At 44.2% G+C, this 137,480-nt stretch overlaps 1 protein-coding gene across 1 annotated transcript; it reads left to right on the top strand.

Moving 5' to 3' along the window:
- Positions 1-40,862: 40,862 nt before the first annotated feature.
- gch2 (GTP cyclohydrolase 2) lies at positions 40,863-120,355 on the top strand. The gene is made up of 6 exons (XM_068045184.1): positions 40,863-41,184; positions 84,993-85,102; positions 88,298-88,353; positions 100,231-100,262; positions 104,106-104,190; positions 115,956-120,355. The coding sequence occupies exons 1-6, from the start codon at positions 40,881-40,883 to the stop codon at positions 116,080-116,082; spliced, it is 714 nt and encodes a 237-aa protein (XP_067901285.1). The 5' UTR covers positions 40,863-40,880; the 3' UTR covers positions 116,083-120,355.
- The last annotated feature ends 17,125 nt before the right edge of the window (positions 120,356-137,480 follow it).

Genomic DNA, 137,480 nt, shown 5'->3' on the forward strand with positions numbered 1-137,480 from the left:
TCTTTAACCTTATCCAAAGGTCATGGCAGACTTAACTGAATCTATCTGATCAGAGAAATGGTGTATCTGGAGAATGATGTTTTCCAGGGATGTGGTCAGATAAATTTTTGACCCAAGAAGAGAAAGCCTGGAGCTACACTGCAGACCTGCCTGTGAAAATGACAAATCACATAAAACTTTGATGCATCAGGAACGTTTCAGGGGTTGAAAGGGGACAAGGTAAAATAACAACCAACCCACAGAGAACTATTCTATGATATGAGTCACGGGCCAGATTTTTAAAGCCTGCTGGGGGTTAGAGTAGGTGTGCATGTGATTTAAAGATCGTGTTCTCAGGGGCTGCCATCTCTGGAAAATGAAGCCATTTTTATAGGGATGCTGGCAGGGAGGGACCGGAACCTCACATACCTCCAATTAAGTGTCTGTTGAGCTCATTATCGGCATCTGTTTACAATATTCAAAGGAATGGAATGAGGAGAACACTATGTCTGGAACATGACAGGGTGTACAAATCATGAATACTGCGGGGGGCCATGAGAGCTCTTGGAAAGGCTGTTTAACATATTGTAGAAGCTCAGAAAAAAACTCAGCTGCTCACACAGTGACACAGAGTATCCATTGCTGGAGCTGTAAGACTTATTTTTCTCAGTGGTAAGTGGTGGGAATCCGGAGAGGGACGTGAGGCCGCAGGCATCACTTAGGCGGCTGGGGTTGGCAGGGGAAGGCCTGGTGAATGCGCAAAGTCCAACTGAGGGAGCTGAGATGGGGACAGGCTACTCTGACAGAGGAACCAGGATGAGCTTCTGCAGATGCAACCTCCTGGACAGCAGGAATCCAGAGGGGGCAGGGGTTTGGGGGTGTGGTCGCAAGGGAAAGAAGGCACTACCCTAGACATCAGGTTTACCGCCGAAGAGTCAGCTACCTGCAAATGACAGAGCGCTCATGCCGTAGGAGGCTACGCCTATCCGGACAGATGGTCTCGGATCTATATGCTCTGATCCATAATGACTTGGGGCCTCACGTCCTCCATGGCAGTCCCTTACCTACAGCAGTCAAGGTCACTGTCATCCTGAATTTCTATGCAACCATTCCAGGGTTCAGCTGTGGCTGTCAGTGGCATCTCACAGTCGGCAACTCATCACGCCATCAGGCAGGTCAGGGATGCCATATTCAGGAGGGCTGGGGACTGCATCCACATTGACACAGATGGGCCTGTGCAGGCACAGAGGGCTTCGCCTCCATTGCTGGACTCCCCCAGGCAGGCATCGATTGCATCCATGTGTCCATCAAGGCACCCAGCGACCAGCCAGTGAGATCCATCAACAGGAAGCACTTCCACTCCCTCAACATCTAACTGATCTGCGACCACAACAAGAGCTTCCTCCATGTGTGCGCTCGCTTTCCTTATAGCTGCCATGACTCATTCATCCTCCACCAGTTCAGCCTGCCTAAGAACTTCACTCCATCTGCCAAAATGCCTGGATGTATCCAAGGGGACAAGGGAAATCCCTTGAAGATATGGCTACAGATCCCTCTATGGGAGCCCCAAACAGAGGCACAGAGGTGATACAACCAATGCCACCTGCTCATCAGGCCAACCATTGAGCAGGCCATCGGGCTTCTGAAGAAGCAATTCTGGTGCCTGCACCAGTCGGGTTGCACCCTCCAATACCTTCTTGCAAGGGTCTCTGTCATTGTGGTGATCTGCTGTGCTCTCCATAACATCCAGAGCGGTGTGGACCTTGAAGACAGTGAGCCCCTGGATAGAGGCAGCTCATCATGGAAGGAGCAGGAGGTAAGAGAGGAGGAGAAAGAGAGGATGGAGGGGGATAACACTGAACAGAGAGGTGCCCCTGCTGCATGACGAGGTGGCCTCCTCCTACCACCCTCCAGGAAGAAGACTTCTCTCCTCTCCCGCATGGCCTCCAGCATCAGATCCATGTTGGCATTGTTGAAGTAAGGGACTGCCCTTCGTCTGTGACATCGCACTTCCATCAGGTGCAGTGGAAGGATGTGGCACAAACCACAGATCTCTTCCTCAGGACCATCAGCTTCAGTTATGGCTGCCGTGGGGTGTCTACATGAGCCCCACACTTGATCTGACCCACCTCCATTCCCGGCCCCACTGATTCGAAATGGACAGGAAAACCCGTTTCCATACCAATTAAGGGCTTGCCCAGTTGAAAACCTGAATCTGAATCTGTTTCCCACCAGAAGCTGGTATCTGACTCAGAAATAGACCCCATTCCTGTTTCCCACCTCCATAATGAAAATCCAGCCCATGGATTCACTGTTCAAAGGGATGGACGGGGAAAGTAAAATTGCCCATGGTGTAAAACAGGCAGCCTATCTGATCCTGTCAATTTCCCGACAGGCAGGTTTGGTTAAAATTAACCGAGCATATTGATCAGAGAAAGCAATTGAGGCTTATGATACACAAAAGTAGTCAACGGGATTTCTCAAACTTCTGGATTGGCCAGATGGACCACAATGGTCTCTCGGAGTCTGTACCTTGCTATCTTACTAAGGAAATGCCAGGAGAAGTAATTTCTATACAGTGTACTTCCAAAACTTCCTCCTTCTCATTTAATATAACAAAATTGATCTTTTGCCTAGCTGGGGATCACAGCCATATGTTCTCCTTAAATACATAAGCTGCTAGAGTTTTCATCTAAGCCTGACCTTTTACATCACTGCTCCGAGACTACAATTTTACCCTCTAGACTTGCTTAACAAGCAAGTACTGCATTTTTTTCATGGCACAGGTGATTATGTTGTCTTGCAGAACTGCACTGCAATTTCCTGCTAAAGTATTAGTGAGGCACTAGGGGTATTTTATCTTCAAGGAACCAATTCTAACTGTTTGCTAAAAGAGTTAGAATTATTGATTGCATCGAACAAGATGCTAAGAGGTCACTTGTTCTATTTCAGGAGGGAAAGTGTGGATAATCATATTGGAATGTATGGCAAGAAATTGCTAGGCTTTTAAGGCAGTCCCAAGTGTAGGTAGTGTGTGCTGCCAGGACAACCAAAAGCACTGGCTGGCCTAATGGCTTGGTTAGTCACAGCACAACATTAAATGGTGCTAAGTCATGAAAGACCAGGAAATAAATAAGTTCAATCCCTGGTCTATGCTGAGTTAGCTGATCTCAGCTAAGGCAGTGGTGAGGGTGACAATTGGCCTCATTGTCCTCCAGGCAGAGGGTGAAAGAATCAAATGAAGTTCTCACTCCTCATCACACGGTTATTAGGTAAGGACAGAAATGGGCTGGAATTTTACCCTTCCCTGGAGGAGCAGGCTGGAGGCGGGGTGGGGCAGGTGCTTAAAATTGAGTGGGAGGTGGGGACTGCCATTCCCATCGCCTTCCCACCCCACCCTGCAATTTTACAATGGGCGGCGGTGGCAAGAAACGGCCTGCCTGCTCCAGGCCAATTCAGGCCCTTAAGTGGCCAATTAACTGCCACTTAAGGGCCTCCTTCTGCCACCGCTAGTATATTACTAGCAGCAGTGTGGGGGTGGGTAGCTTAGTAACCCCAGGAAGTCGCTCAGTAAAACCTGGCAGCCTCTTTGCGGATTGGGGGGGGGGGGTCCTCCTGATTGGGAACCCTGTGCCACACGGAGGGGCCCCCACGGCCCAACTGTCCCCACTGCACTACATTACCCTCCCCCTCCTAGCCGACAACCGCCCCCCGCCACCTTGCCTCACTGGGACCCTGTCGATTGTATCCAGTGAGGCCCCACACACACCTTTTTTCCGGAGCCGGCGTCCCTCTTGCTCTTCGGGCTGAGTTCAGTCCCAGCACTGGCCACCACTGCCAGTGGCGTTGCTGGGACTGAGAGAGGGCTGGCCCGCTGATTGGACGGCAGCTCTTGGAGGCAGGATTTCCAGGCTCAGAGGGGCGTAAATCCCGTCCGTGGCCAATTAAGGGCCTGGGCCGTGTAAAATCAGAGCACAGCTCCCAGGCCTGGTAGAGGCAGGCTCGCCCCCGACTTTTTAGCCATGGAGTCAGCTGTGATGCTCTCAATGATTAAATAGCCTTCAAACTATTATTATCACTGTGTATACATGAAGACTAGCTTGCTGAATATGTTCCTTCAAGACCTGCAGAATGAGCCACAGCTTCAGGAGTTGAGGGGACAACACCGAACTAAAAAAACGTCCAGTATGACTGGTGGACAGGAGCTGAAAATAATAATGTCCCTAACAAGGCAAAACAATAATCAAATACCTACAAACCTTTTGCAGCTCCTCTTTCACTTTGGGTTGATTGTGGTCTACAAATTGTAAGATTTAAGGCCACTTGGCAATCAATTGCATTAATGAATGCAACAAATTCTCCAATTTCAACCTTAAGAATTAGAAAATTGGGCAGCAGTGATGCTGGTTAGAGGTAGCCTGTATCTCTTAAAAGGGAGGTGCACTTTGGCTGCTATCATCGGTATTAGCAGTTCAGTATTTGAAATAATAGGCAGAGGTAGTGCAGAAAGTGCCTGCCAATCTTTGGATGCTGCTGTGGAAGTGTTGGTGGAAGAGGTGAGTATGAGGAGTGAGCTTCCGTTTTCACCTGAAGGGAGAAGGGGTAGGAAGGAACATAAGGATAGAAGGAAGCCATTCAGCTCAAGCCTGTTCTATTATACAGTCAGATCATTGCTGATCTGTCTCTTAACTCCATTTACCTGCCTTGGTTCCATAGTCTTTAATCCCCTTATTTATCAAAAATCTATCAACCTCAGTTTTAAAATTTTCAATTGATCTAGCTTCAGCAGGTTTTTGCGGGAGAGAGTTCCAGATTTCCACTACCCTTTGTTTGAAGAGATGTATCCTGACACCACCCCAGAACAGCCTAGCTCATGATTAATGCAATCTATTGCCAAGTAGCCCTAAATCCTAATATTTGGATCACCATCAACTGGAAGTAGTTAAGGGGCTTCTCACTGAAGTTGAGGTAGCAGGTTCTATTCCAAAGACCTGTATGGTGTAATGCTTTCTGCACCCTTCGCTTCATTTCCCTCTTCTCCCACCAGCTGCAGGTTCGGTTCTCTTCTAAGGTGCTCTTCCTCTTTCAGCCTGCAGCCAAAATATTAGACGGGGCAACACACCTATATTTGACCAATGATGAACTGAAGCCCCCGTACAGAAATAGTGCTGAAGTATCTGAAAGTCAATGTCCACATGTTTTGAACACTTGCTGAGAACCAAAGGGCCACTGGAGGCCACTTTAAAAACAGTCCAAAAAGCTTTCAGTTTTTTTTGGTGGGCCCAGTTAATGCTCTCACTAGGATTGCTTCCCCACCTTCCATTCCCGTTTCCCCACCCCCGCATTCCTCCAAGCCTGACTGGCTCATGCAGTGACAATAATGGTCAGCTTTGGCTTTAAACTTTGCCCTTACTTCCTTGCAAGGCGTGCTGCAGTGTTGACTTAAGGGGAATGGAGCTGTGAAGTGATAGAGGTGAACAATCCTAGTGACAATATTATGCAGCACTACCTCAACTTTAGCAGTTATTAAAGAGGAGCTTGAGTATTGGACTGTTTTACCACTTGCTTGCAGATTTCCAGCCATACCTTCGATTTTCTTTCCTTTCATTTTTGCCTTAATCCTCTTTGAACACCACGCCTTTAGTCTTGGTATAGTTTGCTAATTAATGGGTTGAGGATCTCCAAGTGCTTTCAGAGTTTTTGTCCTCCCATTGTAATACTCCCCTTTAATTGTCCACATCCCTTTACTTTTGACTTTCACACAGTTTTCCACTGACATGCTCCCTACACCTCTCCAAAGCTTCTTCTGAAAACATGCTCACGAGCTAAGCCTTGAATTTCCATGTTGTTTTCAGTGTTTCTTCGGGTAGAATCAGAATGTCACCTTATTTTTCAGCCAAACGGAGCAGAGGCTTCTGCCAGCTTTCCATCCCAAAATCAATCCCTTGAATTGGGTGGTTGAGGGTGGTTGATGGTCAGCACAGACTCGGTGGGCCGAAGGGCCTGTTTCAGTGCTGTATCTCTCTATGACTCTAATTCAGAGACAGATGTAATTGTCACATTCCAACTACCACTCTGCTACTAACAACACTGACTAGAGATCACCCTGAGGACCTTGTTGGTTAGGACAGTTCAGTATCACACCATATAGTTAAATGAATTTTAACATACTAATAATAGCACAGGGTTGATTAAAATACTTGTCTTAAAACATTTGCAGAGTTTCACTTTCTAAAACCCTGTCACATTATCAATGGATGAAAACAGTCACTCAAAGTGTATACTTGCTTTCAACGGCAAAATCCTGTTTTGGTACCAGGATTTGGGATTATTCTGAGTATTAAAAAGCATCTACTAATGCTGCTGTAATCTGGTTAAAGTCTTTACTGAGGGACGTCAGGTAAAGGTACAGACAGTTCTCCCATGGCTTGGCCTACATTCAGATGTATGTTAGACTGAACTTTGCACACTGTCTCCTTTAGTTATCCTGTACATATGACATGCTCAGATTAGCAGAAAAATATTGGGATAAACATTGGCTTACCCCATTTTTTGGTTGCAAGGATCATGATTTGTGACCTGCCCATGCTGGTTACATATGAACATATGAACATACGAATTAGGAGCAAGAGTAGGCCACTCAGCCCCTCAAGCCTGCTCTGCCATTCAATAAAATCATGGCTGATCTGATTGTAACCTCAACTCCACATTCCTGCCTACCCTGATAACCTTCCACCCCCTTGCTTATCAAGAATCTATCTACCTCTGCCTTAAAAATATTCAAAGACTCTGCTTCCACTGCCTTTTGAGGAAGAGAATTCCAAAGACTCGCAATCCTCAGAGAAAAAGTTTCTTCTCATCTCTGTCTTAAATGGGCGGCCCCTTATTTTTAAACAGTGTTCTAGATTCTAGATTCTCCCACAAGAGGAAACATCCTTTCCACATCCAACCTGTCAAGACCCCTCAGGATCTTATATGTTTTAATCAAGTCGCCTCTTACTCTTCTAAACTGCAGCGGATACAAGCCTAGCCTGTCCAATCTTTCTTCATAAGACAACCCGCCCATTTCAGGTATTAGTCTGGTAAACCTTCTCTGAACTGCTTCCAATGCATTTATATATCCTTCCTTAAATAAGGAGACCAATACTGTACACAGTACTCCAGATGTGGTCTCACCAATGCCCTGTATAACTGTAGGAGGTGTGCAGCACAGAAATTTGGTGTTCCCACCACATTACCATGATAGTAGCATAGGGCTGAGTGCCTGCCTTGTGGCCAACCTTTGCAGGGAGCTCAGCAGCATTGTGCTAATAACAGATGATGCAGCCAGCCTTCTGTTCTCAAAGCAGTCTGTTCCTCTTAAAAGGAAGCTGCACTGCAATTTGAATCTCAGAAAATGGAACACCAGGACATAGAAAAGGTTTCAGATTGATGAATGCAATGCTGTACCAATTACTGATAAAGGTGAGTAGGAAGGGAGATGCCATGGTTCTGCAGGGGGCCAGGAGGACCTCAAGGATAACTCTTAGAAGGTAGTGGGATCAGGTGGTCAGGGAGGTCAATTTCCTGGCCCCAAATACCTGGCAGCACTGCCACAAGAATTCTAATGATCTTACACGGGTGTTCAAGGTCAGTGAATGCATCATCACATGACATCACCATGCACTCCCTGGCTCTCAGGACTCACCCCTAACATTCAGATATTCTACCACACCCATAATTACCAACCAATGATCCAACCTCACACCCACTTCTCACAGCCGCCACATACCTCCAGCTATTCAGCTGTGGTAGACACACCACACAATCACTGGCATTCTGCCCTCTCCCTTGCAGGACAAGATGGCATGCAATAGAAAGGAGTAGAGCAGAACTGGTGGGGGACAAGGAATCTGCATCTGTACGGAGGAGATGATTCTCCGTATTATGGGACAGAGGCCGCGTCATCTGGCGCCACTGAGAACATTGCAGATGACAGTATGTTCCTGCCTTATGTCCCTTCTCAACTCCCACCTCACTTTCAGTCTGAGATATGGCATGATGATGGTGTGACCATGAACCTCTTGCTTTCCACTTCAGCCTCTTTCCCTCAGCCCAACCGTCCCCCTCTGACATTTTGCTTTCAGACATCCAAGAACTGCTGCCTGCCCAACCACAGCAGTCCAAGGAGGAAGAGAGAGAACAATTGTACATCACTCGATCTGACACTCACAGCCACCAGCTCAGGTATTGGCACTGCACAAACCTTAGAGGGCTAGTATAGAGTTGAGATCAGCACACGGTGAGTCACCAGGCTGCAGCCATGCCAGGGATTAAGGATGGTTCATTTGACAGCTCAGTGGTAGGCGAGGTCACAGATGAGCTCTGCTGCAGAGGACCCAGATGAGGACCTCAATGGGGAGGCATACAGGAGAACACTGATGAGGATGCACACCGAGATGCCAGGTGAATTGGCTGGTCTGCTAGACAGCATCCTGTCACTGTCTATGAGCATGGAGGAGTACAGATCTAACTTGGCAGAGGGCATTGTTGCAGAGATTCCCCTCGCCACAGCCTCTGCTCCCTCTCCCTGTCATCCCGCAGACTTAGAGGCACTGTTACTGCAACCTCAATATTTTTTGCAGCCTTTGTGTGGACAGGTCTAATCCCATCCCTCGCTGACAGGATGCAAAAATACTGCCTGCCAAATCCAGGAGTTCACCACAACACCTCCAAAAACAGTACAGAGTACTTCCAGGCACTTCGCAGTAGCAGAGGTTTCTCCAAAATGAGCTTACTTGCATGTTGGGTGCCTGACCCTTTAAATAGCACTGATGCAGGGCCCATCTTGCACCTCAGTGTATGATCTTTGCAGAGTGACACACAAATTCGTTCAATGGATCTGCACGCTCCAAATTAGGAAGTCCTGCTTCACATCAGTCAGTCCGACTGTGTGATGTCAAGATAACACCAAAACAGTTGCTTCCAGTACATGTAGGGGGACGCCTGTGCAAGCGTTCTTCTCAAGAAGGCACACCGCACAAGTCACACTGAAAGTGGATTGGGGTACCACATGCCTCAGCAAAACAGCTCTAGGCTTCCATTTCCAGTGTCACCACAAAAATGAAATTCTCAGCACAATGTCAAATAAGACTAATGTGGAAACATGGGGCTGAATCTTCTGTGCGGTGAACATGTTGCGGAGCCACTGTCGCAGAGCCACCACAATCTTCTGTGCGGTGGCTCATTTAAATAGCCGGGGTGGGCTGCCCCACCTCCCAATCTTATGGAGAGGTGCTGGTTGACCATCCCCGGCAATGGCGTCAGCTGCCTGTGCACAGGCACTGATGCTATTTTTAAAGGGCTTTGAGCCCCACTGGGAAATTTAAATATTTAAAGTTAAAGTAAATGAAAAGAAATACAGACATTTCTCCTGCCCCTCTCCCACCCACTCCGATGACAATAAAATTATTTGCCCTTCCCCTCCCCCAAAACACTTACTTTGTCCATCTGACCTTCCCCCCCAAAACTGCACAAACTTTAAACTCCAACCCTTCCCACCATCCCCTACACCCATGATGTTACTTTGAAACCACCCCCCACCCCCCCACCCCCCCTGCACTGATAAACATACCTCACCCCCCTCCCCATCAGTGTAGGGCCTTTTTTCCCTGGATGGGGATCCGAAGGTGTGGGAGCGCCGGTCACCAGGCCGAAGATTGCAGTGGGACATCAGGCAGCGACGTGAGTATCATTAATTCATTAAATTTAATTTATTTAAATATTCAAATGGAGGCCGCCATGAGGTCTCGCCACTGCCAGTAATATCAGGCCGGGCCTCCCGGCCTTGGGGTGCGTGGCAGCCCTCTACTGGAGGCATCTTCAGGCATCCCCCCACCCCCCCGCCACCTGACACGGACCTTGATTCCTGGGGGAGAACAAAATCCAGCCCATGGTAACAAGAGTCCAATTTATTAATGAAACAAAAGTATTCTGGACACATGAATTACCTAATTTAATTTTCTTTAATGTGAATTACACATAAGAAGATGATAAAGGCCTTAAAATTCTATCATAGAGCCAGGGCAAAGAGTGGGCAGAATTTGGATAAAACATAGTTCCACCAAATATCACTGTATTTCTTATGTGCAGACATTTTCCTTTTGAGGGCCCATGGCCCACCTCCTCATCCCATTTCAAAGGATTAAGATTGGCAGAATTCCCAGGCTACCCTTGGAATTTCACCCAGTTCACACTTAGAAGTCCTCAGCAGAAATGAAGAGCTACTGTGAGGACTACTGAGATCTCTTGAAAGACGCCAAGCCCTCAAAAGGAACAGAATTAATTTTACTATCTTCACTGGATCCTTCTTAGACTTGTTCTGCCTTCATGGGGCATTGTGCTGCTCTGGTTTTCTGGGCCTCTATCAGAGCTGGCCATTGCAAGTGCCTGTAGCTGACCTCATCCATGCAGATAACCCCAGGCCGAGACTACAGACAAGATCTGGTTCACAGCCAGAGGTTCTACTCCATTGATATTTCTAGCAGAAGAGCTAGGCTCTTAAAATTTCAGCCCCAAAATGTGTGTGCAATGGATTCCATTTATCAGAATAACATAGACCATACTGCATTATAAAGCAGTAGTAAATAAAAGATAATAGAAACTATAACAATAACTTAACATCTTGACATATCAAAGATGGATTGTATCTTTGAAACACATTTAATCCCATTTAATCCCATTCTTTATAAAACATATAACGCAGCATTTGTGGATGCCAGGGGATTAGAGAATTATGTTTGGATGTGATATAGCCTGACAATGCTCACCATCTCAGCTGACAAATAAAAACTTCAATGAAATGCCGCAAAGTAACCGATGCTCAGGGAATAGTAGCCCAGCAAGTCAGTAGCCTCACAATAGGATGATGGAAAATTGAAACCAGACGAATATTTAAAATCTAGATGGAATTGGTGGGGATGATGTTATCACATGTTGGGTACTTTTTCTATTTGCTTGTGGGGGATATGATACGCAAATGTGAGGGTCTGAAAGAAACTTTCATTTGTTGGCTAAATAAATAAGTGGCCTGTGGTAACCAAACACCAGCTTGTTTCCTCAAGAAGTAAATTCAGTATATAAATTGTACATGTATTCATCTAAATTAAGAAATAGAGGCAATCTGAATCTTCACGGTCATCAAGAACTCCCCAGTTACATTGCCAACTATATGTTCTGCTCAGTCTATGGAGTTTGTTATCTTATCCAACATTCAGTACTTCTAAATTTCAATGGGAAGTAGATTACTGCAGCTATTATGTTCAAAATCATCAGGGGTCTAGACAGAGTGGATGAAGAGAAATTGTTCTCATTGGTGGAAGGGTCAAGAACCAGATGACACAGATTTAAGGTGATTGGAAAAAGAACCAAAGGCGACAGACGACATGAAGAACAACGTTTTTATGCAGTGAGTACTTGCAATCTGGAATGCACTGTGTTACAACCAGGTGAGGGAAGGGTCTAGGGCTCCCCTCTCTGCCTTTTCCTGGTTTGGTCAAAACAGGGTTTAACTTTTAAAACAGTGTTTTTAGCTTTCCCTCAGTGAGTCCTTGCTCACTATGCTCTAATTGTAATTGTAAAGAAATCAACCAGACAGGTTTTCTCAGATTTAAACAAGAAAGGTGTAAGTTCATTAATCTTAAAATGCTAATCACTTAAAACTCCTAAGAATATGCGGCTCAACCACACTAGCATGCATACGCATAAACACACACAAATAGAGACAGAGGAGGAGAAAGAATTAAAAGGGAAAGGTTTGAAGTAGTAAATGGAATTCAGTTACTGGTTTTGGGTTGGATGTAAAGTCTTTGATTGAAGTTAAGTCTTGCAGTTCTCATTGGGGCCCAGTGCACACTTTCAAACTTGTTTTGCTGGTACCAGAAGGCTGCAGGGTCTTCTGTCTTGAGGCTTATGTTACCTCCGCGGGTCCCTGGAACTTTGCGTGAGAGAGAGAGAGAGGTCTTGCTTCCCTTTTGTCTTCAAAAAACAGTCTGCTTCAAAACCTTACTGTGAGCACAATTCAATCAATCCCCCAGGTTGGCCAGCAGGTTAGTCATGTGACGAGCTCCTTGTTTGAAACAGCCTCACCCGTGAGGTTTGTGGATTCCACCAAGCTTACCAGACACACTCAGTGGGAGGGGTGGGGGGATGGAATGCTGGCTCATACACATTCAATGACTCTCAATGTCTTTTGATCATCACTATCGACAAAACTGATCTGACTAATTGGATCAGGGAGTACTCTCATTGTCTCTCCATGCAACTGTCTTTCAGAATGCAAATATGCAGCCATGTTTTCAGCCACTGTTCCATGGTGTTTTTAAAACAAGTAGTGTTCAATGTCCAGGAAGCTTTCAAATAATGTTCCATCTGACGAAATTAATATATGTTCATTTGGCAGGTGTGGTTTCCGTCACAACTGCCTGAAAGTGTGGTGGAGGTAGATTCAATCAATGGCTTTCAAAAGGGACTTAGATAAGCACCTGAAGGGAAACAATTTGCATGAGTATTAGGAAAAGGCAGGAGAGTGGGACTAGCTAAATTGCTCTTGCAGAGAGCTGGCATGGGCTTGATGGGCCAAATGGCCTCCTTCGGTGCTGTAACCATTCTATGATTCTATAACAATGTTGAGTGGTAGTCTTCTGCAATCAAACCACTAGAGTTAAATCAAATTGTACTGTACCAAGTACTTTGAACTATGATGATCTTGGATTATATTTAATAACATTTATAAGGGAATATGCAATTTTGCTTACCTTGCCTGACTCTAATCCAGTCTAGCATTTCTGATAATGATGTAAACTGAAAGAATGAGCTAGGTGGTTTATGCATGTTATAATAAACCCTGATATTGGATTGTTGACTTAAATTTTCTGAGCGATATAACTGTTTGCTTAAGATAATTTTTCTTATAAAATATGATTACTTACTGTTTTTGTTAATGTGTATTGTGTATGCTTCGTTCCTGTTAGAAATGTATGTAATGGAAGTTTTATTTTGAGAGTGCAAATGCTATTGAAAAGTGGCACAATGTAGGGTCTGTGGAAATATTACTTTTGTGATGTGTGATCTTGGGCATTACAAAACTATTTTCATAGCGAATTATATATGTTTAAAAATCACTATTATGTAAGTGTGTGTGTATATATATATATATATATATATATGTATAAAAAACTTAATGTTTGGTTTTTACACAGAACCAATGATTGACTAAATTTGTGTGTGGAAATTCTGTTTTGTCCAGGAAAAATTTCATCGGAGACTAATTAGTATAACAACACCGTGACCCTGAAATAAATCAAACTGAGTATCAAAATAAATGCGGTACACAGACACTCAAGAAAAGATTTAAGCAGCATTTTCAAAAACAAAGTAGTAAAAAACAAATAAATAAAAGCAAAATACTGCGGATGCTGGAAATTTGAAATAAAAACAAGAAATGCTGGAACCACTCAGCAGGTCTGGCATCATCTGTGGAAAGAGAAGCAGAGTTAACGTTTCGGGTCAGTGACCCTTCTTCGGAAAAAACAAATCTTTTAACACAAGGTTTAAATCAGTCAATTTCTCTTTAAGAAAAATAACAACAAAAATACGGCTCTGTAGAAGCCGTTTTTATTTGATTTTCAACTGCTGATCAAAAGGTTCACTCCAGCCCCTATTCATTGCCATTTTTATCCAGCTGCTCCATTTTACAATTGTTGTTATAACAACAGTGATGCAGTTGGATTACATCAGCAAACAGATTAAGACAACAAAAATGAAAATGACTAGTCTGGGCTGCAACTACAGTTTAAAAAGGACAATGTGAGCAGATGTGAATACCAAGAAAAGAAAATGAGCATGTTTGAAATTGCACAATTACTGAGGGCTAGTCATGCTGTCAAACTAACGACTAATAATACGGTTTGCGACATGTGATACTTTTTCATTTTGGCTGCAGGCAGCATTAGTGTCACAAATATATGAAGAGCACGTATGGTCTCCACCAGACCTTGATGTGATGTAAGCAACAAATGTTACAATACAGGAAAAGTACATTACAAATCAGATACATTAGGAAACTAAAGTGTGTATTTTTTCTGACCCTAAGGCTAACTAGCTGGCATATCAGATTAGATCCCTGATCTTTTTAACTGGACCAGTTTAAGTGGAACCTAATAGCTCATTTACTGATTTCTGGAAAGTGTCCAAAGCCAGCTGAGCGAGTAACGCTGAAAAATGTATTTCTGAATTTACAAATAAACATGCACTTTTCTTACGTCATTTTATATAAGATTTATTAAAACCCCATATTAAAGGTGAAATGTGGCACTCCACAGTTTTCATATATAGACACATATAGGTTAAACAACTGACATCAGCAGCAACATACAGAGAAACAAGCCATTGCTTGATCTACAGCTAAAAATGCATAGGCAGGACAGAGCAAGTTAAAACCTAATTCTAAAACTGACTTTGTCCAATGAAATTGTTCAATAAAAGATATCTTTAATACTTAAATTATTTTTGTTTTGTTAACCGTGTTAAAATGATTTTGGAGACAATTGGTTAGATTAATCTGGGGAGGTGGTGGTGAGTGGTAATGTCATGGGACTAGTAATCCAGAGACCCGGGCCAATGCTTTGGGGACATGGGTTCGAATCCCACCACAGCAGATGGTGAAATTTGAATTCAATTAATAAACTGGAATTAAAGGCTAGCCTAATGGTGACGATGAAACTATTGTCGACTGTTGAAAAAACCCATCCGGTTCACTTATGTCCTTTAGGGAAGGAAATCTGCTATGCTTACCTGGTCTGGCCTACATGTGACTCCAGAACCCCAGCAATGTGGTTGACTCTTAACTGCCCTCTGAAATAGCCTAGCAGGGCAATTAGGGATGGGTAACAAATGCTAGCCCCTTGCCAGTGATGCCCACATCCCATGAAAGAATAAAAGACAACTCCGGGTCCTGGACATCTGAAATAAAAAGGAAAATGCTGGAAATACTCAGCAGGTCTGACAGCATCTGTGGAGATAGAAACAGAGTTAATGGGTGCAATTTTGGGTTTTGGGTCAGGACCCCAACGTAGGGGCCAAATAGGGGTCACAACCCAGCATTGTGCAGGAAACAGTCACCTGCAGTGATTTTCCCTGAATTGGCCAGTTAATGGCCAGGGGTGGGTTCACTGTCCAATTAAGGATGATGGCCTGGCTCTTGAAGCTGGAGGATCAATAGAAGACCTGCCAGCTCAGAAGGAGCAGCAGCCTACAGTTCAGGTACGGGGTGGGGGTGGGGGTGGGGAGAGAGGGCACCTCCATCTTGAGGCACTCGCTCTCCAACTTTTCAAACTTTTAAATTAAAAGATGTCTTGAGCAACCAAGCCACCACTGTGGAGGTGAAACCCAACACTGGCCAGGCAGACAGAAAGGACCTCAAAGCCTGCCTGATGCACTGACCCCTCCAGTCTGTGTCCGGGGAAATGGCCTGGGGTGGGAAGGTGCCGGCAAACCGGTGCTGCGGCCAGCGGCATGAACTTCCCGCCTGCTCGCCTCTGGACTCACCCCCATTTGAAGGTGAAAATCATGCCCAATGTCTCAGACCTTTTGTCAGAACTAGAAAAAGTTAGAGATGTAACAAGTTATAAGTAAGGATTAATATCAGATATTGTTGTGAAATGTGATCTAAATATGTGCTCAAATAGTTCATCTAAGCCTGCTTTAATCTTGTGCATTCAACCATTGTATCCAAACTGACTTTAGATTGTTTTAAAAATTTGTAAATTTATCCCGATTTTAAGTACTGCAATTATTTATTGAAAGTTGTGCAAAATATGCTTAAGTACATGGCCTAGGGAGATCTGCTGCCTGCTGATATCTAAGTACTTTCCCTCTAAGGTTAGAGTCTTTCCTATTCATAACCAATTGGTGCAAAACCTAGTCTTCCTGTGTTCCCAGCAATCACCTGGTCAGTGTTGTGAAATACCTTTTTGTCATTGTTATATATTTTTAAAAGAATGCAAGTGCTTTATTAAATTTTTGTTACCTCGCCTTCACCACTGCTTCACAGTTTTCCCTTTTGTTCTTCTCCCCAGCAGTCACATATGCCAGGTACCAGTTGCTCTCCTGTATCTCACTCATATCATCATTCTTCATCTGTGAACCTGATTTGCAAGTGTCCATGAGCTGTTCAACCATGGGCCTTTATAACCACGTCTGATTCGGTCCTTAGTAGATATCCACACATATTCACTCGAACGAGAACCCTGCTGCGCCTTCCATTCCTTTGACAGGAGCGCTGAGGTTCATTGAAGAATCTTCGCTGTCGCCCCCTGATAGCAACTAACTCAACAAAGATGAGACATCAAAGCTGGGAGTTTGCTGATTCTTGCATCTAGGTACCACACTATGTGGTGCATTAGACAATGAGCCATTGGAGAGAGCTAAAGTTTGTTATTCATCACTGATTCACCAAACTGTGACCTTAAAACAATTGTGTTTCTTAAGGTGTTATAAAGTTGTGCATATCTACATAATAAATACCTGTTACTTTCTGTTATCACAATTTATCATAATTCTGTGTCAACATTTCCCATTATAAATTCCTATAGTTATAATTAAAGTGACCTATTTAAGTTCATTAAATTTGTCATACTGCAATTGTACCTTCCCACTAGTGGTGGCACTGTAATGCCATCTTCCTCAACCAGCACTGCGGAGAATCTCCTCTGCTCCAACCACCTCTACTCTCTGCTTCCCAAATTGCCATAATTTTTGATATTTAAATATGAATAATGATAGAAAATCAAAATATTCTATAAAAATACTTGGTCTTCAGCTAAGCTGTTGGGCACCTGACAATGTGGACAATTGCCCAAGTATATCCTATACACAAAAAGCAGGGCAAATCCAACTGACCAATTATCACTTTATCAGCCTACTCTCAATTTCCAACAAAGTGATTGTCGAGTCATAATTTACCATTAAGTGTGACTTATGCTCACTAATGCTCAGTTTGGGTTCCACAAGGATGACTCAGCTTCAGATCTCATTACAGCCTTGGTCTAAATATGAGCACAAGAGCTGAATTCCAGTGGTGGGATGTAAGTAACTGCCTTTGAATCAATAGAGTTTGGCACTAAGGAGCTCCAGTCAAACTGAAGTCAATGGGGATCGGGGGGAAAACTCTCCAGTGGTTGGAATCGTACTTGATACAAAGAAATATTGCAGTTGCAGTTTGTTCGAAACCATTCATCACACCCCTAAATCATCATTGCAAAAGTTCCTCTAGGCAGCATCCTGGCTCAACTACCTTCAGTTATTTCATCAATGATCTTTTCTCTACCATAAGATCATTAGTCAGGCTGCTCACTGAGGAACATAGGAACAGGAGTCATATACTCCAGCATTCAACGAGTTCAAGACTGATCTATATCTCAACTCCATTTACCTGCCTTGGCTCTGACTTTAAGGTTACGTCCTTTTGTTCTATACTTCCCAACCAGTGGAAAAGGTTTCTATCTTTCCTATTAGTTCTTTTCAAAATCCTTAAAACCTCAATCACAGTGTTCAGCTCAGTTTGTAATTTCTCAGATAACAAAGAGTCCATGCAACATGCAGCAAGACCTCGCCAAATGCAGGCTTGGATACGTAAATGGCAAATGAGATTTGTGCCACATGATCACCAGACAATGACCATTGTTATGAGATTACTTCTATCTCTTTTCTAAGATATGTTTAAGGACTTATAGTTGAATATGGACACTAGTTCATCTGGAATCTTGAAGAGGCTGAGCTTTGTGGGAATAAAGTCATATGTATTGAATCTCCATACCTTAGCTCAAACATGTAACTAGAGTGTTTTAGAAGAAAGAGACTGTAGTGTAAGGATGTAAAGGATTAATACCGAAGACAGTGAGAGACCCCTCCCACTGTACGGATGATGACATAACATTCACATGAGATAGGCTTGAGAAGAAGAAGGTATAGCAGCACGAAGGATGCTAGCTTAGGTGGCTTGCTGAGAGTGTATATAGTAACTGTAAATAATAAAGAGTTGTTAGTTAACCTTTACCAGAGTCTAGAGCTTTCTCTGGAGTGCCCTACAACGCTACTAATACAAACCCAACAACGCAACATGGTGGCAATGGTAAAACAACGGTAAACAATGGTGAAAGCAACTAGGAAAATTTGAAGGTCTCCTTACCTTTGGAAGAAACACTAGGGGAACAACAGAGACATTTAAAGATAAATACAGGCCTGGTACAGTAAAAAAACAACTTACCGTAGATGAGGCTGTGACGAGCTCTGCAGCCTCTCAGACCACATCACAGCAGTGTGGGGCTCTGCGTCAGTACTTTCAGCACATCCACAGTCGGATCCGAGTCTTCATGCCGGGCAACCATCTAAGATTGGTGAGACAATGAAACTGGCACACTGGGGAAAGGAACCGAGTACGGAACGCGATCTTGGTCAAATCGGTGACGAGGGAGGCGAGTACAGTTGGCAGTCATTGCTCAGCCTCGCTGAGGAGAAAAAAGAGCAGTAATTGTCGGAAAGCGCAGGAAAGGTCAGGGAGCGCAGGAAAGCCCGATCAGAACACAAAGACCTCAAGCCAAGGCTGAAAAATTAAAAATTAAAGGGGAACACCTTAGCAAAGTCTAGCAAACAAAAGGAAGCAATATGGATCAAAAATTGGGAATGCCTGAGAGTTTCCAGAATCAAGAAGATCCCAATCAATTGGCTAGTATGGAGAAAAGGTTTCTTAAGGTTCAGAATTGCTTCTGAACTTCATAACAAACTTGAAGTGGAGCAAGTGAACACCCTCCTGTATTCAGTGGGTGCAATTGTGGATGATTTAATTGTCCGACAATGGATCAACGAGGCTACCGATAAATTTGAAGCGGTACTCCAGGCCTTTGATAAATATTTTAATCTCCATACCAATATAATCTTGAAAAGAGCCAAATTTAATAAGCGGGCTCAGATGATTAGCGAATCTGTAGACTCCTATATTAATGACTCTTATAGATTGGCAGAGGGTTGCAAATAGGCGAATTAAAGGCAGAACTAATCAGAGACAGGATAGTCGTCGGCATAGTGGATGAATCCTTGTCAGACCTGTTGCAATCCAAGGAAGACCTTACACTGGAAAAGACCATTCAAATGGTAAGACAGTCTGAAGCTCGTAAACAGAATAGAGACATCCTGTGAGTCTAATGCCCATCCAACTGGTTAAACCAAAGCCAGGAAAACACTTTGAGAAACAGTAAAAATGTACAGGTGAGAAGGTGCATGATATAGGAAAACCTTACCAACATTGTGGAGCCAAGAAGACCCATAGATGAGAGCAGTGCCCAGCAAGTAAAGCTGAGTGTTTTAATTGTGGAAAAACTGGATACTATGGGAAGATGTGCCACAGCAAAATTTCTGCACTTAAAGGTACAAAGCAGACAGCAGTGAATCAAGTACAGCAGTACCCACAGTACCTTACTGCTTGAAAGAGTAGTTGAGGCAGAAACCCTCAACTCATTCAAAAGGAGTCTGGATATGCACCTCAAGTGCTGTAATCTGCAGGGCTAAGGACCAAATGCTGGAAGGTGGGATTAGAATCGGTGGATCGTTTTTTGGCCAGCACAGACACGATGGGCCAAGTGGCCTCTTTCTGTGCCTTAATCTTTCTATGATTCTATGATTCTAAGAGAAAGAACCAAGAGAGTTCTTGGGAGAAATCAGTAATCCAGACCAAGATTTCTGGACAGCAGACATCCACGTGAATGGACATCTCATGAATTTTAAGCTTGACACTGGGGCTAGCGTCACATTATTGTCTCACCAAGAGCCAAGAGTGAAGAGACATTGGCCGGAATTTTGCATTGGGCGGGAGGCCCCACCCTCCAGCCAAAAAGTCAGGGGCTAGCCCACCTCCACTGGGCCTGGGAGCCACGCCAGTATTTTACATGACCCAGGCCCTTAATTGGACTTGGGTGGGACTTCCACCGCTCTGAGGCAGAAGTCCCACCTCCCAGAACTGCCAGCCAATCAGCAAGCCGGTAGCTCTCAGTCCCAGCTGTGCCACCAAGAGTTGTGGCCACTGCTGGGACTGTACACAGCTTCAGCAGCAAGAGGGCTGCCAGCCCTGGAAGAAAAATACGTTTGTAGGGCCTTACTGGGGACAACTGGCTAGGCCCTGGCAAGGCAAGGGTGGGGGGGAGTCAGATGTGAGGGGGGGGAGAGCTTTATTTCAGTGGGGGCCCTCTGTGGGGCACAGGGTGCCCGATCAGGCAGGTCCCCTCCTCTAGCCAACAAGAAAGCTGCCAGGTTTTACTTGGCAGCCTATTGGGGGCCTGAGGTGCCCGCTGGCAGCTGGTAAAATACCAGCGGTGGCAGGAGGAGCCCCTTAAGTGGCAGTTAATTGGCGACTTAAGGGCCTTGGTTGGTCTGGGGTGGGCAGGCCGTTTCTCACTGCCGCTGCCCTTGGTAAAATTGAAGCAAGGGCAGGACGGCATCAGGAACGGCACCACCCCCACACCCCCCCACTGCCGCCCGCAATCAACGGATATACAGTTACATGGCCTAGGCAGGACACAACTGCGAGTAAAATGCAAACTCCAAGCAACTCTTCAGCATAAAGGAAAAAAGAAGACAACTGATAGAGACCTTATATGTCTTACACAACCAATAATTTTCTTTACTGAGCAGGAATGCATGCTTGGAACTGCAGTTTATTGAAAAGGTAGCCGAAGTCAAGCAAACAATTGTAAACAATTCCTTTCCAAACGTCAGCTGATGAGTTATCGAGGGGAACCGTAGATCATCCATCACCAGAACAGCACAAACTGCTGTTGACTATCCAATTTCCAACTAGACCTTGGCAAAGGCTAGGCATGAATTTAGTCATTTTTGGTGGGAAGTCATATATCATCATTATTGACCAAGTCTCCAGGTGGATAGAAGTCCGATGATTACATTCTACAACCATCGAGGTAGTAAAAAGGATCCTTACAGACATCTTCATGACACATGGGATTCCAGATGAAATATTATCAGACAACGGACCACAGTTCATGAATGAATGTTTTTCACAGTTTGCCATGAAAATGGGCTTTCAGCATCTTATGAGCTCACTGAGGTATCCACAGTCCAACGCCGAGGCAGAGTGAGGTGTGAGAACCGTAAAATCTTTACTCAAGGAAGATGAAGATCTTCCTATCTCACTCCTAGTTTATCATTCAATGCCACTATCGTGCGGGTTATCACCAACAGAATTACTAATGGGAAGGACGTTAAGAACAGAGCTTCCAGTATTGCCTCAACAATTAATGCCTGGATTGAAGATCCAAGACTACATGTGCCAACCATCAACCACCCATTTATACTAATCCTATATTAATCCCATATTCCTACCACATCCCCACCTTCCCTCAATGCCCCTACCACCACTAGGGGCAATTTACAATGGCCAATTTACCTATCAACCTGCAAGTCTTTGGCTGTGGGAGGAAACCAGAGCACCCAGCGAAAACCCATGCGGCCACGGGGAGAACTTGCAAACTCCGCACAGGCAGTACCCAGAATCAAGCCCAGGTCGCTGGAGCTGTAAGGCTGCAGCGCTAACCACTGCATCACTGTGCCGCCCGTTGTTTAATAAAGAGAAAGCTCCTGCAGAATGAAACAAACCTAAAATTACAATAGGAGATTTCAAGCGAGAAGCTTACCCACATTAAACAATGGTCAAAAAGTTTGGATACATGACCTGGAACGAGAAGGTACAGTAATCCATAAACATGAGGACTATCAGTGATCACATGTTATACCAATGAATGAAGGGAAGATACGAAGGACTTGGAGGAATATCATTCCTATTCTGCAAAAGCAACAGCCAGTACTCCATCTGCAAGATCAAGATGAAAAGGAAAAAAACCCAAACTGAACAGAATACTACAACCTGTAGAAACGAAAAACCAAGTCAGAAACCCAGACTTCCTACGAAGACTACTGATTACAACCAGGCAGATTACAACCAGATTGGGAGAGTTGTCAAACTTCCGATGAGACCACTATTGGGGCTGCACCTGGAGGAGGAGGGTTCAGCAATGGACTTACAACCAGGTAAGTGGGGTCTAGGGGTGCCAGGGCCAGTCAGGCAGGCCCCAGTGACAGGTGAAGTGGTGGGGTTGGCAAGGGCAGGCAGCGCCATTGCTGCAGTGGCGGCCATTGCTACTGGGGGGCCCCTCGTGGGCAAAGAATGCCCGGAAAAGAGGGCCCCTCTCAACAGGATCCTGCTGGGAGGCTGCCAGTGTTTACTTGGCAGTCTCTCCTTGCAGTAGTGGGTCCCTTCCCCCTCCCCCTGCTGGCAAAGTGCCAGTGGAGGGGGGAAGAGGCCCTTAATTGGTCACTTAAGTGGCTCAGTTGGCATCTCGGCCGGAGGGTCACCTGCCATCTTCCCCGCCGCTGGCAAGACAGTATGGCAGTGGGAAGATGACCGGAACACCACCCCCGCCTCCCTGTGCCATTTTAAAGGTCCTCCCCGCCTTCCAGCCTATTCCCAGAGGGCTGCTAAAATCCAGTCCTAGTTATTTGTATAGAGAAGAATGACCCGCGTGGTTAACGTTTACATTGCCAAAGAGTGACATTGAAAATTTGCCTGGACATGTATAAAGCTAGTAAATCAACAACAATGTAATTAACGGTAATGAATTCCCAAGAAGTAAAATGTTTAGTTCGGCAAATGAGAAAGTGACTCCAAAGCTGAAGCCATTTGTATTTGAAAGCTGCTGAAATAAATTGTAACCTACTATGAAAGTTGACAGATCTGAAAGAAGGAGCTGTTCTTGCTGGGGATCAGAAGTGTCATATATGTAGAGAACAACAGCATTTCTCAGCCAAGTGTTCGAAGTCCAGGAACAAAGGCAAACAGCAGCAGCATACTGTAGATCAAAAATTACCAGAACTATTTTTCCTGAGTCCTCTTTTCTGAGATTCACAGCCAATGTCTGCCCACCACACCACCACCCCCCTCCCCACCCCACCCTCTTTTTAAGAAACAATAGAGGTGAAATTTGTCTGCCAGTGGAGCAAACCATGCAATATGACTGAACAGCTTGTTTTACACCTGCATGATTTTCTTGACCGTTTGAAAGATACCAGACATGAAATTCGTGCCCTGATCTGACTAGATCTCAGCAGGCAGCCTATATCAGGTAAAGAATTGGGTTAGCCCCTCCACCACTACCTTGGCAGAGATAGTTCTTAGGGAGATGGCCTCTGGGAAGTGGGTAGCCACATCCATAATGATGAGAAGATACTGGTAGCCCCCTGTTGTTTTCAGCAGGTGTCCCACACAATCCACCAGTTGAATAGTTCCCCAAAAGCCGGTATGGGAATTAGGGGCACAGGTTTTATTGCAGGTTGGAACTTCCCCAAAACCTGGCACGTGTGGCAAGTCTTACAGAACTCCACCACATCCCTGTGGAGTTGTGGCCATTCAAAATGCTGTCTTATACATGCTTGGGTTTTTTGGATACCAACATGCCAACAATTGGAGTTTCCTGGGCCAGTCCCAATATTTCCCTATGGTACCTCGGTGGACCACTGTCCACTCTTCGTCTACAGTTCTGAGGAGCTCTCCACTTCCTCATTAGCACCTCACTCTTTAAATAGTAGCACTCTGGAACTCCCTCTGCTTCAGCTTTCAGTTTGGGCAGTCTGTGCAAACTTTTTTAACCCTGGGTTGGCTTGCTGAGCATCAACCATAGAAGTCCTCTAATGTCCCAAAGGAGGTTTCAGATAACCAGATAGTAGGGTCATCACTCTAAAGTGCCAGTTCAGCCTCCTCTGAAGGAGCTTGTTTAGCTATGGACTGTGGGTCCACACACAGGGAAAATGCCAGGGAACTTCACATGTGACTGCTCTGTCTCTCTGACCTCTTTCAGTCTTTCTGAAGCCTCTGGGGAAGCTACTACCTTCGCCCCTGCCATATTATTACCCAAGAGTAGGTCAACCTAGTCCACAGGTAAACTAGGGACAATCCCCATGGTTACTGGTCCTGAAACAAGGTCACACTCCAGGTGTACCAGATATAAAGGTATGGGCACATACCTCCCCCCGATACTGTTTACTATCACTCTGGCATTCAATGTACTCTCTGGAGCTTTAAAAAGGTACCATCAGACCCTCAAAACGATGATCAGGGCATACTGTCATGAATATCCCCATGACTGGGATAAAGGGCTAGAATTTCTTTTGTTTGCCACTAGGGATTCACCGAATGGGTCTACCAATTTTAGTCCTTTTGAATTAGTTTATCGACATGAGATAAGAGGTCCTCTGAAACTAATTAAAGAAAGGTTTTTGTAACAGAGGGACGAATCTTCTGTGCTAGATTATATATCCATGTTCTGGGAATGGCTCACGAGAGCTTGCAAAGTGGCTCAGGAACATCTTAAAGCTTCCCAAATAACAATGAAGAAATGGGAGACAAGCATGCCAAGACCCGAACATTTCAACCAGGGAATGAGGTGTTAATATTACTGCCGTTGCAGGGTGAAACACTGAAAGCATAGTTCAGTGGTTCATATAAAATGGTCAAGAGAATTGGTAAAATAAATTATTTGATTGACACCCAGATCGCCGGAGAAAGAATTGGCTGTGTAATATCAATATGTTAAAACAACATGATTGTCGATAGGAGGATAAGCAAGGACAGGTATGTCAGGTAGTAGGATGAAAGGGATAGCGAGGATGAGGCAGAGGGAGGCCTAGACAATTCTCAAATTGAACCTCCTACTATCTGGTTAGCTAATACTGAATTGTTAGGGAGATTGGACACTATGCTTTCATATTTAGATGCAGAACAACGAGAAGACCTAACAAGACTACTCACAGCATTTCAAAAGATTCTGTAGGGATAAACCAGGATGTAAAACCTTAGCCAAACATGATGTGGATGTAGGGGAATCCTTTCCTGTAAAACAGCATCCTTATCGCTTAAGTCCAGAGAGACAGGCCCAGGTAAATGCAGAAATTCAATACCTGTTGGAAAACCACTTAATTGAATCCAGTCAAAGCAGCTGGAGTTCCCCAGTGGTATTAATGCCTAAACCTGATGATTCAACTAGATTGCATAGACTACAGAAAAGTTAATGCAGTAACAAAGGCAGTCTTCGACCCAATTCCTCACTTGGAAGGCTGTATTGACAGAATGGGCAGTGCCAAGTTTCTTATAATAATAGATTTGTAAAGGGACAGTGCCAAGTTCCTTGAACACCCCGAGCTAAAGAAATATTGGCTTTTGTCACACCGGACAGTCTTTTCCAATGCTGAATGATGACATTCGGGCCATAAAATGCCCCAGCAACTTTTCAGAGACTAATGAACTAAGTAGTAGCCAGTGTTCCTAGCTGTGTAGTTTACCTTGATGATGTTCTGATATACAGTGACACTTGGAAGGATCACTTGAAACAACTGGAAGCTCTGTTTAGAAAATTACAGTTGGCTGATTTGGTAATAAACTTTGCCAAAAATTCAAAAACCAGAATGCCAGACTATTCCGATGGAGTTTACTATTGCAACCTTATTACTTAAAGATTATCCACATTGCAGGAAAAAATAATGGAATTGCAGATGCTTTATCCAGAATCTAACTTTGCCTTGAGTTATCCGAAAGCAAAGATGGTACAAAGCAGAATTGTATTAGCTACAAATAAAGAGTGAATGCGTATGAGTGTGAAAACATGTTTAAAAATTTTTTCATCTTTTTTTTGTACGCTTTGTAATAAAATGCATTTAAAAACAGTGTTTCATACCTCCAAGGGTGGAGGTATTATAAGTGCTTCCATTTTTTTGTTAAATTTTGAGGATTTGTGTTTTAACACTGAAAAGGAGTCCATGGATTTTTTTTTAAGGGTCACTGAGAGGTCTATATTGTAAGCAGTTACTGGAAGGCACCTGTCTTCAAACGATTATCCAGCAGGAGAAAGATGTTTACAAAGAAGTGACAGGTCAAGATTTATAGGGGTCAGGAGGCTTGACTTTTGTGACATTGTTTATGGTTTCGCTTTGGACAGTGAGTTGGGATCTGCACAATAGTTTGAAAAGACAGTTGGCAAAAACTTGCCAAGGGAACAAAACCACAGCTCAGTCTGTTCTAGCTCTTTGAAAAAGCTTGCCAGTTTGCATCTCTTGAGAAACAATTATAAGAAACTGCTAGAAACCCCTGTTTCTGCACTTTCCCTGGAAAGCCTGACCAAACTGATCTTCAACGTTGCCTAACAAGAACTGTTCTAGGAAGATCCCAGTGACAGCCATCTACACATATTTGGAACACCAAACCAAAAAGAACATCTGACATTTTTTCATATCTTTTTTTGCTTCAAGAATTAGCAAGTATGCGGCCAATGTATTTTCTTCTGTTTTTTGTTGTAATAAGAACTCTGAAGAGTAAATCTCTTTATTTTTTAAATTAACCAGTGTATGTCTGGGTGTGTGTATGTGTGTGTGAATGGGGCTAAGGTAAAAGGGCAATGTTTATATTTCAGTCTGGGTGTTTATGCTTTGCTTCATTACTGGTTAAGACTTGTTTTATAATAAACAGGTAATTTTTTTGATTATTAAAGAAACCTGGTTTGTGTGTTTTATTCTGGGATAAAAATAGAATCTATGTTTGACCGTAACGATAAGTAGGAAAAAATTTAAATATATGTTGTCACCTGTGAAGAAGTGGAACTAGAATAAACAGTACAATCCTCTTACCTTTGTCATAACATATAATTGGGGGCTCATTCAGGATAACCCAACACTGATGACATGCAATTGTAATTGGGGTAATAATAATTGGAAAGAGAAAAAAACAACCGGTCTCTTGTGCAGTAGATTAAAGTTTACTCTACCAGAATGTTTCTATAAGTTGCTGCAGCCTTTCTGGGGAAGGAGGATGTATCCCTGAGTGATTTGAGAAAGTTAACCAAGGTTAAACTAAAGGATTTGGCAGAACTGTTAATGTTAAAGTTAAAACCAGGATCTAAGAAAGCAGACATAATTGAAGTAATAGCACAACATTTGCAATTGGAAGACGAAGAAAGCAAATCAGAGGGTAGTGCAGTTGAATTAGCTAAAATTCAGTCACAGAAGAAACAGCTTGAGCAGGAACAGGAAATGGAAAACTTAAGTTTCAAATGAGTTTATGACTCTAAAAAAACAATAGAATTGAAAAAACTTGAGCTTGAAAGAGAATTGACAAAAAAGAAACTGGAATTTGAAAAAGAGGAAAGGGAAAAAGAGCATTTCAAAGAGAAAGAGAAGGAAAGGAATTTGAAGTTATAAAAATGGAACTAAGACAAAGGGGTGGTCATGACTCCAGGGAAAGTTCTGGTGGGGAAATATCTGAATTCAGCCCAGGACCCAGTGGAGAGCTGTTTAAATTTGTGAAAGCCCTCCCTAAGTTTGAGGAAAGGGACATAGAGGCATTTTTCATTTCTTTTGAAAAAATAGCCAAACAGATGAAGTGGCCGAAGGAAAGCTGGACACTGCTTATGCAAAGCTGGTTGGTGGACAGAGCTCATGAAGTTTATGCTATGCTTTCTGAGGAATCTCCAGCAGTTTATGAGATGGCAAAAAAAAGGTTATCTTCGCTGCTTATGAGTTCGTCCCTGAAGCTTACCAGCAGAAATTTTGGAACTTCTGGAGACTGTTTGGGTGGACTTATATAGAATTTGAGAGGTTAAAGCAAATTAATTTTGATTGTTGAATATGGGCACTAAAGGTTGAGGCCACATATGAGAATCCTAGGGAACCAATTCTCCTGGAAGAATGTAAAAATTCACTCCCTCCGTTAGTAAGAACCCATGTAGAGAACCAGAAGGTTTCAACAGCCAGACTGGCAATGGAAATTGCTGATGATTACAAGCTTGTTTATAAGCCCAAACCCTTTATCCACTAGCCCCCCAAACCCAAGAAGGATAGAAAGTGGTAGGGTGAAAAGAAGGCAAATAGCTGGGGCCAAGAAGGAACAGATGGGAACACTCCAGGATCTCGTCCTCAAGCCAGAAAGGAAGATGCTGAGGGTGGAAGTGAGCTTCACAAGCCTAAGTGTTACCATTGTCACAAGGTGGGACACATTCATGCGGAATGCTGGAGGTTGCAGGGCAAATCCATTGACGTATTGGGGTACGCAGAGCCAATGCAGAGAAGGGGGCCCTGACTGACAGTACAACAGATCAGGCTGTAGTTCTGACTGCAGCTGTAAAGCTAAATACAAAAACCATTGTGAGTGCAGGGGATGTGAATAAGATATCTGAGAGTGATAGGGAATTCTTAGGAGCATAGAACCATGGAAAAATTAAGGCACAGAAAGAGATCATTCAGCCTGTCGTGTCTGTGCTGGCCAAAAAAACTAGCCGCCCAATCTAATCCCACCTTCCAGCACCTGGTCCATAGCCTTGCCAGTTACAGCACTTCAGGTGCATGTTAAGGTACCTTTTAAAAGAATTGAGGGTTTCTGCCTCCACCACCATTCCTGGCAGTGAATTCCAGACACCCACCACCTTCTGGGTGAAAAAGTTCATCCTCATGTCCCCTCTAATCCTTCTACCAATCAATTTAAATCTGTGCCCCCTGGTAATTGGCTTCTCTGCTAGGGGAAACAGGTCCTTCCTATCTATTCTATCTAGGCCCCTCATAATTTTTGTACACCTCAATTAAGTCACCCCTCATCAAAAGGAAAAGTAACTCCTTATCCCTCAAATGAGGCAGGTAAACCTATACTTATACTTAAGGATACAGGAGCCACCCAAACTCTTTTGCTGGGGAAAGGCATAATTTTTCCACCAGAGTGCACACTGAATGCCCAGGTTTTAGTGAATGGTATTGGCAGGTAGTATATACCCGTACCTTTGTATCGAGTGCACCTAGAGTGTGACCTAATGTCACTGTAGGAGTTATCCATAGTTTGCCAGTAGACGGAGTTGACCTACTCCTGGGGAATGATTTGGCTGGAGCGAAGATAGTAGCTTCTCCAATAGTCACGGAAAAACCAAGTGAAGTTAAAGAGACAGAACTTTGCAGGAAAAGGTCCCAGGAATTTTTCATTCCTGTGTAGTAACCTGAGTAATGGCTAAACAGGTTCCATTGTCGGAGATAAAATTGGCACCAAAGACAGATAACCGAATATCTGAAACCTTCTTTGGGGATTTGGATAATCCGAAGGAAATGTTTAATAAGTCTTCTCTGATCAAGGCTCGGCAAGCCGATCCAGAGTTAAATAAAGTGGCACAATCAGCTCTAACAGAAGCTGAGGCAAAAGGAGTTCCAGAAGGCTACTACATTAAAGATGGGATTCTGATGAGGAAGTGGAGACCTCCTCATAGACCTGCGGACAAAGAATGGACGGTAGTTCACCAGATAGTGGTACCACTAAAGTATCGCTGGTAACTATTAAGGATAACCCATGAAATTCCATGTGGGACATGTGAGAATCTGGAAGACCCAATCACATATAGGTTGACATATTTACTGGCCAGGTCTTTCCAAAGAGGCAGTTTTGTAAACCGTGCCATTGGTGCCATATTATGGGAAAACCACAACCTGTCATAAAACCGGCACCTCTAATTCCCATACCTGTTATTGGGGAAACATTTAGTAGGGTGTTGGTAGACTGTGTAGGATTTTTACCAAAAACAAAAGTGGGACACTATCATGCATATGGCAACTCGGTTCCAAGAGGCCATTTCCTTGAGAACAATTTCTGTTAAGGTAGTGGTAGAAACGTTAACCCAGTTCTTCACTAGGTATGGATTACCGATTGAGATTCAGTCAGATCAAGATTCCAATTTTATGTCTAAAATTTTTCAGGAAGTTGTGGGTAATTTAGGTATAACACAGTTAAAGTCTTCAGCACACATTAAACTTTTAATCACTGCCCAAGTTTATTGTGAAGAACTAGGATAACTTCTCTACAACTACCTTAGCAGAAATTGTTCTCAAAGGAATGGCCTCTGGGAACTGAGTAGGCATATCTATGATAGTGAGTACTGTCAGGCAAACCGCACCCCCTACCTGCCAAAACTGAGGCACACATGATTTTGCCACATGAACATTAAAACTTAAAATTGCAAGCCCCTGACTGGAAAGACATTTACATAGTAACCATAGACAGTGTTGGAACAATGGGGACCCAGTTGTTGCTTCCCAATACACAGAAGAAATGGTCAGACCAGTTTTGGTCACATGACTGACTGACTGTTAGAGGTTTTGAATTTGAACTTCCAACAGAGGATTTGAACTGAGAAAGCCATGTGCCCCTGGTTGCAACAGAACCTCCTCTCCAATCCTGCCTGCCTCCATCTCTTTCCCACTGAACTGAATCTTGTGAAAACATGTGAACCTCAAAGCGAGAAAAGTCTCCTACGTGAACAAGGTTTAAGAAGAACACTGGGCCCCGACGAACAGCAAGACTACCTACAATCAAGTGATCTCAAAGCACAGTAAACAAAAAACTCTTCTGCTATTGCCTCAAACCCCACTCTACTATTTTCCTCTCCTCTTTTCTGTCCCTGTACATGCTAGCATGGGCACATCGTATATCCGTAGGCATTAACCGTATTAGAGTTTAAGTTTAAATTTTAATAAAATTTCATCTTTCTTTTTTAAACCTCAGAAAACCTGTGGGAATTGATTTCTTTGTCTTATAATTGGAAAGCTGTAAACAAGGATTCACAAAGGGGGAGCTCAAAACACAGTGTGTTTAAAATTAAACCCTGTTAACAATAAGACCAGGTGAAGATTGTAACAGACCCCTAGACAACATTCACACCTGGTCGTAACAGTACATATTGGTGTCCCGCTTTTGTTTTCGGTAAAGGTTCTATACAGTCTACCAACACCCTACTAAATGGTTCCCCAATAACTGGTATTGAAATTAGAGGTGCTGTTTTTATGGCAGGTTGTGGTTTTCCCACAATATGACATGTATAGCATGTTTTACAAAACTTCACCATGTCCTTGGAAAGACCTGGCCAGTAAAAATGTTGATTTATATGTGACTTGGTCTTCCAGATCCCCATATGTCCCGCTATAGGAATTTCATGCATGAATTTCAATCGGTCCCGGTGATACTTTGGCGGTACTACTATCTGATGAACAACCATCCATTCTTTGTTCGCAGGTCTGTGAGGAGGTCTCCACTTCCTCACCAAAACCCCATCTTTAATATAATAGCCTTCTGGAACTCCCTTTGCTTCAGTTTCTGTTTGACTTTATTTAACTCTGGATCCGCTTGCTGAGCCATGATCAGAGAAGATTTATTAAGCATTTCCTTTGGATTATTCAAATCCCAAAGAAAGTTTCAGATATTTGGCTATCTGTCTGTGGTGCCAATTTTACTTCCGACATGGAACTTGTTAAGCCATTGCTTGGATTACTACACAAGGAAAAATTCCTGGAACCTATTCCTGTCTCTTTAACTTCACTTGGTTTTTCCCTGACTATTGGAGAAGCTATTACTTTTGCTCTGGCTAAATCATTCCTCAGGAGTAGGTCAACTCTGTCTACTGACACACTATGAAAACTCCTACAATTACCGTTCCAACCATTAGGGGCAAGATTTTACAAGCCCCCCAACGTCGGGGATCATGGTGAGGGGCCCGGAAAATACGTCCGACAGAGATCCATCATGGGCTGTGACGCCGGGAAGGTCCCACTGCATATTATTAGTGGTGGCCTCCCCCCCGTCCCCCCTCCCCCCCCCCGTTTCTCGGCAATGGGGACCTAATTAAAATATGCTAATCAGTTTAAATTAGATGAATAATTACTTACCTCGTTGCCACGGCCGTCCCTTGCCGATAGTCCGGCCAGTTTTTGGAACTCCCGTGCCTTTGGATCTCCGTTTGTGGGAAGGGGGTAGGAGTGAATTTTTCAGGGTAGAGTGAGCAGGGAAAACTCTTCCTATTGGTTGAGGGGATGGTGGGAAGGGGTTGAGGGTCAAAGTTAATAAAGTTCAGGGGGAAAGTTCGGGATCACAATACAGTTTCTTCGTGGGGGAGAGGGCAATTTATATATTGATTACTTATTGGGGGGGGGGGTGGGAGAGAGGATTCAAAGTGCTAATAACATTGTAACTTTATTTCTCGAAGACCGGGACCTTTAAAAATTTAAATCTAATTGAATGGCGCCGGATGCCATTGCCAGGGATGGAGCACCCACCCCTTGACATCATCAGGGCGGGCGTTCCACCCTCTCCATGTAAATATGCTGCCACGCTAAATATCACAGCGGCTCAGTGGTGCACATCTCGCGCGTGCGCCGTGCTGCTTTTGAAGCTCGCCGCTGAGATCGGCGACCTGCTTTAAAAATTCAGCCCTAGGTCACACTCTAGGGGCACCCAATAGAAAGGTACAGGTATATACATACCACCTATATCATTCTCTAAAACGTGAGTATTCAGTGCATTCTCTGGTGGAAATGTTATGTCTTACCCCAGCAAAAGAGTTTGGGTAGCTCCTATATCTCTAAGTATGATTTTAGGTTTGCCTGCCTCTTGAGGGATAAGGAGTTACTTTTCCTTTCAACGGAATTCCCTATAACTCTCAGGTATCTTACTCACAACCCCTGCACTATCATTGGTTTTTGTATTTGGCTTTACAGCTGCCGTCAGAGCTACAGTCAGTTCTGCTGTACTCTTGGTCCAGGCCCCTTTCTCTGCATTGGCTTTGTGTACCCCAATAAGTCCCATGGGTTTTCCTTGTAATTTCCAGCAGTTAGATAGAAGGTGACCTGCCTTGTTACAATGGAAACACACAGGTTTTCGGGCATCACTCCTGTTCTCAGCAGCTTCCTTTTTGGCCTGAGGAGGGCCCCCTGTGTTTCCAGCTCTCCCCTTTTGCTCATGGCCGTTCATCCTCCGATCACCCTCCCACCTTCTAACCTTGTCGGGTTTTTGGAGGTGACTAGGGAAGGGTTTCCCTTGGGGAAAGGGCTTGTGAATAAGTGTATAATCATCAGCCAGGATTGCTGCCTGCTTGGCTCTTGCAACGTTTTGTTCCTCCACATGGTTTCTTATGGAAAGGGGAAGCAAGTTTTTGAACTCCTCAAGGAGGATCACCTCTCTGAGGTTTTCTTAAGTGCCTGTATCCATCTGTCAAAAGCAAGCTGCTTAACTCTTTCAAACTCAAGGTAAGTCGTTCAGGCTGCTTTCTGGGGGTTCCGAATTTTTGGTATGCCTCCGGTGCTAGCTCATATGTGCCCAGGGTAGCATTCTTCGTCATCTCATTGTCTGATGAACTGGCATCAGGCAATAGTGAATAAATCTCATGGGCTTTTCCTGTTAGTTTGCTTTATGATAACAGTGTTCAGCTCTCTATTGCCATTTCAACTGTTTTGCAAGCTTTTCAAAAGAGGTAAAAAATGTTTCCACATCCCCTCATTGAATTTTGGTATCAACTGGGAGAACTTTAAGAGCTCAGCACCTGGTCCTGAGCTAGGCGTAACTCCCTAACTATTGGGAGTTGTATTGGGTCTTCTCCTAGTTAGTTCGAGCAGCCTTAACTCCCTTTCCTCCTCCTCCTTCTGGAAAGCTTTCTTTTTCCCTTTCCTGGAATTCTCTTTCTTTCTCCCTTGCCTGAAATTCTAATTCTAGTCTCCTCTGTTCTACTTGTATCTTAACTAATGTTACTCTGTCTGTTTCAGATTCTATGCCGGTCTCTGGTTCTTCAGTGTCAATTTTAAAATGGTTGGCCACAAGTTTTAGGATTTTGGGTTTCCTAGCTTTTGTACGGATAGTAATCTCTAACTGCCCAGGTACATTCCTCAACTCTTCAACAGATAGAGCTTTTAACCTGGTCCAAGTTACTGCACTCTGTTCTAGGAAGGTACTGGCCTCAAGTGTAATCATTTTAGTACTCGAGCAATGGAAACCATAATAAAACCTGTACTGAAGTTTTTAAATTATTGCTCTGGATCAATTTGGTTTCCTGCTTCCAATTTTCCACTTGTCTTTGGGTTTGATCGCAGACTTGAGCCCCCATATTTCTGTTGTGGTCAAGTGAGGAGGGATCGAAGGGCTTCCCTCTTTTCCCTCTCCTTGTTTGACTGCAACAGGGTTTAAATCTTTCTTAAAGTGGATGTACTGTCCAGTTCAATAGGTGTTTGATTACTTACTTGCTATGATCATAACAAGAACCAATCGGACAGCTTTTCTTGAGTTAACAAAGAAAGAGGTTACCTTTATTGTACCTAAACTGAACTAATGAAAATAATAAATCAAGCACAAACTTTCATTCACACACACACATACTCGAGGTTTACACACACACAAATAGGTTACAGAGTGGGAAAGGTGGATTGGTTGAGTTAGAGTCTATAGAAAAAAGGTATACTGTCTGTGAAGTTTGGTGATTTGGCTGGCTTCTAGCTGAATTCAGTGGTCTTGAGGCTTTTAGTTTGAAGGGGTAGATGACAATGGCTTCAGTCTTCCCAATATTTAGTTGGAGGAAATATTTGCTCATTCAGAGAGAGGTGGTGGTGAGGCAGAGCTGGGTGTCATCAGCGTACTGTGGAAATCAGCATTGTGTTTTTGAATATGTTGGCAAGGGCCAATAAGTGGGTCCCTTGGAGACAGTGATGCGGATGATTTCCTTCAGTAGGGATTCTGATTGTAGTCAGGGTATGCTAAGATGGTCAGACAACAGGCAAGATTTGAAAACTTTCAAGCTGGAATGGAAAGAGAGAGAGACCCCCACCTGGGACTGTACATGTCAGAGTCGAGTTGCTTCTCTCTCTGCTGCAAACAGACACAAGCTTAAAACCACAGATGGGGAGGGGCCTGTCACATGACAGTCATTCAGTCATTCAAACATAGCAGTTAGCTGTATTTCTCTCTTGCTAAAAAGTATAGATAGTACCTTTAAACTTCCTGGGTCTTGGTCCTTTCTGGGGCATGAGCAGACATTTCGTCTCCCCCCTCACAAGCATTGGAGTGTAGGATACAGTGTTGCAAATTAGGTAGCCAACTTAAACTAGCAGCAAAGTCATCCTTTTAGCTGGTATTTTTAAAATATCATTGAAAAAAATATAAATTCAAATCTCCCGTCAGTGGATTAAAGAAAATTATCATTCAACACAGCATATTGATCTAACAGCTGTCTTCCAGTTGGGTGGGACTGCTCTCACCTGGTTCCATTCTTATCTATCTAATCATAGCTAGATAATCACCTGCAATTGCTTCTCTTCCTGCTCCCACACAGTTACCTCTGGTGTTGACCGAGGATCTATCCTTGTCATCCTCCTATTTCTCATCTAGACACTGCCCGTTGCCAACATATTCAGAAACACAATGTTGATTTCCACATGTACGCTGATGACAGCCAGCACTGCCTCACCACCACCTCTCTCTGTATGAGCAGATATATCTTCCAACTAAATATTGGGAAGACTGAGGCCATTGTCTTTGGTCCCTGTGCAAACTCCATTCCCTAGCCACCAACTCCATCCCTTTCCCTGCCAACTGTCTGAGGCTGGCCAGACTGTTCACAACCTTGGTGTCATATTTGACCCCGATATGAGCTTCCTGCCACAGATCTGCACCGTCACTAAGACCGCCTATTTCTATTCCAGTAACATCGCCCAGCTTCACCCGTGCTTCAGCTCATCTGCTACTGAAGCCCTCATCCATGCCTTTGTTACTTTTAGACATGACTATTCCAATACCCTCCTGCCCAGCCTCCCACATTCTACCCTCCATAGACTTGAGGTCATCCAACACTCTGCGGCCTGTGTCCCAACTCATGCCAAATTCTGTTTACCCATCACCCCTGTGCTTGCTTACCTACATTAGCTCCCGGTTAATTAACACCTCGATTTTAAAAATCTCATCCCTGTTTTCAAATCCCTCTATAGCCTTTCCCTTCCAGTAATTTCCTCCAGTCCCACAACCTTTTGATATATCTGGACTGCTCCAATTCCGGCCTTTTGAGTGTCCTTGATTTTAATCGCTCAACTGTAGCTACCTAGGCCCTAAACTCTGCAATTCCCTCCCTAACCTTCTCCACTTCTCTTCCTCGTTCTTTCTTTAAGACAAGAGAGAGAGAACTGCAAGAACAGCGGGAGGCCCGAGGGCGCAGCAGGGATAAGGGAGCAGAGGGGAGAGAGAGAGAGCACCATGAGAACAAAACAAAATCAAGGATTGATGTCACAGGAGAGCAGGTAGGTGATTGGTTGGTGGGTATTAAGGTTTTTTCCTCTAAACTTGGCAGTGGTTTAAACTAGGACCAGGAAACTATAAAGTACTTTATTTAAATTTATAACTTAACTAGTTAAACTAATTAATAAAACTACAAATAAGCAAAACATTTAACTCCCTATAAAATAAAGTGGCATTAGCACAAGGGAAGCAGCTGATTAGTGACTACCTAATGAGTTGGTGTTTATTTAAATCTTAAGTTTATTTTGGTTAGTCCATTAGTAGTCAAATAAATAGAAGCATGGTTGGGCATCTCAGTCCCATGCAATGCACATCCTGTGGGAACTCTAGCATGCTTCTCATCTCCTGGACAACCAAATGTGCAGGAACCATTGTCAGCTGGAACAGCTCAAGCTCTGAGTTTTGGAGCTTAAGCAGAAGCTGGCGTCACTGCTGTGCACCCGTGGGATTGAGAGTTTTGTGGATAGAATGATTCTGGATGTGATAACCCAGCAGTTTAAGGATGTGTCAAGGAGGACCAGACAGGTAGTGCAGGAGTCCCGGAATTACATCTCGCTCTCTAGCTGATATTTAGTTCTGATTACTGGTGAGAGTGATGGTTTCTCTGGGGAGTGCAGCGAGAGCCAATCCCACCGCACAGCGGCGAACTCAGCTGCACAAATGAACAGGACAGAGATTGGGAAAGCAATAATGATGGAGAATTCTATAGTTAGGGGAACTCACAGGCGTTTCTGCGGCCACAGATGTGAATCCAGGGTGGTATGCTGCCTCCCTAGTGCTGGGGTTAAGGATGTCATTGAGCAGCTGCAGAGCACTCTGAGGGGGAAGGGTGAACAGCCAGTGGTCATGGTCCCCATTAGTACCAATGATGTAGGTAGAAAAGGGATGAGGTACTGCAGGCAGAATTTATGGAGCTAGCAAAGAAAGTAGCAAGCAGGACCTCAGAGGTAGTAATCTCCTGATTACTCCCAGTGCCACACACTAGTGAGTATAGAAATAGGATGATAGAGCAGATGAATGTTTGGCTGGAGTGATGGTGTAGGAAGGAGGGCTTTAGATTCCTGGGACATTGTGACCGGTTCTGGGGAGATGTCACCTGTACAGGCCTGATGGGTTGCACTTGAACAGAGCCAGACCAATGTCCTTGCGGGGCATTTTGCTAGTGTTATTGGGAAGGGTGTAAACTATCTTGGCATAGGAATGGGGACCAGAAGGTAATATTAGAGAGGGAAAAAGTGCGCAAAGAATTGGGAGAGGCAGAGTGAGAAATATTAAGGTATTAGGATCAGAGTAAAAGGAAATGCAGTAAGGTCTAAAATAGCTTTTCAGTGCATATGTGAATGCGCAGAATGTGGGAACTAAGATTGGTGAGTTGCCGACGCAGCTAGCCATGTGGGGGTATAATGTGGTGGTGATAACGGAGCCCTGACTCAAACAAGGGCAGGACCGGGTACTAAATATTCCTGGATACGAGGTGTTCAGGAAAGATAGGGAAGGAAAGAAGGAAGGAGGGGTGGCACTGTTGATTAAGGATAATACTACAGTGTTGGAGAGAGTGGATGTCCTAGAGGGGCCAAGGACAGAATCTATTTGGTTACAGCTAAGAAACAATAGTGGTGCGATCACAGTACTGGGTGTATTCTATAGGTCACCAACTTGTGGGAAAGATATAGAGGAACAAATTTTCAAGGAAATTTCAGAGAGGTTCAAAAACAATAGTGTAATAATAATGGGAGATTTTAATTATCCTAATATGGACTGGGATAGTAATAGTGTAAAGGGCAGAGAGGGGGAAGAGTTTCTGAAGTATTTCAGGAGAATTTTCGACATCAGTTTGTTTCCGGTCCAACGATTGTTGGATCTGGTTCTAGGGAATGAGGTGGGACAAATGGATCAAGGGTCAGTAAGGGAACATTTAGGGGACAATTATCATAGTATCATAAGGTTTAGGTCGGCTATGGAAAAGGACAAACAGCAATCCAGAGTAAAAATGAATAATTGCGGGAGGCCCAATTTCAGTGGGGTGAGAACGGATGTGACCCAGGTAAATTGGAATCAAAGAGTGGCAGGAAAAATTGTAATTAAACAATGGCCTGCCTTTAAAGAGGAGATAGTTTGGGTACAATTGAGTACATTCTCATGAGGGGGAGAGGTAGGGCAAACAAAGCCAGAGGTCCCTGCATAACAAAAGAGATAAAGAGTAAGATGAAGCAGAAAAAAGGTGCGTATGATAGATATCAGATATAAGTGAGAACCAAGCTGAATATAAAAAGTTCAGAGGGGAAGCAAGAAAAGAAATAAGAGAAGCAAAGAGAATGTAAGAGAAGAGACTGACAGCCAACATAAAAGGGAACCCAAAAGACTTCTATAGGCATGTAAATAGTAAAAAGGTGGTAAAAGGAGGAGTAGGGCAGATTAGGAACCAAAAAGAGGATTTATGCATGGAGGCAGAGGGAATGGCTGAGGTACTAAATGAGTACTTAGCATCTGTCTCTCGCAAGGAAGAAGATGCTGCCAAAGTTGTAGTGAAAGAGGAGATAGTTGAGACACTAGATGGGCTAAAAATTGATAAAGAGGAGGTATTAGAAAGGCTGGCTGTTTTTAAAGTTGATAAGTCACCAGGACCAGATGAGATGCATTTGAGGATACTGAGGGAAGTAAAAGTGCAAATTGCAAAGGCACTGGCTATAATCTTCCAATCCTGCTTCAGTACAGGTGTGGTGCTGGAGGACTGGAGAATTGCAAATGTTACACCATTGTTCAAAAAAGGGAGTAAGGATGAGCCCAGCAACTACAGATACTTTAATAAGTGGTGGGAAAGCCTTTTGAAATGATAATCCAGGACAAAATTAACAGTCACTTGAACAACCGTGGATTAATTAATGAAAGCCAACATGGATTTGTTAAGGGCAAATTGTGTTTAACTATTTTGATTCAATTTTTCAATGAAGTAACAGATAGGGTTGATGATGGTGATACAGTTGATGTAGTGTTTGATTAAATGCCACATAACACACTTATCAGCAAAGTTGAAGCCCATGGAATAAAAGGGACAGTGGCAGCATGGATGCTCCGTTGACTGAGTGACAGGAAGCAGTAGTTGTGCACAGTTGTTTTTCAGACGGGAATATAGTAGGTTTCCCTAGGGGTCAGTATTAATACCACTGTTTTTCTTGATCTAGTAATGACCCAGACCTGGGTATGCAGGGCACAATTTTAACATTTGCAGATGACACAAAACTTGGAAGTATTGTGAACTGTGAGGAGGATAGTGATAAACTTCAAGAGGATATAGACAGGCTGGAAGAATGGGCTGACATGTGGCAGATGATGTTTAAAGCAGAGAAGTGTGAAGTGATACATTTTGGCAGGAAAAACAATGAAAACAATATCATATAAATGATAAAATTTAAAGGGGATACAGGACAGAGGGACCTCTGGGTATATGTGTGCAAATCGTTGAAGGTGGCAGGGCAGCTTGAGAAAGTGGTTAGTAAGGCATATGGTACCTGGGCTTTAGAAATAGAAGCATAGAGTACAAAAGCAAGGAAGTTGTGGTGAACCTTTTTAAAACACTGATTCAACCTCAACTGGAGTATTGTGTCCAATTCTGCAAACCATAATTTAGGAAGGAAGTGAAGGCATTGGAGAGGGTGCAGAAAATATTTACTAGAATGATTCAGGGGACGAGAGACTTCAGTTATACGGATAGAGTGGTGAAGCTGAGGCTGTTCTCCTTAGAGAAGAGATGGTTGAGAGGAGATTTGATAGAGGTGTTCAAAATCATGAGGGATCTGGATGGAGCAGAGAGAAACTGTTTTCTTTGGTGAAATGACCCAGAATCAGAGGACACCAATTTAAGGTGATTGGCAAAAGAAGCAACAGCTGCATGAGGAAAAGCTTTTTTCTGCAGCGAGTGGTTAGCATCTGGAATGCACTGCCTGAGAGCGTGGTGGAGGCAGATTCAATTGAGGCTTTCAAAAGGGAATTGGATCTGAAGGGAAAAAATGCAGAGCCATGGGAAAGGGCAGAGAGTGGGACTAGCAGAGTCGCTCTTACAGAGAGACGGCACAGACATGACGGGCCAAATGGCCGCCTTCTATGCTGTAACCATTCTATGATTCTAAGTTTAACTATCTTATCCTAGGTTTTCTAGCATTCATTTACATGAACTTTTATTATTGATTGTTTCCTTATACCTGAAACTAGCACACAATATATTATCATGAAGTCTAATTCCAACATTGCCAGATCATGAACAACAAATGATGAGAAGGCCAGTTTGACGTATGTCCTTGTATTTAAAGGACGGAGCCCTTTTACTTGCCTCGCTGGACACTTTATCACCGGATGCGATAAGGTCCATTTGCTGTTATCTACAGTGATTGTTCTCAATTTAAAATTAGTCACTGATGAAAATAGCAGCGTAGCACTGGCGCTGGGTGCGTGTACCGTGGAAACATCCTTATCTCCCGTCGACAATTGTCTTTGCCCAGCATAACCCTGTCCCTGGGGGCAGACGGTTTAAGATGGCTCAATTGCACGGGCACCAGTGCTGACGTATGAACAACGCAGTGAGACTCGTCTCCTCTAATCTCTTGAGGTATAAATAGCGGAGCAGAGATGTAGAGAACACTGAGTCCTCCAGGTGCTTCTCAGGATATATCTGAGCATTGAAGTCTGGGGCAGCATGGAGTACGCCAAAGAGATAGTGACTTCAGAAACTAACGGCGCGTGCTGTGCCAAGAAGTTAGTTGCCAGTTGTTTTGAAGGTTACAGTGACTTGACCTTAGAATCTAAGAAGGTCACGGTGCAGTGGAAGGACGAGAAGACGCGTGGCGGAGAAGATGCATTGGCTATTTTGGAGGAAGCTTACACAAGTATCCTGAGAGGGTTAGGGGAGAATCCAGAGAGACAGGAGCTGTTGAAGACTCCCAGGAGAGCCGCGAAAGCCATGCAGTTTTTCACTAAAGGCTATCAGGACAACATTCGCGGTAAGGTTTTTATTTTATCTATTCGATTGGAGCGCTGATTTTTGTTGCATTTTTCTAACCATAGGCTAGGTCAGGAGCAACAAAATGTTGTTAAAGATTACTTAATGTGGGAAGTTATTTGGCATTTTGAGAGCTGCAATATAAATTGACCCATAAAAAAAAATCTTGATAAACCCCACTCTCTTCAGGATTTAAGTAACAACCAGAAACTGGTTTGATTCAGATTGAAATGGGCTTGTGAAGCTCCGTTAAGTTTGAGATACCGACCAATATTAGTGAGGAGTGACAGCAGCTTGAGTAAACTCCCCGGGACCAGGTAGAAAGGATGACCCACCTCCGCTCCCCACTGTCAAGATGGTGCCAGTCGATCATTGTCTAAGGAGTTGTCACACATTCAGGTTGACCCAGCTGCCTGCTGTGTGTGTTTTTAGCACAGCTAGCCAAGGACGATGGAAGAAGAACCAGATGTCCAGCTATAGAAAGGCAGCACTCTCATTTGTGCCAGCTGCAGGTTTCAGCTGTAACTCAGCCGTTAGCACTCAGAAAGTTGTGGAGCGGAGTCCCACTCCAGAAACCTGGGCACAAACTCTGGGCTAACACTTAAGTCTGTACTGAAGGAGTACTGCACTGTCCCAGGTCCCATCTTTCCAATGAGAAGTTAAGCTGATCCCCCTCAAAGAAGAGTAGGTGCAATGCTCCTCGGTGTGCTGACCAACATTTATAGCTCAATCAACATCAAAAAAATACAGATTGTCTGATCACTATCACATTGCTGTTAGTGGGAGCTTGCTGTGCACAAAATGGCTGCCAAGTTTCCCACATTACAACACTGACAACACTTCAAGAGTAATTCATTAACTGTAAGGTGCTTTGGCATATAAGAACATAAGAAATAGGAGTAGGAGTAGGCCATTCAGCCCTTCGAGCTCACTCTGCCATTCAATTTATATAAATGACTTGGATATAGGGACCAAAGGTATGGTTGCTAAATTTGCTGATGACACAAAGATAGGTAGGAAAGTAACTTGTGAAGAAGGCATATAGATAGGTTAAGTCAGTGGGCAAAGACCTGGAAAATGGAGTATAATGTGGGAAAGTGTGAGATTGTCCACTTTGCCAGGAAGAATAAAAAAGAAGCATATTATCTAAATGGTGAGAAATTGCAGAGCTCTGAGATGCAGAGGGATGTGGGTGTCCTAGTGCATGAATTGCAAAAGGTTCAGCAGGTTCAGCACATAATTAGGAAAGCTAATAGAATGTTATCGTTTATCACAAGGAGAATTGATGTTTCAGCTTAGAAGGGCATTGGTGAGACCATATCTGGAGTACTGTGTACAGTACTGGTCTCCTTATTTAAGGAAGGATGTAAATGTGTTGGAAGCAGTTCAGAGAAGGTTTACTAGACTAATACCTGGAATGGGCGGGCTGTCTTACGAGGAAGGATTGGACAGGCTAGGCTTGTATCCGCTGGAATTTAGTAGAGTAAGAGGCGACTTGATTGAAACATATAAGATCCTGAGGGGTCTTGACAGGGTGGATAAGGAAAGGATGTTATCTTTTGTGGGAGAATCTGGAACTAGGGATCACTGTTTAAAAATAAGGGGTCGCCCATTTAAGACAGAGATGAGGAGAAATTTTTTCTCTCAGAGGGTCGTGAGTCTTGGAATTCTCTTCCTCAAAAGGCAGTGGAAGCAGAGTCTTTGAAAATTTTTAAGGCAGAGGTAGATAGATTCTTGATAAGCAAGGGGGCGGAAGGTTATCGGGGGTAGGTGGAAATGTGGAGTAATCAGTTCAGCCATGAAATTATTGAATGACAGAGCAGGCTCTAAGGGCCGAGTGGCCTACTCCTGCTCCTAATTCGTATGTCCGTATGAGGATAATGTGCATATGGACTTTTAAAATGTGTTTGATAAAGTACCACATAATAGACTTACTAGCAAAACTGAAGCTCAAGGGATTAAAGGAGCAGTTGCTCTATGGATGCGAAATTAGCTAAGGGACAGAAATCAGACAGTAGTGATGAACTATTCTTTTTTATACTGCAGGGAAATGTGCAGTGATATTTCCCAGGAGTTGACATTGGGACCACTGCTCTTTTTGATATACTTTTGTGACTTGGACATGGGTATACAGGGCATAATTTCAAAGTTTGCAGGTGATGCAAAACTTGGAAATGTGGTAAACAATGAGGAGGATAGTAACAGACTTCAGAAGACATGGAGTGGTGAAATGGGCAGATATTTGGCAGATGAAATTTAATACAGAGAAGTGTGAAGTGATTCATTTTGGTTGTGTTATGGACAGGTGAGAGATGATAGGGATACTTGTTCATTGTGTATAAATTTTTTTAATTAGATACAGGTGGAGGGTTAATTGGGGTCTTATGCGAGCACTTATAAGGAGACATTTACTGAGACTGGTGGAGGTTTTGAATGAGGAGCTATATATTTGTACTCCTTTTACGCAATAAATGTGAAGTTGAGTAAAGATAGCATCCAGCATCATCCTTCCACAACAAGCTTTCTGGAATTTAACGTGCTGGCAGAGGATGGTTGCCTAAAGCTAAAGGTTGGAAAGTAAGGGGGAAAAATTACATAGAAAACTAAAATCTCACTGGCTATTGTGGAAAATATGGCAGAAAGCAAGTGTAAATTGTCAGGGTATGATTACCCTCCGATGTTCTCTGAATCTGAATCAAATGACCAGTTGAAGAATGAAGTGGATATGTGTACACGGGTTACATCCTACTCTATGCTAAGCCCCCACCTGCCAAGAATGAGGCACATCAATTTTGTCATGAACATTGATTTTTAACTGTTGTTGGAGCGAGGAAATAACTTGTTAAACAGATCAGCCGTAGCTGGAAAAAAACATTTACATACTAACAGACATCCAAGATGAGGAAGCGCATTCCAGGGTCTGCTAAAGAGGATACAATCCACAAGGGCCAGGACTGGTTAGATCCACTGGTCACATGACTAACTGGCTGTTCCAGAGTTTTATTTTGAACTGTCCACAGAGAGTTTGAACTCAAAGACTGTTTGCTCCTGGACTGAGAAGATCTCTCCTGGCTGCTCCCATCTCTTTCTCACAAGCCTTTGAATCCACTGAAGACACATGAACCCCAAGAGAGAAAAGTCTCCTACAGCGAACAAGGTTTAAGTAGAGTACTGGGCCCCCACGAAAAGCAAGATCTACCTAAACTCAAGGACTCTACTGTGAGCTCAAAGAACTGTAACAAAAACTCTTCAGATATTGCCTCAAACTTTTCCACGTTATTTTTCTTCTCTTTTCTGTCTCTATTTGCATGTGTGTATCATGTATGCATGCTAGTGTGGGCACATTGCGTATCTGTAGGCGTCAACCGAATTAGAGTTTAAGTTCAAGTTTAATAAATTTCAACTTTTCTTCTTTAAATCTAAGAAAACCTATTTGTGCTGGTTTCTTTGCCTTATAATTGAAAAGCGGTGGACAAGGATTCCCCAAGGGAGAGCTAAAAACACAGTGTATTTAAAAATAAAACCCTGTTACGGTAAGACCAGGTGAAGGCTGAGAGGGACCCCTAGATACCTTTCTCACCTGGTTGTAACACTACCAAAGAGGAAACAAGGTATGGCCTTGGCTTTATCACTTCCTACCAGAAGATCTCTGGTTCACTGCTAGCATTTAAATTGCTAGATTGTGCTAGGGTGTCGCATAGGGACAGGATCCTCATTCTAACTGGTGTTCAATTCTCGGAAAAAGACTCCCTGTTAGATCAGATGTCTGCTACCATAAAGAAATTCTGGGGAAACAGTCGTTTCCTGCAGCCCTGGTAGAACAAACAGGGCATTCTGCGGTGACACAAAGAATGGGGGACTCGATGTTTACTGGATTTCAAAATGGTCCAGATACTGGACACAGGCATAAGTACAATGGAAGAATTAAGGACAGAAGGAATGAAGTTGAAAGCACCTTGAACGGGTCTGACTATTGCAGCGGAAGACAGAATTAGAACAACAATTATAGGTGAATGAATCCAGGGGCTTCAGCTGTGACTCAAAGTATCATTAGGCAATGAACTGCCCAAAGCAGAAGGGCAGAGTCCTCAAAATAACACATGACACTGGGGATTCTGAGGCAAAAGAGGAAGATATGGATGATTCTGAATGAATTGTACTAGTCACAGGAGTTTTACTCCTGTGATGAATGTGTTAGTTGTGGATTTGTTCAACTGTGCTGTATTAGATAGTGCTTGCACATCGACAGTATATGGAACTAATTGGTTACAATGTTATCTGGATTCACTCGGTTGTGAGGATTGGCGCTAGGTTAAGGAATATAAAAGTGCTACCAGCTTTAGGTTTGATGATGACAACACATTGAAGCCATTGAAGAGAGGAGTAATTCCATGTAAAATAGCTAGAGTAAGCCACTTTATCAGTACTGATGTAGTCTCTAGTGAGATACATTTACTGTTGAGTAAACCTTCAATGAAAAAGGCACAGATGAAACATGATATTGAGCATGATGAGTCAATTGTTTTTGGAGAGTCAGTGAATTTGTAGTTTACCCCAGGGTATTATTGTATCCCCTTAACAAAACCTGATGTTTCTACTCCGTGTTAGGGAAGTCTCAATGGCATTAGGTGATAAGAATCAGAGGGATGAAAAGCAAGTTGTCTTAAAGTTACACAGACAATTTGCTCATCTTTCTTGTCAGAGATTTAAAAACCCTGCTAAAGGATGCAGGTATGATTGATGAAGAGTATATGAGGATAATAGAAGAGATTAATGAAAAGTGTGAAATCTGTAAAAAGTATCAAAGGACAACCATCACGTCCTATTGTAAGCCTTTCATTGGCAGGTGAATTTAACCAGGTAATTTCCATGGATTTAAAGGTATGGGACATTCTACAATTTATAAACCTAGCAACTAGATTTAGTATTTCAATGATAATGAATAGCAAATATCAACTAGGCTTAGAATGCAGAATGTCAAGAAGACAAGGTTAAGGGCACTCTACCTGAATGCATGCAGCATTCGCAACAAGGTAGATGATTTAAAGGCCCCAAATAGAGGTAAATAGGTATGATCTAATTGTATTAACTGAAATGTGGCTACAGGGTGACCAAGTCTGGGAACTGAATATTCAAGAATATTTGACATTTAGGAAGGACAGGCAAAAAGGAAAAGGAGGTGGTGTTGCGCTAATAATAAGGGATGGGATCAGTACATTAGTAAGGGAAGATCTCAGATGGGAAGAACAAAATGTGGAATCTGTTTGGGTGGAGCTAAGAAACAATAAGGGCAGCAAACATTGGTAGGAGTTGTTTATAGGCCACCAAACTGTAGTGGTAGTGTGGAGCATGGTATTAATCAGGAGATTAGAGAAGCATGTAGCATGGGTAATACAGTAATCATGGGTGATATCAATCTGCATATAGACTGGGTAAACCTAATGAGCATGAATGCTGTGGAGGATAAGTTTCTGGAGTGTGTTAGGGATGGTTTCTAGAGCAGTATGTTGCGGAACCGACTAGAGAACAGGCTATTTTAGATCTAGTATTATGTCATAAGAAAGAGCTAAGTAATAATCTTGTTGTAAAAGAAGCTTTATGGATGAGTGACCATAATATGATAGAAATTTACATTATGTTTGAAAATGAGGTCGTTCAATCTTAAGCCCTGAACAAAGGAAATTATGAAGGTATGAGGGGCAAATTGGCTGAGGTGAGTTGAGAAAATACATGAAAAGGTATGACAGTACATAGGCAATGGATAGTCTTGAAAGAAATATTACATAGTTTACAGCAACTATACATTCCTTCAAAACACAAAAACCCCAAAAGTAAAGGCAGTCAACCGGGGATAACAAAGGAAGTTAAGGATTGTATCAGATTTAAAGAAAAGGCCAAATACAACAAAGGAGACCAAAAAACTGATAAAGGGAGAAATGTAAGCTAGCAAAAAATATAAAAACAGACTGTAAAAGCTTCTACAGGTACATAAAAAGGAAACATTTGGCTAAGACAAATGTGGATCCATTACAGGCAGAGTCAGGAGAATTTATAATGGAGAATAGAGAAATGGCAGAGAAGCTAAACGATTACTTTGTGTCTGTCTTCACTGAGGAAGATACAAGAAATCTCCCAGAATTAGAGATCTAAGGGATTAGGAGGAATGAGGAATTGAAGGAAATTAGCATTGGTAAGAAGGCTGTATTGGAGAAATTCATGGGGCTGAAGGTTGATAAGTCCCCAGGACCTGATATCCTACATCCAAGAGTGTTGAAAGAGGTAGCTATGGAGCTAGTGGATGCATTGGTGATCATCTTCCAAAATTCTATAGATTCTGGAATGCTTCCTGCAGATTGGAAGATCGCAAATGTCACCCCACTATTTAAGAAGGGAGGAAGAGAGAAAACAGAGAACTTGGGGCGGCACAGTGGCGCAGTGGTTAGCACCGCAGCCTCACAGCTCCAGGGACCCGGGTTCGATTCCGGGTACTGCCTGTGTGGAGTTTGCAAGTTCTCCCTGTGTCTGCGTGGGTTTTCTCCGGGTGCTCCGGTTTCCTCCCACAAGCCAAAAGACTTGCAGGTTGATAGGTAAATTGGCCATTATAAATTGTCACTAGTATAGGTAGGTGGTAGGGAAATATAGGGACAGGTGGGGATGTTTGGTAGGAATATGGGATTAGTGTAGGATTAGTACAAATGGGTGGTTGATGTTCGGCACAGACTCGGTGGGCCGAAGGGCCTGTTTCAGTGCTGTATCTCTAATCTCTAATGTCAGCCTTACATCAGTCGTTGGGAAAATGTTAGAATCTATTCTAAAGGATGTGATAAATAGACACTTGGATAATAATGATCAGATTGGGCATAGTCAATATGGATTTATGAATGGGAAATCATGTTTGATGAACCTGTCGGAGTTTTTTGAGGATGTTACTAACAGAATTGATAAAGGGGAGTTGGTGGACATGGTATACTTGTATTTTTAGAAGGTTTTTGATAAATTCCCCCACAGGAGATTGGTTAGCAAAGTTAAAGCACATGTCATAACAGTAATATACTGGCATGGATTAAGAATTGTTTAACAGCAGAAAGCAGAGAGTAGGAATAAACGGGTCATTCTCATGTTTGCAGGCTGTGGCCAGTGGGGTACCACAAGGATCAGTGCTTGGGCCCCAGCTGTTCACAATATATATCAATGATTTGGATGTGGGGACCAAATGTAGTATTTCCAAGTTCACAGATGACACAAAACTAGGTAGGAATGTGTGTTGAGAGTAAGATGCAAAGCAGCTTCAAGGGGACTTGGACAGAGTTAGTGACTGGTCAAGAACGTGGCAGATGAGGTTATCCACTTCAATAGGAGGAACAGATCTGCAGAGTATTTCTTAAATGGTAAGAGATTAGAAAGTGAAGATGTGCAAAGGGACCTGGGTGTCCTTGCCAATAAGTCACTGAAAGCTTACATGCAGGTGCAACAAGCAATTAGGAAGGCTAATGGTATGTTAGCCTTTATCGCAAGAGGATTTGAGTACAAGAGCAGTGAAGTCTTGCTTCAATTGCTTAGAACCTTAGTTAGACCACATCTGGAGTACTGTGTACAGTTTCGGTCCCCTTGCCTTATGAAGGATATTATTGCCAAAGAGGGAGTGCAACGAAAATCCACCAGATTTGTTCCCAGGCTGGCAAGACTGTCCTATGAAGAGAGATTGGGGAAACTGGGCCTGTATTCTCCAGAGTTTCGAAGAATAAGAGGTGATCTCATTGAAACTTACAAAATACGTAAAGGGATAGACAGGGTAGATGCAGCTGTTTTCCCTGGTTGGGGAGTTTAGAACCAGGGACACAATTTCAAAATAATGGGAAGCCACTTAGGACAGAGATGAGGAGAAACTTCTTTACTCAGAGGGTTGTGAATCTTTGGAATTCTCTAGCCCAGAGGGATGGGGAAGCTCAGTCATGGAGTAAGTTTAAAGCAGAGATTGACAGATTTCTAAATACAAATGACATAAGGGGATAGAACCATAGAAAAAGTACAGCAAAGATAGGGGCCATTCAGCCCATCGTGTCTGCACTGGCCTAACAAACTGTCCACCCAAACTAATCCCACTTCCAGCACCTGGCCCCTATCACTGCAGATTACAGCACTTCAGCACTCCAGCTACCTTTTGAAATAATTGAAGGTCTCTGCCTCCACCATTCCTGGCAGTGAATTCCAGACACCCACCACCCTCTGGGTGAAAATGTTTCCCCTCATGTCCCGTCTAGTCCTTCCACCAAACACCTTAAATCTGTGCCCCCTGGTAAACGACCTTCCTGCCAGGAAAAACAGGTCCTTCCTGTCCACTCTATCTAGGCCCCTCATAATTTTGTATACCTCAATCAAGTCACCCCTCAGCCTCCTCTGTTCCAGGGAAAACAACCCTAGCCTCTCCAATCTTGCCCCATAGCTGCAACTTTCGAGCCCTGGCAACATTCTTGTAAATCTCCTCTGTACTCTCTCCAGAGCAATTATGTCCTTTCTGTAATGTAGTGACCAGAACTGCACGCAATACTCCAGCTATGGCCTAACTAACGCTCTATACAGTTCCAGCATCACATCCCTGCTTTTGTACTCGGTTCCTCGGCCAATAAAGGAAAGCAATCCATATGCCTTCTTCACCACTCTATCCATCTGTCCTACCACTTTCAGGGACCTGTGGACATGCACTCCAAGGTCTCTCGCTTCTTCTACCCCTCTCAATATCCTCCGGTTTATTGTATATTCCCTTGCTTTATTTGCCCTCCCCAAATGCAATACCTCACACTTCTCTGGATTGAATTCCATTTGACACTTTTCCACCCACTCAACCAAGCTATTGATATCTTTCTGGAGTCTACAGCTATCCTCCTCACTATTAACTACATGGCCAATTTTTGTGTCATCAGCAAATTTCCCAATCATGCCTCTCACATTTAAGTCCAAATCGTTAATATATACCACAAACAGCAAGGAACCCAACATTGAGCCCTGTGGAATACCACTGGAAACTGCTTTCCATTCGCAAAAACATCAGTTGACTACTGCATTTTGTTTCCTGTCACTGAACCAATTCTCAATCCAACCTGCCACCTCCTCTGTATCCCATGGGCTTTCATTTTATTGACCAGTCTGCCATGCGGGACCTTGTCAAATGCCTTACTAAAATCCATGTAAACACCATCCACTGTACTACCCTTATCAATCCTCCTTGTTGCTTTCTCAAAAAACTCAATTAAGTTAGTAAGACATGACGACCTTCCCCTGACAAATCCATGCTGACTATCCCTGATTAACCTGTGCCTTTCTAAGTGACAGTTTATCCTCTCCCTCAGAATAGATTCTAACAATTTACCCACCACCGAGGTCAGACTGACCAGCCTATAATTACCTAGCTTATCCCTTGCACCGTTTTTAAAGAACGGTACAAAATTCGCAGACCTCCATCTGGTACGTCGTCTGTCTCTAGTGAGAATTTGAAGGTGATCCTCAGCACATCCGCTATTTCCTCCCTGGCTTTCTTTAACAACCTGGGATGCAATCCATCTGATCCTGACAATTTATCCACTTTCATGGATGTCAGACCCTCAAGCATTTCCTCTCTCGTTATGGGATATGGAGATAGTGTGGGCACAAGGCATTGAAGTGGATGATCAGCCATGATCATATTGAATGGCGGGGCAGGCTCGATAGGCTGAATGGCCTACTCCTGCTCCTATGTTCCTACATTCCTGTGTTCCAAGGACAAAAGGGTGATTATAGATAAAATCATGGAGAAATGGATAGGGTCTGGACTTGGGGCACCAGGTAAATTTCTGAGAGATAATGGAGGGTAATTTGCCAATGATGAGTTCAGAGACGTGTGTGAAAACATGAACATTCTGGTTATGAATACTGCAGCTGAAAGTCCTTTCAGTAATGGACTCTGTGAAAGGAATCACACAGTGATTGATGAACTGCTGCATAAAAACTTAGCTGAGCAACCAACCTGTGAGTTGACAACCGCCCTGCATGGGAAGTTCATGCAAAGAATTTGAGGGATATAGTCCCTATATTGTCCCTTATAATCCCCAATTGCAAAGCTTTATTGGTCAATTAAACAATTGTACACTCAGACTAGACCTGATGCTAGTTTTGATGTGCTGGAGTTAAGTGCAATGATGAAACACCCAAAAGTTGAAAATGTTTCAAGGGAAGATGGAACATTAAAAAAAGTAAATCTGAAGAAATGTGTACTGCAGTTCCCATGGTGACTGAATGAACATGAAGCTGGTCATTTTTAGTGATGCTTCATATGTTAAACTTCCTGATGGGTATTCGAGTACAGCTGGTTTCCTAGTATTTCTGATGGGTGAAAACTAGAAATGTTATCTTTTAGCTTGGGAAGCTAAGAAAATAAAATGGGTTGTTAGAAGCACTGGGTCTTATGGAGGCATTGGACATGGGGTTCTATTTGTCAAATATTTTAGGTGAGATTCTGAACAAGGGACATACTGAAGATAGGATACCTATAGAATGTTATGTGAATAATTGTTCATTGTGGGACAGTGTACATTCTACATAAAGTGTGAGTGAGAAATGACGACATATTGACCTTGCCGGATTGAAACAAATGCTGGAGAGAAAGGAAATCTCCAAACTTAAATGGGTAGATGCAAGTCATCAGCTATCTGATTGTTTCACAAAGAGAAATGCAAGTATAAAGAAATTGTTAGGGGTGCTAGAGGAGGGGTATCTCGCAATGTAATACTTTGTACCTGATATAGAATTTATTTTGATTTATTTTGAAATGTTGTTTGAGCATGTTAATCTAAGTCTTATTATAAAAAAGGGAATCTGTTAATTGTGTATCAATTATTTAATTATATGCAGGTGGAGGGTGTTAATTGGAGTCTTACTTGAACAATTATAAGAAGACCCTTCTGAGATCAGTAAAGTGTTTAAGGAACTACATGTTTGTAATCCTTTTACTCTGTACAATAAATGTAAAACTGAGTAAAGATAGGCTCCAGCATTATCCTTCCATAACAAGCTTTCTGGAATTTAACAGTTTATCTCTCGACTGACCAAAGACAGCATTTAAAAAAAAAACGTTTTTTTTTAACGCCATGAGTGCTTTAATTGTCAAGAACAGACAAATGACAGGTTTTCTCGTAAGTTTAAAAGAAAGATAAATGTTTATTATGCAACACCCAAAATATTCACAACACCCACTCTCATATTCATACAGATACACAGACACACAAGAAAAGGTAGAGATTATAAAGATAACATGCGTTAGGTCTGATGATTTAAAAGAGTCCTCTGTTAAACTTGCTTTTCCCCCGGGTGAAGACTTGAAATGGTGCAGGCCTGTAATCTTTTCCATTGTTCACTGAGGAAAGACTTGGGAGGTTTAGGAAAATGGATGCGCTGTTGCATACTGCTTCTGTTATATCCCAGCTATAGGTCACTGGCAAAGTTCTGGTATTATTTCTCAGGTAGGGAGTTCAAAGTCAATCTCCAGTTGCCACTTATATGTAGTTCAAAGCTGGTAATCTTGGGCAAGGTCCTGTCTCTTCAATGGCATAGATGGATTTCCTTCGTCTGCCCAAAATATATCTTTATTTAAGTTCCTTATCAGAAACCTAGTTTCTGTCATGTGGTCATAGTTTTTCTTTTCCATTGTTCTCATAAATGGTTTCTGCTGGTGACGCCATTGTTAGACAAAGGAGTCCGGGTGGAGGTGGTGGGTGTGGTGGGTTGGTCCCTAGTGAGGTAAATGAGGGCATTGGCAGTCCTTGCCACCAAGGGGTGTTCCATGGGCCACAGGGTACCCTCCAGCCCAAAGGAAGGCCACCAGCTTTTAGTGGGTGGCCTCCCCATGTGGCAGAGGGCTCCCCATCGCTGGTAAAATAGCAGCAGCGGTGGGAAGAGGCCCTTAAGTGGCCATTGGCCTTTGGGCGGGAAGGCCATTCTCGACCTTCCCTGCCCCTGGTAAAGTTCCATGGCATCTGGAAGGCCTGCCCCCCCCCCATGCCTCCCAGCCCCTCCATAAAGGGCTGTTAAAATCCAGCCCATTGGGTGTGCACCTGAACATTCTGCAATTTTCCCACCAAGATTTTACAGTGTAGAGTGACTGTGTAGTCAACTTTTGCCTCATTATAACTTGTTCCCGAACTATAGGTGCTCAACATTCACATTGTTTCTGCTGATTTAATGTGCCAGTCGTTGTCACCTTACTTTGTAAAAACATCAATATAAGTGATTTATACGTGCAGTGAAAATATATGAACTTCAACATAATGAATGTGTGTATTGCAAATAAGTGCAGAAATAGATGCAATTTGCATTTTTGAAATTATTAGTAATTTTTGCACTTCTGGTAGTTTTCAAAAGTCTCATCACCCTAAAAGATATCTAAAGCAGATTCTAAATTTGTAATAAGGACATAAAGTGCCACAGTTACAGAGGATGTTGTTCATGACTTTCATTAGGGCTTTTTTGATGCTATGAAAGGGGCAGGAATTTGACGAGAGGAATTTGAGCAGGGAGTTACACGAGAGACAGACACAGAGTTGGGAGACAATGGGCTGGATTTTACCTTAGACGGACAGGAATTTTCCACCGACATAAAAGTCGGTTGCAAACCCATTTCCGCCGAGCCCTGGGATCCGTTCTGCATTTTACGGGTCCCCGGGCTTTAATTGTCCCGAGGTGAGACTTCCACCCGCTTGAGGGAGGAAGTCCTGCCTCATTGAGCTGCAGACCAATCAGCGGGCCGCCATTACTTAGTCCCAGCAGCGCCACCGGGAGTGGTGACCCACTGCTGGGACTGCAGCCCAGCTGACCTGATGGAGCCAGGAGTCCAGGTAAGTTGCGCTTGCCTCACCAGGGGGTTCAGTCCTTCCCTGGTCTCCTGGAGCCTCCTGCTCATTTTACGCCTTACCCACGCCACCATCTGACCCGCTGGGGCGGCGTAACATTCAGCCCAATGGCATGTTCAAGACCCTTAGATGGGGTGATAATTGGTGAGTTCAGGAGGGTCAAGGGTGAGTTTATTTATGAAGTGGGAGTGGATGATGAGGCTGATTTTGAAATCTGAATGCTTAGAACTTTTTTTGTTTTTTTTAAATAAGGTTTATCTCCCTTGGTCTTGCACCCCAGAAGCCAAGACCAAGTGTAGGCTTCAGGATAAGTAGGGTTAGAGGGTGAGCCATAATTGCAATACAGCATGCAGTAACAGTGTTAAGTTTTCATTTATCCAATCCACTCAGCAAAATCCACAATCGTTCCAATTTACAACTCAGGTGACAAAAAGACAAATCTACAGGAATAAAGAAATGCAAGATTTTTTTTAATTAATTGAAACAATGTAACTCAAGAGGATTTAATTTGTCTCTTATGTGGCTCAATACATCATGCAGAGTGAGCAGGAATGGGTGATGGGGTGGAGAAACAACAACAAGAATAGAAAACAACACCAAAAACACAATTGAATCTACCAAGCAACAACCAGCCACCAGTTTAACACCAACCAGGAACCATGCAGGGGAAAATCTGCAAAAAATCAATTCCTCTCCATTAAATTCCTCTCCAAGAAATCCATTAAATTGGGTTTTGGACACCAAATGCAATTTGGTAGAGCATTTGTTATAAGATTAAAATTTTAAACACGGAGGGAAAAATTGGCAAAAGATAGTTGAAAAAGGGTGCAAAACTATTATCCAGAAATCAAAAACAGCATAAAAAATGAAAATATTTATATCCTTTATTTATCTATCCTGTAAGGGAAGTGAGATATAAATCAGATCACAAAAGACATCAGAAAATGCGAGGAAATATCTTAAAAACAGATTTCTTTTTCATATATTTTTATTCCAAAATAACGACTTTAATGTATGAAATTTCTACAAATCTTTAAAAAGAATTGAAACTCCACAAATTAAGCAAAGGATGGCAAATGTTGTTAAATATAAAGATATAAATTCACATTAAAAGGTTTTAGCAATTTTTTTTCAGCTTAAAAACTAAGGATCACAAAATCAGTTTAAAAAAAACAATGAAACCCATAATGAAATGGTGCAGACCTGGTTTCCAAGAGTTTCCACATTGACTTATACAAGGCAAAACTTTAATATGTCCCCTGCAAGGCAAATGGTAGACTAGACATGGCCATGGCTGGGGGCGCCCTAAACTGGAGGCATCTACTCGTGGCCTTGGAAGGAGGACTAGGTGCTATGAGCAGGGATAGGCACCAACATATTACACCACAGACATTTGACAAAATTATTGAATCAGCCACGGACATGGGTGCAAATAATCTGTGTATAAAGTGCATAGCTGATCTAATGCTATCAAAACACATTCCGGCTTAAAACACATTTCTCCCTATAAAGTAGCTAAGCATACAAACATCAACGGAGAGCAGCACAATGTATTAGCTAGCTAGCAAGCAAAATAATATGCAATGCCAATACGAATTACTTTTGTTGACAGAATAGAGCTAGCTATGGCATGTCACGGGTGGTAGATGGACCTTATCAGATGACCTGTGTGCATTCACACTGTTTCAGGAGTGAAAATTCATCCAATAAACCATAAAACTCAAGGAGAGGATTGTTACTTTGGTTATTGAAGTGAGACAGTAGAAAAATCAGCAATGGGAAGATGGACCATTTCTCACACTACTATTGTCACAAGACAATTCAACACGTGATGGTCAATGTTTGTGCAATATGAAAGAGACTCCAGGATGGGATGTTGCCTCCCTGGTGCCAGGGTCAAGGATGTCTCTGAACGGACAGGGGGCATTCTGAAGGGGGACGGTGAACAACCAGACATTGTGGTACACATAGGTACCAATGACATAGGCAAGAAGAGTGATGAGGTCCTGCAGGGGGAGTTTAGGGAGTTAGGTAGAAAGTTAAAAGACAGGACCTCTAGGGTTGTAATCTCGGGATTACTCCCTGTGCCACGTGCCAGTGAGGCTAGAAATAGGAAGATAGTGCAGCTAAACACGTGGCTGAACAGCTGGTGTAGAAGGGAGGGTTTCAGATATCTGGACCATTGGGATCTCTTCAAGGACAGATGGGACCTGTACAAGAAGGACGGGTTGCATCTAAACTGGAGGGGCACAAATATCCTGGCTGCGAGGTTTGCTAGCGTCACTCGGGAGGGTTTAAACTAGTGTGGCAGGGGGGTAGGAACCAGAGCAGTAGGACAGCAAGTGAAATAAATGAGGGGGAACTAGTAAATAAGGCCAGTAAGACGAAGAGGAAGAGCAGGCAGGGAGATGTTGCGGAGCACAGCGGGACTGGTGGTCTGAAGTGCATTTGTTTCAATGCGAGAAGTATAACAGGTAAGGCAGATGAACTTAAGAGCTTGGATTAGTACTTGGAACTATGACGTTGTTGCTATTACAGAGACTTGGTTGAGGGAAGGACAGGATTGGCAGCTAAATGTTCCAGGATTTAGAATCTTCAGGCGGGATAGAGGGGGGATGTAAAAGGGGTGGGGGAGTTGCATTACTGGTTAAGGAGAATATCACAGCTGTACTGCGGGAGGACACCTCGGAGGGGTCATGCAGCGAGGCAATATGGGTGGAGCTCAGGAATAGGAAGGGTGCAGTCACAATGTTTGGGGTTTACTACAGGCCTCCCAACAGCCAGCGGGATGTAGAGGAGCAGATATGTAGACAGATTTTGGAAAGATGTAAAGGTAACAGGGTTGTAGTGGTGGGTGATTTTAACTTCCCCTATATTGACTGGGACTCACTTAGTGCTAGGGGCTTGGATGGGGCAGAATTTGTAAGGAGCATCCAGGAGGACTTCTTGAAACAATACATAGATAGTCCAACTAGGGATGGGGCCGTACTGGACCTGGTATTGGGGAATGAGCCTGGCCAGGTGGTCGAAGTTTCAGTGGGGGAGCATTTCGGGAACAGTGACCATAATTCCATAAGTTTTAAGGTACTTGTGGATAAGGATAAGAGTAGTCCTCGGGTGAAGGTGCTAAATTGGGGGAAGGCTAATTATAACAATATTAGGCAGGAACTGAAGAATTTAGATTGGGGGCGGCTGTTTGAGGGTAAATCAACATCTGACATGTGGGAGTCTTTCAAACGTCAGCTGATTAGAATCCAGGACCAGCATGTTCCTGTGAGGAAGAAGGATAAGTTTGGCAAGTTTCGGGAACCTTGGATAACGCGGGATATTGTGAGCCTCGTCAAAAAGATAGAGGAGGCATTCGTAAGGGCTGGAAGGCTAGGAACAGGTGAATCCCTTGAGGAATATAAAGACAGTAGGAAGGAACGTAAGCAAGGAGTCAGGAGGGCTAAAAGGGGTTATGAGAAGTCATTGGCAAACAGGATTGAGGAAAATCCCAAGGCTTTTTATACATATATAAAGAGCAAAAGGGTAACCAGGGAAACGGTTGGCCCACTCAAGGACAGAGAAGGGAATTTATGTGTGGAGCCAGAGGAAATGGGCGAAGTACTAAATAAGTACTTTGCATCAGTATTCACCAAGGAGAAGGACTTGGTGGATGATGAGCCTAGGGAAGGGAGTGTAGATAGTCTCAGTCATCTCATTATCAAAAAGGAGGAGGTGTTGGGTGTCTTGCAAAGCATTAAGGTAGATAAGTTCCCAGGGCCTGATGGGATCTACCCCAGAATACTGAGGGAGGCAAGGGAAGAAATTGCTGGGGCCTTGACAGAAATCTTTGCATCCTCATTGGCTACAGGTGAGGTCCCAGAGGACTGGAGAATAGCCAATGTTGTTCCTTTGTTTAAGAAGGGTAGCAAGGATAATCCAGGAAATTATAGGTCGGTGAGCCTTACGTCAGTGGTAGGAAAATTATTAGAGAGGATTCTTCGGAACAGGATTTACTCCCATTTGGAAACAAATGGACTTATTAGCGAGAGGCAGCATGGTTTTGTGAAGGGGAGGTCGCGTCTCACTAATTTGATTGAGTTTTTTGAGGAAGTGACAAAGATGATTGATGAAGGAAGGGCAGTGGATGTTATCTATATGGACTTCAGTAAAGCCTTTGACAAGGTCCCTCATGGCAGACTGATACAAAAGGTGAAGTCACATGGGATCAGAGGGGAGCTGGCAAGATGGATACAGAACTGGCTTGGTCATAGAAGACAGAGGGTAGCAGTGGAAGGGTGCTTTTCTGAATGGAGGGATGTGACTAGTGGTGTTCCGCAGGGATCAGTGCTGGGACCTTTGCTGTTTGTAGTATATATAAATGATTTGGAGGAAAATGTAGCTGGTCTGATTAGTAAGTTTGCGGATGACACCAAGGTTGGTGGAGTTGCGGACAGTGATGAGGATTGTCAGAGGATACAGCAGGATATAGATTGGTTGGAGACTTGGGCGGAGAAATGGCAGATGAAGTTTAATCCGGACAAATGTGAGGTAATGCATTTTGGAAGGTCTAATGCAGGTGGGAAGTATACAGTAAATGGCAGAACCCTTAGGAGTATTGACAGGCAGAGAGATCTGGGCGTACAGGTCCACAGGTCACTGAGTGTGGCAACGCAGGTAGATAAGGTAGTCAAGAAGGCATACGGCATGCTTGCCTTCATCGGTCGGGGCATAGAGTATAAAAATTGGCAAGTCATGCTGCAGCTGTACAGAACTTTAGTTAGGCCACACTTAGAATATTGCGTGCAATTCTGGTCGCCACACTACCAGAAGGATGTGGAGGCTTTGGAGAGGGTACAGAAGAGGTTTACCAGGATGTTGCCTGGTCTGGAGGGCATTAGCTATGAGGAGAGGTTGGATAAACTCGGTTTGTTTTCACTGGAACGACGGAGGTGGAGGGGTGACATGATAGAGGTTTACAAAGTTATAAGCGGCATGGACAGAGTGGATAGTCAGAAGCTTTTTCCCAGGGTGGAAGAGTAGTTACTTGGGGACATAGGTTTAAGGTGAGAGGGGCAAAGTTTAGAGGGGATGTGCAAGGCAAATTCTTTACAGAGAGGGTGGTGAGTGACTGGTACTTGTTGCCAGGGGGAGGTGGTGGAAGCAGGTACCATAGAGACTTTTAAGAGGCATCTTGACAAATACATGAATAGGATGGGAATAGAGGGATACGGACCCCGGAAGTGCAGAAGGTTTTAGTTTAGTCAGGCATCAAGATCGGCGCAGGCTTGGAGGGTCGAATTGCCTGTTCCTGTGCTGTACTGTTGTTTGTTCTTTGTTCTTTCCACTTGCTTGTAATATGTGTCTGAAGACAGGGCAGCCAACAAAAAGGCAGTGATCACCAAATCAGGAGAATTTTATAGAATGGAGAAGATAATACTTCAGAATAGTTATCTAAAAAAGCAAAGCAGATTGGGACAGGAAGGGCAGAGAGATTAGCAGTAAGTAGCCAAGACTAGTTTATTCATCTTGGCAGGATGTTAAACTCGGTCCTGGATTCTAAAATACAGAAACAACAGCATTTCTTATGGATAAAATGTCATTTACTCACCAAAGCTAGTGACAATATTAGATAAACACAATTACAAATAAAGAGCACCCTTCAGTTCCTCCAATAAAGTGATTCTCTTAAATTCACTTATGTCTATATCTCAGTCTATCAATGTCGATTCCGATTCAGCTCTGACAAGATGATTATTAACAAAAAGCTTTTTTGTAAAAGGTTGAGCGCTTGTTACTGCATGTACGATTCAGTTACAAAATATTTAGTCACTATCTGTAAGATTGTACTCCAGACTAAACAATTTATGTTCAAGCCAAATATCTTACCTGTTAGCAAACGTGCACTTTTAATGTAATGTAATTACATGATCCAGGCAACTTTCAAATGCCATTGGCCAATCAGGTTAGCTGCCCTCAAACTGGATAGTAAATGATGTACATTGCAGTTACTGATCTTTGACATACTTGTAAAACTTGTCCTTTAATCTAATTCACAAAAAAAAAAAATCAGTTAATGACTGTTTCTAACATGGTCATTGAAACATAATAAATTTTTGCTATGTCTTCCCTGACAGTTTTTAAAACTGTAAATGCAGCATGGATTTTGTTAAGGAATTGTAGACAGTTCTTCATAGATTAAGGCTTATTAAAGCTATCCATCACATAGTATTTACTAACTATTGTATATGGATCAGCAGCACTGTTTTTGCCAAATAACTAAGCCCCATTACACTGTACTCTTGTATTCATGAGGAACTTTCAGTGCTGATTCTGGGGATTCCTTGGATTTTCCTCTCAGTACAAGTTCTGGAACAATGTGATTCCAAATGGATAGCAACAAAATTGCAATATCTTTATAGAAGTATAAGTCTAGCATGTCACTGAGATTGCATCCCAAGCAAAATCAATGCATGCCAGAGTGTAGAAATCGAGACATTCCCTTAGTAACTTTTGCCATTTTAAAATGAGTTTACATAACAGAAGCATTTAAACTTGTGTTTTAAAATAACCTCGCTGGTAGGTTATTTTAAAATACAAAATTAAAGGCTTGGAGCGGGATGGCCAACCTTTTCGGGTGGGGAGGCCACATTACAAGTTTTGTGTTACATATGAGGCCAGTGAGATAATTTTGGAAAGATAAAGGCATTAAAAATTTATCTTACTATTCATTAAAACAACATCAATTGTGCATTTTTGTGAAGAAGCTTTAAATGAGAAGACTAATTGACTCTAATTTGTTGGCTTACTTTCTCGTCACTATGTTGGACACTGATTTAGTGATATAGCTGGCATTTTTATTTTTGCTTGCACAAGTAGTCAATGTCTGCCTGCATCCTTGCTATAGCAATGCAGAGTATTTTGGATCGACGTCCATCTGTCAGGAGTGATCCTGATCACTCTCTCTCCCTCATCTCTCTGGGCTGGATTTTGTTCTCACCTAGGCATCGGGTTCCGTGGTGGGGTGGAGGTGGGGGGCTGAAGATGGCTCTGGATGAGGCCTGCCACAGACCTTCACGCCGTGAGGGCCCTGCCCGATCCTCCTGGCAGCAACGAGGCTCCATGGTAGCACCCCTGCCACTGGGTGACGGAACCTCAATTAAAATATTAAAATCAATAAAATGAATACATTTAAATAGACTTACCTATGATCTCGAGGGCCCGCCATGATCATTGGCGCAGTGGCTGGCACGCCCATGCCTTCAAATCCCCATCTGGGAAAACACTTCGCCACACTGATGGGCAGGGGTGAGAAGGTAAGATTTTCAGTGCTGGGGGTGAGGGGGGTGCGGGGGGTGGGGAAAGCAATGGGTGTAGGGGATGGTGGGAAGGGTTGACCTATAAACTTTGTTCAGTTTGGGGGAGGACGGTCAGATGTAAAAGGTAAGTGTTTGGGGGGGGGGGGAGGGCGAATAGTTACTGTAATTGTTATTGGGGGTGGGAAAGGGGCACTATAAATTGATTTATTTAATATTGGGGAGGTTACTTCTTTAAAAATTTAAATGTGATGGCAGGGCTCACTGCCCTTTAAAAATGGCACCAGCTGCCTGCGCACAGGCAGCTGATGCCATTGCTGGCGACGGACAGCCCGCTCCCTCCACGGGATTGGGAGGGTGCGCAGGCTGCCCTGTCTATTTAAATGAGCCATTGTGTGGGGGTTTGCAGCGGCGCTTTGGCGTGTGGCCCGCATTGGCGGGACGCCATTTTTTTTAGCTCGCTGCTGATCTTAAAATCCAGCCCTCTGTGTCTGTCTCTCTCCCCCTCACTTTCACTCCCCCTCCCTCTGTGCATCCCCCTACTTTGTGTCCATCCTCTCTATGTTCCTCCCTTCTCTCTATGTTCCCCTCTCTCTGCGTTCCCCTCTCTCTATGTTCCCCCTCTGTGTGTTGACCCCCACTCTGTGTTGTCACCCCCATTACTCCAAACATCTCTGTGTCATTCTCCCACTCTGTGTCGTCTCCCCATGTCATCCACCCCTTTCAGTGTCATCATGGCTCTCTCTGTCTCTCTGCTCTCTCTGTTCCCGCTTTGTGTCTCTTTCTCCTCTTTCTCTCTCTCTCTCTCTCTCTTTCACCCCTTTCTCTCTCTATCCCCCCGCGCTCTCTCTTCCCTCCACTCTCTCTCTCTCTCTGTCTATCTCCCCGCGCTCTCTCTTCCCCTCTCTCTGTCCCCCCTCTCTCTCTTTCTCTGACCTTATCTCCCCCTGTACCCCCCTCTCTCTGTCTGTGCCCCCTCTCTTTGCCTCTCTCTCTCTCTCTCTGCCCTTTTCTCTCGCCCTCTCTCTCTCTGTCCTTTTCTCTTGCCCCTGCCTCTCTGCCCCCTCTCTCTCTGTCTGTCTCTCTGCCACCCCCCCCACTTTGATTGTTGCCGAGAGCAGGCACAATAGTTTCCAAACTTCGGACAGATCTGTGCCTTTCCAGCGGGCTTTTAAAAAAAATCAAAACCCTCAGGAAAACTCTGAATCTGTCCGACGTTCAGAAGTCACGGCTCCCGCTTTCAGCAGCTGTCAGCTGTGAATATGGAATGGGGTGTTAATGAGCATTAGATAAAGATCCGAGCTTAGAAATTCCAATTCAGCTGTGAAACTAACAGTTGTGATTTTTTAAAGTTGGTCTGGTAGGAACTAAGAAGCCAATGGGAAATTTCGCATCCCTGAAATTGCCAGTCACAGACCTCAACATTTTTTACCACGGACATTGGTGTCCATGTACGGACATGTTGCCGACCCTGTGCGGCATACCAGCCTCTACCATGGTATGTATGAGTCCCTACAAGTGGAGTCAGTGTGAAAGGTTGGTAGAGGGTTGGACAATACCTTCACAGGTCAGAGAAAAACTGGAGCTTCACACAGCATAGGGAAGGTAGAGACCAGAGATGCATCCGAAGTACTTCCTGTGCCCACTCATCCCATGCTAATAAAGTGATCTCCAACTCACCCATTCACCCCAGATACTCTGACAGGACAGTGCTGGTGAGCACTGGTTCAATTCTGGCAAAACAAATTCTACCCTTCAATTCCTTTGATGTACAACTGGCATAATTGGAAGTTCTGCAAACTGCACATGCTCAGAATACATAGATAAATTAAAAGTTCTTTGCTAGCATGCTTGGTGAAATACTCCATCAAACTTCCACTTTTGAGACAATCTGAGGCCTTCAAACTAAAACCTTAATGAAGATACTAAAATATACAAAAGACAATTCAACAGTTAAGTTGAATCATAGTATTGTGAAATATATTTTTTATTTTGCTTAAATCTTGCATTCTCCTCTTTCAGCTTGGAACACAAAACAAATGCCACACAGGTGTGTAATTAGTACTCTGTTACTTGTTCTCATGCAGACTTACATTGACATTGCCTATTTAAAAACTTGTAATTTAAATTTTACTTCAGTGAAGCTTTTTAAATTTGATCTCTTGTTTTCCAAAACTTATTTGTAGAAAAGCTACTGAACCAAAAGCTGTAGAAAAACATTGCATGTGAACAGCTTACTGAATGTTACTGATGCATTCTGAGACAGTGCTTATGCTCAGATTGCACATTCCAAATTTAGCTCAGCATCACAGCTTTGGGAGAATCTGAGAGCTTCAAGTGAAAAGATTAATGAAGGCATGCAAAGAGAATTCAATATAATCAAGTTATTGCAAAATGTGTAAGATTTGATTTATTTTGTTTAAGCACATATTTTGAGTATTAGAAATTTCAATTATGGAGGGGAAAAGTGTTGGTTGAAAAAAAATTCAGAAAGCACACTGAAAAAAATTATGGGAACCCAGGGCGCACAGTGCACAATCATTGGGTAATATATTCTCAATATAAAATAGTTACTATTGTCTGTCACAGTGTGACACATTTGGCATTGAAAACATCAATCACAGCACCACCTACAGGGCTAACAGTTATTGCAGGTACTTAGTAACTTCACTGTAATAGCAGCCCCTTGTACCAAATTTAATGAAAATCGATAGATTTTGGTTGCCTTATGCACGTTAATAATATCATCAGGGGACCTATCTGGATGAAATACAAAGCCCATCGCTATTACAGACCTAAATTAACACCAATAAGTACAGTCATAAATCCAGGGAGCCTTAATGATCTTGTTGATATAACTCATGCTAGCTGTAATAACTCATCCCTAGCGGTTCTCCCAATTATGGATGTCAGTAATCACTGTTCAAACAAAACCATTGAACATAAATCAAAGCAAATAAAACTCAAAGACATTTTAAAATGAAACATAATTCTCTCTATTGGTGAATTTAGCTTTAAATACGAATATTAAAATTGATGACCGATTATTTTATGGAAGCAAAATGATTCCACTGGGTGTAGTAGCTTAGATATTGTCTGGTGTTCTCACAATAAGTTTTTTTTTCATTTGTTCCTGGAATGTGGGCGTCGCTGACTAGGTCAGCATTTATTGCCCGTCCCTAATTGCATTTGAGCAGGTGGTGGTGAGCTGCCTTCTTGAACCGCTAGTCTGTGTGGGTTAGGTATACCCACAGTGCTGTTAGGAAGGGATTTCCAGCATTTTGATCCAGCGACAGTGAAGGAACGGCGATATAGTTCCAAGTCAGGATGCTGTGTGACTTGGAGGGCAACTTGCAGGTGGTGGTGTTCCCATGCATCTCCTGCCCTTGTCCTTCTAGGTGGTAGAGGTCGCGGGTTTGGAAGTTGCTGTCTAAGGAGCCTTGGTGCGTTGCTGCAGTGCATCTGGTAGATGGTATACCTGCTGCCACTGTGCATCAGTGGTGGCTGGAGTAAATGTTGAAGGTGGATGGGGTGCCAATCAAGTGGGCTACTTTGTCCTGGATGGTGTTGAGCTTCTTGAGTGTTGTTGGAGCTGCACCCAACCAGGCAAGTGGAGAGTATTCCATCACACTCCTGACTTGTGCCTTGTAGATGGTGGACAGGCTTTGGGGAGTCAGGAGATAAGTTACTCGCCACAGGATTCCTAGCCTCTGACCTGCTCTTGTAGCCACGGTTTTTATATGGCTACTGCGGTTCAGTTTCTGGTCAATGGCAACCCCACGATGTTGATAGTGGGGGATTCAGCGATGGTAATGCCATTGAATGTCAAGGGGAGATGGTTAAATTCTCTCTTTTGGTGGAGATGGTCATTGCCTGGCACTTAAGTGGCAAATAACATTCTCGCCACACATTAGCCCAAGCCTCCATATTGTCCAGGCCTTGCTGCATTTCAACACGGACTCCCAAATGGTGCTGAACATTGTGCAATCATCAGCAAACATCCCCATTTCTGACTTTATGATTGAAAGAAGGTCATTGGTGAAGCAGCTGAAGATGGTTGGGCCTAGGACACTACCCTGATGAACTCATGCAGTGATGTCCTGGGACTGAAATGATTGACCTCCAACAACCACAACCATCTTCCTTTGTGCTAGGTATGACTCCAACCAGTGGAGAGTTTTCTCCCTGATTCCCATTGACTCCAGTTGAAAGCCCTGGCTCTGTAGTAGCACTCGTGCCCCTGTATCAGTAAGGGATGGGAAAAACTTGAGAACATAATCTCCAGTGCAGGACTGAGGAAGTACTGTTTTTTGGATGAGAGGTTAAACTGAGGTGATGTGTGGGCTCTTTCAAAGTGGATGTTAAAGTTCCCATGATACTACTTCAAAGAAGAGAAGGGGAGTTATCCTGTGGCCTGGCCAACACTTATCACTCAACATTGACCACTGAAACACTTTATTTGGTCATTTATCTAGTTGCTGTTTGTGGAACCTTGCTGTGCACAAATTGGATTCTGTGTTTCACTACAACAGTGGAGACATTTGAAAAGTAATTCTTTGGCTGTGAAGTGCTTTGGGTCATCTCAAGATCACGAAAGGCACCATATAAATCCATGTTCGGGAAGGGGGGGCGGGGTTCAAACATGCAAAAGCAGGCCTACCTTGAAGTCTTTAACCTGTCCCCAGACCTTCTAGTAGGCGGGGTTTCAGGGGTAGGCCACAGCATTAGATTTTCTGTGCACATCTGTGCTGGAACATCCAGTAGGTATTGGAAAATGTGGTGGTAAAGTGGGAATGTCTCCTTGTTTCATTAGCATAGCTCTGACAGGCCTACACCAACTGCAATTCGTGCCACACAAGTGCCAGGCAATGACCATCTCCAACAGGAGAGAATCTAACCATTTCCCCTTGATGTTCAATGGCATTACGATCGCTGAAGCCTCCACTATCAACATCCTGGGGGTTACCATTGACCAGAAACTATACTGGACCAGCCACATAAATGCTGTGGCTACAAGAGTCAGAGGCTGGGAATTCTGCAGCGAGTAACTCACCTCCTGGCTCCCCAAAGCCTGTTCACTATCTACAAGACACAAAGTCAGGAGTGTGATGAAATACTCTCCACTTGCCTGGATGGGTGCAGCTCCAACAACACTCAAGAAGCTCAACGCCATCCAGGACAAAGCAGCCCGCTTGATTGGCACCCCATCCACCAGCTTCAACATTCACTCCCTCCACCACTGACGCACAGTGGCAGCAGTGTGTACCATTTACAAGATGCACTGCAGCAACGCACCAAGGCTCCTTCAATAGCAACTTCCAAACTGGCGACCTCTACCACCTAGAAGAACAAGGGCAGCAGACTCATGGGAACATCACCACCTGCAAGTTGCCCTCCAAGCCACACACCATCCTGACTTCGAACTATATCGCTGTTCATTCACTGTCGCTGGGTTAAAATTCTGGAACTCCCTTCCTAACAGCATTGTGGGTGTACCTACACCCCAAGCACTGCAACGGTTCAAGAAGGCAGCTCACCACCACCTTCTCAATGGCAATTAGGGATGGGCAATAAATACTGGCCTAGCCAGTATTTCTGTGCACACTTACATCCCATGAATGAATAAAAAAAAGTTCAGCACTGTCTGTCTTTCTTGAGCCACGCAGTAAAGCCACAGCAACCTAAAAGGGACAAACTGACTTTTTATGACCATTGTGCCTGAGTAAATGGGTGTTTCTTGAGATGTTTTCAGTAATCTTGCAGTTAATGTTTCTTTTGAAATTCTCATCACTTTCTTCACTTGCTTTTGCATGCATTTATAACTTACCCTATCTCCACTAGATTCCTCGTAAATTTTGAATTCCAGCTTATCCCTAATTCCAGTCTTTACATCACTACTTAATTACATTGGTGACTGTTGCCTTCTTATTGTGCATTGATTTGGCAGAATGGATTTTGACTGTAACATCACCAGGATTTCCATAATAAATACTTTTCCACTTCGGATCGCCTGGAATTATATTCCAGTTCAGCCCTTTAATTCATTTTATAGTCCCTTAAAGTCTGTTCTTTTAAATGCTTAATTTCTTCCATTAGCAAACTGACCTCAGTTCTAATATGATGATTGCTTATTTTAGGTACTCCACAAGCTTAATTATGTACCATACCTTAATCATGATGCAGAATAGCCTGGCCACAGTGTCTATTTGATAAATCTCTAGAAAATGCACTCATCTTTAACTTTTCCACACCTGTTTTCTCAGCAATTGAAATGTTTCATATTTAATGTCTGGTCAATTTGCAGACTTCCCTGGTCCATTTAAAAAATAAAAAAGTAGGTTGGATGTTTCACCTATTCCATAATGGCTAGAACTGAAAGCATATGTAAGGTGCAGCCTGACAAGAGCACAATGCACCTTCAGCATGCTGGCTGCAGACTTAAACTCTATTGATTTTGCAATATGGCACAGCTTTCTGTTGCTTTGTTAATTGCCATTCTGTATGGGCATGTTCAGTGTTAAGCTGAGATCTCTTTTATCTTCTCCCGAAGCTAATTTAATAGCATTTGTTAAATAATTACATTGCCTAATTGGTTCTTCCAGGGTTTAAAACCTTGAACTTATCAGTATTGAAGCTCTGCCCATTTCAGGTATTGTCCTGGTCCTTTCATAACTCCTTTACAGTGTCATCAGACTTCACTGCTTTCCTCAGTTTATTAGCATCTTCAAATTTGACCAACTTGCCTTGTATTTCAGAATCTAAAGCATATAGATGAGAAACAGTATGGGTCCCATCATCAATCCTGGGTTATTCCTCTGAGTGTATCTAAGCATGTCTTGTAATGTGGAGAGTGTGGGAAATGAACTGAGGGAATGCGAAGCAACTATTTTACGATATTTACAGTTAACAGCATTAACAGAAATATAGCTACAACTTGACAAGAATAGAAACTAAATATAATCAGGATATAATATATTTAAGAGGAATAGAAAAGGTAAGAAAGGAGGCAAAGTGGCAATATTGGTAAAAGAGGGAATACATGGTGTAAACGAGGATGGGAAAATCACTGAATCACAGATTTGTTACAGCACAGAAGGAGTCCATTTGGCCCGTCGTGTCTGCCAGTTGAAGTTAAGTTGATTGGAAAAAAATGTTAAAAGGAGTTAGTAGGAGTGTGTAATTGACCTGCAAATTGTGGGAAGTAACTGGAATAGGAAATCTATAGTCAGATCTGAGAAATGTCTCGGAATAACAAATTATTGTTCTGGGAGATTTTAATTATCCTCTTATTGATTAGGACAGCGTGGGAGTAAATGGAGGTATGGTAGTATAGTGGTTATGTCACTGGAATAATAATCCAGATCCAGGGACTTGAGTCCAAAACCCACCATGGTAGCAGGGGAATTTAAATGCAGTCAATTAATTAGTTAAATAAATAAAATACTATTGTCGGTAATGCTGACTTTGAAAATAACGGAGGGCTGAATTTTATTAGCCATCTAGCGATGAGTAGGAGGTTAGGGGGGCCCATACAATAGTGAGGGAAGGTGCGGGATGGAGCGCCCATCACCTTCCTGATGCCATTCAATTTAGTCAGGGGCAGGGAAGGCCGAGGATAGCCTTCCTGCCCAGAGGTCAGTTGCGGCCCTTACGTAGCCGTTGGTATCTTACCACCGCTCTCGGTGGTGCTGCTGGGACTGCAGGGCCAGCAGTTCTTGGAGGTGGGATCCCCAATCTTAAAGGGATGGGGACCCTGGCACCAGGCAGTTAATTACCTCTGCGCCATAAAATGCAGCCGGGGTCCCCAAAACAGCTGAGGCAGGGTTCCCCTTGCTTTTCTGGCCTGGTGTCGGGACCCCTGCCGGCTGCATAAAATCCAGCCCAGAGAGTTGTATAAACCCATCTCGTTCACTAATGTGCCTTAGGGAAGAAAATCTGGCATTCTTACCCAGTCTGGCCTAAATGTGACTCCAGACCCTCTGGTTGCAAAGTTCAGTTGCGTAGCACCCATATTTTTGGTGCTACGGGTGCTGTTTAGGTCCCAATGATGTCTGTGCCACTTCCTCACATTTCTGTTGGCCGTGCAGATGCCATTTTGGGTAGGTCATTAGTGCAGACGCTGGGAGCATATGCTGGATGCACCAGCTAATGCCTTCTCCTAACCTCGCAGAGCTGAGCATGCATTCAGCAGCAGGGAGAACAGCTCCCCCTCCAGCCCCCACAAGTACTATTTAAAGGAATCATCAACTATTTCAGGTTCGTAGCTGATTGATTTCTACTGGCTGTTGCTGAGTTTCTAGAAGTGTTTGGAGGTTTGTATTGCTAGTGGAAGTTGCTGAAATCTTCAGCGAATGGTATGGCATGTGGTGAAGCCATTGATTCTGACTCTGAGGGTTCTGTTCAGACCACTTGCTCCAACTCATGAGTGCTGCAGTCTCTATAACCCTTGGCCTGCAGCATATCATGGAGAATGAGTGGAGGTGACACAGAGAAGGGCAAGCTGCTTGAAGAGGGAGGTGGAGGAGGAGAGGAAGACGGGCTCTCAGCAGGAGGCCATATCCATCCAGTCTCAACCTAAGTGAATAACAGTGGGTTGGATTTCACAGGGGCCTCGATGTCGGGATCTGGGGCGGGGGGCATGAAGATTGCCCCGGATGAGGCCCGCTACCAACCTCGACGCCGGCAGGGCCCATCCGGATCTTGCCGGTGGTGGCAAGGCTTTGTGGTGGTGCCCCCCCACTGCTCGGCGACGGGACCCATTAATATGTTACCGTCGCCTCCTGAAGTGCCGCTGCGATCTTCATGCTGGCGGCCGGCACTGCCACACCTTCAAATCCCCCTCTGGGGAAACGAGGTGCAACACCTGTGAGGGTGGGAGGGAGGTAAGTTTCTCAGTGCAGGAGGGGAGAGCGGGGTCATACTCTTTGGATTGGTGGGGGGGGATGGTGGGATGGGGTTGAGGGTTAAAGTTATTAAAGGTCATGAGGGGAAAGGTCACGATCTGAATCAAAGCTTTGGGGGGGGGGGTAATAGCCTATTAATGACTCGATTATTCCTTGGGGTGTAGGTGAGGGGAGTGCAGATGTAATGTAATGTGTAAATTAAATTTTAATACTTCGGTCCCTTTAAAAATTAAAATTTCTTCTAAGGGCTTGAAGCCCTTTAAAAATGGCGCCGGCATCTGTGCAGTGGCGCCGGACGCCATTTCCGGAGGCGGCCTGCCCACCCCCTGCACGTCATGGTCGGTGGGGGGGGTGTCCACCCCAGCCATGTTAATGAGCCACCACGTATAAGATTGCGGTGTCTCCTCAGAGTAAAACCCACAAATGTGGGTCGCCATCTTTTCCAGCCGCCGCCATACTCGGCGACAGCAACATAAAATACTGCCCAGTGGGTGCATCACATCTCCACTTCACTCACTAAGGAGGTGCTCACTGAAATCTGCCACCTGTTGCAGGCCGATGTGCCACCTCAGAGCAGGGCGAGGACGGCATTGCCAGGGGCTGTAAAAGTGATTGTGGCCATTAGCTTCATTGCATTGGACTCCTTCCCGGCTGCAGCAGGCAACATCTCCAACATCTCGCAATTTGCCTTCCACTTTTATGTAAGGGAGGTCACTGATGCTCTGTATACAAAGAGAGGGGAAAATATTGCTTTCTGTCCTGCCAGACAGAAGCTTGCAGAGCGAGCTTGCAGCTTCACGAGGATTGCAGGCTTCCCCATGGTGCAGGATGCCATTCACTGCACACACATCACGTTGCAGATGTAAATTCAGGGATGAACCGCAACCACAAAATGTTCCACTCCTTCAATGTCCAGCTGGTGCGTGACCATACTCAGCACATCATGATGGTCAATGCCAGGTACCCGAAACCAGAGAGTGCCAACTGGGCAACAAGGGCTGTCCACTAACCACCTGGCTCATCACTCCGATGAATGACCCACGCACACATCCATATAACAAGAGCCATGCTGCCACACGAGAGTCAGAACTTTCCTGGTCCCAAGGTGGCGGGACTGGAGGCATCCTTGTGCGAGAAAATAGCAGGAAGCTGCATCTGGCCGACTCCCCACCACATTCCTGTCCACCTCAATGGAAGTGGTCTCTCTGCAGCAGTTCAGGGGGCCATTGGAGCCGGAAGCTCCAGCCCCCAAAGAAAATGCCGCCAGCAGCAAAGGCCACACCTATAGCTCAAACGCTGCCACCGGAGGGGTTTCCCCCCTGATTGCAGGGACCTGACTGCATGACCCCGCTAAAACAATTTAATAATTTTCATCCCCCTGAGGGTGCCTCCATTTTGAGGCACCCTCATGTTCTCCAACCTGCCTCAGCAGTGCACACCTCTCTCGGCGGGGCTGCTGAGGCTCGAGAGCTCTGATTGGGTCAGCAGCATCGGGAGCCCACCGCAATCCTTGATTGGATGGCAAGCACAGAGGTGGCCAACTAGGAGACCGACTCCGGGAAAATAGCTCCTTCAGTCTGGCTCCAAGTAAGTGCAGGTTTGGGACCCCCATTTGGTTGTAACATCGGGGTCCAAAATCCCATGGGGAAAATCTTGCATTAAATGTCATTGAGCAAACACTTGTGGGGCTTCGGCACCACCTCTGCTGCTCTTGACCACTCTGGAGGAGCCCGAGCACATGTCATGATATTTTGTGGCTGCTACTTCCTTCACAGCCTCACCTTTATGAGGACACAGTCTTTGCCACCAGGTATACGGCCAGCAGCTGAGGAGGAAAAGGAAGAAGAGGACGAGAAGGAAGAGGGTGATGAGTAGCAGAAGGAGGAAGGGAGGAGACAACCAACATGTCCCCTTTCCAGACGGACTGTCCGTGATATGCTCATCCGACTGTGGCACCAGTGAACACAACCCCAATTCTTTGTTCAACGACAGTCCAATAGCGTGTCTCACCTTTGTTACTGATCATCACAGCGCCCTCTTGGCCACAATGCGAAAACAAAACAAACATTCCAAACTGACTTTATTAATCAAACCATCCAATATTTCATACGAAAGTCAACAAATCATCCTTGTGTATTCCCTTCCTGCCATTGCCTGGCCTAGTGCTCCTATGTAGTGCTACACCAGTGGCTCCAGCATGGCTGATGGAAGGTTGCTGAGTTTCAGCGGGGAAGATTGTGAATGGCCTTGCAGGATGACCTTGTGCAGTTTCAGGGACTAGAAGGCCGGGCTTTGAACTGCACCACCTCAGGATGGGTAGCAGGAGTCTGGGCTGGCTGACTGACAGACAACATATGAACAGGGGTAGGCCATTTAGCTCCTCAAACCTTTTTCACCATTCAATGAGATCATAACTGATTTGCAACTTAGCTCCATAGACTCCAGCAAGGGCACTGGCAGAATGGCAGTGGTGGGAGGAAGAATGCTAACCTGAGAGAGTATTCAAGTTGCTCCACAGCGCCACTGCCATTCTCCTGGGATAGCACCTCAGCAATCTTAGCAATGTGTTGGAAGGCAGATTGCTGGATTGCTGTAACACCCTGCGAGCCCCTTTGAACACTGGTATTTACAGCCATGATAGCAACAGTCTGAGCTTGCATGGCAACAAGCTGTGCTTGCATGATTTCCGTCTGAGCTTACATTGCAATACCCAGACACCCATCTCCAGTTGTGCTGCAATGGAAGCTGCAATATTGACCATTAAACGCTGCATCATGGTTGGATCCACAAGTGTGGGGATGGAGTTGGCCACCACATCCATGCCGGAAAGGATGGGCTCCAAACTCTGGGCAAAGCCCTGTGCAAGCTTGGTGCCAGACTCCTCCACCTCGTTGACAGTGACCACAGGCTTTCTGGCAGATCTGCCAATGCACCAAGCATTTCAGCATGCATACCCAACAGCCTTTTTCTATACGCCAACCCATCCACGTGCTCATCTGAGTCCTCTGCAGCAGAACTCATGTGCAACATTGCCCTCTGGGGAGCTAGCACCTGAACCACCCTTTCCCCCTGCCCAGCCTGTAGGTCATTGTTCCCGGTAGCTCACCATGTGTAGATTCCTCTTGTAGCTACCCTCTATGCACAGTGTGGGTATCTGAGCTGGTGGTTGCAAGTATGAGAGCAAGTGGCAGTGTTTCAGTCTCTTATTCCTGTCCTATCTCATGCTCCTGAACCACTGCCTGGCCGGGTTGTGTCTGAAAGGAGAGACACAAGGGTTACCATGAGGGGACAGGGCTTGTAAATCAGCAGAGACTGTAGGATGTGAGAATGAGCATACGATCATCATCAAAGCTTTCAGCCCCGCCACTGGCCACAGCCTCAATAGTGGCCGCTCCAATGATGGCGGACACTGTCTCCTCCAGGGGGGTGAGGGTATGCAGCCTTGCCAATTCCCTGTTGGTTAGCTGCTGCTGCCTCCAGTTGTGCACCACCTTGTCTTGCAAGAGAGAGGGGAGTGTGCATGAGGTGTAGTCCAATCTGTTTAGGTGATGTACCTGTCATGGTTGAATAGCTAGCAATGTGTGCAAGCTGTGAGATGTGGGTGTGAGACTTGCAGCAATGCAAAATGTGTGAGGGTGAAGTGAAGCTACGAATGTGAAATATGAGTCGTGTTTGCTAGAGATTGTTGGTAAGTGAATGGAGGCAGTGGTGAATGGACCAATATGTGAAGCTACTGGTTCATTTGTAAAGAGACGGCATTTGAAGATGCATTTACTGACCTTGACCATTTGTGTGAGGTCATTAAACTTCTTATGGCACTGCATGCAAGTCCTCAGGGCTACACTGCTGGGACTGACTACTCCTACTGCCTTTGCAGTGTCTGTCTGGAGGGGCTCCTGGTCCCCTGTGGATCGAGAGCTTCTCTTTCCTGTCCACCACCTGCACCAAGGCGTCCAGTGCTGCATCAGAGAAACTTGAAGCCTGCTCTCTGCCATGTTGTGCCATTATTGAGTTATTTATTTATCTATTTTTTATTTAGAGATACAGCACTGAAACAGGCCCTTCAGCCCACCGAGTCTGTGCCGACCAACAACCACCCATTTATACTAACCCTACAGTAGTCCCATATTCCCAACCACCTACCTACACTAGGGGCAATTTACAATGGCCAATTTACCTATCAACCTGCAAGTCTTTGGCTGTGGGAGGAAACCAGAGCACCCGGCGGAAACCCACGCAGTCACAGGGAGAACTTGCAAACTCCGCACAGGCAGTACCCAGAATTGAACCCGGGTCCCTGGAGCTGTGAGGCTGCGGTGCTAACCGAGTTCTTTCTGTGGGACTCTTTTCCAGCCTCTTCCAGCACCTGTTGCAGCCAGAATGCTTTAAGTGGTGCAGGATAGCTTTAAGTGGTGCTCGCCTTGCACAAACTTGGGCCCCCTGCTGAGGCATGGCACCACTCAACAGCATGTTTAGCACTGGCTGCACATTGCAATCATGGTAATGAGCAGGCAGCACGAAGCTTGAGTGCTGTCAGCATGGAAGGAATCTACACAGGTTAACCATGCATTGTGATCCCAGCTCCGATTTTCGGAGGCTATCCGCTTTTACCCCCACTGACTCGTAACTCCCCTCTGAAATGGCCTAGCAAGCCACTCAGTTGTACCAAAAAGGCAATTAAGGCTGGGCAATAAATACTGGCCTTGCCATCAATGCCCGCATCCCATGAATAAATAAAAAACTGGAGATAAGGGAATGGAATTCCTTTCTCAAGTTGTGAGGCTGTGGATTCTCTTCCACAGTTAAAGATTGAGACAGAAACTATGGCCAGAATTTAATATGGAGGTGGTGGCCCCGCCCACCAGCTGGAAAGCCAGGGGCGAGCCCGTCTCTGCTGGGTCTTGAAGTCATGCTACTATTTTGCGTGGCTCAGGCACTTAAGTGCCTGGAAGCTGAAAATCAGAGAACCAGCAGCTCTTCAGTCCCAGTAAAGCTCCAGGGAACAGTGGCCACTGCTGGGACTGCACCCAGCGAGAGGAGCACGATGGATGCTAGCTCAGAAAAGGTAAGTAAGGTAAGAGTGGGGTTAGGCCTTGGACAACCAGCAAGGCCCCGATGAGGTGGTGGGGTGGGGGGGAGGGAGATGGGTCAAACAATAGGGCGGGGTGGTGTTTCAACAGGGATAGCCCATGCTGCTGGGGGGCCCTCCAGGGTGGCTGATCAGGAGGGCCCCTCCCCAAGCTCACAAGGAGGCCGCCTGGTAATAGTGGGCGGCCTCCTCAGGTGCTGAAGTTAAGAGCCTCAGTTGGCCTTAGGGCAGGTGGGCTGCCTGCCACCTCCCCCGTCATTGATAAGATAGCAACAGGGGTGGGTTAGAGACGGGCATGGCACCCCTGCCATCCTGCACCATTTTACCTCCCTCCCTGAAAGGATCAGTGCTTGGGCCCCAGCTGTTCACAATATATATCAATGATTTGGATGTGGGGACCAAATGTAATATTTCCAAGTTTGTGGATGACACAAAACTAGGTGGGAATGAGTGTTGTGAGGAAGATGCAAAGCAGCTTCAAGGGGATTTGGACAGACTAGGTAAATGGGCAAGAACATGGCAGATGGAATATAATGTGGAAAAATGTGAGGTTATCCACTTTGGTAGGAGGAACAAATGTCCAGAGTATTTCTTAAATTGTTTGAGATTAGAAAGTGTAGATGTACAAAGGGACCTGGATGCCCTCATCAATAAGTCACTGAAAGCTAACATGCAGGTGCAGCAAGCAATTAGGAAGGTTAATGGTATGTTAGCCTTTATTGCAAGAAGATTTGAGTACAGGAGTAGCGAAGTCTTGCTTCAATTGTATAGAACTTGGTTAGACCAAACCAGAAGTACTGTGTGCAGTTTTGGTCCCCTTGCCTTAGGAAGGATATTATTGCCATAGAGGGAGTGCGTCAAAGGTTCACTAGACTTGTTCCCGGGATGGCGGAACTGTCCTATGAAGAGAGATTGGGGAAACTGGGCCTGTATTCTTTAGAGTTTCGAAGAATGAGAGGTGATCTAATTGAAACCTACAAAATACTTAAGGGGATAGAGAGGGTAGATGCGGGTAAGATGTTTCCCCTGGTTGGTGAGTCTAGAACCAGGGGACACAATTTCAAAATAAGGGGGAAACCATTTAGGGTCAAGATGAGGAGAAATTTCTTTACTCAAAGGGTTGTGAATCTTTGGAATTCTCTACCCCAGAGGACTATGGAAGCTTAGTCATTGAGTATGTTTAAAGTAGAGATTGACAGATTTCTAAATACGAATGACATAATGGGAGATGGGGATAGTGTGGGGAAAAAGGCATTGAAGTGGATGATCAGCCATGATCGTAATGAATGGCGGAGCAGGTTTAATGGGCTGAATGGCCTACTCCTGTTCCTATCTTCCATCGTGGAAGGGTGTGTGAGGGCCAAAAAAAAAATCAGATGATGTAATGTAGTGTAGTAGTGACTTCACCTTGAAAAGACCAGGCCACTGATGCAACTGATGACATTATCATACATATATCAGGAGGAGAAACCATTTTGGGAGACATGCTCAGTACATGGCTTGCAAAGAACACACAACCCACACCCACACCCCACCATTCCACACCCCCCGCGCCCCCCACCCCTGGAAAAGACCTGGACCTGAGATCATGCAATGTAGATAAGACATTAAATAATGTTTGTGTTGAATCCATTTAAGGAAGACTTAAGAACGCAGCACAACACTACAACTTCGGGCAAAAGGGAGAATAAAAAGGAAAAGATGAGGCACTGAAGGATCCAAGGACAGAAAGCAAACACAGACAAAAAAAAATCTAGGGAAAATCAGAGATGGAACAGAAAAGAAATTTTGCAGGTAGACGGAAAAAAGGAAAATAAACGTAATGCAGCCATAAATTAATTCTTAAAAGGGGTGCAAACCTGAGCACACTAGCTATTTAAGAAAAAAAGAATTATGAGAAGGCAAACTACACAGATAACCTAGGAACGTACAGAAAACTTGCATTGACAATTTCAGATTTATATAAAAATAACCACCATGGGCTGGATTTGTGGCGGGCGAAATAAATGGCAGCCGATATGCACGGGCGACGTGCCGCCACGCTATCATGATCTTCAGTGCGGCAGCTCATTTAAATATGCAGGGCGGCCGCCCCCCTAATCACGTGGTGGGGGTGGCCTCGGCGATGCCGTAAACGGTGTCAGCAGTCACTGCGTAAGCCCTGGCGTCATATTTAAAGAGCTGCCAGCCCTGTTCAGAGGCTGCAGAGTTAAACCCTGTACCGCACCCCCCATTCACTTAACCGAAAAAAAATGTTTGTCCTGTTCCCCGGTAATACACCGACATTGCAGAGTTGACCCCTTCTCCCCCCAAACTGCACAAAGTGCAGAGTTCATCCCTTACCCGCACCCCCCCCACTAAAAATGCAGAGTGGACCCCGTTTGCACCCAACAATTACACTAAAAATCCTGAGCTTCCACCTTTCCCACCTTGGTGGCACCAGCTTTCCCTGGACGGGAAAGTGAAGGCGCGTGAGCACCGCCTGTCTCACAGAAGATCCAGATCCAACTGTAAGATCGCGGGGAATTGTACTTAAATGAATTCATCAAATTTACTTAAATATTTAAAGTTGGGTTCTGTCACCGGGTGGTGTGGGGCCGCCATGGTGCCTCGGCGCCACTGGGAAGATAGGGCCCGGCAATCCCGGTGTCGGACGCTGTGGCGGGCCGCTGCCACTCTGATCTTCAGGCCCCCCCCCCCCACTCCCGCCACGGAGCCCGACGTCAGGAACTGAGCAAAATTCAGCCCCATGTGTGCACGACAGTTTCCAGCCTTTACAGAGATAGACTGCAACCCAGGGCCACACTGGAGCAAATGGCTAGCAACATTTGAATGCCTAATCAATACACCCTGAAGAAAAAGAATGTTACTCCGACACTATGCTGGACCAAAAGTTAACAATATCTTCAACACACTCACAGACACCAGAACCGGCAATGATTATGACGCAGTGAAAAATACTCTAATAAGATATTTTCAACAGAGTGCAAATCCTCACTGCAAAGGTTATGTGTTCAGGCAAGCAAAACAAGATACGTATGAGAGCCTTGATCCCTATGTGATGAGACTCAGAAGTCTGAGCCAGAATTGCAACTTCACAAAAGTGGCCAATGAAATCATCTCCCAGATCATTACGACCTCCCAGTCACTAAGACTAAGAGGTCAAGCTCCTAGAAGGATGAATCGTTAAACTTGCAAAGGTTACATGATATTGGCAGAACTCTGGAAGCCAGTGAAAGACAAGCCGAAGTCTTCGAAGGGAAAGAGTCAAATAACATAAGACGAGAATCCCCTGAGGCTAGGATTGTCAACAGCATCCATGAATGCCACACGAGGAAGGTTTCACCAGAGAAACACACCAAACACAAGGGCACAGAGGAAACCCAGAGAAAGGTCTGAGGCATGTCAAAAAAGATGAAGACAGCGGTCACAATCACCTCACGTTTAACCCCACAATCATTGTGGTGGTGCATATCCTCACCATAGAACTAATTCTGCGAGAGGAAAGAAGTGGAAAAATGGGACATTTCGCAAGAGTATGCCAAACGAGGTCTGCACAAGACATTTATAGAGTTGAATGCCAGAAGGAAGACTACATCTTCGCAGCACAAGAGATCTTTATTGCTTGCAACCACAAGTATTGACTGCTGCCCATGTACAATGTATTCATAGGCAATTTGACAATCTCTACAGTGATTGACTGACTCAGGTGCAACTGTCAATATAATGGATGCCCCAACATCCCAGGAGTTACAGAGAAAACAGAAAATGCAATCGAACAAGCCGATATCTAAAATTTTCTCCTATGGATCAAATACCGCTCGATCTGTCCTAGGGATAATCCAAGTTACACTCAAATCCTCCCATGGGTCCACATGTCAGACTGAGTTCCAGGTTGTCGTCTCAAGCAAGGGAAATCTGCTAAGTTTTGAAACTGCCAGTGATTGAAGATGATCACAATCAACACCGTCAGCAGACAGACTACGTGATGAAAATAGACTTTTTGAAGTATTCATTGCCACAATTCATGCCTACTTAACCCTACACATGCTCAACGGAAAGCTTGAGGGATAGAGACAAGAGTCAAAAACAAAGGATAAAGACCAACGAATGCACGCAAAAGATAACAAGATGAAAGGAGGAGACAAAGTCCGAGTTCAGCAAGAGAAAACATCGAAAATTAGCTCACCATTTGACCTAAGAGTGCTTACAGAAGTTCAGTGAAAATGAAACATGATCATAGCGCAGAGAAGAAACTCTATTGTGAAGAGAAATGTAACCTTCTTCAAAAGAGTCAATGCTAAAACAATTCCAGAAGGGACAAAGATGATTTTGATGACTTCCTGCCTGCGACAACTCAAGAAGCAGCTCAGCCAAATCAAGCACAGCCAAGATCGATAGTGCAAGATCCACATAGAAGATCAAGACCTGATCCATTAATTTTGCAATTGTTAATCTTTAAAGAAAAGGGGGAAATTTTAAATTTGAAAGAAGAGATAATGTAATGTAGTGTAGTGGTGACTTCACCTTTAAGAAACAGTACCTTAAGAGACCAGGCCATTGATGACATCATCATATATATATAAGGACGAGCCACCATTTTGAGAGACATACTCAGCACATGGCTTGCAAAGAACACACACACAAGTGAGGTAAAGATCTGGACCTGAGATCATGCAATGTAAATAAGAAAGACAATAAATACCGTTTGAATCCATTTAATGAAGACTACATGGGGGTATCTCTTTTGCTCAATCCTTATCGATTCTTCATATCCAGATTCCATAAAACAAGCTCAAAAACAGGGAGGCATCTGTTTAATGCTTTTTATTCATATTACACAACCTACATAAGTAGCATACAGTGACGAAGAGATTACCAGCACAGCCTACTCATGTGAGGATTCAAGAAGAAAAGTTATAAGTGTGTAGCTCTAATCTGCTTACACTGGTCAAAGTTCAAGTCCACCTAAACTTTTGCATGTTGTACCTTTTATAGTCTTAATAACATTGTGATGATAACGTGAACACATTTTGGTTATTTTTAATGAAGACTTACCATTAGGTCAAGAAATAATTCTCTTTAAGTCTGCATGACACTACCATTGTTTTTTTGGGGAGGCGATGGCATAGTGGTATTGTCACTATACGAGTGACCCAGGATATTCCTCTGGGGATATGGGTTTGAATCTCACTACGGCAGAAGGTGGAATTTGAATTCAATTAATAAATATGGAATTAAAAGCTAGTCTAATGATAGCCATGAAACTATTGTCGATTGTTGTAAAAACCCATCTGGTTCATGAATGCCCTTTAGGAAAGGAAATCTGCTGTCCTTACCTGTTCTGGCCTACATGTGACTCCAAACCCACAGCAATGTGGTTTACTCTTAAATGCCCTTGGAATGGCCAAGCAAGCCACTCAGTTGTACCTAACCGCTACGAGGTCCATAAGGAATGAAACCGGACAGACCACCCGGCATCGACCTAGGCACTGGAAATGACAACGGCAAACCCAGCCCTGTCAACCCTCCAAAGTTCCTCCTTACTAACATCTGGGGCTTGTGCCAAAGTTGGGAGAGCTGTCCCATTGACTAGTCAAGCAATAGCCTGACATAATCATACTCACCGAATCATACCTTGCAGACAATGTCCCAGACACCGCCGTCACCATCCCTGGGTATGTCCTGTCCCACCTGCAGGACAGACCGAGCAGAGGTGGCAGCACAGTGGTATATATTCGGGAGGGAGATACCCTGGGAGTCCTGAACATCGACTTCAGACCCCATGAAGTCTCATGGCATCAAACATGGGAAAGGAAACCTCCTGCTGATTACCACCTACCATCCTCCCTCAGCTGATGAGTCAGCACTCCTCCATGTTGAACAGCACTTGGAGGAAGCACTGAGGGTGGCAAGGGCACAGAATGTACTCTGGGTATAGGACTTCAATGTCCACCACCAAGAGTGGCTCGGTAGCACTACTACTGACCGAGCTGGCCGAGTCTTAAAGGACATATCTGCTAGACTGGGTATGCGGCAGGTGGTGAGGGAACAAACAAGAGGGAAACATATACTTGACCTCATCATCACCAATCTACCTGTCGCAGCAGATGCATCTGTCCATGAGCATATTGGTAGGAGTGACAGGCCTTGTGGAGACAAAGTCTCGTCTTCACATTGAGGATACTCCCCATCGTGTTGTGTGGCATGACCACCGTGCTAAATGGGATAGATTTCAAACAGATCTAACAATGCAAAACTGGGCATCTAAGAGGTGCTGTGGGCCATCAGCAGCAGCAGAATTGTACTCAATCACAATCTGCAACCTCATGACCCCGCATGCCCCACTGTACCGTTACCATCAAGCCGGGCGACCAATCCGGTTCAATGAAGTGTGCAAGAGGGCATGCCAGGAGCAGCACCAGGCATACCTCAAAATGAGGTGTCAACCTGGTGAAGCTACAAGACAGGACTATCTGCGTGCCAAAATGCGTAAACAGTATGCGATAGACAGAGTTAGGCGATCCCATAACCAACGGATCAGATCTAAGTTCTGCACTCCTGCCACATCCAGTCGTGAAACAACTAGCAGGAGGAGGTGGCTCCACAAATATCCCCATCCTCAATGATGGGGGAGCCCAGCACATCAGTGTAAAAGATAAGGCTGAAGCATTTGCAACAATCTTCAGCCAGAAGTGCCGAGTTGATGATCCATCTTGGCCTCTTACTTGAAGTCCCCAGCATCATAGATGCCAGACTTCAACCAATTCAATTCACTCCCTGTGATATCAAGGCACTGGATATGCAAAGGCAATGGGCCCTGATAACATTCTGGCAATAGTACTGAAGACTTGTGCTCCAGAACTTGCCGTGCCCCTAGCCAAGCTGTTCCAGTACAGCTACAACACTGGCATCTACCCGGCAATGTAGAAAATTGTCCAGGTATGTTCTGCACACAAAAAGCAGGACAAGTCCAACCCAGCCAATTACCGTCCCATCTACTCTCAATCATCAGTAAAATAATGGAAGAGGTCGCAGACAGTGCTATCAAGCAGCACTTGCTTAGCATTAACCTGCTCACTGACACTCAGTTTGGGTTCTGACAGGGCCACTCAGCTCCTGACCTCATTATAGCCTTGGTTCAAACATGGACAAAAGAGCTGAACTCAAGAGGTGAGGTGAGAGTGACTGCCCTTGACATCAAGACAGCAGTTGACCAAGTATGGCATCAAGGAGCTCTCGCAAAACTAGAGTCAATGGGAATCAGGGGGAACACTCTCTGCCGGTTGGAGTCAGAGATAGTACAAATGAAGATGGTTGTGGTTGTTGGAGGTCAATCATCTCAGCTCCAGGACATCACTGTAGGAGTTCCTCAGGGTAGTAGTGTCCTAGGCCCAACCTATCTTTAGCTGCTTCATCAATGACCTTCCTTCAATCATAAGGTCAGAAGTGGGGATGTTTGCTGATTATTGCACAATGTTCAGCACCATTTGCGACTGCTCAGATACTGAAGCAGTCCGTGTAGAAATGCAGCAAGACATGGACAATATGCAGATAAGTGGCAAGTAACATTTTCACCACACAAGTGCCAGGCAATGACCATCTCCAACAAGAGAAAGAATCTAACCATCTCCCCTTGACATTCAATGGCATTATGATCACTGAATCCCCCACTATCAACATCCTAGGGGTTGCCATTGACCAGAAACTGAACTGGAGTAGCCATATAAATACTGTCGCTACAAGACCAGGTCAGAGGCTAGGAATTCTGTGGCGAGTAATTCACCTCCTGACTCCCCGACGCCCGTCCACCATCTACAAGGCACAAGTTAAGAAGTGTGATGGAATACTCTCCACTTGCCTGGATGGGTGCAGCTCCAACAATACTCAAGAAGCTCAACACCATCCAGGACAAAGGAGCTCACTTGATTGGCACCCCATCTACCACCTTCAACATTCACTCCTCCACCACCGATGCACAGTGGCAGCTGTGTGTACCATCTACAAGATGCACTGCAGCAACGCACCAAGGCTCCTTCGACAGCACCTTCCAAACGCACGACCTCTACCACCAGAAGGACAAGGGCAGCAGATGCATGGGAACACCATCACCTGCAAGTTCCCCTCCAAACCACACAACATCCTGACTTGGAACCAGATTGCCATTCCTTCACTGTCGCTGGATCAAAATCCTGGAATTCCCTTCCTAACAGCACTGTGGGTGTATCTACCTCACATGGACTGCTGCGGTTCAAGAAGGCAGCTCACCACCACCTTCTCAAAGGCAATTAGGGATGGGCAATAAATGCTGGCCTAGCCAGCGACGCCCACATCTCATGAAAGAATAAAAAAAAATCTTGGTTTGTCCTGCACTATCGCATCTTTTCTGGTACTTAAAAATATCTTTGGATTCAGTTCATCTCCTGACCATTTGGCTTGGTGCCTAGAACATACAGGGCTGAATTTTATGTGCCCACTGACGATGTCGGCAGCGAGTGAAAACAACGGCAACCCGCCCATGTCGGCCACATGTCACAGAGCCGCTGCAATCTTCTGTGTGGTGGCTCATTTAAATAGTCAGCACGGACTGTTCTCTCCCCGCCCCCCACCCCGATCATGTGGAGAGGGTGGGCTGTCCTTCCCCAGCAATGACGTCAGCTGCATGTGTGCAGGTGCTGACGTCACTTTTAAAGGGCCGTCAGCCCTACTAGGAAATCTAAATAAAGGGAAATGGAATTAAAATAAATAAATACATCTCTTTTTCCCTTCTCCACATGGGCTGGATTTTCTTCTCCCCCAGGCATCGGGTTCCGTGGCCGGGAGGCGGGGGGAGGGAGGGGAGGGATGCCTGAAGATGTCTCTGGGAGAGGGCCACCACGCACCCCGATGCCGGAAGAGCCACCTCGATATTACCAGTGGTGGCGAATCCTTGTGGAGGCACCCCCGCCACTCAGCGACAGGATCTCAATTTGAATATTTAAATAAATTAAAATGAATGAATTAATAAAACTCACATCGCGGCCTGATGTCCCACCGCGATCTTCGGCCCGGTGGCCTTTGGATCCCCATCCAGGGAAACAAGGTAATGAGGTGCCACATGGTGGGGATGGGGGGGGGGAGGTAAGTTTATCAGTACAGTGGGGGAGGGGGGGAACGAGGTCAAATAAAGGTCATGGGTGAAGGGGATGGTGGGAAGTGTTGGAGTTGAAAGTTTGTACAGTTTGTGGAGGGGGAAGGTCAGATGGTGAAGGTAAATGTCTTGGGGGGTTGGGGGGGGCAAGGCCAAATATAATTTAATTGTTATTGGGGGGGTGGGAGAGGGGAAAAAGAGATGTATTATTTATTTTAATTCCATTTCCCTTTAAATATTTAAATTTCCCGGTAGGGCTGATAGCCCTTTAAAAACATGATTGGGCGACGGGGGAGGGAGGCCCACCCCAGCTATTTAAATGAGCAGCCGCATGGAAGATTGCTTTTTATGTTCAATATAAAATGTCACCAGTCTAAATGTTGATTTACTTTCTTGGTACATAGCATAAAATCTTTTATAACCCGTAAGGAACTAGGAATAACTTACTAGCTTAGTTTAGCTTCTGTATCTATCCTGTCCAAATCTTCTTTCTTTATGTCTTTTTCAGACATTCTGAATGATGCTGTCTTTGAAGAGGATCACGATGAAGTAGTTATCATGAAAAATATTGATATGTTTTCACTTTGTGAGCATCATTTAGTTCCATTTTTTGGCAAGGTTAGTATATAAAATGTCTACTTATAAAGTAGTATTTGGAACCATGCTCTTTGACAGCACAGAATGAAGGCATTTGACCCACTGCTGCAGAGTCTGAAAGAGAGCAAACTTAGTCCCATTTACCTGTCCTTTCCCTGTATTCTTTTCCTTTTTCAAATATTTATGCACTTTCCTAATAAAAACTGTTGTGCATTCTGATTCCACTGCTGTTTCTGATACAGCATTCATTCAATGTCCCAGTAATCCTCTGCACAGTTAAATAAATCTTCAAACCGTTCCTAAATTTCTGTCTGCGGGTTATTGACTCAACCAGTAGAAATAGTTTTTACTTATTTAGCTTTACAAAGTTATTCATAATTTTGAACAGCTCTATCAATCTCCTCTTAACCTTCTCTGGTTGAATGAAAAGAGTTCAATTTTTCATGTTGTTTCCTCATAATCAAAGCTTCTCATCCCTGATAGATCCCAGTGAATCTCTGCTATACTGTACCTCCTCCATGAGCTTGACTTTCTTCCTAAAGTAGCGTGATCAAAACTGGCAAAAATATTCTAATTTCAGCCTCATGAATAGCAAAAGATTACAGAATAGAAACTATTGCATGTTGCTGGAGGATAGACTGTATAAACACTACATGTGTAACTGATTATGTGGCCTTTGGGGGGAGTTCTAAACTGCCGAGGAATGCTAAAACGTCAAAAAATACTGGTGCGCTGGGAATTAACTGGAGTGTATTCGTGAGCATGTGGGAAACCCCGGCTGGACAGGCAAGTCTGCTATTAATATAAAAGCAAAATACTGCGGATGCTGGAAATCTGAAACAAAAACAAGAAATGCTGGAATCACTCAGCAGGTCTGGCAGCATCTGTGGAAAGAGAAGCAGAGTTAACGTTTCGGGTTAGTGACCCTTCTTCGGAACTGACAAATATTAGAAAAGTCACAGATTATAAACAAGTGAGGTGGGGGTGGGGCAAGAGATAACAAAGGAGAAGGTGCAGATTGGACCAGGCCACATAGCTGACCAAAAGGTCACGGAGAAAAGGCAAACAATATGTTAATGGTGTGTTGAAAGACAAAGCAATAGTACAGATTAGGTGTGAATACATTGAATATTGAACAGCAGCAAGTGCAAACCTGAAGAAAAACAACCTGAAAAAAACCTGAAAAAAAAAAGTCTGCTATTAATGTTTGCTAAAAGCCAATTGCCTGCGCCTTTAACCTGGATTATGGTTTTAACTGTCATCACACGGGTTTCCTGGGCTTCCTGGAACTCTCTGGGTTTAACAAGGCAAGAGGACTGTGGGGATTGGTGGGGCTGAGCAACTGACATGCTGGAAATACAGATATATGACAGCTGTTTCTTTGCCTAAGTGAAAGGCTTTGGGCCACAGGACATGTTCCCAAGAGTGCATCTTCACTTTTTCACTACTTTGGAGGTCATTTCTGCTACTTTGGAGCTTTATGGGAGCAGCATGTGCAGCTCTATCTTGGACCTCTGATGAGGAATTAAAGGAGCAGCACCGACAACAGCAGGAGAAGGAGCAGCCTTCTCCTCAGCCCCCAGCCACTCCACAGGACAGAGATGATGGACATAGAGCTCCAGCTCACAGGAGGCGATAACCCCAGTGCAGGGTGTACAGGCAGAGGATTAGCTTTCTGGACATGACTGAGCACTAGTACCTCAGGAGTTTCAGAGTCTCTCATGAGGTCGTGGCTCATATTTGCAACCTCCTGCCAGGTGGATGCATTGCCAGTGATGGTCAAACTCACCACAGTCCTTAATTTCTTCGCCCCTAGCTCTTTTCAGGGATCTGCTGGTGACATCTCTAGAATCTCTCAATCTGCTATGCATAAGTGCATCTCAAGATGACTGATGCCATGTTTGCCAGGGCCGTCACTTACGTCCACTTCACCACTGATGAGGCCAGTCAGAATGACTGGGCCTTCAGATTGCTGCTCTGGCTGGATTCCCGCAGTACAGGGGATCATAGATTGCACCCATGTGGCAATCAAGGTGCCCTCAGAACAACCAGCTATATTCATCAATCACAAGGGATACCTCTCCATTAATGTTCAACTGGTATGTAACCAAACGATGACCATGTATGTGTGTGCAAGATACCCAGGAAGCTGCCATAATGCCTTCATTCTGTGCCAGTCAGGTCTCCCACAGATGATCATACCTACAAGCAAAGTCAGTAGCTTTTCTATTCTTCCTGCCAAAGTGGACAAGTTCACATTTTCCCACATTATACTCCATCTCCCAATTTTTCTCCCACTCACTTAACCTATCTATAACCCTTTGCAGACTCTTTACCTCCTCTTGACATCTTACTTTCCTTCCTGTCTTACTATCATCAACAAATTTAGCTACCATACATTTGGTCCTTTCATCCAAGTCATTGATATAGATTGTAAATAGTTGATGCCCCAGCACTGATCCCTGTGGCACTCCACTAGTTATAGCTTGCCAACCAGTAAAAGACCCATTCATCCCGACTCCGCTTCCTGTTAGCTAACCAGTCCTTTATCCATACCAATATGTTACCCTGAAATACTCTTATGAAATAAAGCCCAATAGTGGATGTCGACCTTTATTATGTTCTCAGTTGTTTACCTGGTCAGATCTAAGGAAAGGTCAATGACCTGAAATGTTAACCCTACCTTCCTCTCTCTGTAGATGTTGCCTGACCTGCTGAGTATTTCCAGCATTTTCTGTTTTTATTTCAGACTTCTAAATCCTGCAGTATTTGCTTTTTTGTATATGCGGTATGTTACATTATGTTACATAATGAACACCTTATAATACATGTAGACCTTAATAGGTCCAGAGGTGCAACATATGAAGGGCAGAAATAAGCAGAAAAGGGCAGGCATTTTTGGGAGCATCTGGCAATCAGTCCATTAAAACTATAGTGCCTGACCTGCAGCACGTAGTGGTTGCTATAGCAACACCAGTACCTCCACTACAAGTGTCTGGGCACTCAAAAGCAACTCTTCAGTTATACCAGCACTGTTGCGTTTTGTATTCAGTAGCGGTTTCTCCATGTCATGTCACCCTCCCCTCAAACCCAACGTTAAAGTTTTTACAGGCCTAATTCTATAGCTAGCACACCAGAAATGTGTTTTAGGTCAGTTGAGAGCAAAGTAACATGGAGCTGTTTTTTAATCTTACCATATTTATTTCTCACTTGCAGGTGCATATAGGTTACATACCGAATAAAAGGGTAGTTGGACTAAGCAAATTAGCAAGGTGAGTAAAGTGTCAAACAAATCTTTCACATTCGATGAGAAGTTTAGGCTTTTTATAACATGTGTAAAGTTAGATAAGTTAATTAACAGATTATGACTATCCAATGAGGACATAAATGTAAGATGATGCAAATTGCACCATGAAATGTGAAATATTTATATTATGAAAGATCCTATTTTAATGTAAAATGGAAGGCCAGATCTCACACTGAAGAACAACAACATAACTGCCTGGATTTTGTTGTTAGTGGCAATATGACGGCACTTGTGGTTGGCCACAAAGATCTCGCGATCTCTGTGTGGATTCTACCTTTCCCAATGTTAATTTGATTCTGGCATTAGCTATAGGGGATCTTCACTCGCCAGCAAAAGTGATGTCATTAAGCAGGCTAAGCAGCCAATCACATTGAAGAAATTTCACAGACAGCAAACCAAGCAGTAAAATGTACTGGTTACCCTTCATTTTTTAGTCATTGTACAGAGAGCAAAATAAAGATTGGGACATACACATGGGATAAATGTGGAAGCTGAAATATAATAAACTTTAAAAAGTCTATTGTTTTAAAAATCAAAGGAACTTCTTTTACCATGATCGAGAAATTTGACATTCCACAAGTATAACGTTAGTTTTTCAGGGCCAGAGAGGCTGTTCAACAATACTTATGATTTGGTATGCTGTTGAAAACCCAGTTACACCTCATTCAGAAGACTTTCAGAAGGCTTTCGACAAAGTCCCACATAAGAGATTAGCATGTAAAATTAAAGCGTATGGGATTGGGGGTAGTGTATTGCGATGGATAGAAAATTGGTTGGCAGACAGGAAACAAAGAGTAGGAATAAGCGGGTCTTTTTCTGAATGGCAGGCAGTGACTAGTGGGGTACCGAAGGGATCGGTGCTTAGACCCCAGCTATTCACAATATATATTAATGATTTAGATGAGGGAACTAAATGTAATATCTCCAAATTTGCAGATGACACAAACCTGGGTGGGAGGGTGAGTTGTGAAGAGGATGCAGAGAGGCTTCAGGGTGATATGGACGAGTTAAGTGAGTGGGCAAATGCACTTTGGTAGCAAAAACAGGAAGGCAGATTATTATCTGAACAGCTACAAACAGAGAGAGGGGAATATGCAGGGAGACCTGGGTGTTCTCGTACACCAGTCACTGAAGGTAAGCATGCAGGTGCAACAGGCAGTAAAAAAGGCATATGATATGTTGGTCTTCGTAGCGAGAGGATTCGAGTACTGGAGCAGGGATGTCTTGCTGCAATTATACAGGGCCTTGGTGAGGCCACACCTGGAATATTGTGTGCAGTTTTGGTCTCCTTATCTGAGGAAGGATGTTCTTGTTATAGAGGGAGTGCAGCAAAGATTTACCAGACTGATTCCTGGGATGGCGGGACAGACCTATGAGGAGAGATTGAGTCGGTTAGGATTATATTCGCTGGAGTTCAGAAGAGTGAGGGTGGATCTCATAGAAACCTATAAAATTCTAACAGGACTTGACAGGGTAGATGCAGGAAGGATGTTCCCGATGGTGGGAGAGTCCAGAACCAAGGGTCATAGTCTAAGGATATGGGTTGAACCTTTCAGGACTGAGATGAGGAGAAATTTCTTCACCCAGAGAGTGGTGAGCCTGTGGAATTCACTATCACAGAAAGCAGTTGAGGCCAAAACATTGTATGTTTTCAACTAGGAGTTAGATATAGCTCTTGGGGTGAAAGGGATCAAAGGATATGGGGGGAAAGCGGGAACAGGTTACTGAGTTGGATGATCAGCCATGATCATAATGAATGGCGGAGCAGGCTCGAAGGGCCAAATGGCCTACTCCGGCTCCTATTTTCTATGTTTCTATGTTCAACAAGGTGTAACTTTTCCAAGGGTTTTTGCAGCAAGACTAATGGTGTAAAAAATGCAAGTTCATGTCAAATCAAGTGATTTCTAAGATTTCTGTCTGGGAGGATTTCCATCTTGAACAGTACACGCTGCGGAGGAGCAGGGAATCACTGACAGAAACTTTGGATTTCCACTTTCAACTGTGCATGAGCAGATGCCAGAAATTGCTGTCAGTTTCACAGAGTAATGACGGAAAATGCTGACGGGTTTGCCGTCATTACAACCACAATATCTGAGCCCATTATTGTAATCAGCAGGAGCTGAGCAGGGCAACTCCAGTGGATTTCACTCAACCACAACTTCAGAGTGCAAGACGATGAAGGGCGTAAACCAATACCTGGAATGTGAGGGTTGTCTTATGAGGAAAGGTTGGACAGGCTAGGCTTGTCACCGCTGGAGTTTAGAAGAGTAAGAGGTGACTTGATTGAAACATATAAGATCCTGAGGGGTTTTGACAGGGTGGATGTGGAAAGGATGTTTCCTCTTGTGGGAGGATCTAGAATCTAGAACACTGTTTAAAACAAGGGGTCGCCCATTTAAGACAGAGATGAGGAGAAAGTATTTCTCTCAGAGGGTCGTGAGTCTTTGGAACTCTCTTCCTCAAAAGCCGGTGGAAGCAGAGTCTTTGAATATTTTAAAAGCAGAGGTAGATAGATTCTTGATAAGCAAGAGGGTGAAGGGTTATTGGGGGTAGGCGGGAATGTGGAGTTGAGGTTACAAAAAGTCAGCCAAGATCTTGTTGAATGGCAGAGCAGGCTCGAGGGGCTGAGTGGCCTACTCCTGCTCCTAATTTGTATTTTAACTCCTGGGGCTCATTAACATGCTGCCACCCATTTCCTGCCTGAAATGTTGGTGAGAAGCAGCTACTGGCCTTGGGAAAAATCAAGCAGTCATTGACCACCAGCTTACATTAAGTTTGGTACGGGGAAGGGAGGGTCCACCAGGGTCTCACGAAAGGGAAATGATGGGAGCGACCAGAGCAGGGAAGACTGCAACTTACATGACTCGTTTGAAGGTCATTCGCAAACCCACCGTAAAGCTACTCCAAGGACTTATTCTCACTAGATCATGTATAATATATATTCTTGAAGAGGTGCAGCAAAAACTTAATTTTAGAGAAAGAACTCACACAGCTGAAAGGATATAAATATATAAATGATCTTCTGGCTGCTTTTGGGAAATAATGGGCAGAGTCTTTCATCATATAGATTGTACAGAGTGTGTGAAATGAATGGATTTGAAAGGTCAATTGTTTTTCATTCCATCTTTTATCATTATTTAAAAACAAAAGCACAGAAATTCAGTAGTGCAGTGAAATAGAATATCGTCGTCGACTTTGCTGGAAGCTGCTGCGTGACTGATGTCAGACAAACCCCCCACCTGCCAAGACTGAGGCACACATTATTTTGCCACATGAACATTAAAACTTAAAATTGCAAGCCCCTGACTGGAAAGACATTTGCATAGTAACAGGCAGTGTTGAACAATGGGGACCCAGTCGTTGCTTCCCCAATACACAGAAGAAGAAGTGGTCAGACCAGTTTTAGTCACTGTTGCAGAGGTTTGAACTGAGAGTTTTAAATTGGAGAAAACAGTGTTTGAGGTCAGAAAGCACTTTTCTCCTGCAATGAGAAGACCTCTCTCCTGTCTGCTCTCATCTCGCTCTCATCAGCTTCGGAAGCCATTGAAGACATATGAACCCCAAGAGAGAAAAGTCTCCTACAGTGAACAAGGTTTAAGAAGAATACTGAGCCCTAACAAAAAGTAAGAGCTGTCTACAATCAAGGACTCTATGGCGAGCTGGAAACACAGAAACAGTAACAAGAAACTCCCTTTTAGAGACTGCCTCAAACCTCTCCACTTTATTTTTCTTCTGCTCTTTTCTGTCCGTATTTGCATGTGTTTATCACGTGTGCATGCTATCGTGGCTGCATCGTATATCCGTTGCCGTGAACCATATCAGAGTTTAAGTTTAAGGTTTAATAAAGTTCACTTTCTTTCTTTAAACCTAAGGAAGCCTGTCTATGCTCATTTCTTTGCCTTATCATTGGAAAGCTGTGAGCAAGGATTCACAAAAGGGGAGCTCAAAACAGTGTGTTTAAAGATCGAACCCTGTTACAATAAGACCAGGTGAAGACAGCAAAAGACCCCCAGACACCTTTCTCACCTGATCATAACACTGAGAAAGGGGCAGAAACCTGTTTGCTCACCACTTATGCACAATCATACGTACTTGAAATGTTGCACGCAATGGTACCTCCAGCTGCAATATATACCAAACTCTTTTGTTTTACTACTGGATGGAACTGTCTGCCCCACACTGCAAGTAGATATTCCTGATAGTTTGAGAGTTTTTACCTGGTCAGGAATTTCTGCCTAGAGTACATGGCACAGATCCACTCCTGGGCTGTGACTGGCAGTTAGAAGAACATCAAAGAGAAAGAGAGAGAGAATACTGATCCATGAATTATTTTCCAGGAGGCGAAAGGGACACCAATCTAGAGGAGAAATCAAGTCTGAATTGGAGGGGTTAGTAAAGAAGAATTTCTCTGAACGGGGAAGGGAGAAACTACATTTCTGAAAGGTTCTTCTAAGAAGAGGGAAGAATGACTGTTCTTGCAGGTATTGGGGTAGTGATGAATTGGTTGATTTATTGAATGGGAACAAACCCTTGGGCTGGATTTTACGTCAGGCGGAAGGGAGCTGGCCACCGACGTAGAAGTCGGTGGCGAATTCACTTCTGCCTAGCCCAGGGATCCGTCCTGCATTTTACAGGTCCCCGGGCTTTAATTGTTCCGAGGCGCGACTTCCACTGTTTTTTGCCTTGATTTTCTTTCTGCTCTGCACCTTCCTGAATATAAAAAGTGTGGCCAGGTAGCCTGAATCTAGTTCTTCAGTAATGCCAGTCCAATTTCTAGGAGGTGCAAGAGAAGAGTCAGGCATCGTTTCTCCCTCTGACCTTCTTTTAGTCCCTTTGGGAGGTCTTGGTCTCTGCTTACTATTGCCCACAGTGAACTAGATAGGATTACCAATTGAGCAGAAGGATCTTACCTCCCTCCTACCACCCTGGCACCAGAAATTGATGGTCTAACAAACAATCATTATGCCACAAACCAAATTAATATTAATTGCGATATGATAGTGCCTCTTTTTCTAAACTGTTGCAAAGCAAGCTGCAGATCTAGTAAGTGCATATTGCACAATGCAACACAAACCACAAGCCAAACACATTTTTTCTCAGTTAACAAACATGTTAGGCTCAATAAATTTCAGAAATGTAGAACAAAAAGCAGAATATCAAGGTCAGCGAGTACAGTGTATAGATCATAATTTTAATTATAAACTTGTGTGGGCTTATTTTCCAGTCCTGGCATTGAAGTCAACCTGCTGGATTTTGCAAGGTCAGCTTCATTAAGTATGCCTAGTGACCACTTGGTCCAGACTGGGCCTGCCGGTAAGAGTTTGTTGTCAGTGGTGGATGGGAAATAGCACACAGCTACAGATCTTGAAGGCTGAAGCTGCTATCTAAAGGAATTCCTTAATTCTTCTTGTATACCAATCTGGAAATGACTGATAGATTAAGAGTGCAGAGCAACATCTTTTTTTAGATGTCGCTTTGGAGGTGTTTGTGCAAGAGGTTCAACAAAAGAGAGTTGTCCTGACTGGGAGTTGGGACACCCTTCCCACAGGAGCTCCTTCCACTGTCCTTGGCATAAGGTGGTAGGCAGACAGTGACTATGCTATGTCCAACAACCAAAGAATGTGAGAACAGATGAGGAAAAGTTTTAACAGCTGAATAAATTCTGTCATGGAAAAATAAGTCAGTAGTTTACAATGCCAAGGAGTTGGGCACATTATGCATATGACAATGAGTTTGCTCTCACCCTGTTAAACATGACTGAGTCCTCAGGCAACAGCTCTTTCCATGCTTCACTCAGATGCACATATTGCAGCCTGGCTCACTTTATTGCTATCAATTCAAACTGGAATTGTTGTCACATTACGTCTTGGTTCAAACATGGACAAAACAGCTGAACTCAAAAGGTGAGGTGCGGGTTACTGCCCTTGACATCAAGACAGCATTTGACCGAGTATAGCATCAAGGACCCCTAGCAAAACTGAAGTCAATGGGAATCAGGGGGAAAACTCTCCGCTGGTTGGAGTCATACCTAGCACAAAGGAAGATGGTTGTGGTTGTTGGAGGTCAATCATCTCAGGTCCAGGACATCACTGCAGGAGTTCCTCAGGATAGTTTCTTAGGCCCAACCATCTTCAGCTGCTTCATTACTGACCATCCCTCCATCATAAGGTCAGAAGTGGGGATGTTCGCTGATGATTGCACAATGTTCAGCACCATTCGTGACTCCTCAGATACTGAAGCAGTCTGTGTAGAAATGCAGTAAGATCTGGACAATATCCAGGCTTGGGCTGATAAGTGGCAAGTAACAATCGTGCCACACAAGTGCCAGGCAATGACCATCTCCAACAAGAGAGAATCTAACCATCTCCCCTTGACATTCAATGGCATTATGATTGCTGTATCACCACTATCAACAGCCTAGGGGTCCCATTAACCAGAAACTGAACTGGAGTAGCCATATAAACACCGTGGCTACAAGAGCAGGTCAGAGGGTAGGAATCCTGTAGCGAATATCTCACCTCCTGACTCCCCAAAGCCTGTCCACCATCTACAAGGCACAAGTCAGGAGTGTGATAGAATATTCTCCACTTGCCTGGATGGGTGCAGCTCCAATAACACTCAAGAAGCTCGACACCATCTAGGACAAAGCAGCCCGCTTGATTGGCACCCCATCCACAAACATTCACTCCCTCCACCACCGATGCACAAGGGCAGCAGTGTGTACCATCTACAAGATGCACTGCAGCAATGCACCAAGGCTCCTTAGACAGCACCTTCCAAATCTGCGACCTCTACTATCTCAAAGGTCAAGGGCAGCAAATGCATGGGAACACCACCACATACAAGTTCCCTTCCAAGTCACACAACATCCTGACTTGGAACTATATCGCTGTTCCTTCACTGTCGCTGGGTCAATATCCTGGAACTCCCTTCCTAACAGCACTGTGGGTGTACCTACCTCACATGGACTGCAGCAGTTCAAGAAGGCAGCTCACCACCACCTTCTCAAGGGCAATTAGGGATGAGCAATAAATGCTGGCCTGGCCAGCGACGTCCACATTCCATGAATGAATTAAAAAAAACAAAAAAAAAAGGTCAATGTACAAAGCAGGCTACCTGCATGAAGCAGTTCATTCATCTCACATAACCAACATGCTGGGTGGAGACTTGGGTTTTACTCTTGATGTGCTCTCCACCTTTCCAACATCTCATTACTTAGTTTGCAGGTCAAGGTAGTGCATAAAAGTGAAAAACCTTAAATAAAGGAGAGCCCCATCATTTTAAACTTTTGCATCTATTTAAATGAGCTATGCTTGACAACCTGGGACATTAGACCATAGTGACCAAGGGCTGAAGGCCTCCCTGAAGCTTTGGGCTAGAACAATCTTTTTGCTATCAATCTTCATTACCTTAATTAAATCACACAGCCCCAACCTTTATGGGAACAGGTTTTGTGAGCGGAGGGGAGGAGTTTTGAGCTATGGATTTTTTTTTAAGTAGGTTCCCCATCCAGCGGCCAGCCTGATTAACAGGCTTGGCTCCCTGTCAGGAAGAGAATGCTCTGGGGGAGGCAGCAGGCCAGCAGCAGGTAGGGATCCTGCAGCTGGGTTAGTGGGCAGAAGGGCATCAGTTCCTGGGGATCCAATAAAGGTGGGGAGGGGTCCAATCTCCAATCCTTAGGTGGGGTCCAATACTGAGGTGGGGGCATCTGATCGCGGGGCCCAAGGATAGTTGCTGGTCCCTGGACAGGAGGTCTGATCCTGGAGTGGGAAGGGGTTCCGATCTCTGATCCCAGGGTTGTGTGTGTCCAGTCTCTGGTTCCTGGAGGTCCAAGTACAGGGGAGATGTGTTTGGATCAATGAGGACTGTCTGATGGCGGGCAGGAAAACAAATAAGACAGCCCCAGTCAGCCAGTGTTAAACCTAGAAAATTGGTTAGTATGAGGCATGGAGTCTCATTATAATTAAATGGACAATCTGTCTCCTGGGTGCTGGTTAGTTGCCCGCCCCCTGTCCCACCTCTGTTAAAACCAGAATTGGGCCGGTTGGAGGTGGATTGGCATTGGCTTTGAGATATTTTTGAATTTTAACATCCCACCCACCTCAAACCCAAAAATTACCTCCATACATTCCAGCACCCCAACATGACTGGCAATATTAACCATATAAGCTTTGTTTGAAGGGATGGCTTGAAGATAGTATTTTAGTGTATGTTCCACTTTTGTGTCTACAAACAAACCACACGTCCCACAGATACCCAAGAAGCCAGCACAACACAGCATCCTGCATCACTCACTCTTCCCGTTGCAAGCACCAGCACAGGAATATCCATTTGGCAGGATTTAGAAAGCTCAAGAAGGATGCAGTGGGTGAGTCATACAGAATGAACGAAGAATAACAAAGGATTGTGGCAGAGGAGGAGCAGGAACAAGGTGGCCTACATCATTCCCCAGCTGCACAAGACCCATTTAGAGAAGAATAGGATATAGAGCACAAAAAACATACTCCCTCACTAAGGGGAAGCACTGGCCAAAAGACACCAACCACATTTCGTAATCATTTTAAGGAATTAAATTTGGTAAGACTTTATTTCAGCTGCCTGCAGAAAGCTTTCTTATCAGGATGCATAATCAAATATTGGCAGACCAAAGAATTGGAATTAAGTTAAATTAGAGGCTAATGTTGCTTAAGATGCATTGGGCCATTGCATTGTGCCCATGTATAAAGAGGTACATTGGGAAGATGTAACAGTTAACTGAAGATTTTCCGTCTGAGAGCCTGCCAGTATGGTTTTTGCTGACAGATTTTTCCATGCTCCACATGTGTCCTGCAGCAGGAAACACTTTATTATTGCTACTTCAGAATAGAACTGTTGCATCTGGAAAGCTATTTGTCTTGGCCACCTGCTAAGGGAGTGCATCATTGCACATTGACCATTAGGAGCTGACTGGATTTGAGCTCAGTGAATGTGATGGTCAGAGTGATAGAGTGTGAGGGGTAGCGGCCTGGGTTTACATGAGGCAAGGAGATTGTTACGGCCATGTGGTGTGACGTGGGTGGTTCCCACTGATCAACTCCCCACCTGACCACAGCAAATGCATTTGTATTAGAGTTTAGCCCCTTTGTGTTTTATTCTTCAAATAAACAGACAGCGATTGGTTTTCTTGTAGGTTTTAAAAACAGAGTCAATTGTTTATTGATCAATATGCCTTATCCAGAAATTGTCGCAACCACATCCACTCATGCATTCGCTCACGCACACAAGAAGAAACAGATAGAGAAGAGAAGAGGAAAATGGTTTTTAGTGGGGGGAATGGTTACGATAAACTTGTTGAATTCTCTTGAGAATCAAGTTCTAGATGGATGCAGGCCTGGGATGATTGTAGTTTTCTCTCTTGATTGAAGATACTGTTGAAGATGGTGGGTGACATCTAGCTCTCACTGCTGTATACTATAGATGTCGGATTTTTTCAGCAGGGCACTGTGCTTCCTGGCTTGGCTGGAACTCTATCTGTTACAAGTAGCTTCATCTTCTGGGTCAGTCTCTCTCTCTCTCTCTCTGGCTGTCTTTTTTTAAGGTAAACCTGTGTCATCTCTCACCTCCTGGTAGGAGACATTCTCCTCTCTTTCCCATGGTGATTCCACAATGGCTCAGGATGCGGCTACTTCACACCACCTTTGTTTCAGAAGAAGACATTCAATTCTGGAATATTTTTTGGATAGGTGTAAGATTGGCTCCATTAACATCTTTTGGCTTTGAAGATTTGACCTTTATCTTTGTCAGACAGTTTAAATATGCAAAAGGCCAATCTCTATTTCTTCCATGGCCATTTTAGAGCATTGTTCACTTTTTAATAGAAAGGTTCAGACTTAGTCCATGATTGTTGTATCATCGCACTTTCGGTGTGTGTGGCAAGATGTGTTGCGGGGCTAAGGGATAGAGCAGGGGAATGGGACTTATTTGATTGCTCTACAGAGAGTCGGCATGGACTCGATGTGCTGAATGGCCTCCTTCTGTGACATTTTGACTCGATGTTGGGACAGGGTTTTGCTTGAGGCCACACCTGCCACAGGGGGTGGGTGCCAAGAGTGCAGTGCTGCATACCCCGCGCTTGGGTGAATCTTGCCTGGATGAGAGTGTTATACGCTTTCCTGGCATGTAGGCCAATGGGCACAGACATCAGCAGGACATCTGGGCGGGCATGCTCACCAGCTGATTGTCATTTTTCTTCCCCTCCTCTGAGGATGATGAGCGGTCAGCACCATCCTCTGGCATCAGTTCCACTCCCCTTTGTAGCATCAGGTTGTGCAGAGTGCAACACCACCATTATGTGTGATACCCTTGAAGGGTCATATTGGAGGGTCGCCGTAGAGTGATCAAGTTACCGGAACCGCATTTTAAGCAAACTGGTGGCCTGCACAATGGTTTCACTGGTTGTCAAATGGCAATGGTTGTATCTCTCAAGGGGTTCTAAAATGGTGTCATTCATCATGTTTTCAGCAGATACCCCTTGTCACCAAAGAGCCATCGATGGAGGCAGTGTGGTGGGCTAAAGAGTTGAGGCACCTGAGACTGCCTCCATATGAATGCGTCATGGCAGCTACCCGGGAACCTTGAATACACTTGCGGGATCCTTTTGCGGTAGTCGCATACCAGCTGCACATTGAAGGAGTGGAATACTTTTCTTATTACAAATACACCTGACTGCTCTGATGGTGCCTTGATAGACTGCACCCATGTGGCTATCACAGCCTGCACCAGAATGATCCGGACGCAAAGAAATTCAGTGCCACGGTCACCTTTACCGCCAAGGGCAATGGATCTCCATCCAATCCTTCTGGCCTCCAGTCCTCCTGCAAAAGGGCACAGAGGTGTGCGACCACCTGCCGCAAGAGAATCATCTGCATCGTTTGTGTTCTCCTCTACATTGAGGAGACCAAATTCAGAGTGGGTAACTGCGGAACACCTCTGTTCAGTCTGCAAGCACGTGCCTGAGCTGCCGGTCGCCTGTTATTTTAACTCCGCAGCTTGCTGTCCTCGGCCTCCTGCAGTGTTCCAACGAAGCTCAATGTAAGCTTAAGGAACAGCACTTCATCTTTCAGTTAGGCATGTTGCAGCCTTCTGGACTCAACATTGAGTTCAATAATTTTAGATTGTAACCTCTGCCCCCTTTTGTTTCCTTTTTTCTTGCTGGTTTTGATTTTTCTCTCCTGGTTTTTCTCTTTTTTTTGCTTTTGTGTGGCAGCTGTTCATGATTCTGCCATTCAAACCTCCTCAAGGCACATCTTTTGTTTCTTTACTTATCCCATTGGCCTTGCATCATCAACCCTTTTGTCATTTCATCTCTCCAGCCTTCCACTACATCACAGACCTTCCCTTTTGTTCTTTTTCCCACCCTCCCCTCCCTTTCACTTGCTTAAAACCTATTACATCTCTAACTTTTCCCAGTTCTAATGAAAGGTTTGTAAAAAGATTTCAAATGAAATTTTAATTCTGTTTCTCTATCCATAGATGCTGCCAGACCTGCTGAACATTTTCAGCATTTTCTGCTTTAATTCACTACCATTTGGGAATTGGTTTAGACCTGGAATTTTCACATTTAAGATGGAGACATATTTGTAAATTGCCCAAATAGAGCTCTGTAGAAAATCTTTCAATTGATCATTGAATGATCAATGGGTCAGTATCTTCCACAGTAAGGGATGTTATAATGAAAATGAAAGTTAAATTATTAAGCGTGTGGGTGTTTTGTCAATAGTAAAGAAATGCTTTTTAATGATGGAAGTTAAAGCTACAATGCAGGACAGTGACGAGAAAGTGACTATAATTTATTTTTTTACAGGATTGTTGAAATCTACAGTAGAAGGCTTCAAGGTACTATTAATTCAAAAATAATTTGTATTTTTATTTCCTCATAAGATGTGCTGCAGGCAACTTTTATCCATAACCTAATTTATCGATATATTGAGCTAAATATAAGCCTGGATAATCCTTGCAACAAATAGAGGATCACTTTGGGCACAGGTTGCAAATTGGGTGCCCATTCTGCATCCGCTCAATTTTCCTTTCCTTTGTCATCATGACTTGCACAAGTACACCTGGTAAAAGCAAGCATACTGGCCAACCAAGGAACAAATGTTGGGGGCTATCATGTATCTTAGACCAGGATCATTACTGGAATACCCATAAAATAATCTTTTTTTGTGTTTTTCACGTGGCCCCCAGAGCAGCAAAATTCTCTTTCCAGGGAGGGGTGAAACGGACTGGTTGGGGGAGAGGCGGGGCACAGTGAGGGAACCCAACACTGCCCTCAGCTGGTCCACCTCTGACAGACTTTCCAGTTAGGGTACATTAGCAGGTACTCTAGATGCATCCCTAGTTGTTCGAGTGCCTGCCAATACCAGGCAAATGAAGGATCCTGTTGCTAAACCTGCAAACTATTGCAGGTTCAGCAGCAAAGGTGCAGATGGGCACATTCCAGCTTTACGTAGAGATTCACTACGCCTGTGGATTTCAGGACTGGAATATTTGAATCCATCCTTCCTGCATTTGGTAAATTCTCATTCTTTTTTTTGTATATTGTTTCTCCAACATATATTAGAGATATTTCCAGAGTTTTATAATCAAATCTTGTTCCTAATTGAGAACCTTCTCTTCCAGTGGTTTGCCCAGCTCTGTACCAATGTTTGTTTCCTAAAAACAGCTCTTTTATTAGTCTTGGTTTTTGCAATAACAGACAAAACTCCAGGCAACAGTCTCATTTGATTTTCCTTAAGAATAGGGCAGCTAGCAGGACTCAGTATTATTCTACTTAAAGTGGTATGAGAGTTTCATCTCCAACAACAACAAGTTGTTTTATTAGGTCAGCTGCAAAGTCCGACATACAAACATACGAATTAGGAGCTGGAGTAGGACACTTGGCCTCTCATGCCTGCTCCACCATTCAACAAGATCATGGTTGATCTGATTGTAATCTCAACTGTACATTCCCGCCTACCCCCAATAACCTTTCACCCCCTTGCTTATTAAGAATCTATCTACCTCTGCCTTAAAAATATTCAAAGACTCTGCTTCGACCGCCTTTTGAGGAAGAGAGTTCCAAAGACTCATGACCCACTGAGAGAAATACTTTCTCCTCCTCTCTGTCTTAAATGGGCGACCCCTTATTTTTAAACAGTGTTCTCGATTCTAGATTCTCCCACAAGAGGAAACAAACTTTCCACATCCACCCTGTCAAAATCCCTCAGGATCTTATATTTTTTAATCAAGTCGCCTCTTACTCCTCTAAACTCCAGCGGATTCAAGCCTAGCCTTTCCTACCTTTCCTCATAAGACAATCTGCCCATTCCAGGTATTAGTCTTGTAAACCTTCTCTGAACTGCTTCCAATGCATTTACATCCTTTACCAATTCCCTGTATAACTGAACCATAACCTCCCTACTTTTGTATTCAATTCCCCTCGCAGTAAATGATAACATTCTATTAGCTTTCCTAATTACTTGCTGTACCTGCATACTAACCTTTCGCGATTCATGCACTATGACACCCAGATCCTTCTGCATCTCAGAGTTCTGCAATCTGAGCATGTCTTTGAAAAGTTGACTGTTGATAGGATTTGTACAGCGGCCAATCCTCACACATTTGTCAACGAGCTTTAGTAGATCAAGTTTTCATACTTGAGTATTTGATGGACGAAGAGACACATTCACCACTGGCCAGTCTTCCCCACTATAAAGGGTGCTGTAATGCAAAAGAAAAGTGAATTTACATACTTTGTAAGGGCATTTGAATTATTCAAATTAAAACACTGTACATGCTAACAATGTGTACCATCTACAAGCTGCACTGCAGCAACTCAAAAGTTTTTTCAACAACACTTCCCAAACCCATGATTCTACCAGCTGGAAGGACATTGGCAGCGGGCACATAGGAACATCACGACCTGCAAGTTCCCCTCCAGGTCACTGATCATCCTGACTTGGAATTATATCACTGGATCAAAATCTCTACTCTCCATACCTAGCAGCAGTGGGAGTACCTTCACCACACAGACTCAGTGGTTCAAGAAGGCGGTTCACCACCACATTCTCAAGGGAAATTAGGGAAGGGCAATAAATGCTGGCTTTGCCAGTGACATCACATCCCATGAATGAATGAATAAATAAATTAACAAACAAACCCAACCAACTGCAACATCCTTCTATAAATTTATCAATCCTGTTTTCTGCCTGTATATCTGTTTAGCCCTTTTAGCCAGTTTCAGTTTTTATCTCCTTTTGGGAACAAATTAAAATGTCTCCTTAAGGGAGACAATTTCTAAACAGCATGGGATTGGATGGTTACATTGTTGGTATCCCTATTGTGAAGAAATCAAAACATCTTAAAGGGCAACATTCCAATGAGTTTCCCCATTAGTACCCTGGGCTTACCCTTACAGTTTGTCGAGGATGCTTCTATTTGTAGAATGAAGATGACACCTTGTTCTTCAAATGGAAGCATCCCCCTCAAACTGTAGGTGCAAGCCCATTGGGATTCTAACTTTATGGTGTCATAGATATCTGATTGATCCCATTTCTGTGAGGTTCCCCTAACCCTGAAGTACCTGCAACAAATATGCTTAAACTAAGCTAAGTACTTTCATGTGGAAGCAGTAGTCATTATCCACCTTGCATTTTGGAATAGGATCTTGGAGAACTTCCTGGTTCATATCTTAGAAGATCTTAATTTCAGATGCTTCAAAAATTAATCAAACCAGTTAGTCATTGCTCCTGGCATGGGTCTTAACCCTATATTGTAAACTCATATCTCACCATTTAAGTCATTATACACATGGAACATTCAGTCCTCACTTGGAAAGAACTTGATGGCTTTGTCAGCACAAGATTCAGCAAACTCCAAAGCCTTGGGTATTTGAGAAGCCATGACCTAAACTCCTCATCCAAACAATGTCCAGTTCCATAACTACTGAAGGGCTAACATTCATTCTTTTCAATACCTTCTTTAAAAAAAATAGCCATATCTATTCATTAACATTTGACAGTTTTGTCTTTGCATGCCTCATTTACAAGGAGAATTTACATATTACATAGATTAACCTAAAATCTACAGCACAGAAATATGAGTCACCTCCCATTATAATTACATCTTAACGCACTACCCCTATATCTCTCTATTCCCTACTCCATCATGTATGCATCTGCCTCCCCTTAGATACAGATTTTACAAATTTTGTATAAAAGATCTTCCTGTTGTGGTTAGGATGTCATTAACACAAAGTGACTAGAGGAAATCTTCCCCTTGCTCTCTGATCTGCTTCATGGTTCAAACATAATTTTCATGTACATAACTTATTTTTCTAACACCCTCTTTGGTCTCTTAGTTTTGATGTAATTCTCAGCTGTCTTTTATATTCAACCTTAATGTTTTCTTTGATTAATCCTTTCTATTGTATAAAACTTCTTGACTTACTGCTTAGCTATTAGATATGTATTAGCATATTTGAAAATAGCAACAAATTTCTATAGTTCAAAAACAAAAGACTGTGGATGCTGAAAATCTGAAATAAAAACAGAAACTGTTGGAAATACTCAGCAGGTCTGGCAGTATCTGTGAAGAGAGAAACAGAGATAACATTTTGTGTCAATGTCCTTTCATCAGAACTGTAGTTATTTGTTGGAGGTGGGCAGTGAAATCTTTTCCAATGCTTATCCACTATAGTTCAAGAACGGCTGACCAAACAAATTGCTGTGGCCATTACAGAGGCTTTGAAACCAGCTGGAGTAGCTGTTGTCATAGAAGCAACGTAAGTATACTTATATTTCATTTCAGCCTACATTTTTTTTGTTACGTTTCTCGGTACTGGCTAACGTGTCAATTTGGGGCATGGGGTAGTAACTAAGGTTTTACACCAAATTAAAAAATTTACCTAAATCATTTTTACATTGGTATATTTAAGAATATGCCAGATGAAGACTAGTTGTACATACTTATCCATCATTAAGCGAAGTGCATTCTACAGAATGATTACATAATTAAAGATGATATGAATCTTTATTAGGGTCTCAGTTACAACTGTTACATGTTTTGGGCTTCAACACTCCTAGTCAAAGGCAGCCTTTACATGGGAATGGGGCAATGAGCAGAACTTTTGTCAGTACTGTACTTACAATTCATTATGGCATGTAAATAAAAGTATCAGTAAGTATGTCCCATGTGCAGCCATTTACCTTTAAGTTTCTACGTCTCTTTATATTACCCATCACCCCTTGTAAGCAGTTCTTTAAGATGACCTGCTGATCTTCAAGGACTTTGGGCTGAATTGTGCCGTGTACCAGCAAGTCCTGCTGCTGGGCCGAAAGCCGGAAGCTTCAGCAGGCGGCGGGACCTGGGGCGACATCCTTCCGGCGGCATCCAATTAACAGGCCGCCGCCAGGACTGCTGTCCAATTAAGGATGGCGCCCCGCCCCAAGAGCTGCCGGCCCAATCAGAGGGCCGATAACTCATCAGAACCACAGTGGTGGTCATAGATGAGCCTACAGCTCCAGGGAGAGGTTGCCTCAATGGCAGGGCACCCTTGAAGAGAGTTGAGGTTGGCTGGGGGAAGCCCTGACAGTCGGCGGGGGGAGAAAGTTGTAGTGCACCGGCAGCTCCGTTGCTGTGAGGGCAGCCATTACCACTGGTGGGGGGCTTTCTGTGGGCCAAGGAGTGCCTGTAAAGGAGGGCCCCCCAACATCACCGCCCACTGGGAGGCCGCCGGGTTTCACTAGGCAGTCTCCCCATATGGTGGTGGGCCCTCCCAAAGCAGACAAAGTGCCCACAGAGGCAGGAAGTAGCCCTTAATTGGACACCTGGTGGGCAGCTGAGCTACCAACTTCCCCATTGCTGGCAAAATCCCAGTGTGGCAGGAAGATGTCAGGCTCCCCTCCCGATACCTTCACCTGCCATTTTGCCAGCCCTTCCATCTCCCAGTCTGTCGCCATTGGGCCAGAAAAATTAAGCTTTGAGCACTTCCCTGACTCTGTCCTGTTCCCCTAAATTGTGTCCTGATGCTGTAAGTTGTAGGTGCACATGGATTGACCTTAGAAAAGCACACCTTACTGCACCAGCACAGCATCTTTATTTACGTTTCCCACACCAACCATCTGATAGCTTCTCTAAGTGAGATTAACAATACCAGGTACTTCCTTGATTGTTTGAGACTGGTTCAAGCCCTGCCTCTGAAAATGTGGAGACCGAGTTGTTCTACCTACGAACGTACAAATTAAGAGCAGGAGTAGGCCACTCGGCTTCTCGAGCCTGCTCCGCCATTCAACAAGATCATGGATGATCTGATTGTAACCTCAACTCCACATTCCCGCCTACCCCCAATAACTTTTAACCCCCCTTGCTTATCAAGAATCTTTATACCTCTGCCTTAAAAATATTCAAAGATTCTGCTTCCATAGCCTTTTGAGGAAGAGAATGCCAAAGACTCATGATTCTCTCAGAGAAAAGATTTCTCCTCATCTCTGTCTTAAATGGGTGACTCCTTAATTTTAAACAGTGACCCCTAGTTCTAGATTCTCCCACAAGAGGAAACATTCTTTCCACATCCACCCTGTCAAAACCCCTCAGAATCTTATATGTTTCAATCAAGTCACCTCTTACTCTTCGAAACTCCAGCAGATACAAGCCTAGCCTGTCCAACCTTTCCTATAGAACTGTACCTGAATCTAAGGAATTTTGGAAAATCAAAACCAATGCATCAATTATCTCACTAGCCACTTCTTTTAAGACCCTAGGATGAAGTCCATCAGGACCCGGGGACTTGTCAGCCCACAGCTCCAACAATTTTCTCAGTACCACTTCCCTGATGATTGTAATTTTCTTAAGTTCCTCCCTCCTTCCATTTCCTGATTTACTGCTATTTCTGGGATGTTACTTGTATCCTCATTGGTGAAGACCGATACAAAATACCTGTTCAATTCATCTGCCTTCTCCTTATTTTCCATTATTAATTCCCCACACTCACTTTCTATAGGACCAACACTCACATTGTTAACTCTTTTCTTTTTAAAATATCTATAGAAACTATTACTATCTGTTTTTATATTTCTAGCCAGCTTTCTTTTGTACGGTAGTTTTCCCCTCCTTTTTAATCTTTTAATCATTCTTTGCTGCATTTTATAATCTGTCCAATCTTCTGACCTGCCAGCCATCTTTGCGCTATTATATGCTTTTTCTTTCAGTTTGATACTATCTTTAACTTTATAAGTTAACCAGAGATGGTGGATCCTTCCCTTGGAATCTTTCTTTCTCGTTGGAATGTATCTATTCTGTGTATTCTGAAATGTCCCCTTAAATGTCTGCCGTTGCATCTCTATTGACCTATCCCTTAACCTACTTTGCCAGTTCACTTTTGCTAGCTCTGCGTTCATACCCTCATAATTACCATTATTTAAGTTTAAAATACTAGTCTTAAACCCACTCTTCTCTCCCTCAAACTGACTGTAAAATTCAATCATATTATGATCGCTGCTGGCTAGGGTCGCCTTCACTATGAGGTCATTAATTAATCCTATCTCGTTGCACAATACTAGGTCCTCTGTTTTTCAGCTCTAATTGGTAAAACGAGCAAAACAAAAACCCATCCTATTGGACAAAACTACTCTCCAATGCAAATTTTTTTCTCAATCATCACTCACCAAAAATAGCTTCTTCCCAATCATATTATAGGACAACAAATCACTCTCTAAATGCATTTGAGCCAAAGGTATGGTAAACAAGGAGGTTGCCGGGATACTGGATGAGATTAAATAAAGCGACTAAGAAAGAGTTACTAGGAAGGCTGGCAGTACTTTCACCAGGTCCAGATGGAATGCATCCTCGGTTGCTGAGGGAAATAAGGATAGAAATTGTGGAGATGCTGGCCACAATTCTTTCATCCTCTTTGGAGGGGTGGTGCCAAAAAACTGGAGTATTGCAAATATTAGTCCCTTGTTCAAAAAGGAGAGCAAGGATAAACCTGACAATTAAAAGCCATTTAGTTTAATGTCTGTGGATGGGGAAGTTTTTAGAAACATTAGTTGGGAGAAATTTAACAGTCACTTGGACAAACATGGGCTAATAAAAGAGACAGCCAGCATAGATTTGTTGAGGGAAAATCATATTTGACTAACTTGATTAAGTTTTTAGATGAGCTAACAGAAAGTGTGGATGAAGGCAGCACAGTTGATGTGTATATGGACTTTCAAAAGGCATTTGATAGAGTACCACATAGACTCGTTAGCAAAATTGAAGCCCATGTAATAAAAGGGGCAGGAGCAGAATGCTGATAAAATTGGCTAAGGGTAGGTAACAGATTTGTGGTAAATGTCTGCTGTTGGACGGAGGTAGGTACACAGTGGAGTTCACGAAGGCTTAGTACTATGACCACTGTTTTAATGTACATTAATGACTTGGACCTGGGGGTACAGGGCACAATTTCAGAATTTGCAGATGACATGGAACTTAGAAATGTAGTAAACACTGAGGAAGATAGTAATAGACTTCAAGAGGACAGAGGCTGATGGATCAGGTGCACATGTGGCAGATGAAGTTCAATGCAGAAAGTCTGAGGTAGTGAATTTGGTAGGAAAAATGAGGAGATCCAATACATGCTAAATAGTGCAATTTTAAAGGGGGCACAAAAAGGCAGAGAATGGGGCATATTTGTGTACAAATCTTTGAACCTGGCAGGATAGGTTAACAAAGCAGTTAAAAAAGCCTATGGGATCCTGGGCTTTATAAACTGAGGCATAGAGTACAAAAGCCAAAAAGATCTGTTAAACATTTATAAAACACCAGCTCAGCCCCAATTGTATAGTGTACCATTCTGGGCACTGCACTTTAAAAAGAACAAGAAGGCTTTAGGGAGGGTGCAGAAGAGAGTTACTATAAGGATTCCAGGGTGAGGGGTTACAGATAAGAGGAAAGACTGGAGAAGCTGGGGTTGTTCTACTTAGAGCAGAGAAGGCTAAGAGTAAATTTGATAGAGGTGTTCAAAATCATGATGGGTTTAGATAGAGTAAATAAACAAAAATGGTTTCCAATGGCAGAAGGGTTGATAATGAGACACAGATTTGAAGTGATTGACAAAATAACCAGAGGCGACATGAGAAAATCGATTTTTTTTTAATGCAACAAGTGGCTAGATATGGGATGCTGTGCCTGAGGGTGGTAGATACAGATTCAATTGTAGCCTTTAAAAGGGAACTCGATAAATACTTGAAGGAGGAAAAAAATTGCAGAAATATGGGGAAAGAGTTCCATTCCCCTCACTAAGTGGTTGCTCTTCAAAAGAGCTGGCGCAGACGCAATGAGCCAGATGGCTGCCTTTTGTGCTTTACTATTCTATGATTCCAGAAGTGAAATAAATTCAGTAAGATACAGCTGTAATAATTGTTGTTAACCTACCTAACCATATACCCCTAGAAAAGCAAACACAGAAGTTCAACAATTTAGGGGAAATGATTTACCTAGCCATCCCTCGCTCACTGTTTTTACTCTGCACAATCTGGTGCAATTTCCTGGATCTTATGAGCATGCGCCATTATCTTTGAAAAGTTTTGCATTTATAATATTGGAATTATTATATTATATTACAATATTTTATCCATCATGTCCTATAGATTTGGTTGGCACATGACCAGCAGATTGATGAGAGATAATAGTTACAGGGAGAAAGAAAACTTTTTCAAGAATTTACTGAGCATTGCTGTCAGAGATTAGTAGTTAAACCTATTTTTAATAGTTAAAGTAATATCATCAGTTCTTAATTACTTCTAAAAGTGTAATCCTATCAATTTGGTGGAAGAATATTTCATGATGGCTAATATAGGTAGGCACTTATCTTGCCACTTATTGGTGTCACTGATGTCTGCCTGACTGTCCTGTCCATAATTAAACCAATTCAGAACACTTGATAGGTGAAAAAGACTAGCCACTTGTTTACTGTTTGGTTAGCTTCAGTGGAAACCCACATTTTAAAATACACATGTTTTGCTTTTTGGCAGCAGTTTCTTTTAAAGGTGACATTGAAGTTTGTGAACCATTTTTGGCATTAAATGAAAACAAATTTTTACCTGGTTAGTCCAGTTATCTAACTAGGTCAAATGTGGTGTCTGAATGGGGTATCGTGTTCTTTGAAGTAGGGGCAGAATAGATGTAGGAGAGTGACTTGAGGTAACTTTTGTATAAGTGATGGGCTTTTTTTTTAGAAGAAACAAATCTATTAATTCTGAAGTAGAAAACAGGACACCTTACTTTTAATGCAAAAAATTTGCATGTATGCTCCCTGGCCCCCTTAGAAATGTAGCATCAATTGTATGTTTTTGGCATAGAAATGTTTCTTCCTAGGCTTTATGTACTTTCACTTTTAGTACAAATGAAGGAATATTGTGTATAGTGTTACAGCCAGGTGAGAAAGAGGTCAAGGGTTCTCTTTCAGCCTTCACCTTGTCTTACTGTAACAGGGTTTAATTTTAAACACACTGTGTTTTTTGCTCCCCCTTGATGAATCCTTGTTCACCGCTTTCCAATTATAAGACAAAGAAACCAGCACAAACGGGCTTTCTTAGGTTTCAAGAAGAAAGGTTAAAATGTATTTAACTTAAACTAGTAGGGGGATCGAGTTTCGGAGCCATGAGGTCATGCAGCTGTACAAAACTCTGGTGAGACCGCACCTGGAGTATTGCGTGCAGTTCTGGTCACCACATTATAGGAAGGATGTGGAAGCTATGGAAAGGGTGCAGAGGAGATTTACTAGGATGTTGCCTGGTATGGAGGGAAGGTCTTACGAGGAAAGGCTGAGGGACTTGAGGTTGTTTTCGTTGGAGAGAAGGAGGAGGAGAGGTGACTTAATAGAGACATATAAGATAATCAGAGGGTTAGATAGGGTGGATAGTGAGAGTCTTTTTCCTTGGATGGTGATGGCAAACACGAGGGGACATAGCTTTAAGTTGAAGGGTGATAGATATAGGACAGATGTCAGAGGTAGTTTCTTTACTCAGAGAGTATTAGGGGCGTGGAACGCCCTGCCTGCTGCAGTAGTAGACTCGCCAACTTTAAGGGCATTTAAGTGGTCATTGGATAGACATATGGATGAAAATGGAATAGTGTAGGTCAGATGGTTTCACAGGTCGGCGCAACATCGAGGGCTGAAGGGCCTGTACTGCGCTGTAATGTTCTAATTCTAGTATAGCCTGCTCTCTAGTTGGCTCCAGAACGTGCTGTTCTAAGAAACTATCCCGAAAACATTCTATGAACTCCTTATCTAGGCTACCTTTGCCCATCTGATTTTTCCCGTCTATACATAGATTCAAATCTCCCATGATTCTTTTTTATTTGTTTCATGGGATGTGGGCGTCGCTGACCTTCTTTGGCCTCCTTGTCTCGAGAGACAACGGGTAAGCACCTGGAGGTGGTCAGTGGTTTGTGAAGCAGCGCCTGGAGTGGCTATAAAGGCCAATTCAAGAGTGACAGACTTCCACAGGTGCTGCAGATAAAATTGGTTGTCGGGGCTGTTACACCGTTGGCTCTCTCCTTGCACTTCTGTCTTTTTTCCTGCCAACTGCTAAGTCTCTTCGACCTGCCACGCTTTAGCCCCGCTTTTATGGTTGCTCGCCAGCTCTGGCGATCACTGGCAACTGACTCCCACGACTTGTGATCATTGTCACAGGACTTCATGTCACGTTTGCAGACATCTTTAAAGCGGAGCCATGGACGGCCGGTGGGTCTGGTACCAGTGACGAGCTCGCTGTACAATGTGTCCTTGGGCATCCTGCCATCTTCCATGCGGCTCATATGGCCAAGCCATCTCAGGCGCAGCTGGCTTAGTAGGGTGTATATGCTGGGGATGTTGGCCACCTCGAGAACTTCTGTGTTGGAGATACGGTCCTGCTACCTGATGCCAAGGATTCTCCGGAGGCAGCGAAGATGGAATGAATTGAGACGTCGCTCTTGGCTGACATGCGTTGTCCAGGCTTCGCTGCCGTAGAGCAAGGTACTGAGGACACAGGCTTGATACACTTGGACTTTTGTGTTCCGTGTCAGTGCGCCATTTTCCCACACTCTCTTGGCCAGTCTGGACATAGCAGAGAAAGCCTTTCCCATGCGCTTGTTTAATTCTGCATCGAGAGACAGGTTACTGGTGATAGTTGAGCCTAGGTAGGTGAACTCTTGAACCACTTACAGAGTGCCGATATTGATAGATGGGGCATTTCTGACGTCCTGACCCATGATGTTCGTTTTCTTGAGGCTGATGGTTAGGCCAAATTTATTGCAGGCAGCCGCAAACCTGTCGATGAGTCTCTGCAGACACTCTTCAGTGTGAGATGTTAATGCAGCATCGTCAGCAAAGAGGAGTTCCCTGATCAGGACTTTCCGTACTTTGGTCTTTGCTTTTAGACGGGCAAGGTTGAACAACCTGCCATCTGATCTTGTGTGGAGGAAAATTCCTTCTTCTAAGGACTTGAATGCATGTGAGAGCAGCAGGGAGAAGAAGATCCCAAACAGTGTAGATGTGAGAACACAGCCCTGTTTCACGCCACTCAAGATTGGAAAGGGGTCTGATGAGGTGCCGCTATGCTGAATTGTGCCTTTCATATTGTCATGGAATGAGATGATGATACTTAGTAGCTTTGGTGGGCATCCAATCTTTTCTAGTAGTCTGAAGAGACCACTTCTGCTGACGAAGTCAAAGGCTTTGGTGAGATCTTTGAAAGCAACGTAAAGGGGCATCTGCTGTTCACGGCATTTCTCCTGTAGCTGGCGAAGGGAGAACAGCATGTCAGCGTCCAGGCAAGTGGCGAGTGTTCCATCACACTCCTGACTTGTGCCTTGTAGATGGCGGAATCAGCGTCGCTGACCAGGCCAGCATTTATTGCCCATCCCTAATTGCCCATGAGAAGGTGGTGGTGAGCTGCATTCTTGAACCGCTGTGGTCCATGTGGGGTAGGTATACCCACACTGCTATTAGGAAGGGAGTTCCAGGATTTTGACTCAGCGACAGTGAAGGAATGGTGATATAGTTCCAAGTCAGGATGGTGTGTGGCTTGGAGGGGAACTTGCAGGTAATGGTGTTCTCACGCATCTGCTGCCCTTGTCCTTCTAGGTTGTAGAGGTCGCGGGTTTGGAAGGTGCTGCCTGAGTAGCCTTGGTGCGTTGCTGCAGTGCATCTTGCCACTGTGCATCGGTGGTGATGGGAGTGAATGTTTGTGGATGGGTGCCAATCAAGCAGGCTGCTTTGTCCTAGATGGTGTCGAGCTTCTTGAGTGTTGTTGGAACTGCTCCCATCCAGGCAAGTGGAGAGTGTTCCATCACACTCCTGACTTGTGCCTTGTAGATGACAGACAGGCTTTGGGGAGTCAGGAGGTGAGTTACTCTGACCTCTGATCTGCTCTTGCAGCCACAGTATTTATATGGCTACTCCAGTTCAGTTTCTGATCAACAGTGACCCCAGGATGTTGATAGTGGGGGATTCAATTATCATAATGCTGTTGAATATCAACACAGTCAATGTGAATTATCGCCGTACCTTTCTGACTTGCACAATTTGTTTCTTTTACACCCCGTCCTACCGTGTGGTTACTGTTCGGGGGCCTGTACACCACTCCCACAAGTGATTTCTTGCCTTTATCATTTCTCATCTGGACCCAATCGGCTTCAATATCCTGATTTCCTGAACCTAGGTCATCCCTCTCTATTGACCTTTTGATGTAGCAAGTAACGAAGCAAATTTCCAGCATGCTTTTCCATTATGCATTCAGTGATGGCATATAAAATCCAGCACTTACGTGCACACTTTTGAACCCCCACCTGCAGACTATGATTCCCAATATTGAATCAGGGTCAGGAACTCACCCAAATTAATACAACAAAGTAATAGTAATTAATGAATTTATGGCATTAAAGAGTAACAAATCCCTAGGCCCAGATGGTTTCCATCCCAAGGTTGTAAAGGAATATCTAGCAACTCAAAACTGGGCATCCATGAGGCACTGTGGGCCATCAGCAGCAGGATTGTATTTAACCACAATCTGTAACCTCATGGCCCGACATATCCCCCACTGTACCATTACCGTCAAGCCGAGGGACCAATCCTAGTTCAATGAAGAATGCAGGAGTCATGCCATGAGCAGCACCAGGCATTCCTAAAAATGAGGTGCTAGCCTGGTGAAGCTACAACACAGGACTACTTGCATGCCGAACAGCAGAAGCAGCAGACAATAGACAGAGCTAAGCGATCCCACAACCAACGGATCAGATCTAAGCTCCGCAGTCCTGCCACATCCAGTCGAGAGTGGTGGAGGACAATTAAACAATTGACAGGAGGAGGAGGCTCCACAAATATCCCCATCCTCTATGATGGGGGAGCCCAGCATATCAGTGCAAAAGACAAGGTTGAAGCATTTGTATCCATCTTCAACCAGAATTGCTGGGCGAATGATCCATCTCGGCCTCCTCCTGAGGTCCCCAGCATTATAGATGCCAGTCTTCAGCCAATCCGATTCACTCCACGTGATATCAAGAAACAGCTGAAGGCACTGGATACTGCAAAGGCTATGGGCCCTGACAACATTCCGGCATTAATACTGAAGACTTGTTCTCCAGAACCAGCCGTGTCCCTAGCCAAGCTGCTCCGGTACAGCTATAACACTGACATCCAGGCCCTGCGAGTAGCGACCCGTCCAAATGAATTTTCCAGAGGCTAGCCAATTAAGAGGGCACCTCTGGGTTTGGCGTCCAATTAAGAGAAGTGGGCAGGAGGAACAGCATGTTTGGAAAAATGTTAGATAAAGACTTGGGGGGAGATGTAGTATAAGGATGTAAAGATAATACTGAAGACAGGGAGTGAGACCCCACTGCATGAGCAATGATTTAACAGTCACATGAGATAGGCTTGAGAAGAAGGTGGTAAAGCAGCACAAAGGATGCTAGCTTAGGTGGCTTGCTGAGAGTGTAGCTGTAAATAATAGAGTTGTTAGTTAACCTTTACAGGAATCTAAGACTTTCTCTAGAATGCCCTACAATGCTCCTAATACAAACCCAACAACACAACAGAGTGCCCGTCACCTTCCCAACGCCATTGAATTTTGTCAGGGTCAGGGAAGGTAGAGGATGGCCTTCCCATCTAGAGGCCAATTGAGGCCCATAAGTGGCCAATTAATGGCCACTTAAGGGCCTCTTACCGCCGCCGCTGGCAATTAACTGGCAGTAGGGTGGGCCCTCCGCCATGTGCAGAGGCCACCCAGTAACACCAGGTGGCTTCCATGTGGGCTGGTGGATGGCAGGGGGGCCCTCCTGCTTGGGCAATCAGTGGCCCTTGAAGGGCCTCCCCGGCAGCAAAGGCCACCCCTGCACTAACCACCGTGCCGCACCCCCCCGCCAGCCGCCTTCCCCACTGTCCTCAACACTATCCACCCACCATCCCTCGCCGGGGCCTGCCTGACTGGCCCCGTCAAAGCTGCCCCACTTACCTCCTCCCCGGGACAGCATGGTTGCTCCTGGTCCGAGGCCTCCTGCAGTCCCAGCAGTGGCCACTACTCCTGGTGGCGCTGCTGGGACTGCTCAGCTGGCAGACCTCTGATTGGTCAGCAGCTCTTGGAGGCGGGATCCCAGTCCTTGAAGTGTCGGGGCCCCCAGTGCTGGGCAGTTAACTGCCTGGGCACAGTAAATTGTAGCTGGTGGGGAGGGATTGGGGGGTGGGTGTTCCCCAAGTGGCCAAGGTTCCCTTTGCGTTTCTGGCCCAGTGTTGGAACCCCTGACCCCTGCATAAAATTCAGCCATAAGTGTAACTATTTTACTGCAGTGCATGTATTTTATATTCTGAGACCTTAACTGGAAGATGTGTGTTGCTTCATGCCTATAAAATATATTTAACACTGCAGTTATATTATGTTTCATGTGTCAATCCAGGCAGTGAGTATTGTTAGGCTGCTTGACTGTGGAAGTCATCACAACCAACTTCAATTCTGTCCTCATTGACTTTCTAGCTGGGGTCAACAGGAGCAGAAAACCTGGCTGACCTTTTCCTTCTCTGGTTTATGATTACTGAGGACAGTAGTAGAACTGTAACAAGAATCCAGGGCAAATTAGATAACATGACACAGAACAACAAACAATTCTAGGACCTTGAGGTCTGTTGACTTAGTAACTCACCACACATAGAGTTACCAGTTAAGCAATAAGTGTATTCATATGAAAAAAGCTGCTACACAACTGTGAAATGAAGCAGAAAAAAAATAACGGGAATCTTTTCAAATATAGTTGGAAACAATATTTTAAAAGTCACACACAGATAACACGCCTGTTCATATAGTTAAATATTCTAAATTAGATTATAATATAATACGGCCTTAACCCATAGATGAACTATAAAACCATTTCATGATAAAGATATGAGGCAGCATATGAACCAGATTAATGGTGGCAAGGTAAGAGAAAGGGGCAATGTCTCAGCAACATTATTGTGTTAACATGAAAGAGATAACTGTAACTTTAATGTATAATTAGAGTTGATTAATAACTAACTTAAAATGCTGTTTACAGACACATGTGCATGGTGATGAGAGGTGTACAGAAAATGAATAGCAAGACAGTGACGAGCACGATGCTCGGAGTTTTCCGTGAGGATCAAAAGACACGGGAAGAATTCCTCACGCTGACAAAGGAATAGAAGAATCATTCTCATTCTATCTTTTGCTGAAACTTTAGGAAAACCTGCTGACCTGCCAGGAAAAGTGGATTACATTGAAGCAATAACTTCTGTTTGTCTGAAGATTAAAAGACAATGTTGATTCCTGTACAGATTAATTGCTGAATATCCCAAACAACCCAATTAGTTCAAGCAGCGGACCAATATATCACCAGGATACTATCAAGAAACAATGTTTTGGTGTTGCTATGCTATATTTGATTAGGATAAAATGCATAATTTTGAGTGTGAAATTGTAGGTTTCTAAGTAACTGCCTACATACTGCATCTAGTGTGTAATTCTACTGTTTTATTTAACATTCTGAAAAGATTTCTGACTTCTTGGAGGCTAATATCTGATAATACAAAAATGTTTGAAGCAATACAGTGGCGGGCCTAATGTTTACCGGCAGCTCCTTCGATTAACCAATCAGGCAAAGAAAATTGATTGACAGCAAGTTTAGACAATTATAAAATAGGAAATGTTCAACCAATTCAACAAGTCACAACCCAACAATCTAATTATTAATTGTTCAAAACTCAAAACTAGACTAGGCAGTGGCCTTATATTTCAGGAACCTAGGTTCAAATCAACCCAGATTGATGAGTTGGTCGTCACCTCTCTCTGCTGACTTCAAGGTTCTCAACATAAACTGAGCCCTTAATTTTGCACTACCTGGCAACCTCTGGCCACAGGACAGCTGTTGTGCTAAATGGAAAAATAGTAGGAGGGTGCGCTTCTGAAGTTTTAGCTGAGACATATCGTTGGAACCAGGTGAAGGCAGCTTCACTTTACATTCAGTTGTACTTTGGCTGATCTGGAAGTGCTTGACTCTGGGAACATAAAATGGAAAGTTTTCCAAACCCCAGCATTAACATTCCTCACTTGAAGGAACACAAAAAAATGATCAAACATTTTTAAAAACAAAACCAAAATTACTGTATGGCTCTTTTATTTTGGAATATTTTTAGTATTATATTTGAAAAGTTTTACAGGCCCTAATTTTGTTTTCTGCTTCATTTTGCAGTTGTGATGTGGCTTTTACAGATTAATACATTTATTGGTGTAGTTGGTACAACTATGTGTGATGAACTACTAAGCCATCATACCCAAGGCCCCAGGTTTGATTGTTAGTCTGTGCTCAGGTAGCTGAGATCCTCCAGGGAATAATTTTCTTTTATTTGTTCATGGGATGTGAGCATCGCTGGTAAGATCAGCATTTGTTGCCCATTCCTAATTGCCCTTGAGAAGGTGGTGGTGAGCCGCCTCCTTGAAACCGCTGCAGTCCATCTGGTGTAGGTACACCCACAGTGCTGTTCGGAAGGGAGTTCCAGGATTTTGATCCAGCGACAGTGAAGGAACGGCGATATAGTTCCAAGTCAGGATGGTGTCTGACTTGGAGGGGAACTTGCAGGTGGTGCTGTTCCCATGCATTTGCTGGCTTTGTCCTTCTAGGTCGTAGAGGTTGTGGGTTTGGAAGGTGCTGTTGAAGGAGCCTTGGTGAGTTGCTGTAGCGCATATTGTAGATGGTACACACAGTTGCAGCTGTCCGCTGGTGATAGAGGGAGTGAATATTTAAGGTGATGGATGGGGTGCCGACCAAGCAGACTTCTTTGTCCTGGATGCTGTCAAGCTTCTCGAGTGTTGTTGGACCTGCACTCATCCAGGCCAGTGGTGAGTATTCCAATTAACTCCTTACTTGTGTCTTGTAGTTGGTGGACAGGCTTCGGGGAGTAAGTAGGTGAGTTCCTCACAACAGAGTTCCCATCTCTGACCTGCTCTTGTTGCCACAGTATTTATATGGCTGCTCCGCTTAAGTTTCTGGTCAATGGTAACACCCAAAATGTTGATAGTGGGGGATTCAGCAATCGTGATGCCATCGAACATCCAGGGGAGATGGTTAGACTCTCTCTTGATGGAGATGGTCATTGCCTGGCACTTGTGTGACACGAATGTTACTTGCCACTTATCAGCCCAAGCCTGAATGTTGTCCGGGTCTTGCTGCATGCATGCAGAGACTGCTTCATTATCTGAGGAATTATGAATGGAACACAACACTGTGCAATCACCAGCAAACATCCCCACATTTGACTTTATGTTGGGAGGAAGGCCATTGACAAAGCAGCTGAAGCTGAAGTGGGTCACTGCAACTGTCCTCTGCAATCCTGAGCTCGTGAAGGGAAAAGTTTGCTGGGTTTCTGCTCCTGGTCACAATCCATTGATCCCAGCTGTTGAACGTTAGGGCAGAATTAGTCTTGATTGTGGTTCCCTCTACAGTTGAATAGCCTACCAATACTCACAGTCTAGATCATCTCACCAGCTGTGTGAATGAATTTTTTGAGGATAGCTGTTGCTCATGGGAATGTAGTTCAGTAAGAATCAGTGCCTTCAGGAAAGGAAAGGATAGAAAATTGGAACGGGAAAAAGCTTTTGTTTCACATGCTTATATATATAGTCTAAAGTGCATCCAGCTACATTTGTAATTTGTCTACAATGGAATACATTATAAAGCATCTTTATGGTAGAAATTACAGCTGGTGATGTTATCGCACAAACTTAACAGCATAAAAATTTGCTTTGGGCAGTGGCGCCAAATGAACAGCAGCAAATCAGCAGCATATTTTCCGCCCCACCCATACTTGCATAGTAACGTCAATGAAAAAAAAATTGGGCAGAGTGTAAAATGGGCTGCCAGGTGTTATCACCTATTTTGTGTTATCACCTGTTGTATGTTTTTTAAATGCTGTTTATTTGTTTCATGGGATGTGGGCATCACTGGCATGGCCAGCATTTGTGGCCCATCCCTAATTGCCCTTGAGAAGGTGATGGTATGTTATCGCATGCCAGGTGCTGTCACTTGTGTGTTATCACCTGTTGTGTGCTATCACATGCCGTGTGCTAACACATGCCTTGTGCTATCACATGCCAGATGCTATCACCAGCTGTGTGCTACCATCCAAGATGAATCTTACCCCAAATGTGTTCTTATCAATTCCTCTATTCCACCATTTTAGAGAAGGTATTAATGTGTTTTTTAAAAATAGATTAATGCTTCCAAGAAGATAGCAGATAATAGAATTTGATATAAGCATGCTAATTATTTGTAGAAACACATTGGCAATAGTCATTTCCACTGTTGTATTCCTTGTCTCACTGGTCCTAATGTTGCATATTACAACATTAAACAGAAAATCAAAAAACAATGCTGATCAGCTTCTTTTATTGTAAAAGTTTTGTACTAACAAATAGTTTAAAAATCACTATCATTCCTATTTTTAGCAGAACACAGCATTTATTATTTTGATTTAATCCATGCCCATATAAGTAAATGGGAACACCGTGATTAACATATATGGTTACACCTTTTGAGAAAGAAAGAACTTGCATTTATATAGCGCCTTTCACAACCTCAGGTGGTCGCAAGGCGCTTTACAATGAATGAAGTACTTTTGACGTCACTTTTGTAGGAAATGCGGCAGCCAATTTGTGCACAGCCAGCTGCCACAAGCAGTGCTGCGATAAATGACCTGATAATCTGTTTTAGACATCAGTTGAATAACCGGGTTCTTTTATACACACCGGCGAAGGATCCAAAAGATAGCACCTCCAACAGTGCAGCACTTCCCCAGTGTCAACCTAGATTACGCGCTCAAGTCTCTGGAATGGGGTCTGAACCCATAATGTTCTAATTCAAAGGTGAGAGTGTTACCACTGAGCCAAGGCACCCACTAAAAAATAAACATTTTTAAAGGATATTGCCAAACTGGTGCTTTGCAACCTATTTCATATTTCAATAACACGATACAGTATGGCCTTAACGAGTACTACCAGTATTATGTGAACTGTCTTTTGAAATTAGAAATAAAATAAACATTTCAATGTTCTGTTGGGTACTATGACATAAATGTTCTGTATTTCTTTTCATTGTCCTGTACACTGTGTTCATAGATAAACATTTTATACTGTTAAACTATTTTTAAAGGGTCTGCAGTCTTTCTGCTGCTGATATATGATTATGCATGTCCTGTCCTGTCACCATAAAATGAAAAAGCTTTAGTTATTTTAAAAACACAGTATTTGTATACTTCGAGAAATGCATTGTGCCTTTTTAATTTGTGCAATATAAAAGAATTAGAAATTGGGGGTGCAGTGATCTACCAACATTTGTGGAAACATTTCTAACAGAACTCTGTTGATGCTTTTGCTCATTGTTTAACTGTAAAAAATGTTAATTTAAATATACCAATTGTATTAATGTACCAAAATATATGTTGGATCCATTAACATAAAGCTTCTTTCATGATTAATGTAATTACGATCAAAGTGATTCCTGACAACGCTGGCCGTCACTGACGTCATCAGGCTGCGCCGCGGTGCGCACATGCACAGATGGTCTCCTGCTCTCTGCGCATGCGCTGCGTTCCGGCTTGCCAGGACTGGTTAGCGCATGCGCCGATGACGTCATCGCGTGACGTGTGCATCTTCGGGCAACGCGCCTGGTCAGCCTCTGCCCATGCGCTTTATGCAACGCCAACGGGTATTCACGCATGCGTCAAGCTTCGGCGCGAGTTTCTGAAAGTGGAAGGAGGAGAGGTTTTGTCGGGCATTTTCTCGCATTTTATCGCAATTATTTATTCGTTTTGAAGATTTCAGTCTGCTTCATTTTTATCAGAAAGAGGAGGTTGCTCCAAGGTAAGTTGCTCTGAAAACATTTCCATTGCCTGGGGCACTACATGTGCTCCAGTCCCTGTTGCAAGTTGCTCTGAAAACATTTCCATTGTCTGGGGCACTGCATGTGCTCCAGTTCACTGCACTGCACTAAAATCCTTTCCATTATCTGGGGCTGTGTGCAGGCAGTACATGAGAGGGGGAGGTGGGGGGGAGAGGGGGAGGTGGGCGGGTGGAGAGGGGAAGGTGGGGGGGAGAGGAGGAGGTTGGGGGAGAGGGGAAGGTAGGGGGGAGAGGGGAAGGTGGGGGGGAGAGGGGGAGGTGGAGAGGGGGTGATTGGGGGGTGGGGGTAGAGGGGGAGGGAGTGGGTTGGGAGAGATGGGGTGGGGGGAGATGGGGGAGGTAGTGGGGTGGGAGGTAGAGGGGTGGGGGGAGGTAGAGGCGGGGTGGGGGGGAGAGGTAGAGAGGGGGTGGGGGAGGGGATAGGGGGTGTGGGGGTGTAGTGGGAGAGAGTTAAATTCAGAAGTTCCTGAAGAGGGGGATGCAAAAGGCAGGGACCAGACAGTTGCAATGCCTGAAGTACAGTTGAGAAGTAGGGGAGAAAGCAGCTGGATGGGGGATCTGCAGCTGGATGGAGAGGGCCAGAAGCAAGAGGCTGTAGAGAGCCGCGCAGAGCGAGCGACCGAAGACCTTGGTGTCGTCAGGTGCGGGGCCCGGCCGGTACCTCTTTTGCCGTTGCAAGTTTAGGCGCAAGCACAGAAAAACGCACTCCTTCTCCCTCCACCCCCGCCCCCCACCGCTGCTCTCTCCGGCTGCTCCGCACCCCCCACCCCACCTGTCCCGGCCTGTTCACTCGCCGACTTGCCGGCTGCTCCGCTCCCCGCCCCCCCTCACCACACTGCACCCCTCCACCCTCCGCTCCCACCCCCCACCCCTGGACCTGGTCCGCTCGTTCGCTCTCTCACTCCACCATTGTGTGCTGCCCTGTGTTTGTTAGGTTGCCTTCGTGTGATTATTTGAGCAGCGCCATCTTTAGTCCTGGCAGCTGCCTAAAGTCGCAGACTGTGACGTTTTCGTGGCACATGCTGCATTTGCGCATGTGCCACAGCTGCGCCACCTAGCAGTAGCGTTGTCACCAAATGCAACCAATTACAATACCACAATAACTGGGGCCACCTTGCCGCTGCAGCCTTCTTCTGCCATCGCAGCCGGTGAAGTGCACAGTCTTCCTTTATCTGTTCTGCCGTTGAGAATTTTTTAGACCACAATTTGTCTGGCACCTCCCCCCCGACCTTGCTGCCATGGGTGGCCCTACCAGGAGCAAGGAGCTCTCGACGGCATCGCTCAAGGGATCGTCTGAGTGCACAAGCCTCTCCACCATGTCAAGGAGACGATCCATGGACAGATCTATGCAGGGAACTGATGCCTGCTGGACAGATCATCGACTTGTTTGTAGATGAACATCCACCTAGCACGACGACATTGTAAGACCCAAAAGTCCAAGAGGAAGAAGATCAATGTATCAGTCCCAAATTAGCCCGACCGAAGAGAGGAATTCCAAGTGCAGCTCAAACAAATCTGGAAATTCTTCACGCATCCAACTGAATTTCAGAACAGTGGGAACAAATAAAGTCAGCTGTACTAGACTCCTGTATCCAGACCATTGGGTTTGAGTATTGACGTCACCAAGACTGGTTCGATGAAAACGATGCTGAAATATGTGACCTCCTGGAACAAAACCAGCAGCCTTCATTGCCTGGCAGACAAACAACCCAAGGTCGCAAGTCAAGAAGGCAGCATTCCAACAGCTCAAGGCTGACACCCAGTGACAAATCCGGAAGATAAAGGACAAGTGGTGGGAAGAGAAAGCCCGAGAGATCCAACAATATGCTGACTATCATGACATGCAAAGCTTTTTTGGAGCCACCAGGGCCATTTCTAGACCAAGGTCAAATGGACAAATTCCCCTTCCCTCACAGGATGGTGCCTCTCTTCTTAAGGATGACAATGCCATCCATCAACACTGGAAAGAACATTTTCAACAACTCCTCAACCGTGAATCCACGGTGACAGCTGATAATGTTCAGGCTATCACCCCAGTATCCTGTGGTAGAATCCATGGATGAACCACCATCGATGGGAGAGCTGCAACAAGCAATCAAATGGATGAAGAACAACAAAGGCTGCAGCCCCAATGGTATTCCAGCTGAGGTCTTCAAAGCTGGTGGGCTTTTGCTTACATCAAGACTCTATGCACTCATCCTATGGATTTGGGAGGAAAAAGAACTTCCACTAACTTCAGGAATGCAACAATTGTAACTATCTTTGAGAAGGGAGATAAATCATGCTGTGGAAACTATCGACATATTTCCCTCTTGTAGCATTTTCCCAAATCGCCTACTTCCTGTGGCTGAGGAAATCCTCCCAGAGACACGGTGTGGCTTTAGGCCTTCCAGATGAGCCTCTGACATGGTCTTTGTTGTCTTGACAAATCCAGGAAAAATGTGGAGAACAACACCAGGAACTCTTCATTGCATTCATCGACCTGACCAAAGCAGTTGACTCAGTTAACCGCGAGGCTCTGTGGATTGTGCTCCAAAGATTTGGATGTCCAAGAAACTTCATCACAATCCTGCAATTACTCCATGATGATATGACTGCAACTGTCTTGAGTGGGAGATCTAGAACAGACACCTTCAAAATCCAGACCGGGGTTAAGCAAGGCTGTGTGAGAGCCCCCATAGTATTTACAATCTACCTGACTGGCTGTTCGCCTTGTGAAAGATCAGCTGTCCTCTGACGTGAGTATTAAATACCGCCTAGATGGAAAACCCTTTAATCTCAGTTGCCTCCATGCCAAAACCAAACTGACCAACACAGACATACATGATCTACAGTCTGCGGATGACTGCAATGTCGTTGCCCACTCTGCACCAGATTTGCAAGCTGCTCTCGATCTCTTCAATTCTGTATACAACAGACTTGGCCTGTCCTTGGATGTTCCCAAAAGAAAACTCATATATCAACTCATGTCTAGTCAACCAAATATTCCACCTCCCATATATGTTGAAGGAGAGACTTTGGAATATGTTCAGCACTTCCCATACCTTGGCAGCCACCTCTCTCAAAAGGCCACCATTGACAAGGAAATCCAACACCAGATCAGCTGCACCAGCTCAGCCTTCTACAAACTACGGCAGTGAGTATTTGACAACAAAGACCTCCAAAAGTCTACAAAAGTCCTAGTGTACAGAGCAATTGTTGTCACCACACTCCTATACTCCAGTGAGACCTGGACTGTATCAACGACACATAAGAGCGCTAGAGAAATTCCTTCAGCAATGTCTCCACCACATCCTCCAATTCACTGGGACGACTGTCGAACAAACGCTTGTGGCATTCTTGAAGTCAGCTGCACAGGCATTCAGGCAAAACATGTGAAAAACCAACTTCGATGGACTGGACACTGGCCGAATTTTACGGTGGATGGATGGGAGCCGGACTCCGATGTGAAAGTCGGTGGTGAACCCGCTTCCCCCTAGCCCGGGGATCCATCCCACATTTTACAGGTCCCCGGGCTTTAATTGTCCCCAGGCGGGACTTCCACCCGCTTGAGGGAGGATGTCCCGCCTCAGTGAGCTGCCGACCAATCAGCGGGCCAGCAGCTCTTAGTCCCAGCAGCGCCATCGGGAGCGGTTGCCACTGCTGGGACTGCAGCCCAGCCGACGCCATGGATCGAGAAGGGAAGGTAAGTAGGGGCATGCCTCACCAGGGGGATCGGACCTTCCCTGGTGAGGCTGGAGTGGTCATTTGGGGGAGCGGGGTGTCTTGGGTTCCGGGGGTGGGTTGGGAGGCAGGGGCAGCCCTCAATCGGGCACCCTTTGCCCGACTGCCATGCCCCCCCACTGGGGCACGGAAAGGCCGGCAGCAATCGCTGGGCAGCCTTTCACGTCCCCAGCACACCCGCTTGCCACCGGTAAAATACCCGTGGAGGCGGGCGAGGGCCTTTAAATGGCCACTTAAGGGCCCTGATTGGCCTTGGGCGGACGGGCCGTTTCCCACCCCCCCCCATCCTCCCGCCTGACCGCTGTAAACTTGTCTGGAGGCAGAAGCCGGGAGGGTGGACCTCCCGGAGTCTGCCGCTCAATTGTATGTAGCCCCCACACCACCATCTGACCCGCTGGGGCGGCATAAAATTATGGCCACTATGTCTGGATGGCCAAAAACTGGCTCCTCCACCAGGTCCTGCTTTCTCAACTCTCAAATGGCCAGCGTTCCAGGGGAGGACAAAGAAAATGCTTCAAAGACAATCTGAAGCTCTCTTTGAAGTGTGACAGCATTGACATTGATGACTGGGAGGAGCTTGCTACAAATCATTCAAACTGGCGACAACTTGTCCATCAAGCTGCATCTTGCTTTGAGTCCAAACGCCTTAATGATGAGGCAGCGTGGCGGCAGAGAAGGAAAGAAAAGGAAGCAAATCCTGCACTACCTAACTTTCCTGCCCCATGTGCCCAAAGATCTGCAGGTCGAGAATTGGCCTGTTCAGGCACCTAAAGACTCATGGCAGAAACTCGCAACCTTGAGTAGACATCATCCTCGAATCGAGGGACAGCTGAAGAATTAGGATAATATTGTTTATGTCCTTCTCAGTTATATGGGTCTTTATAACTGAAAGTTGTGCTTTTAAACAACTCTGTGAGATCAGGAATGTCTATTAAGTGTTCATACAATAATCTTGCACAGCCTATTTTCCAGGGTTGTCAATTTTAACCGAGACTGAATCTACAAAAATCATGCAATATGGTTTCTATAGGAGCATTAGATTCTAGTAATTTTCCATTTTGATTCAGCCGGGGTGGCATTAGTAGTAATACAATTGGAATTGTTGATCTTTCAGAGGAAGAGGAAAGTAAGATTTCCACCCAGGAGGAATTTGGGACATAATCTAGTTATGTCAGCATTCCACTACATTTTCTCTGTCCCTTCAAATTCCAGTGCAGTGCTGCCTACCTTCCTCCTGTCCAGAGGGACTTGATAAACTTAGTCTGCTGGGACAAAGGCAGTGCTGGTAGCAAAGACATTTTGGCCATTGGCTCCGATAGGCCTGGGGTGCCTTGGACAGAGAAGCTATGGGCCGTTCCTCATTCCAGCTGGCATATCAGGGTGCACACAAATCAAGCACCCTTTCAGGTGCAGTATATGCTCCCCAGCTATGTAACTAACCCTGTCCTCAGGATTTTGGACAGATTTGACTGCCTTGGACAGGAGTCCAGGGTGGTGTGTTGCCTCCCTGGTGCCAGGGTCAAGAATGTCACAGAGCGGCTGCAGGACATCCTTCTGGGGGAGGGTGAACAGCCAGAGGTCATGGTGCACATTGGTACCAATGACATAGGTAGGCAGAGGGATGAGATCCTGAAAGCAGATTTTATGGAACTGGGCAGGAAATTAAAAAGCAGGACATCCAAAGCTGTAATCTCAGGATTGCTCCCAGTGCCACATGTTAGTGAGCATAGGATTAGAAGGATTGATCGAATGAATATGTGGCTGGGGAATTGGTGTAGGAGGGAGGGCATCAGATTTCTGAGGCGTTGGGACCTGTACAAGATGGACAGGCTACACCTTAACAGGACCGGAACTAATATCCTCGCAGGGAGATTTGCTAGTGCTGTTGGGGAGGGTTTAAACTAGCTTGTCAGGGGGAAGGGAACCTGAGGGGTAGCTCAAATTGGAAGGAAGTAAAGCTGGTAACAGGAGGTAGAAAAGCAGCAAGTGACATTAGAAGGCAGGCGAACAAAGGTGAGCATCAACTAGGCTTAGAATGCAGAATAATGTCAAGAAGACAAGGTTAAAGACACTCTACCTGAATGCAAGCAGCATTCGCAACAAGGTAGATGATTGAAAGGCACAAATAGAGGTAAATTGGTATGATCTAATTGCCATTACGGAAACGTAGCTACAGGGTGACCAAAACTGGGAACTAAATATTCAAGGATATTCGACATTTAGGAAGGACAGGCAAAAAGGAAAAGGAGGTGGTGTTGCACTGATAATAAAGGATGGGATCAGTACATTAGTAAGGGAAGATATCAGATCAGAAGAACAAAATGTGGAATCTGTTTGGGTGGAGCTAAGAAAAAGGATGAGGCAGCAAACATTGGTAGGAGTTGTTTATAGGCCACCAAACAGTAGCGGTAGTGTGGAGCATGGTATTAATCAGGAGATTAGAGAAACATGTAGCATGGGTAATACAGTAATCATGGGTGACTTCAATCTGCATATAGACTGGGTAAACCTAATGAGCACCAATGCTGTGGAGGATGAGTTTCTGGAGTGTGTTAGGATGGTTTTCTAGAGCAGTATGTTGAGGAACTGACTAGAAAACAGGCTATTTTAGATCTGGTATTATGTAATGAGAAAGGGCTAATTAATAACCTTCTTGTAAACTAACTTTTAGGGATGAGTGACCATAATATAATAGAATTTTACATTATGTTTGAAAGTGAGGTCATTTGATCTGAAGCCAGGGTGTTAAGTTTGGACAAAGGAAATTATGAAGGTAGGAGGGGCAACTTGGCTGAGGTGGATTGGGAAAATACATTAAAAGGTATGATAGTACATAGGCAATGGATAGTCTTTAAAGAGTTATTACATAGTTTACAGCAACTATACATTCCTTCAAGGCACAAAGACCCCAAAGGAAAAGACAAGTCAACTGTGACTAACAAAGGAAGTTAATGATTGTATATTATTAAAAGAAAAGGCCTACAAAGTTGCCAGAAATAGTAGTAAATATAAAAACGGACTGTAAAAGCTTCTACAGGTACGTAAAAAGGAAACATTTGGCTAAGACAAATGTGGGTCCATTAGAGGCAAAGTCAGGAGAATTTATAATGGGGAATAGAAAAATGGCAGAGAAGCTAAATGATTACTTTGTGTCTGTCTTTACTGAGAAATCTCCCAAAATTAGAGATCCAAAGGACATGAGAGAATGAAGAATTGAAGGAAATTAGTATTAGTAAGAAGGTTGTATTGGAGAAATTAATGGGACTCAAAGTTTATAAGTCCCCGGCACCTGATATTCTACATCCCAGAGTGTTGAAAGAGGTATCTATGGAGATAGTGGATGCATTGGTGATCATCTTCCAAAATCCTATAGATTCTGGAGCAGTTCCTGCAGATTGGAACGTAGAAAATGTCACCACACTATTTAAGAAGGGAGAGAGAGAGAAAACAGGGAATTACAGGCCTGTTAATCTTACATCAGTAGTAGGAAAAATGCATGAATCTATTCTAAAGGATGTGATAAATCAATACTTGGATAACAATGATCTAATTGGGCATGGTCAACATGGATTTATGAATGGGAAATCTGTTGGAATCTTTTGAGGATGTTACGAACAGAATTGATAAATGGGAGTCAGTACACATAGTATACTTGGATTTTTAGAAGGCTTTTGATGAAGTCCCCACAGGAGGTTGGTTAGCAAAATTTAAGCACTTGGGATAGGAGGTAATATACTGGCATGGATTTAGGACTGGTTAACAGTCAGAAAACAAAGAGTAGGAATAAACGGGTCATTCTCGCGTTGGCAGGCTGTGTCGATTGGGGTACCACAAGGATCAGTGCTTGGGCCGCAGCTGTTCACAATATATAATCAATGATTTGGATGTAATATTTCCAAGTTCACAGATGACACAAACTAGGTGGGCATGTGTGTTGTGAGGAAGATGCAAAGCAACTTCAAGGGGCTTTTGACAGACTTAGGGAGTGAGCAAGAACCTCGCAGATGGAATATAATGTGGAAAAATGTGAGGTTATCCACTTTGGTAGGAGAAACAGATCCGCAGAGTATTTTTTAAATGGTAAGAGATTAGAAAGTGTAGATGTACATAGAGTCCTGGGTACCCTCGTCAATAAGTCACTGAAAGCTAACATGCAGGTGCAGCAAGCAATTTGGAAGGCTAATGGTATGTTAGCCTTTATCGCAAGAGGTTTTGAGTACAGGAGTAGTGAAGTCTTGCTTCAATTGTATAGAACCTTGGTTAGACTGCACCTGGAGTACTGTGTGCATTTTTGGTCCCCTGACCTTAGGAAGGAGATTATTGCTATAGAGGGAATGCAACGAAGGTTCACCAGACTTGTTCCCGGGATGGTGGGACTGTCCTATGAAGAGAGATTGGGAAACTGGGCCTGTATTCTCTAGCGTTTCGAAGAATGAGAGGTGATCTCATTGAAACCTACTGTCATGCAGGCCCCCACCTGCCAAGAATGAGGCCCATTAATTTCGCCACATGGACATTAAATTTCAAATTGTTGCTGGGAAGAAGAGAAGCCCTGTTACAAGGGGTTGCCAGGCCTCTGGTTGGAAAGACATTTTTGCATATTAGCAGTGTTTGGGAACAAAGGAGCTATCCCCTGCTCCAGTACAATCTACAAACAGATGTGGTCAGACCAGTTAGTCACGTGACTACCCTGCAGGCCAACTTGGGAGCTTTAAATTGTAGAGACGGTGTTTGAACTGGCAGAAAGCTGAATGATCCTGGACTGAAGCAGACCTCCTCTCCTGTCTGCTCCCATCTATTTCTCATGGAACTCCAAAAAACCAACTGAAAACACATGAACCCCAAGAGAGAAAAGTCTCCTACAGCGAACAAGGTTTAAGAAGAATACTGGGCTCCAACAAAAAGTAAGATCCACGTACAAACAAGGATTCTACAGTGACCTTGAAGACCCGGAACAATTTTTTTTCTTTTTTTTTCTTTGGCCTTCTTATCTCGAGAGACAATGGGTAAGCGCCTGGAGGTGGTCAGTGGTGTGTGGAGCAGCGCCTGGAGTGGCTATAAAGGCCAATTCTAGAGTGACAGGGTCTTCCACAGGTGCTGCAGAAAAATGTGTTTGTCGGGGCTGTTACACAGTTGGCTCTCCCCTTGCGCTTTTGTCTTTTTTCGTGCCAACTGCTAAGTCTCTTCGACTCGCCACACTTTACCCCCGACTTTATGGCTGTCCGCCAGCTCTGGCGAACGCTGGCAACTGACTCCCACGACTTGTGATCAATGTCACAGGACTTCATGTCACGTTTGCAGACGCCTTTAAAGCGGAGACATGGACGGCCGGTGGGTCTGATACCAGTGGCAAGCTCGCTGTACAATGTGTCTTTGGGGATCCTGCCATCTTCCATGTGGCTCACATGGCCAAGCCATCTCAAGCGCCGCTGACTCAGTAGTGTGTATAAGCTGGGGATTTTGGCTGCCTCGAGGACTTCTGTGTTGGAGATACGGTCCTGCCACCTGATGCCAAGTATTCTCCGGAGGCAGCGAAGATGGAATGAATTGAGACGTCGCTCTTGGCTGACATACGTTGTCCAGGCCTCGCTGCCATAGAGCAAGGTACTGAGGACACAGACTTGGATACACTCGGACACCCGTAACAATAACTTCAGATATTGCCTCAAACCTTTCCCCTTTATTTTTCTTCTGCTCTTTTCTGTCTCTATTTGCATGTGTGTATCGCATATGCATACTAGCGTGGGCACGTCGTGTATCTGTAGGCATCTACCAAATTAGAGTTTAAGTTTAATAAAATTTTACCTTTCTTCTTTAAATCTACGAAAGCCTGTTTGTGCTTGTTTCTTCACCTTATAGTTGGAAAGCGGTGAACAAGGATTCACCAAGGGGGAGCTAAAAACACTGTGCGTTTAAAAAAATAAAACCCTATTACAATAAGATCAGGTGAAGGCTGAAAGGGAACCCCAGACCTCTTTCTCACCTGATTGTAGCACCTACAAAATACTTAAAGGGATAGACAGGGTCGATACAGCTAAGATGTTTCCCCTGGTTGGGAAGTCTAGAATCAGGGGATACAATTTCAAAATAAGGGGGAAGCCACTTGGGAGCGAGATGAGGAGAAATTTCTTTACTCAGAGGGTTGTGAATCTTTGGAATTCTCTACCCCAGAGGACTGTGGAAGCTCAGTCACTGAGTATGTTTAAAGCAGAGATTGACAGATTTCTAAATAACAATGACGTAAAGGGATATGGGGATAGTGTGGGAAAAAGGCATTGAAGTGGATGATTAGCCATAACGATATTGAATGGCAGAGCAGGCCCGATGGGCTGAATGGCCTACTCCTGCTCCTGTCTCTTATTAAAGTGAGGGTCATTAGTGCTGGGGAACATCCAGTGTCAGCATCAAGCACTTGCTGTTCAGAAATAGCACACCTAGTCACAGAATAAAGCTGTTTACACTTTTCCCCAAAAGTATGCCTCAGCCCTAATCTCAGAAGTGCACAAGTTATTACCAGCAGGGTTAGTTTTCATCCAATCATACTGTGCTGGATTTAAATCCAGGCCTCGGAGGTGGAAGGGCAGCATTCAACCCACTGTCCCCCATAATGGATGTAGTTTCTAAAGCAGTGTGATATAAGGTCTGAAAATCCGTGGGGCCAGTTACATCAATGTGGCACCAGCGTTTCTGTCCAACAATCCTCTCCAGTTCTATCCCTGTCACAAACCACTGGATCAGCTCAAATCCCTGGTGTTTGCTGTGGGCAGCTCCCACGTAACACAGGACTGCTGCTTTGAGAGGAATGCAAATTGCAGGTAAAGACCTTTAAAATGCCCAGAACGGCTGATGATTGCAACAGCAGGCTGTAGGAGCAGTAGGTAAATAGTAAGCATTTTGCAAGACTGAAGTAACTGTCATCAATGTGCAATGGATGACTCAAGTGACATTTTGTAGCATTTTCAAAGCAGATCTTAAAGTGGCAAAGGTACCCAAAAAAGAAAGTGTTGTATGTTTGGTTTGTCCACTGCCACCTTAATATATGTAGTTGGTCTAGCTTAGAGCGATTACCGAGTCTTCTGTATTTTGAACATTAACTCTTTATTACATTCTAACTATGTAGAGCTTCACACCAGTCTGTGTGACTCCTCTGAAGCCAAGCTGCATCTCCCTCCAGTCTCCCTTACAGGTGATCTTACATCTTCATGATGGGAGGCATTCCTTACACTGTCTCAATCATTAAACCTTTCAGACCCTTATACTACAAAAGGCAGGGCATGAGACAGAAAGGAAGAGCAAAGAAGAGCACAACATTTTAATGAGACAACCTGCAGCTTCAGCTGGATGAGATGCAACAAAGGAAAGAGAGTGCTGAGTACCCATGGTGGGAAACATCAGCAACGTGTCCTATGTGCCATGTGAAGGAAGGTGGCAGTGGCACTGCACGTCACCTTTCTAACCTACAGAAAGTGCAGACCAGTATTGGAAACATTTTGATGATCTGACAAGGTAGGCAAGGCAACACTTTGGCCTTTTCTTCCTTGGGTGCCATAGGCACCAACAACCTTCTAAAATGAATAGCTATAGAAGTAACCCTTCACACGCACTGTGGTTAAGGTGGTCAATAACTCAGGATCTTGCATGCAGAACTTTAAAACAGTTCAGCAAAAAGCAAAATACTGCAGATGCTGGAAATATGGCAATAGTTATGCCTGATTTTTATTCCTCCATCTTAGCCCGGTATATTATTAGTGTTACTTCTTGGATTCTGATGCATCACTGGCAGGTCTCTTCATTTATATATATTTAAAGTAGCTGCCTACAGAATTGGTAGGCAGATCCAAGGAGGCCCAAGCCATGGCCAATCTCAAATTAGATCACTGCTATTATTTTTATATTTTATTTATTTAGAGATAAAGCACTTGAACAGGCCCTTCGGCCCACCGCGTCTGTGCTGACCATCAACCACCCATTTACACTAATCCCATGTTCCCACCACTGCCCCACCTGTCCCGATATTCCCCTACCACCTACCTATACTCGGGGCAATTTATAATGGCCAATTTACCTATCAACCTGCAAGTCTTTGGCTGTGGGAGGAAACCGGAGCACCCGGAGGAAACCCACGCAGACACAGGGAGAACTTGCAAACTCTGCACAGGCAGTACCCAGAATTGAACCCGGGTCGCTGGAGCTGCGATGCTAACCACTGCGCCGCCCAAAGTGCACCCAGTGGAAATAGATCCTACCCAAAGCATTCACCGCTGAACAGAATTCCCCCCAAAACCAGCAAAAGTGAGTAATTTATGAACCCAATTTATTTTCAATCTGTTTTTTCATCAAACTCATTGAGCTTCTGAAGACTTCTAGAAAAACTGCAGGACTATGCATGTTTAAATGTTTCTCCTTGATAATTTTGTTTGTTTTAGAACCATTATTTAATGGCCAAGTATACCCTCTCTACCACTGTTACTGCTCTCTGTTAAGGTCCTTCTACACTGATGCACTTTAACTACAATGTGTCTTACTGGATTTTCTGTCATTACTATATATTTATGACTAAACTAGCAGTGACTGATAATTCAAGGCAGTAAATTCCTTCGCAACAAAGAATAATTGATGACAGTATGATGCATTTCAGACTAAAAATTCACAATTACTATCCTCCATAACAATATGTCATTTTCTCATCAGTAACACAATTAAACAGCAGCTGGATCAATCTATCATTCCACAAAAAACAAATATCTTCACCTCATAATTGAATACATTTTTATTGAAAAGCTCAATAGCATTTCTGAAGAGTGTTTACACTCTACATGCCCATTATGAATCACTGCTCAAGCTACGGACATAACAAAGAGGGCAGAAGAAAAGAGGCAGGTGGAGGGGACGAGGTTTGGTTGGCATCCTTCCATCTACGAAAGATGATGGACACGCAGCAAACAATTCATTAAGTCTTCTCTTGGTGTGACTTTGCTGATGGCTGTGAAGGCCAATCCTTAAGATGCAGGTTCTGCCACAAGTGCTGCCTGTGAAGCTGCCAAGTGACACTGTGAGTTGCTGTTTTTGACATTGGCATCTGTTGCCAAGCTGCTGTAGCAACTGCTTGTCATGGTGGTGCACACCAGTCCACAGGATGAGACGCAAACCAGATAATCAAGAAAATTGGAGTATCTTTTGGTTGCAGTAAAAAGGAAAATAAAAATTGGAATTTTATCCTCAATTAAATGTTTTTCATTATAACACAAGGCATTATGAGACCCTATATTACAAATCCAATATTAATAAATTCCTACCCCACACAGCACTATCCATTTAACCAATGGCAATCAATGTAATTTCATAGGAGCATAAAAATGTTTTGGAACACAACCATTTAATTTGTGACATAGGACAAGCAGTAGTACCAGTTTATTTTAACTGGTTAATACATGAAGTTGAACCTACTTACACATGATTCTTTCATCTCTGGATCATTGTTTGAAAGTAAAACTTTTTTATTTGCTTACAGGAAGTGGGCACTGCTGGCAAGGCCATGTTTAATGCCCATCTCGTTACCATGGAAAGCTGGTGGTGATCTTCCACATGAACTACATCCGTTCTTGTGATGATGCTGCACCCACAATGCTGTTAGGTCAGGAATTCCAGGTTATTGACCCTGCAGTGGCAATGGGAATAGTGTTATATGTCCAAGCCAATGTGAAATGGAGGGGAACTTGGAGAAGACAGTGTTCCTATAACATTACTTTTTTGTCCTTCCTAGATTACAGGGAAAGGAGATGCTGTCAAAGCAACCTTGGTGAGTCCTTGCAGTGCATCCTGTACATTGTAAATACTGTAGTGATGACGGGGGTGAATATTGATCCTGATGACAAGGGTTTCTTAAATGTTGTTGCATGCACGCCCATCTAGACAAGTGGCATGTATCACATCACACTCCTGACATGGGTGGTGTGGGTGGTGGATAGGCTTGGAATGATCTGGAGGTGAGCCATCCATTGCACCATGCCTCTGCCCTGTTCTTGTAGCTACATTGTCGATATGACAGTCCCACTTAAGCTTTTGTTCAATGGTGACTCACAAAATGTTGATGGTACAGTTCTCAGCAATGGTGATGTCATTGGACTACAACAGGAGATGACTCTTGTTGGAGATGGTCATTAGCTGGCAGATACGTGGCTTGAATGCAACGTATTAGCCGGAGGTTGGCTGCTATCCAAATCCTGCTGTATCCTGGCATCAGTTGCTTCATTATCGTAAATGCCATGAGCAGTGATGAACTGCCCCACTCCTGACATTAAGACGGGGGAGGGGGGGACGGGTGTTGGAGTGGGAGTGGTGGTGCGGGGGCAAGGTCACTGATGAGACAACTGAAGATGGTTGAGGACACATCCCTGAGGAACTCCTGTGGCAACATCGTCATTGCAATGAAAAACATCTAACAACAAACATCTTCCTTTGTAACAGGTATGACACAAGCCAATGGAGAGATTTCCTTTTCACTTCATTGATCCCAGTTTTGCTAGGCAATCAGCAGAATTAGTTGATTGCGACCTTGATATCGAAGGCAACTACTCTCACCCACTCTCAACTTTTGCATTCCATATCTGGATTAAGGCTGTGATTAGTTTTGGAAATGAATGGTTCTGCCAGAACTTGATCTGAACATCAGTGAGCAGGTTACTGGCTGATATCAATAGTGCCATCAGGCAATAACTGAGTCTTCTATCAATTTAGGAGGAGGCTGATAAGGTGGTAATTGACAAAGTTAGTTTGTCTTGTTTTTGTGTGGCAAGGGCATACTTGAGCAATCTTCCATATTGTTAGCCAGTGCTGTACTGGAACACAGTTTCACCACGAGAGCAGCTAACTCTGATTCACAGGTCTTCAGCACTATAGCCATGATTGTGTCAAGGTCCAAAGGCTTTACTGTGTCCTGTACACACAGCTGTTTCCTAGTGTCACATGGAGTGAACCGAATTGGCTAGACACTGACATGTGTGATGGTGGGGATCCTCAAGAGGAGGTGAAGTAAGATTAACTTGTATCAAGGGCAATTAGGGATGGCAATAAATGCTGGCATAGCCACTGATGCCCACATCCCATGAATGAATTTTAAAAAATTTCAGTCTTGTCTCTTGTTGGGTTTCACAATGGTTAAGGATGAGGATGTTCATGAACTTTCCTCATCCTGTTATTTACCTGATTATACACCAACATTCTCAACTGAATGTGGCAGAGCTACAGAGCTTTCTCTTGTCCATTGGTGGTAGGACTACTTGACTTTGTTTATAGCCTGGTGCTATTGGTGCTTTACATGAAGGTAGCCTTCTGTAGTAACTTTGCTAGGAAGATATCTCATTCTAATGTATGCCTGGTGCTGCTCCTGACATGCGCTTCCACAAGCTACATTAAACCAAGGTTAGCCTCACGACTTAATTGTAGTAAAGGAGTTAGGGATATGCCGAGTCATGAGGTTACATATTGTGGTGGAATACAATTCTGCTGCTGACACATTCTACACTCGATAAACTTGAAGTTCTCGCACGAAGTCCCATTCATCCATCACCCCTGTGCTTGCTGGCCTACATTGGCTCCTGGCCAAACAACACCTCAGTTTTAAAATCCTCATCCTAGTTTTCAAGTTCCTCCATGGTCTCGTTCCTCCCTATCTCTGTAATCACTTTCAGCCCCACAACCCTCTGAGATATCTGAGCTTATCTAATTCTGGCCTTTTGAGCATCCCCAATTTTAATTGTTCCACCATTGGTGGCCATGCCTTCAGCTGCGTAGGTGGCCTACGCAGCTCGAATTCCCTCTCTAAACCTCTCCATCTCTCTACTGCTCTTTCCTCCTTGAAGATGCTCCTTAAAGCCTGCCTTTTGACCAAGTTTTTGACCATTTGCTCCAATATCTATATGGCTTGGTGTCAAATTTTGCTTTATAACACTATGAAGCACCTTGAGCATTTTATTACGTTAAAGATACAAGTACAAATTGTTGTTGCTGTTGATGGCCCATAGTGCCTACTGGATACCCAGTTTTGAGCTACTGGATCTGTCTCCAGTAGCACAATGGTAGAGGCACACTACACAATGGAGGATGTCCTCACAGTAGAGATGAGACTTCTACTTCTACCATGTCTGCAGCAGTTAAGTTGTTAAAGACAAGGTCAATAACATTACTTCTTGTGTTGAATTTACCATTTGAAGCAGGCCTAGTCTGGCAGCTTGGCAGTGCTAACAAGTCACTCTTCGCTGTGGATATTGAAGTCCCTATCCAGAATACATCCTGGGTCTTTTCTTCCCTCAGAGTTTCATCCAGTGATGTTGAATTCATTAATTGAGGGGGCAGTGGTAGACAGTGATCAGCAGGAAGTTTAACCTGAAGCCATGAGAATTAATGAGGTCTGCAGTCATGTTAGGGACTCCGACAGCCAGTACCAGTGGGTCTACGCTACTGGTGCAACAAAGTCAAGGGATGGTAATGGAGGTCTCCGGAAGTTAGTTGATAGATATGACTATGGATGTGGGGTAGCCCAGACTGTGTCGTACCTGTGGCAAATCTGGTCATGTGGCAGTCAACTGCAGCACAGTCATCTGCAAGCAAGAAGGCCACCAGCCAAAGGACTGCAAGCAGAGTAAGTGCTGCAACGTGTGTTGTGGGGCAGGCCACCTCTACAAGACCTGCCCAAAACACATCCTCAGTTATGCACAGGCAGTGAGAATCAAGGAGAGGCACAAGGAAGGAACGTTGAGTGTGACTGCTACTTCTGCAGTGAAGGAGACCAGCAACCCCAGCCCCACCAAGTTCTGCAGCGAGGAAAATTTGTCAAAGGACGAGGAGAAGAAGAGGATGCTGCAGCAAACGGCCAAACACCCTCTAGCCTTTTCTGCCATTCAGTTAGATCATGGCTGATCTGTAT

This window comes from Heterodontus francisci, chromosome 13 (assembly GCF_036365525.1).
Source record: "Heterodontus francisci isolate sHetFra1 chromosome 13, sHetFra1.hap1, whole genome shotgun sequence".
Taxonomy (NCBI): Eukaryota; Metazoa; Chordata; class Chondrichthyes; order Heterodontiformes; family Heterodontidae; genus Heterodontus; species Heterodontus francisci.

Excerpts from the sequence above, each read along its gene's own strand:
- gch2 (XM_068045184.1), top strand. The coding sequence starts at position 40,881 with ATGGAGTACGCCAAAGAGATAGTGACTTCAGAAACTAACGGCGCGTGC. Across the intron at positions 100,263-104,105 it reads CTACAGTAGAAGGCTTCAAG|TTCAAGAACGGCTGACCAAA; the intron begins GTACTATTAATT and ends TATCCACTATAG. Across the intron at positions 104,191-115,955 it reads GCTGTTGTCATAGAAGCAAC|ACACATGTGCATGGTGATGA; the intron begins GTAAGTATACTT and ends TGCTGTTTACAG.